The sequence below is a fragment of the Myxocyprinus asiaticus genome, chromosome 49 (assembly GCF_019703515.2).
Source record: "Myxocyprinus asiaticus isolate MX2 ecotype Aquarium Trade chromosome 49, UBuf_Myxa_2, whole genome shotgun sequence".
In the NCBI taxonomy this organism is placed as follows: domain Eukaryota; kingdom Metazoa; phylum Chordata; class Actinopteri; order Cypriniformes; family Catostomidae; genus Myxocyprinus; species Myxocyprinus asiaticus.
In genome coordinates, this window is record NC_059392.1 from 24,620,944 (window position 1) to 24,764,774 (window position 143,831).

Here is a 143,831-nt window from a genome sequence, read left to right on the forward strand (position 1 = left end):
AGGGAATACCATTGCCATGAAGGGGTGTACCTGGTCTGCAACAATGTGTAGGTAGGAGGCACAGGTCAAATTGATGTCCACATGAATGGCCGGACCCAGGGTTTCCCAACAGAACATTTCCCAGAGCATCACACTCCCTCTACCGGCTTGTCATCTTCCCACAGTGCATCCTGGTGCCATCACTTCCCCAGGTAAACGGTGCACATGTACACGACCGTCCACATGATGTAAAAGAAAATGGGACTCATCGGACCAGGCGACCTTCTTCCACTGCTCCAAGGTCCAGTTCCGATGCTCGCGTGTCCATTGTAGGTGTTTTCGATGGTGGAAGGAGTCATCATGGGCACTCTGACCAGTCTGCGGCTATACAGCCCCATATGCAGCAGGGTGCGATGCACTGTGTTGACACATTCCTCTCGTAACCATCATAAAAATGTTCTGTGATTTGTGCCACAGTAGACCTTCTGTCAGTTCAGACCAGAAGGGATAGAGAGAGAGAGAGCTGGTGGTGTCAAAAATGTGTGGTCAGTCTTATCTACAAGCTTCATGACCAGATGGTCTTTAGAGGTAAGTTAAAGAGTTGTTAGAACACAGAGCTAATACTGTACGTTTAATCCTCTTTAACATTTTAAAATTAAATTCCTTTGTGTGTGTGTGTTGTTTTTTTGTAGCTTACAAGGACTTTTTTTTAGGTTACAAACTAATAATTACGAGGCTATTATGTTATAAATGTGGTTTATGTAGTCACCCTTAGTGTCCCTGTAATTCAAGCGTTTAAAAAACATACCAAAAGGTTTCTGTGAGGGTTAGGTTTAGGGGTAGGTGTTGGAAATGGGGATAGAATATATACAGTTGTGCTCAAAAGTTTGCATACCCTTGGAGAATTGGTAATACATGTACCATTTTTAAAGAAAACATGAGTGAGCAGGAAAAACACATTTCTTTTATTTCTAATGGGATTCATATTCAACTGTAGGTTATAACATAATGGCACAATCATAAAACAAAACATGGCAACAAAGAAAAAAATGAAATGACCCCTGTTCAAAAGTCTGCATACCCTTAGTTCTTAATACTGTGTATTGCCCCCTTTAGCATCAATGACAGCGTGCAGTCTTTTGTAATAGTTGTCTATGAGGCCCCAAATTCTTGCAGGTGGTATAGCTGCCCATTCATCTTGGCAAAATGCCTCCAGGTCATGCAAAGTCTTTGGTCATCTTGCATGAACCGCATGTTTGAGATCTCCCCAGAGTGGCTCGATGATATTAAGGTCAGGAGACTGTGATGGCCATTCCAGAACCTTCACCTTTTTCTGCTGTAACCACTGGAGGGTCAACTTGGCCTTGTGCTTAGGGTCATTGTCATGCTGGAAAGTCCAAGAGCGTCCCATGCGCAGCTTTTGTGCAGAAGAATGCAAATAGTCTGCCAGTATTTTCTGATAACATGCTGCATTCAATTTTCACAAGATTCCCCGTGCCTATAGAGCTCACACACCCCCAAAACATCAGTGAGCCACCACCATGCCTTCACAGTGGGGATGGTATTCTTTTCACTATAGGCCTTGTTGACCCCTTTCCAAACATAGCGCTTATGGTTGTGACCATAAAGCTCTATTTTGGTCTCGTCACTCCAAATTACAGTGTGCCAGAAGCTGTGAGGCGTGTCAAGGTGTTGTCGGGCATATTGTAACCAGACTTTTTTGTGGCATTGGCGCAGTAAAGTCTTCTTTCTGGCAACTCGACCATGCAGCTCATTTTTGTTCAAGTATTGTCGTATTGTGCTCCTTGAAACAACCACACCGTCTTTTTCCAGAGCAGCCTGTATTTCTCCTGAGGTTACCTGTGGGTTTTTCTTTGTATCCTGAACAATTCTTCTGGCAGTTGTGACTGAAATCTTTCTTGGTCTACCTGACCTTGGCTTGGTATCAAGAGATCCCCGAATGTTCCTCTTCTTAATAAATGATTGAACAGTACTGGCTGGCATTTTTAAGGCTTTGGAGATCTTTTTTATATCCTTTTCCATCTTTATAAAGTTCCATTACCTTGTTACGCAGGTCTTTTGACAGTTCTTTTCTGCTCCCCATGGCTCAGTATCTAGCCTGCTCAGTGCATCCACGTGAGAGCTAACAAACTCATTGACTATTTATACACAGGCACTAATTGCAATTTAAAAAGCCACAGGTGTGGGAAATTAACCTTTAATTTAAACCTGTGTGTGTCATCTTGTGTGTCTGTAACAAGGCCAAACATTCAAGCCAAACAACTATGTGATAATAAATGGCTTCATATGATCACTATCATTAAATAAAAGACAGTTTTTTTGCATGATCAGTCATATTTTCAAAATCAATGCCAAAATTTCACAATTTCTGCCAATGTATGCAAACTTTTGTGCACAACTGTTTTTCAGTGTAAAAATCATTATGTCTATGGAGAGTCCTCGTAATGATAGGAGTACCAAACATGAGTCTGTGTGTGTGTGTGTACGGGATCTTTTGATGCATTATTATTATCAAGTTAAAGCAAAAACAGTGTAAAATTCCCTACATAATTGTTCCTTTCATGACAGGAGTGAGAAAGGAAGCACTGTGAAAAATTGGTAACTCTTAACTTAATCTCTCTGTCGGTGTCTGTGTGTGAAAGAGAGAGAAAAAGACAAGAGTACTTGAATCATAATGAGGTCTTTTTAATACTGCATTTTTGAGTTACATTGTTAAAACGCTGCTAAATAATTGTATTCATACAGAGTGAAACACCATATAAGTTCATAACCAACATCCTTTGTTGGTCAAATAATCAAGACACCATTTATTTTCTTGATGGTTTTTTTAAGTAGAAAAAGCACAAGTCTTGTACATCTCACTCAAACCTGTTTACAGGCATTAGACAGAGACTATTTAGCAGAGACGTGCCACTTCTGTTCAAACGAATGAGAGAAATTGGAAGACCCAAACAAGACGCTCTAGCACCCAACTGTCAATGGATGTAGAAAGGACGTCCCGCCTTACAGATAAAAGAGCCAATCACCTTTTAGATACAGACATCGCCTGTCAATCAACTCGCTAACGCACATGAGCATTAGCTATACATTGCTTGTTTTACCGTAAAATTAGGTAAAGAAGCACAATTTATGATTCCATTATTATCAAATTTTATTTTAAATATGTTCTTTACATCGTAATCTTGAAAACCGTTTTTGAGATTTTGGTGTTTCCCCATTCAAGTAGATAGGACTACTTTCATGACTGGAAACAGCCTGCCGAGAGTGTTCCAAAGATGGCCGACAGTGGGCTGACTTGCTAGAAAGACTTTGCATTAGACTAACTTGATACACACACATATTTTTTTACATTTTTTTTTTTTTTTTTGTGAAAATCATAAATCTTATGATATATGTTTTTAAAAACATACATCACTAAAACAGACCTTTCCAGACCACTTAAACATTCAATCTATTCTTGAGAAAACTTTGTTTAACATAGGTACGTCGTGACAGCGGAAAACAAAACTTGTTTTGTAACGTTTATAGTTAAATCATCCATAAAACACAGCTAAAGACACAACTTTTTCATGAGCACTCGACCATTCACTAAAATTAATAATAGTAATAATAATAAAAAAAAAAAGCTCGGCTAGTGCTTTTCTAACACAATTGAAACTTTGTAATGCAGCACTTTTAGTGTTACCATCTCCTTAAGATGAATCGCTTATGTTGAATCTTTCCCCATTTTATAAGTCGCTTTGGATTACATTGGATTATTTGGAAAAGGTTTGGGTTAGGGGTTAAAGTTACAAAAACGCAGTTTTGGGTCAACGTGGAACAAACGGCACATTGGGAACAACAAGGAAATGAGGGAAGCGTCTCTTATTGGTGTGTGTATACTATAAACCATCTCGTAATATTTCGTACAAATGAATTGGTATGAATTCGCCACCTCATGCTATTGTGACGAATTCTTGTGAGATTGGGTTGGTATTCTATGAAAGACAAAAAAACATATGGGTTAGAAACAACATGAGGGTGAGTAAATGATGACAGAATTGTACTTTTGGGTGAACTATTCTTTCAAGCATTCTGTTGCACTTCTCATTACATTTTAGTTGAATCAAGCACACTTTATAAAAAGACCCACTGGCTGAGAGAACACGTGTGTTCTTGAAGACTTGGGCGTGTCTTCATTCTTGCATTTTCAGCCACAGTTCAAAACAGAGGAAAAGCTCTCAGTATGTGTAAATGTGGAGTACTGGTGTATTGAGGATCATTGCAAATCTCCCAAACATTTTGTGTGTGTTATGGACGACAAAGACAGAGGTGAGCAGACGCATTTAATGATTTTACAGTAAATGTCTTCTGCCGTTTTGTTTTTCTTCTATATGTACAGTATATACCTATCATGTGTTCCAAAATAGCTTGCATGGAACTTTTAAATGCATGATATAGTTTTTACAAAATCAGATTTGGATGTGTTATTAAGAACTAAATGCATAACATGTATATTTTAGGTCAAATACTTATTATAATTTTTTATTATTTTGTTCCTAATGCTTCCTTTTAAGTTTACTTGACTTATTACACTTCCCGTTTGCACAAGAATTTGGAAATAGTAAGACTTGGTTCTTTTGCACAATGTGAAATCCAGTTGTTGTGTTCAATCTAACGGTTTTGACAAAGAAAGCATTCATTCATTTTTCAGTCTGGACATTAAACTTGCCAAACTTCTTAACAATGCACAGCAAAAGTATTTATATCTATATATATATATATATATATTTAAACTTGATAATCGCTTTCATTAACAAACATTATATAATGCTTAATGTGTCATGTTTTAAACAGTAGTTCATGTACAGTCAAGTATGGAAAGCATGAACAACATTTTGTCTAAGAAATACACGGTAGTCACACTGAGGATCACATTGTCAGTTATATTGCAGTCACTGTGTCTTTAACCACGTGGATACAATTCAGTCTCACATAGTCTGTTGCCAGCACAAAAAAGAACTCTGACCTACACGCCTGAGTAGCATAAACTGTAATTGCATAGCACTGGAATATTTTTTCATTGCATTAGGTATTCTTTTCCATATGCTTCCTTATATCCCCTAAACACCAATTTAACAGCTGATGCTTTAAAACTTGAACTTGACATTTGACATCTAGTGACAAAAATTATTTGTTGTATTCTCATTGTAGTCTAAAAATGTAGAGTTTCTGGAATTGAATAAGTATGACTTACTTTCTTCTGCTGAACACAAATGAAGATTTTTAGAAGAATATCTCAGCACTGTAGGTCCATACAATGCAAGTGAATGGTGACCAAAACTTTGAATCTCCAAAAAGCACATAAAGGCTGCATAAAAGTAATCTATACAACTCAACAGTGGTTAAATCCATGTCTTCAGAAGCGATATAATAAATGTAAGTCCTTTTTTACTATCAATCTCCACTTTCACATTCTTCTTCTTTTGTTTTTGGCGATTTGCAGTCTTTGTGCATATCGCCACCTACAGGGCAGGGAGGAGAATTTATAGAAAAACAGACTTAAATATTTATCTGTTTCTCACCCACACCTATCATATCACTTCTGAAGATATGGATTTTACCATTGGAGTCATATGAATTTCTTTTATGCTGCCTTTATGTGCATTTTGGACACCGTTCACCATTGTATGGACATACAGAGCTGAGATATTCATTTAAAAATCTTTGTTTTCAGCAGAAGAAAGTCATACACATCTGAGATGGCATGAGGGTGATGAGAGAATTTTCATTTTTGGGTGAACTATCCCTTTAACATGGTTAATGCCACAAATTTGCATACATTTAATTAGTGACCTCGAAATTGCCCACAATCTTACGATATTGTTTTCATTTTTCTTCACTTTCATTTACATTTTCCAAAATTCTAAGACTTTCTGTATATTTCCAGGTTTATTTTCAGGCATCTACGCATTCGTAAACTTATGGTTCAAGTCAAGTTAACTCACTAACCTGTTTGCTGAAAAAGATGTGCAGTGCAAAATGTAATCTGCTTGAATTTTTTTTTCTTTTTTTTTTACTGCTTTCAGATTTACTGCTTTCCAAGAGCAAACATGTATTCCGAGGACAAATTAACAGTCTGAAACTGTTAACTTTAAATGTTATCTTGAAAAATGAATGTATCCTGTTTGCTAAAATAGATCTGGCTCTCACAAAGGAGCAGCACATGTCTGTCATTAGGAACACAATTATGCACATACCAGCTTCTTAAAGGCACAACGACCAATTTAATCTATTTTAGACTGAAGTAGCTGTTAACAGATATTTTACCATTTGATTTATTGTAGACTGCTCTTAATTGTGTTACTACAAGAAGTCGCTACTCAAAGGCACCAGACTTATTTCTGTTAACACTAGTTATTTTTGTGCTGCTATTATAAGTTAGATACCAGATTATGAGAGAGTCTAATTCTCAGGGGTTTGAGTGTTATGTACTTTCCCTCATTGTATGTTGCAGCCAATAAATTGGTCTTTGGCATATTCACTGTTTAGGGTATTGTGCTTTAATACCAACTCCCAGTAATTAAATGTCAAAGCCCCTATTGCCTTAATGTCTACAGTTCTGCACGTTGACTTATTAATATAAAATTACTTGAGTAATTAATGATATTGCCATAATTTAATATTAGTATAACTAGATTTTTAAACTCAAGGGCTGCTAGAATTTGCTTCAAAAGTGTGTTCCATTAAACTGTACGTGATAGTTGCTATAAATATATTGACTTTAACATACTTTTTCAGCAATACTCTCTTCAAACTATTGCTCCGCCATGACAGTAGTTGACTTGAAAGAGAAAACTCACCACAGAAGCAGACAGTTCACATTAATGTCAGTTATAGCGCCCATTGTGGCAATGCATTCTTGTGTTCTGTTATGAATTATGGTCTGCCACATTTCAAAAGGCAATAATGCACAAAATCGAGCAAGCGTAGCTAGAAGCGTCTGCTTTCACGTACTTGCATAAGGCCAAAGTATACTGCACTTCAGCTTTCTGTGTGCAGTTAGTGTGACACAAATTTAGTCTCAATTTGCCCTTTTCACTCATCGATAATCAGATTATTTAATCTTTTTTTTTTTTCAGATATAAATAGGGCTGCTCGTTGCACAATAGTTTTTGTCATTTCAAACATATTTCTCAACACAACTTTGGTAAAGAGTGCACGGCACATAAAAGGGGGACGCACAACGTACGCATCTGGCATGTTCTAAAATTTTAAACAGTTATTTTCTATGAAGGTACACGCATACCGCCAATGCTCAGCGTCAAAATTCTGCAGCTCACATAGTTTTCCATTAAATTAGACCCAAATCATTATTCAAGGCTACATACAGAGAAACTGCATAATAAACGTCGCCATTTCTAACCGTTCAGTTTGCGCAGTTACACCAGTTTCATACACTAACCTGCAAACTCATCATTGAGCCCGTTTACATGCACACCAAAATGCTGATTACTCCCAAATATCAGCTTATTTAAAAAAATCTCACAAAGCAAGAAAACCGTGTTTACATGAGATTTGAAATAATTGCGTTATACTCTGCTTTTGACGTCAAACTGCGAAGAGACATGCGCTCAACATGTGTGTACATTGGATAAGCCGGTGAGAAAACCAGTAAAGGTGTTTACATGCCACATGAAATCAGCGTAATGGTCGACCGGTTTATTCTTACGCTGTTTATGACCTTACCCCGATAAAGGAACGCTGTTTATTGCGTTTACATGACCACATGCGTTGTCGGCTTATTAAGCATAATCGTTATAAGAACGTACATGTAAACAGGCTCAATGTCATTCTTGAAGTAGTACAAAAACCTTTGTAATTTTGGACTGCCATCTGCTGCTCCACATCAACCCATCCTGTGTATGTGATACTTGTGCCTTTCCTACCCGTGACGGGCTTCAGTAAATCTTATATCACCCTCTTGTGGTCTCCCAACAATTTTACACCAGACTGTTAAACAGAGGCCAACCAAGTGAGTTGGAAAGCATGCAAATTAGGCATCTAATTTAAATGTCAGCTAATTTTAATATGTCGATGCCTGAAAAATATATAGATAAAATACCGTGCCGATTAATAATTAATATATCAATGTTTTATGACATCACTACCTAGTATACAAAGTAAGTATACTCTAGCCTTAAAGAGTATCACAAAGCAGAAATAGTGCACATGTTGAATGCATCCATAGGAGTTTGTGGTCAAAAGAGTATACTCTAAAAGGCTAGAGCGCTCGACCATGCCCGAGACAGATATGTGTGCAAGAAAAACGAAGTACACCCTAGCCTTCAGAGTATGTTTCACTCTTAATTGCACTCTGACACATTTCCAAATGCAACGAGGTGTGAAATTTAGTTTGTGTAACTAGAAACATTTGCTTCACAATTGCGTGAAGCAGTGGCAGATTTAGGCATTGGCGACATGGGCAGTTGCCCAGGGTGGCATCTTGCGGGGGGGGGGGGAGGGGGGTGGGGGGGGGTCGGCATGAGGCACCCACACAGACACCCCCTCCCCCCCCGGTCAAAAACTTTGGGGGCGTGTTGAAGCGGGTTTCGCCCAGGGCGCCATACAAGCTAGAACCGCTACTGGCGTAATAAATGTTTTGGGTCTAAGTATAAGCAATAATAATAGTGATGCCTTGTACTTGCCACAATGGACAATATCATGAATTTGTCAGAGTAAATTTTGATAGATGTGCATTGCTGAGTTAAGATTTGACAGACGATCTACTCCTCCCATCATTCACTGATATATTTTGAGGGCATTGTTTCTCTGGCAAACAGGCCTTATTTTGCCCATTCTTCATGCAAAATCTTAAGCACAATCTCTGTTGAAGGAAACCCACTCAAGCGAATATTTATATCCACTTGTTAGCAGCATTGTTCACAAGGCAAACTTAGCTGTTTGTAAGTGTGTGTGTGTATATATATATATATATAAAAACTCCAAAAGCTGTTGCATTCAAACAAGCATTACTGAGGGAAAGTACCCTAATGACTGTGCAGTGAGTACTAAATTACTAAGAAATATGTGTTTATATTCTGTTGTCTAGTAACACAGCATTAACATATGACTTAGTGCGAGAGTTTCTATTAGGTTGTGTCTTCAATTTATACTACATCTACTCCAAGTTACATCTAATTTTCCCAAGTTGTACATGTTTTTGAATGAACATCCTTGTTGATCCTGGAGCAACATTCCTATCAACCAATCATATTTTAGGCATAGGATTATAGATTTTCCTCTGATTTTAGGGTTAGGACTAGTGACTGGTTCATAGGAATGTTGTTCCAGGACCAACAAAGGATGTTGATCCAGGAACGTTGTACTTGGATAAATCATGTTGTCTCCTCCTTGGACATGAAATGTCACAATTTCTCTGTTGCTCCAGACTCCTTTGACCCGAGCCTTCCTGAGGAGGGTCCGTCTGCTCCGCCCCCCGGCTGGCTGGACAATGTGACAGGCTACGAGGACCATAGAGTGGGAGGTGAAAGACCTTGATAAGTACTGTACCATTCAGCCCTGACTATTAACACTGCTCTCATCAGACTGCCAAAGGAATTGTTCTTCCAGAAAATGCTGTTTAATTCTGACAATTATGTCAACAATGAAAACTGACGTCAGTTGCGTGTTAATGGGTGCTTTGAAAAATAGAGCTTGTTTACTGTGGCTCAGATGTTTATGCGAGAACTTGCATTGTTTAGTGCTAAAAACAGTTTTTTCACAAACAACACGTGTGAAGAACAGTGTTGGGTAATTTACAAAAAAGTAATCAATTACAAATTACTAACTACTTCACTAAAATTATCAGATTACTTTAGTGATTACTTAATGGTAAAAGTAATCAAATTACTAATTACTTTACTTTTAAGTTTTAAAACACTTTTTCCACTCAGCAAATTCAAAATAATGTCTATATTCTCCTTGTTCATTGTTGCACACCCTTTAGCATTCACAGAAACATAAATAAATATAAACAGACACATATATAAACATATGAGTTCAGATTTTAATTGTATTACACAAACATAGTATTTGTAACCAAAGGAATGTAATTAAGTAATTACTTTTATTGAAAGTCAGTAATTGTAATGTGATTACAAGAATTTAAATACATTAAACTACTTTTTGTGCCTAAAAGTAATTCGATTACAGTAAGTTATTTTGTAATCCAGTTACACCCAACACTGGTGAACCTGCTTTTCCCATAGCGCCCATAAACATGCAAAGGGCGTCAAGATTGGCGTCTTTAATAAACGTAATGAATATTGTGAACCGTCTTTAATACAATGGCAGCAGATAGTGCAACTTTAAACATAAAAAATGAATTGGTGAGTTGTTAAGTGCGTGAACATGCGTTTAAACCTGTCTTATACTTTCAGAAAACTTGGAATATGACGCATGAGCCACATGGACTACTTTTATGATACTTGTGTTCCTTTTTTAAGCTTTAAAGGGGCACTCGATATTTACAAACTAATTATTTCCTCATTACAAAAGTTTTACTTCTATTAAATTGTAATTTTGAAACATATATAAAATCATGAGCATATGTCATATCAGTAACATTATAAAAGCTGTTTTTTTCTACATGAGGGTCCCCTCATGGGGGTGGCCATTTTAGGATCACATGACCAGCCAAATACTACTTGCTCAATCTCTGTAACCACCCTGTTACTTCACACTTTAACTCATGAATTAAATTAATCATGGCTGACTGTAAATTGTGAATTTCTACAGTGGCATCGGTAACTGAAAACATTTGTGTTTGAATGATGCGCATCCACACCACTAGGTGTCAGTGTAAGTCCAAGACAAATTATTAAAAAAATTATTGAGTGCACCTGTAAAAGATGGCACTATCAACAGCCATTGTTTTGAGGAGACAGACCAGGATATTCCTTAAATATTTTCCTTTTTGTTCCGCTTAAGCAAAAAAGTAATACAGGTTTGTAACAATGAGCATGAGTAAATTACAGTATGACAGAATTTTCATTTTCGGTGAACTGTTCCTTTAAGTATAAAGCTAAAAGCTCAAAATTAACTTATGTGATAATGCACATTTAAAAATAACCAGTATTTATGGCACACCAAATAGCCTAATCTTATGGATGCGTAATTAATATAGTTTTAATCTGAGTTGAAATGGTGTTTACTTTATTATTTTCTCTGATTTTTTGTTTGTATGTTTATTTATAGACTGTACAGATCAAATCTGTCCTCCTCCAGCAGACCTTGTCCCTCAGCCTGAAAATAACAAAAATGCTTTAGTTCCAAACGTTATGTGGGTACAACATACCAGCATTTCTTTTTCTTTTTGTACACAAGATTCACACTATATTAATGCAACTTTATCAAGTCATATGCTAAGGAAAATGTAAATAGAGTATTATATTAATTTGAATTTGCTCTACGTTTCCCATAAAGTTTTTTTTTTTTTTTTAAAGGGTGCCGGCTGTCTCAGAGGATGTAGCAAGAGATGCTCTACTGCAGTTTGTGGGTAAAAAGTGGACATACAGCAGCAAACCTGCGAAAAATCTGATCTTCAAAGAGTTGAATCCTTTTACAGTTTACCGTGTAAAACTCTTCTCAATAACATCCAACCATGCTCATGATCATTAAAGTGTTGTCATTTAAATGCTGTGCATTTCCTATATAAGAATTTATCATTTATCCTGTGTCTTTTCAGTACCGCCTGGAAACATTTACAGAGTCCAGATCAAGTGTCTGGGAATCAGAGCCGCACACAGGTACATACCCTGCTGTACATATCTGGTCTATCAGCCTGACTAGCTGAAGTGCCCTCTAAAACCAGCCTGAGTTGGCTAGGAGACCAGCTAAAACCAGCATCAGTTCAAAAGTCTGAATAAGGATTTTTCAGTCCTGTATCAAATAAATATTTTCTGCACAGGTCAGTTTGTAGATGGTCCTCAGAATGGAGTAAGTCCTCCACCGTGGCACGTCCAAGTGTCCTATCCACCCAAATTTACTGATTTTGTTCAGAAAGTCAGGGTGCCACACTCTTCATTCATAAAGGTATTACAGTCCACCAGTGTTTATATACTGTACTCCATTTACAGTATTCTGTCAACAAAATAATGTGTAATCTTTAGATTATGTGCCTCTTGCTCTTAATTTATCACTTTAAGTGGGACTTTTTTTTTTTTAGATTGCAGTGTTTTGATGTGTTTTTGAGATTTGATTTGTTGCATGGCTTGCATTAGTGCATTGTCATTGCAGCCGTGTCACCGATGTCATGGTAACGGCCGCGTGAGGTGTACAAATTGCCATGGAGGAGGACTGGTAAGTGTGTAACTAAGAATTTTTTACAACAATATTTACATGAGTGTTTTTTATTCAGTTAATGGATTGGCTGTATTATTCTCTACTAATAGTTACAAAGGGGGTTTCTACCAAAATCTTCATTTAAACAAACCAATACAAACAATGTAGAGGAGACCTGGGTAAGATGAGCCACTTTTTACCTTATTATGTTTTTGAGTTTTCCTTGTAATATTAGTAACAATTGAAATGTTGGTGTTGTACCTCATTGGCAGATCAACATCTTTTGTAATAACAGATTTGCTGTCTGGAAAAGTTATGTCTTGTGGTACAACTTACCCTGGGCATGGGGTAAGATGAGCCAGGTTTAGTCATTGCCTTTATCGGTTTAATTGGTTAAAACATAGCCTATATTTTAAGACCTTTAAACAGGCAACCTACTGTAGTTTAAGATTACAGAAAACTAAATCAACTATCACATTTTTGTTCATCAGTAGACCTTTAATTTACAATGTGTAAAAAACTTATTTATAAGTTCAAAATGTATGCATTTCAATTTAATAACAAAATTCCATCAAATTGAATTGAGTAATCTTTAATAAAATAAAAATAAATATTTTAAATTTTATAAATTTAATTTAGTTAAACATTACACAATAAAATTTTATGGACTTTTATTATTACATTGAAAAATAGTAATTCTTAAAAACTGCCTTTTCTTTTTTTTTTGTTTTTTTTTGCGTATGGTGCTTTTATACCACCATGAATGGTTATTTTGACTTTATATATCTAAATTGTTACTTTATTAATTGCAATTGTGACTTTATATGTTGCAATCGTGGTTTTGTATCTTTAGATTGTAACTGCAACTTATTTTCTCGTAATTGCGAGGTTATATCTCACAATTGCGAAAAATAAAGTGAAAATCACAAGATATAAAGTCGTAATTGCGAGATATAGTCACAATAGCGAGATAATAAAAAAAGCTGCAATAATAATAATGTCGCAAGTAATAACGTTCATTGTGAGTTTGTCTTAGAACTGCGAGTTCATATTTCTGAATTGTGAGATACAATATACTCGCAATTAACAGAAATAAATATACAATTGTGAGATAGAATTAAGTTTTTTATTTTAGTTTTTTTCATGTCAAGGAGGGATCCAGCCTCCATAGTGAAGATATCTGCTGAAGCAGAAACAAAAGAAGCTTAAAAGGTTTTCATTGTGTGTTCATTTTCCTGTTTCATTCTCCAAGTGTCACGAATGGAACAGTGGCTCATCTTACCCCACACTGACCATTTTGATGGAAAAAAAGCTTCACAAAACAGATAACTTTAGCTAACTTCAATGTATTTGTCTAGCTGTCACATCATAGCTAATTATAATTAGAAAACAAACTAAATTCTAATATATATCTGAACATTCTCCTTAAGATTTCTCGAATTTACTCGGAAAGTGAAAATTTTATTTTTGGCCATAAATTTGCTACTAAATTTGCCAAGTGCTTTCCTTCACCACAGACAGAGTGAAATGATTTCTTCTTCTCGAAAATGCTATCACATGCTTTGTTTTGCATATGGGGACCTGGAAAGCAGGGGTGGCTCATCTTACCCCATGGCTCATTTTACCCAGATCTCAATTAAAAGTTTTTGCCTAATACGGACTCAAGACATTTTTAATGCTTTTATAATTATAAAACCTTCTTGTTTTTAGACTCGCTGTATGTTTTGTCACGGTTCTGGTCACAGTCGCAACCGACGGTGCACAAACTGCCATGGACGAGGAAGAAAAAGGTAATTTGGGTTGAAACTGACCAGCATTCAGGTTCTAGTGAGTTTTAAACTGTATGTTTAGACACTCGATGCTACTTTTATGTGAACCATTTTGATATAAAATATATATTTTTGCAGGTGTGTCTCATGTCACGGAAAGGGTTTCAAAGTCTGTCTTACATGTAATGGCCACAGAAACCTTGTGCATTTCATACAGCTCACAGTTACATGGTAATTGGCTGACATGATCTTCTTTGAAATCTTGTGTATAGCTAATTTCGCTGGGAAGGGTCATAAAAGCTTGAAGTACTTTACATATGAAATGCTTGGCAATGGGGTATAAAGCTTTAGCAGGAGTCAGATGCATCAGATGGTTCGCATTTCTTGTTTTAAATGTTTATAACTCACAATAGTGTGTGTCTACAACAATACCATTCCAACGTGTTTCTCAGGAAGAACCAAGTGTTTGAATTTATACCTGACCGGGTGCCTGAATTCCCAGGGAAGAAGTTTGAGAAGGTGTCTGGGGAAGCGTTCTTTGTAGATGAAAACCTCCTGGTATTCATTCATCCATTAATTCCCATGCAGATAGCCATATTTAATTAAAGACTTCATATAAAACAATATAAAATGCTACATTTACATCATATATGGCTTAATACACGATGACCAAAATACACTCCTTAAAAAACACATGCATGAGTGCAGGTCTATCCAGTAGAGGGCTTCCCTGACCAGGACATCTGTGAGGCCTCAAAAGGAGCAATCCAGAATCACCTCCTTAAATATTCTGGTGTTAGCCGCATCTTGCAACAGGTGAGCAGAATCGGTTTCAAGAGTGTGTACTAGGCCTACTTAATGGTATAAACACAGTAGAGCACAATTATGGGTAAATATGACCATATTACTGTGAATAACAGCACAAGTAAGGAGGTATGGCTGTGACAAAAATTTGACCACTAGGTGGAAGCACTGCCTTCAATCTCAAGTAAAAGTTTAAAAACTCTTAATAGCAGAAAATGCTATATTTTATGGTTTAAGTGAACGTAGTTATGACCTAGATGACATAAAATGCTAAATTGTGTCATATTTTCTTACTCTCATTGTCTTACAGCGACAAACAATTGAGCTGGTGCCCCTCACTCATGTTTTCTATGCTTACAATGGGCAAGACTACAATTACTTTGTTTTTGGGAGAGAAAACAAGGTTCACATGACCAAATACCCTGCTTCCTGTTGTATTTTGTAATATCTGTGTTTGTCTTATCTCTGGGCAAATGTCCTAAAATAATTTTATTAAGATGTATGTTACTACTAGAGTAAAATATGCAATCATATTTTGTAATATATTGATTAATTGTAAATGACTAAACGTTTTTGTTGTGTATTTCCTTTTGTATCTGTATTCAAATGACCAGTTTGCAAAGAATGATGGATACAGAGAAATATAAAGTCACTTGGGACAAAAACTATTTGTATATGCCACCACCCTGACAGCACACGTACATCATCCAGACATCTATTTGATGTGTGCATTTACATTTGGAAGACATTATTTTTTGGTTGCTTTTTCATCTGCAATACGTCTATAAGACGTTTCTTCTCAGATGTCAATCAGACATTCAGTAGATGTCTTTGAGATGTTTTTGGTTTAGAATGTATGTAAATCTGATCTTTGAAAGATGTTCAAGTGAAGTTTACTAAAATGCAATGCTTTCCAAATGAAAAGATCTAAAACAAACATCTCAGAGATGTTTGTGCGCTATCTGTGATCTGATCATTACGTTTCATATTGTGGGTCTACTACATCTGAATTTGCAAAATATGATTTATAAATTGGATTGTTTCACTATTATTTTGCTAACAATCTACAGTATAGTAAATTAAAATATTATAAAATGTACATACTGTAGGCCTGATTTCTGTCACCGTACTTTGATAAGTGTGGTTTGCAGCAGAAACCTTTAGGACAGGTATGGTACTTCTAGATAATATCAAACAACAATTCTCTAACAAAACTAGTTAAAGCCATAGTTCACCCAAAATGAAAATTCTCTCATTTACTCACCTTCATGCCATTTCAGATGTGCATGACTTTCTTCTGCTGAATACAAACACATTTTTTTTAGAAGAATATCTCAATTCTGTAGGTCCTTTCAAAGCAAAAGTATGGTGGCCAGAACTTTGAAACTCAAAAAAGCAAGTAAAGGCAGCATAAAAAGTAACTCCAGTGGTTAAATCCATGTCTTCAGAAGTGATAAAAGTGTGGGTGATATTTAGTATTTAAGTCCTTTTACTATAAATTCTCCTCCCTGCCCAGTAGGTGACGATATGAAGAATATTCCAAAAACAATAGAAGAATGTGAAAGTGAAAGTGTAGATTGATAGTAATAAAATAAAAAATAAAAAACACAAATTAAATATTGTTCTGTTTCTCACCCACAACTATCATATCACTTCTGAAGAAATTGATTAAACCACTGGAGTTGTATGGTTTACTTTTATGCTGCCTTTATGTGCTTTTTTGAGCTTCAAAGTTCTGGTCACCATCCACTTGCATTGTATGGACCTACAGAGCTGAGAAATTCTTCTAAAAATCTTTGTTTGCGTTCAGCAGAAGACAGCAAGTCATACACATCTGGGATGGCATGAGGGCGAGTACATGATGAGAGAACTTTCATTTTTGGTGAACTATCCCTTTAAAGAAATAGTTTGCTAAAATGAAAAATGGTATGTTACTCACACAAAGCTTTTAGTTGGTTTCAGAAGATTTGGGATATATGTTTGTAAATGTGACATGAGTGTCCAAATAGTTAATGGAGCTACTGTAGACCAATGTTTAAAACAGGATACAATAATCTTTTCTGGTTATACTATGACCTAACTTGACTGAACGCGTTCCTGCGCCAACCAAGATCGCGACGCAACGCAACGAATAGAACAGAACGCAGCTGTCTCGAGACGCGTTTTAACAGGGGAGTTCTTTAAACTTTACAAGACGTCTAAAAAAAGCAGCGAGACACGGTGCAACTGTCAAATGCATGCTTAGAAAAACAATTAAAACTGCGCAGACGTAAAACGTAAAACGCGTTCGGTGTGAACGGCCGCACCCATCAAGCTGGATGATGTGCTGGCCTGCTGTTGGCAGATAAACAACAACACTTACTAAGAGTGGACGGATGTAAAGAGGGATTTGGAGAGAGTCAGCGCTAAAGCAGAGCATCCTGGAGGAGGAGGAGGAGGAGGAGGAGGAGTGGCTCTCCAGCGCTCCAAAGCACACTGCGCGTTTTATTATAGTGAATGACGCGTCTCATTGCGCATCCTTTCGCGATCAACTGACAGCGCATCCAAAAGTGGAATAACTCATCTCAAGAACGAAGGAAAGAGAGGAAGTAAATCTGGGTGAGTTTTTAGATGTTGCTTTATTGTTAAACTGTCAACTTCATTTAAATGTAAAGGCACCATGAAATAGTGAGGGTATTTTCATTGTACTTTGATATATAGCCTACCATAGTACTTTAACACATTATTACATATGCCATAAACATATGCATTAACATATGCATCTACCATGGTATTTACATGGTACTTCAAGGTGCTTAAAATAATAACATGTTATAAAACATGGTTATACCATGCACTTTGTGGTACTCAATGTGTGGTTTGAATCATTTCATATACCTCATGCTCTTATGGTTTACAAAATATGGTAAATAAATGTTTTTTTTTTTTTTCTTCTCTTCTGTAGCCTATACAGAGAGTTTCCCAGGTCCAGTGTAAGTGTGTTTTACAGGTGTGTCACAGTAAAAGCTGTTTTAGAGAGTGTACTGATATAACATATTTAACATCCTTGGAATCTCCGAGACCCCAAACAAAAGTAAATGATGCAACATTTTTCATGGAGGACTTTTGAAACATGTTACAATCTTTTGAAATTTTTTATTAAAATCTGTTGTCAAAAATTAAGAAAGGTCATGAAGTGTTTGAATGTTAAGAATGTTTTTCCAAGTTATTAAAAAAGGACATGGGGTCTCCAGGACCACAAACATGATTTAAAGGGGTAGTTCACCCCAAAATTAAAATTCGTTCATTTACACACCCTCATGCCATCCCAGATGTGTTTTTTCTGCTGAACACAACTGAAGATTTTAGGCTGAATTTCTCAGCTCTGTAGGTCCAACAGGGTCCAGAACTTTGAAGCTCCAAAAAGCACATAAAGGCAGCATAAAAGTATCCATAAGGCTCCAGTGGTTAAATCTAAATCTTCTGAAACGATAAGATAGGTGTGGGTGAGAAACAGATCGATATTTAATATATATATATATATTTTTTATTAGTATAAATTCTCCTCCCTGCCTAGTAGATAGCGATATGCACAAAGAATGTGAATCGCCAAAAACAAAAGAATATAAAAGTGAAAGTGGAGATTTATAGTAAACAAGGACTCAAATATTGATCATAGACCTATCATATCGCTTCTAAAATTATGGATTACACCACTGGATCACTTTTATGCTTTCTTTATATGCTTTTTTGAGCTTTAAAGTTCTGGACCCTGTTGACTCGCATTGTATAAACTAACAGAGCTGGGACATTCTTCTAAAAATCTTTGTGTTCTGCAGAAGAACAAACGTCATACATACCTGTGATGGCATGGGGGTGAGTAAATGAGAGAATTTTCATTTTTGGGTGAACTATTCCTTTAAGGGTTAATAAACTGAATTCTTTAGGACTTTAAGTAGATAAAGTATCTTCTTTTTTTTAACAGTTTATAAACTGTAACACTAAAAGACAGGATGTACATTGAAAGTATTTAATTTTTTTGGACGTCACTGATGCTCATTGTCCTCTGATTCTTTCCTTTTTCCTGTTTGCTGGTGTTCATACTGTATTGTGTTACTCAGATTTGTTTGTTTCTGTCTTTGCACATGCTGTAAATTTCCTCCCATACACAGAAACATTCTAAAATTATTTTGGATCATTGTGGCTCATTTCAGAAGAGATGTTTAGTGACATGGGACACTCAGTATTTATGTATGTGTTTAAGATAAAAAAAAAAAAGGAGTTTATGAATAATGTACAGCTGGTCATAATCATTAAATAAACCAAAAGGGGATAATCGGAAGCCTAACACGCAAACCAAAGGGATATATTTTGCGATAATGGCTGGCTGACTGTACTTTACCCAGCTTATTACATGGCTACTTAAATACTGTATATAAACAAATGGACACTAAATATTGATTTGAGTTCAAATTACGTGAGAAGAAAGAGTTTGTGTAATGAAACGAGAAAGGAAACTAGCACAGCAATGTAGGAAATCGGTTGCCTGGGATAACGGTCAATTATACAGTTTAGTGGTCAACAAGCTAATCAGAATCCAGTATTCCAGAGCTATTTGTAATAAGACTTATAACTTTAAGACCATCTCTCAGAATTTGACACCATTAGGTTTGCTTTGATTTGACGATTGATGGATTGCACTGTGGAGAAGATGAAGGATCTGATCTGATAACGGTTGTGTGTTCTTGTTAGAGGGAGTTTGTGTTTCACACCCACTTTTACCACTTGGAAGGGAGAGGGGAAAAGGACAGATTGAGTATGTTCTGGTGTTGGGAGGGGTCCCCACATAGAACTCACATGAGAAAAGACAGGCGGTGACTGCAAGACCCTTATCTGTACTGGCCAGCACTGCAGCCCCGGAGCTATTGTTGTTTTATCTGGAGTGCGCTTTGTTCTGATAGTAACAATAGCTCGACTCAACGGGAGATATGATGCAGTATGGCTGTCCATTAATGCAGTGCACTTGAAGATCCATTGCCAAGGAAGTTTAATACTTTGTCATAGGCCCACGCCTTCAGGTTTGCTTTGATCCGCATTAAACAAATCCATGGAAAATTCTTCCAGTCACTCGGTAAGGAGAAACCTTAAATATAAATTTTACTGGCCATCAGACTTATTGTGTTTGTTACGATAAGGATACTTGACAGCAGAGAATGTGTTTCTGGAGTGTACAGTATATTAAAGGGACATGGACTTACTGGGTTAAATGCAAGTTACAAGCTCTATTGACAGCAAATAATTTCGACTGAACAACAAAAAAAGTGTGCCGAAATGCGTGTGAATACGTTCAAATATGCACTTACAATGGAAGTCTATGTGGCAACCGTTACTGTATGCTTGCCCTATAGACTTCCATAGACAGGCACATATATCTAAACACATGTATTTATTTATTAGGGCTGTCAATTCAACACGTTACTTCAGTTCGATTAATTACATAAAATATAAACACAATTAATCATGTCCCTGGACCTTAATAAGGAATATACCTACCATCGGAGCAATTCAAGCTTGAAGTACCACCTGTTTTCTCCAGGGGGCAGTAAGCAAAACTCCAGCTGTATAGGCAACACGCAGTTTATACAGAGAACAACCAAGTAAACCACTCACCGACAGCAGACAGCAAAGGATGAGGACGCATTCTTGAGTTCAAACACAGCTTGGAGCGCAAATCCAAATTTAGGGATCTCAAGATGTGTTTTTCTAAATATAAAACTACTTTTAATTTGACACAGCGACCTAAAAATGGTATGTTTATGACATTACGCAACCAAAGTGAGATGCTCCAAAAGCATCCGTCTGACACAGGTGTACATTGACGCATCCTTAGAAAAGCCCTTATAATAAATCTCGGACTGACTGATGAATCCAGTTGCAAAATGGATTGCTGTGAACTGTAGGCAAGTGATAGGCTTACAGTATGTTCAATAATATGGAGATAAGCAATATACAGTATTGGATTCTAAAGCTACTTTTTGTATAGTCTTATCAATTACTCGTCTGCCACAATAATGTAATGCATTTTAATTATCTGAATTATTATTTTTTATAATTAATTTGTAATTTTTTAAATATAACTGTGTGCCATTAATTGCGATTAGTTTGATTAATCAGCCTACCATGTCATTAATTTGATTAGAATTTTAAAGAGCACCTATTATGGTTTTTAAACGTGCCTAATTTTGTTTTAAAGGTCTCATACAATAGATTTACATGCATCCAAGGTCAAAAAAACACTTTAATTTGCTCATAATTTAAACTGCAGCATTACCTTTTTTCCCCAGTGTCAAAAACGACTCGTTCAATGATCCGTTCTAAAGGATTCATTCTAAACTCCTCCTTTCAGAGAGCCTACTCTGCTCTGATTGGTCAGATGTCCCAGTCTGTTGTGATTGGTCTACAGCTTAGTGTAGTGTTTGAGGGTGGGCCAAAGCTGTTCGCAAGCAGACAAAGACCAGAGGCAGGTATTTTGTAACCAAATTGGGTGTTAGTACAAGAAGTAAGTCTGGAATTACTAACGACTCGTTTCAGGTGTTCAGAATCGGTTCTTTCTTTTGGGAGTCAATAACATTTGTCGTGCACTTTGATATTTGAAACTTTGCAGAGTTTTTTTACATTCACAAACAGCTATATAACACACTACATGAAAGGAAATATTATAAAAACCATAATAGGTGCTCTTTAAATGATTGACAGCCCCATTATTTATTTAGTCGCTTAATAATCTAAGGTACGAGTGACAAGCTCTATTGACAGCATGCCACAGAACATAATTGCGACTCTGCCCTCGTTTTGTAAAAAACAGAAACAAGTACAAAATTACCCTTACAGTGGAACTCTATAGGGCAACTTTGACCGTACACTTGCCGCATAGACTTCCATTGAAAGCACATAACGGTCAACACATTTTTATTTATATTTTTTTAAATCTGTGGTAAGTTACAAGCACTACTGACGCATGCCACTTAAAATAATTTTGACTCGAGTTTGTAGTTTGTAAAAACTAGACAAAATAAAAAACGTATACAAAAATGCACTTACAATGGAACTCTATGGGGCAACTCTATGGGGCACGCTTGCACCATAGACGTTCATTGAAAGGGCATAACTGTCAACACATTTATTTTTATATGGTAATTGATAGCATCTGTTGAGCTTCACAATTTTACTTAATCCAGAATAGTCCATTTAAGTTTGTAAAAAAAAAAAAAAATAAAGATTATTTTAATGGAAGTAATGCCTTGAATTGGTTTTGTGATTAAAGATTTTGGGTTGTTAAAAGTACTGATCTTGTGCCCAGAAGTATTTTGTGGGATTTTGATAGAAAAAGTCTTACTCTGTGGTTTCACTTAGTCTAATGTCATTTATTTAGAACTTGACAAAGAATCAACAGAAATGAAAGGGTTGGACAATTTTCATTTGGTATGATATCCATCTTAACAGCTGAAGTTTGTATATCAAAGGATATCAAATGGCATTTTATGGGGTTAAGAAGAACTTTAATGTTGTTCACCTTTTTTCCCTTGTGAGCAGATGAATCATTGCACTTTTTGGCTCTGGTAAATCTGATATGTCAGTGCTCTTTGTACTTGCTATGCATATCTACAGATTCTTGGGAATGTCCCAATGGACAGATACATACATTCAGATCTGTTTCTGATTATCGGAGCATCTGTATCTGGTTAATGCCCTCTTATCTATACTCTTCTGATGTTATTCTGCTGGTTCTTCTACATAATTAAATTCATTTGAGAGACCATTCATCAAGAGATTGTTTGTGATGTATTTTTTATCCCCTTTTCTCCAAATTTGGAATGCCCAATTCCCACTACTTAGTAGGTCCTTGTGGTGGCACGGTTACTCACCTCAATCCGGGTGGCGGAGGACAAGTCTCAGTTGCCTCTGCTTCTGAGACAGTCAATCCGCGCATCTTATCACGTGACTCGTTGTGCATGACACTGCGGAGACTCGCAGCATGTGGAGGCTCATGCTACTGTCCATGATCCACGCACAACTTACCATGCGCCTCATTGAGAACGAGAACCACTAATCGTGACCATGAGGAGGTTACCCCATGTGACTCTACCCTCCTTAGCAACGGGCCAATTTGGTTGCTTAGGAGACCCGGCTGGAGTCACTCAGCACCCCATGGATTCTAACTCACGTCTCCAGGGGCGGTAGTCAGCGTCAATACTCGCTGAGCTACCCAGGCCCCTGTTTGTGACATATTAACATGTTGCAAATAGTCTAGAACATTTTAATGCAGTTTATTGTTTCTAAAGGCGGTCGCACACTGGACAAGAAGTGCCACGCCACAGCTAGGACAAGGCACAGGTATCAAACACGGGGCACGTCGATGCGGTTCAGGTTGCAAACAGTACACACAAAAGTTAAAAGGTTTATCCCTTGTTCAAGAATGAAGGCTAAAGTAAATAATCTATATCCTTTGATAATGATTTGGGTTGAATTTAATGGAAAATATGCGAGTTGTGCTCCGTGTCGCGGCAGAAATTTTAGCTGCCTCCGGAGTTGTAGCTGGGCGGTGCCGACAGATGCCTAGTGGCAGAGCCATTGTGCGTACCTTCATTTAAAACAGTAGTTTTGAATTTTAGAACATGTCATGTCATCCGCCAGATGCGTCTGGTGTGCGACCCCCTTAAGAAATCAGAGCTTTTGGAGTGTTAATTGGAGTTTAATGCAATTTTCAGAACCATTTGAACTATTCAAACACTTGACTAACTTTGTTTCTCGTGATATTAAGAACCTTTTGGTGTAAAGGCTTGAAATTAGGCTTGTAGACAGATATAAATTGTAATAAAGAAGAGAAAAAGGACAGCACAGACCACCCAACGAGAAACTCACCAATGTCTGTATTACTGATTCATGGTTTAAGTCTATTATAGAACCACTGTGTATTTGGAAAAAATTGACTTGGTCACATAAAAGAATCTCTTTTCCCACAGAAAAATCTAATTTGCTTTCTTCCATATGGAAAAAAGGAATAGGATGCCAACCCTGATTAACACATTTCTCATTTTATTTGCAGTTTGCATGGATAATATGATTGCGAGGTGGTGGTTTGTTATTTTTGCGAAATTCAAAAGTTTTTCCATTCTCATATTATTTATCGTGTAGTTCCACTATAAATACAGTATGCCCAATTTACTGTTATTTGAATATAATACCAAATAAAGCTGAATTAGAATTGATTTTCAAATGTTAAAATTCTTTCTCTTATTCCAGCATAAAATGCAGAGTCAACTACAAATAAGTAAGCTATTTGAAGGTTAATTTCACCTAAAAGTGTAACACTGTGGCTCGGTGGTGCTATCAAAAACATTCCTCTGTTTGAGCAGCCCAACGCAGCAACATTGGCTAATGTTTGGGGCGTGACTATCTGTTTGTACAACCAGTGGAAGATGGAGGGAGTTCAAATGTTTTCTTGTGCTAAAGATATGGTACAATGGTCAAAAACATCTGTTTAGTGCATGTTATCATAGAACCAATTCAAAAATAGTGCAGACAGATGCAAAAATGTGTTTGGTGTGAATGGCCCCTAAGGCTGCTGGCATGGATGAAACTCAGCATTGTAAAATAATGTGGCGAGACTTTGTTTGCAAGCTTTGGTCTGTATTGTTAAATAGAAGTTGGAGGTGTCTAAATTAGCTTCTTTAAATCCTCGAGATTGTTTCTTTGTTAGGATTTGGGTGTGTGGTGATGAGTAACCTGTTCACGCAGCTGTCACTGTTTTGACTCGCAGTGGGGGATGACAGACAGAAACTCCTTCTCGAACTTATGGGGGGCTCACAACTATAAACTGCATGGTGATGTTATCCTTATTGAGTGCAAAGACAAGTCTTTCTGGCATCTCAAGTTACTATTTATTAAGTTTGATTATTCGTTTTTTTAAAGCTTGCTGGTGTTATTTTGAAATTTCATATAATTGGCAAATATTTGGCATATACTGTATATTAAGTTGGCTATAACTTTAAAATCACTTCTTGGGTAGATATGGCTAATATAACAATTAGCAAATCTAACTAAATTTCTGCATTTCTTAAGACAATGTGAGTGATGCTTGCTGGACCAAAAATAATCACTATGAAACCAAGTTGTTGTGGATGGTTGCCAGGGTGTTGATATGTGGTTGCTAAGGTGTTCTAAGTGGTTGTTAGTGCCATAGATATACATAGATACTACTTTTGGCTGTTCGGATATGTCAACTGAGCCGCCATCTTGGAACGCTCAACAAGGTTAACTATTTGAATGTATGTCAATGGAGGAGATGCCTCAGATCACTGCATAAACTGGTTTAGTGTGGAAACAATTCATAATAATTGACTGCCTGTGTGCAATTTTTAATGTTTTCCATGCTAAATTTTTTTTCCATGTTTTGAAGTGAACCTTATTTGGAGTTTGCAATGAAAACATTGCTGTTTTAGAAGAGAAGTCTCAGGAAATTCACAGGAATAGGCTACTCACTTTAGTTTGGAATTTTTACATCTACAGTATTGTTCAAAGTTTATAGCAAATCAAATCTTGTGGAAACTGGCTTGAAAAGACTACAGACAAACACATCACAGTCCAAAGGAACAGCTGCCATCTATGCATGTACACTCACAGAGCACTTTATTAGGAACACCTGTACACCTACTTATTCATGCTATTATCTAATCAGCCAATCGTGTGGCAGCAGTGCAGTGGATAAAAGCATGCAGATACGGGTCAGGAGTTCAGTAAATGTTCACATCAACCATCAAAATGGGGAAAAATGTGATCTCAGTGACCATGGCATGATTGTTTGTGTCAGATGGGCTGGTTTGAGTATTTCTGTAACTCTGATCTCCTGGGATTTTCACACACAACAGTCTCTAGAGTTTACTCAGAATGGGGCCAAAAACAAAAAGCATACAGTGAGCGGCAGTCCTGCAGATGGAAATGCCTTGTTGAAGAGAGAGGTCAGCGGAGAAGGGCTAGACTGGTTCGAGCTGACAGAAAGGCTACGGTAACTCAGATAACCACAGAATGCACAACACGTCGAACCTTGAGGCAGATGGGCTACATCAGCAGAAGACCACATCAGGCATTTTATTAGGACCATAGTGTTCCTGATAAAGTGTTAAGTGAGTGTATATCTATGGTTAGAGCTTAATGTGGTTATTAGTGTGTTGCAATGTGGGGTTCTGAGCTGTTGCTAGGGCATCGTTATAGTAGGTATGATAAGAGCCCAACCACAAGTCTCTATGATATTATAGTCCCTAGATTTGGGATTTAATAATAAGGTTTAGAGGTTAGTTCCAATTCCTAACCCTAAGTGCAGTATGAACAATGGCCATAACAGAAATCCTCATTTTAAAGATACTTTAGTCTCTGCAAAGTGGGTCTAAACAAAAGTATAACGTGTCTGAAAGGGACTTATCTACACTCTGTTGAACTTGTGCTAACCTGGGCAGGTGGATCTTGGGAAGACAGCCAGAGATGCAGATAGACTGTCTTTGTACTTGACTATTTGTAAAATAATCTCTCTCAATAGCTCACTCACCATGTGCGTGTGTTGGCAAGACAGCAAACAACATCCTCTGTAAATGACTCAATAACCCATTGTGGTGCCTCTCTATTATCTTAATTAATTGGCCCTACTCTCTCTCAGCTCAACAATAACTCACACTGTACTTCCTTCCCTCAATGCATCTGTTCTGACCTGGTATCTGGCGCCAAACCCAGGAAGGCCAGAATTAAGCTGGATATGGCTCCATGTAGGGCAGCCAGAATGGAAGCTCCGTCTAAACACCCAACCAGCTGTTTCGACAAATAACAGTAACATGCAATATTGTGTCCTGAAACTACGTCATCATTTAGACGAAATTAATTCTTTATTTAGCCAAGCTAAATTGTTACCACTCACCATGCTGAAAAATGTCACTGAGAACTTCTTAGCTGTATTCCTGGCCTGATCAAGCTGGTCTATTTCCTGGTTTTCGAGTGCTTTTGGGCACTTGTGAGACCAGCCAGACCAGCTTAAACCAGCAACCTGTTTATTTTTTCAGCAGGAAGCCCAAAACATAAATGGTTGTCATTGTCCTAATCAGCAAGGGTCACTTGAGCTGTGTGGAGACAATGTGGCTGTCTTGAATTATGTATATATTTGTCTTTCATTGTTTTTGATTGACTCTAGCATTGTAAAGTGGAGCTGTTTATTAGTCCAGAATTAGAATAGCGTATGTGGTGCTCTGCGCAATGAAAGTGTCTTTACAATCCTCACAATTGTTTACTTGTGGCGTTTTACCGTCTGTGCGAAACAGGAAAGAGCTCTTGTGAAAGATCAAACAATCTCAAATCAAGATGGAAGAGTATCTAGATAAATTGACTTGTATGACAAACATTGAAGGTATGCCATGGGATTTAGAGAATAATCAACATATGCACAGTTAACGAACAAAAAAATTAAACGTTTTTCCAAAGTAAAGAAAGCTGATCTTTACCACTAGTTCAAACATTTTCTGCAATGTTATGAACCTAATATCCTCTTACAATTTTTACCACACCACAGAGACTGAAGTGAATTGGACACATATCTGATAAAACACCTTCCTGACATGCTTGTCAAAACCTCCCTAGTACCCTGCTGATGCTTAGCCAAGACCGTTCCACTCATATAACGGAGGTCCCACCTGGAGCAGAGATACAACTTGCACCCCCCTATCTGCCTTGGTTGGATGACCCTTGAGGTCTTGGCATGTCAGAGAGCTCCACAGGGAACCTTACCTCCCGGAATGGGGTTCTCATCCTTTCAAACGAACTGCACTGAAATTCCTTAGGGGAAAAGAGACAAAGATAAATCATATGGAGATTGTAGAGGACTGTGCATCAGCAGAGTTTGTGAACATAGATAAAAAACCCATCGTTATGGAGCTTGCTATCATCCTTGATTTAGCTTTTTTGCATCATCCTACAGTCTTTGTTTCTCTTGTAATTGTGTGTTGAGGTAGAATCCAAAAGGCACAGAGGTCTTCTCAGTCAAGCTTAAGGATTAAAGCTGTCCTAGTAATTTAGTATCCCACTTATCTGTTTTGGATTAAATATCCTTGTTTAAATCATTTCCGTCTTGCAGCAAATGTTCACTCAGCTAACTCCCATCAAGTGGCTAATGCTGGAAGAATCAAGGTTGCCAGGTCTGCCTGGCAAAACCAACCCAATGACCAGTCAAACTAGCCAGAAAACACCCCAATATTCAATCAATATCAGCCCAAAAACGACCCAATGACCACTCAAAACTAGCCTAAAACCAGCCCAATGACGTCTGAAAAGTAGCCCAAAATCAGCCCAATGAGCAATCAAAACAAGCCCAAAACAACCCAATAACTAATCGAAACTTGCTCAAAACCAACCCAATATCAAATCTCAAAATATGTAACAGATTTCCCTGCTTAAAAAAAAATAAAAATAAAACAAAACCTGGTTTAAGCTGGTCTACCTATTCTCTCAGCCTTGGCAAACTGGTCTTCAGCCGGTCTAGCTAGTTTGCCAGACTGACCAGCTGACAAATGTGCAGACAGACCGGCCTATCCATGCTGGGAAACAAGATAAGACCAGCAAACAAGCTATGTTTACACCATTTTTTTCCTACCAAAGTTCAGAGACCTTCTTATGCATTTTCATTTTAGCCCTACTGTATAATGTAATTAGATGTATTAAACATTTTCAAAGTTTAAATAAATGTCAAATTTACAACCATTAAAATAATAATAATAATAGTCTGACAAAGTGGAAGTCATCACTGAAAGAAGATTTTTGTAATTTACAAAGTGACAGAATGCCATCTATTTCATCTGAGGCAGTACAGGTTTTAGGGGGATACATGGATAATATAAATGCATGCACTACCTTGCTGTTTTAATTTTTTTTTTTTTACTTTTACTACATATGTAGACCTTATACCTGTAGTTTCATTATGTCTGCTGTTATATTTTGTAATCAGAATCACAGTTAGCCCAATACTGCAGGAAAACAACGGACCTGGCAACCCTGGAGAGATATATTAATTTTATAGTGAGCAGGTTGACCCCTGCTGATTGATCTACCATTTCTAGACAGAATCCTTAAAGGAAGGATCTACAAATTGCTCTTAAAGGCTTACCAGAGGGAATTCAAAGTAATCTTTAATTGGTCTTTAGCTTAATTAATGTCCTCTCAGGTCTTATGTCATGTGAGCTAAAACAGTTCTCAAACTAATGAACAGCTTTCACAGACTGCAGCAAGAACAGTCCCTTTAATTTTGGTCTATCGCTGCTGTAAATAAATGTTCCCTCAAATGCCCTGGGAACATGCTAATGTACAAAAGAGTCTCTCTGTAAATACTTTGCTTAATTCTACTGGAGTACAGTACCTTTCCTTATAATCAGGCCCAGATGAAACCTGAATTTTTTTTTTCTTCACATTTAAAGGAACTGATTTTTGGCGACGCTAGTGGCGCATAAATTACACACTTCAGCTTTTACCAGTCCCTAGAGCTTTGGGTGGCACTATCATGTTGGCCGACCGATGGCAAATGGAGGAGTGTTTAGAAACCTGTTTGAAAACAGAATTTAGTGACTAATATTTTTCCACTGATTTAAAAAAAAAATTGTCACTTGTGAACCCTTATGTTTTGATAATCGCCCTTCATATTGGGACTGGTCAGCAAACAAACCCATCAAAGAATAAATACTCAAAAGGAAAAAGGCTTCCCCCAGTGAAAGACAGTGCATTCCAAATACAGCATACAAGAGCATACATAAAGGGAAGAGGCAAAAGACAAAATAATCATCCAATTTTAAACAAACTGGCTCCACTGACACCTTGAATTAGGCTCCAATCTGCAGTCCGAATGTTGGAATACTTAAGGTTGCTTCACAGCAAGCCATGACAGTCTATTTTATGGGTGCTGTGACATCCACTGCTTCGAATGAGATCACTCGGACCACCGGGGAGGATAAAATGGACAATAACTCTGTATAATCTGCTGAGATGGAGTTTTTTTACATTGTCAGTGTGGTCAGACATTTCAGTAGCCTTACGCATGAATCAAGATAATTGTTATTAATGAGAAAATTATGAGATAATCAAAGAGGACTTTAGTGATTAATGACATGACAGTATGAAGTCATGTATGAGAGAAAGCCAAGCCATTTTACAAACTGTTTTTAATGTTAGAGTTGAAGCTGAGCCACCATCCCTGTTGAAATAGGATTAAATAACCAGCTGTTTCTTTTAAAGTTTGCCGAAGGGTATAATTTATAATCATTACACCTTTATTGGAGGGGCTGTCTGCACTGATATTGGCTTCAAATGAGATAGTGAGAAATAAGGATTTTAGCACTATATAAACTATCCAGCTGGAGTTTACATGGTTTATATACACAAATATATTTCAAAAGACTAAATATGACCCTTAAGTGAAATACTTTGTCTCTCCAATATGTGTATTTTTGATCATTATATTTGTAATTTACACCTACAGAGGAGCAGTAAAGCCTTTGTTGTGGATTTTTGGCAAGGATGGGTGTGCATTGTTTTTGTCTTTATATTGACACAAGCTGGTTTTAAGTCTAGCAGGTGCTGTCTGGCATTCTTTAATCTTAGACTAAACAAAAACAAAGCAACATGTGTCTAGACAGTGATGTTTACAAGCAGGCTTTAACAAATACTTTGTATTAAAACTCCCATTATAGAGAAAAGATAAGCTTTAATAAAGAGCAACAGTGACCTTTTTCAGCAGCCTTGGTTCTAGAATTATTTTTCACCATTATATTTTCTATTGTAATTGAAAGAATTCTTCAATAAAGAGTTCTAAGATACGATGACATTGACAAAGTGGTGGCATTACGAGATTTAAGCTGTAATATTATGAGAATAAATTAGTAAGGAATGAACATCAAAGTGAGATGATGGAGAACAGCAAAGTGGAGCTCTGGTTGCCATTTTTGACGTATTCTCGTGAAAATCCCTATGAGATTCTCAAGACATTAAGGACTCTTTTTTCGTAACAGCCCTAGGCACAGCGCTACGCGCAATGACTGTGCGCTCCGTCTTATCCAATTTCCGTGAGATTTCCAATTTCAATTTGTGTCAACGTAACACAAGTGGCCCAGGGTGGAAGTGCTTGTGTGATCTGTGTGTGTATGCGCGCAAACTGTCCCAGATAGCACACGTAAATCTCCAAGATATATAAGGAGCGTGACATTGTCATAGAAATATGCCTGGCAATCAACAAGGATGTAGTTAATGCACAAAAGAATGTAAGACACAAATTATTTGTTTCTTTTCTTCTACTGCAGTGCATACAGCCTGTTTACCCTAAGAAATTCTTATGAATAGGCTATTTTCCTTTATATCAGTGTTGATTGTCAGATAATTAAATATATGCTCTAATAGGATGCAGATGGCGCATTAACAGAAGAACCTAAGAATGAAATTGCACTTGACCAAATACATTAATGCTGTTCATGTGCTGTTTCACCAACCCACTTAACACCGCTGAAGACTTTATCAAAACTTCACAGATATGGCCACTGACTTTGCGTGAATTACATACTGCATAGTACTGCGCTTAAGACTAGCAGTCTTACAATAGGGCCCTATGACTTTTTTTTTTTCTTTTTTCGTAATTTACATTTTTTTTCTTAGATTATTTTATTTAAACATGGCACTAAAATGTCATATTAAGTCTTGATTTGAACCAAACAAATTTGAAAATCAGAAAATTACAAGACTATGTACTTAAAAAGAATGACAATTGAATCAGTAACAATGACACATTTTTAAACTGAGTCATTTTTCATTATTTAAAACTATTAAGTCTTTGTCAAAAATTGGTATATTGGAAGTGTTTTATAAAAATTCAAACATATACAAAATGTATAAGTTGGTTAAGAGTGTAGAGAGACTGATTATGAAATTTGCAGTTCTGAATGGGAGTCGTTGGTCGCTGTTGAGTCAGACTGCCACGATTTCCATGTCCACGCTAACAGTGCCTTCACAGACTGTTAGATCTAGCTTCAAGATTGTGGGTAATGTAGTACTTCACCAGAAATTTGACAATTAAACTCAAAGCTCATTGTAGGTCTGTCTTCATATGTTACTGCTAAAAATAAATTTTAGCTATAAAATATGATTTTTCCTTTCAAGAACCTGAGCGTTGCCCTCTTTTTGAAGAATCAAACTAGCATCTAGCTTGGTCAAAATGTAGCTGGGCCAAATACAAGCCACAGTTTTCAAACCTGAGGCAAAGTTCCAGTAAATTCTCAAAAGGAATTCTCCTATGTGGACCTTAACCAAGCAGCTAATGGGAAAATCGTCACCATCCTTTGCCTGGGATGTTCATGCTGTGTTTTAAAGAGGGGGTTTGTCCGCTTGAGGCAACATATCACCACAAGGTCAAGGAACTGTGAAGGGTATTCTTCAGTTGTCCTCACAATTACTAGCTGCAATGGTTTGCAGAATCCTTGGAAATGAGGAGGAATTTTGCACATTGAACTTCCACTTACCACAAGTTTCTTGTTCCATTGCTTTCTCCAATGGCGGATTGGTTAAGGGTTGCAGTATGGAATTCATATTCTCTAGGCAACATTACAAAAGTACTGTTGTTTTCCTGGTTTTGAGGGATGTGCAACATGTATTGTTTGACTCCCTCTCTGTTTTGTAATAATATCAGCTGTCTGGAATGAATACCACAACATTCCAGGAATCCTGAACTGGGATGATTCCACACCTCCCATCCCATGCTCTCCACAAACCAGAGATATTCGTCAAACTGTATTTTCAAACATTTCAGATTCACATGTTAGATATCCTCTGTTTTTAAAATACAGAGACCAGTGGCTGTTTATTTTAATGTAGTGAGACATAATGAGCCCTGACAGTCAATCACTAACAGTGTATGTTGAAGTTAAACCTCCAGTAGGTTAAGTTGACAGATTACTAATCGTTTAGACTTTCCCAACTTTTCCCAGGCCTCAAGAACAAGGATGGCCTGCGGTCAGTCAAAGCTTTGGGCCAGTTGACAGAAATGTGTCTTGCCTTATTGGGCCAGTCCTGTGTTAATACTATGCCTTACATTTGTTGAAACATTTGGTTTTGTGTGATGTAATGAACAATGAGCGTTTTTACGCTCACAAATATATGCTGATAAGTATAAAATACTCTCATTCTAAAAATCATATGAAGCAAAAAACTAAATTTACATGACATTTAAATTAACTGTTTTCTTCGTTGTTCACGTCAAAATGTTCAAGTCTAGAAACGTACATTTATACAAGTATGCAAATACAAGCACTTGGACAATGCATTGCCAATGGGGTGTCCAGTTGAACATGGTTAATGTGCATTCTTGCATTTCTGTGGAAGCAACAAACCTCAGTACTCAAGGGAGCAAAAAGTGTTAGGTCAAAAGTATGTGCCTTTAAACTGGATGTGTTATTATTCAGGTAAGTTGCTATAAATATTGACTTTAACTTACTTGCTCAGTAATACTCTATTCAAACTGGCTCGGCCATGACTGCAGTTGGCTTGAAATAGAAAATGGATCATAGAAGCTGAATCCCACCGCTGCCACCATGTGTGATAGGGACCAGAGCGGTCACAAGAAGAATCACACCAAAGAGAAGGAATTGTGTCCCAAAAAGATGTTTAATACAGGTGCAAAATGTGCAAATAATTAAGTGTTTAAAAGCGAACATAAAAACAAGGTTACAAAAATTAAGCCTGTTTCTGGTAATAAGAACAGTACCTACTCCCCTCCCTAAACAATGGAGGCTCAAGCAGCGCTAGCAACCTTGTCCATATGCTCAAACACTCATCGTCCATCTTGTCTTCCATTCTTCTTCTTTGGATTTATGGCGGTTGGCAAACCAGCTTTTGGTGCATTTCCGCTGCCTACAGGGATGGAGTGGGAAGCGTTGATGTAGAAAGGGGGCAAAAAACACCTAAAGACTAAATTCTTCTATACAGATCTGTTTCTTTTAAATAATTTAAGGGAACTTTTTACACTTTTGAAGACTCGTTCAAAAGGTTCTGTAATGTCAGACAGTTTATACCAAGAGATTTTGATTCTTATTTGAGCTGGAATCTTTCACTGTCATATGCCATGCAATTTAGTAGCACATGCTCAACAGTCTCAGGAAGGCTATATTTATTACAGGTACCATATTCATGTTTACCTATTATGTAAAGGGAGTGATTGAGAGCTGAGTGTCCAAAATGTAATCAAGAAATTACCGTATCATTCCTCCTATTGCCATAGTTAATCCTTTCATAACCAACTTGTTTTTGGATATTATATATATGTAGCTCCTTTATTTCCTTGTCCCACCTCTCATGCCACATCCCTTTAACAGCCGTTTTAATTAGTCCTTTGATTTCAGATTTGTGTAATGGTGTATTGATGTCAATTATTGAATGTGTAAGAGCTTGCCTAGCCATATTATCCACTTCCGCATTACCCTCCACTCCAACATAAGCAGGTACCCATAAGAAGACAATTATTATTCTTAGCTGACGTATTCTGAACAAACTCTGAAGGATTTCCATTAGAATGTCTTGTCTAGATGAGGATTTGCAACTCATTAAACTTGTAAGTGCTGAATATGAGTCAGACCAAATCACAACACTTATCGGATAGATTTCTTCCACCCACTGTAAAGACAACTGAAAAGCAATTATCTCTGTTGTATAGACTGATAAATATTTTATATTTAAAATGAGGAATGAACACTGCTGCAGCTGTACGTCCAGAATCAGGATCTTTTGAACCATCAGTGTATACTTGCTAAAAAAGGAAGAACTTTTCATCCAGGTACTGTTGTACAACTATATGGTTGGCAAAACACCTTTGTTTATCATTGATGATATTTAATATCTGGAGATTAACTGATGGCATTGGGGAAAACTAAGGGGGAGACTGACACAGGCACAGTTGGGCTAATATCAGTATTATGTTTTCTTATGTGTTGAGCCTCCTTGTTTGCAGTCCATCCAAAACTGTGTAACTGTTTATATTCATATTACCAGCAATTCTCCAATACCTTTTTAACAGGATAAGTAAAATTACCTTTTATAGAAATCCAATAAACCATTTTGAGTTGTAGTCTTCGAATGTCTAAATGCATTTTTCCCATTTCTACTTGCAATGCTGCATAGGTGATGATCAAAAAAACACCACAGCATATTTTCAAAGCTTGAGACTGAATTACACTATTCTTTTTAGTCAGTGATGTTGATGCTGAACTGTATACTAAACTACCATAGTCAATTGTTGATCTAATCAACGCACAATAAATTCTCCTTAGTGAATGACATTTGGCTCCCCAGTCCACTCCTGCCAAACACCGCAAGACATTTATTCCTTTCTTGCATTTATGTACTATTTTATGAATATATACACCAAATGTTAGTTTAGAATTCATCCACACACCTGAATACCTGACCACTGATATCTGCTCTAATATTTGATTGTATGGTTTTAAATTAACTGTGGGAGTTTTCTTCTTTCTTGAAAAGCACATCATTTGAGTTTTTGCAATAGAAAACCGAAATCCCCAACAATTGGCCCACTTTTCAACTTCACCTACTGCATCCTGCATTCCTCTATCCACACATTGTATGTTTCATCCTCTCTTCCATAGAGCTCCATCATCTGCATATAGTGTTTTACCTATCCCTGGTCCAATATTTACAAAGATATAATTTATCATAGTATTAAAAAGAATAGGACTACAGACACAACCTTGAGGGGTGCCATTATCAGTGGAAAATACATTTGAGTAGGAAGATCCTACCCTAACTTGTATAGTTCGATCCAGCAAAAAAATCCATTATCCTGTTATATAACCTCCCTTTAATGCTCATTTTATCTAGTTTAATTAAAAGCCCTTCCTTCCACACCATGTCGTAAACTTTTTCAATATCAAAGAAAACTACCACTAACACTTCTATATTCACTTGCGCTTTCCTAATTTCAGCCTCTAGACAGATAACTGCATCCAATGTGCTACGCCCCCTTCTAAAGCCACTCTGATACGGGTATATAGAACCCCTTGCTTCCAGGACATAAGTCAGCTGAGACATAACCATTCGTTCCATTAGTTTGCAAAGATTAGAAGTTATGGCTATAGGTCTATAATTTGTTGGTATTGAATGATCTTTCCCAGGTTTCCCAACAGGAACAACGACTCCATGCTTCCAAGTAGAAGGGAGTTTTATTTCCCACACTTTATTATAAAGCCCTAAAACAACTTTTAATGAATCCTCTGAAAGATGTTTAATCATTTCATAACACACCTCATCCTTGAAGAGTGCCTTACCCTTCAAGAGCCTGTTTCAGTCCATACAAGGAAAAATCAATGTCAAATGTGCATCCAGAGGGACCTCTTTAGGACAAGATTTCCGGATTTTCTCTCAAACACTGTTCTCTATACATTCTCATATCATCTGATACATTTCTGTTACTATGAACTTTTACAAAGGCCTCAGCCAACACTTGTGCCTTTTCACTAGTGCTAATGATTTGTTTGTCACCACTAATAAGTACAGGTATACTACTGAAATTGTGGATGCCTCCCATCTTCCTAATCATTTTCCACATTTCACTAATATCGATTATCTCACAAATTTTATCACAGAATTCTCTCCAGTGATTTCTTTTGGCGGTTCGAATTGCTTTCCTTACAACTGCCTGAGCTCTCTTATACATAATAAAATCATCAAATTATTAAGACTTTCTTAACTTTCTTAACACTCTTGTTTTTAACTTTAATTGCCTCACTACATTCATCTGTCCACCATGGCACACCTTTCTTTTCTCGCACCCCTGTACTTTTGCCATTCACTTCTTCTGCTGTGCTACAAAGAATTCCACATCATTATACACCTCTACATCTTCTATTGTTTTGTTTAACTCTAACAATCTTATATCGCACACCTCCATAAATTTGTTCCAATCTGCTGATTTAAGCTTCCATCTAGGGATTTTTTTCTCTTGTCTTCCCTCTAGTGGCAGCTAGGTTAAATATAAAATTTCCCCGCCTTTTCTAATTGGAACATACCACTTATTTTAACTTAAAATTAACTCTCACCTCTCCATTCTTAAATACATTATAATTGAACAAATACATAGGAACAAAAGATAAATGAGAGTTAAAATGAGAGTAAAAAAGTGAATCAAATACAATACATAGGATTGTTAAACAATATTTGCACATTAAAACACATTAAATAACTAAAGTGAACAAAACACTAATAAATATTTCAAAATGGTGAGTTAAAACAATAAATAAGTCCTTTGAACACAGTAAACTTCCGTGATGGAAGACTGCTCCACAGGCTCACCATCACACACTCCACCCCTTAAAACTTACACTATAATCCAATGTCAATACAGTCAGCCACGACAGCACCAAGTCCCCAGAGAGTCTCTGGACACTCTCAACAATGCCCAAGAACCCAAACCATCCAACTAGAGTTGCAGTCACCCCTCCCGTGGTTGAGTTCTCCCTGGCATCCTAGTCACTCAATCAGCCGACAATCAGGAAACTCCTCCTCTGGAACCTGCCGCTTTACAGACTTGCAGCAATTGGGTTGGAATACTCAATTGCTGCAAGTGTCCATAAAACAGTCCTGGTGAAGTAAAGAATACGGGGGCAGAGTCCTCGACTCAGGTCTCGCCTTCTCCCTCCTTACATTGGGGTTGTGTTGATCTTTAACGAAGCACCTCCTCTCTTTGGAACGCTCCACTCCTTTCCACCGCTGGTCTGGCTCCTGCCAGTTGGTGCACCCTCACAGCACGAGTTCAATCATCCGGTGTTCCTTCCGGGCTTGGATCCCACCACTGCCACCATATGTGATAGAGACCAAACCAGTCACAAGGAGATATCACACCAGGAAGCAGGAATGGTGTTCCAAATATGATTTTATTTTGGAGGAGGTGCAAAATGTGCAAATTAATAAGTGTTTAAAAGCAAACATAAAACCAAGGTTACATAAAAAACAGACCTGTGTTAGGAACTAAAAGCCAGTACCCACTCCCCTCCCTAAACATTAGAGGCCAGAGTTGTGTTACACTCAAGCAATGCTAGCATAACCTTGTCCATTGTTTAGGGAGGGGAGTAGGTACTGTTCTTAGTACCAGAAACAGGCCAAACTTTTAGACTGTTTTTATTTTTATTGTTATGTAACCTTGGTTTTATGTTCGCTTTTAAACACTATTGAAGATTAAACTGTGCTGAAATTGTTCCATGTTGTGCACAATTAACAGTCCGCATGGAGCCGATGGCTTTTTGGATGCTGAATGGATGGGGTTGGGAAAAAAGCAGAAACACACTGTGACGAGGAGGAGGGCGTGGCCAGGCCGTAATGGAGCACTTGAATCAGCTGATCAGCAGGGGAGCGAGATAAAGGGCAGCCAGAGACGCTGGTTCAGGAGAGAGAGATGAACATGGCCACACTGCATGTGTGTTCTTGTTTGTTTTATGCTTTTATGTTGAGTTTTTATTAAACTTTATGTTTATTGTTCAGCCGGTTCCCGCCTCCTCCTTGCCCATCCTTTATCTGTTACACTGGTGCCAAAACCCAGGAGAATTGGAGGAAATACACCAGCATGGAGTCCTCGCAGTTGGCAGAAGTCATCAAGTCCCTTGCCAGTATGCACCATGCACAACATCAGGCCCTGCTTGAGCTACATCAGGACCAGGATCACCGATTCCAGGAGGTGCTCCAAGCTCAAGCAGAGGACCGGCACGCTATCCGGAGCCTACTACACCAGGAGAAAGCCCCGGTCATGAGCCCGGACCCAGCAGCCCCCATGCCCCGGTTGCCCTCATGAAGATGGGGGCAGAAGATGATCCCGAGGCCTTCCTGGATCTCTTCAAGAGGACGGCCAAGATCTGGGGCTGGCCGCGGGCTCAGTGGGCAGCCAGACTCATCCCACTGTTGTCCGGGGAAGCTCAACTGGTGTATGATGATCTAAGGAAGAACATCCTGCAGTGGGTCGGTTGCAGCCCTGAGCAATACCGACAACTCTTCTGGTCGATGAAGATGGATGGGCGCGGCCGCCCATTTGCCTTCACTCAACAGCTCTGGGACACCTGCCGAAAGTGGCTGCTGGCTAAGGACTGTGATGCCGAGGGAGTCATCTATCTCATTGAGCTGGAGCAGTTATCTGTCGTCTACCAAAAGGAATGGCGGAGTGGGTCCATTGCCACCGCCCAGCATCGCTGGAGGAGGCCATCCAACTGGCGGAGGACCATATGTCGGCATATCAGATGGCAGAAGAGCCCTCTCACTCTCTCTCTCACCCCTCTCTCTCCTCTCACTCTGTCCCTTCACTGCAGCCCATCCCAGTACCCTGGAGGCATAGAAACCTGCCACCAAAGCCAGCTCCTCATTCATGAGGGTTTGTCCCGCCACCGGTGGCCTCAGTGGCTTGTCGCTCTCCCCCTCAGGTGGATGTACCTACCGACACAGGTGCGGACATAACGCCCGGGCCGGCCTGCTGGAATTGCGGGGATCCAGGGCACTTCTGGGACCAATGCCCAGTGATGTAGCTGGGAACTGTGGTCCGGGTCCCAGACACTCCATGGGCTATCCCTGATCAAGCCAGAGCATACAGAATACCAGTGAGTGTCAAGGGGAGTACACATTAGCCTTAGTGGATACGGGGTGTAACCAGACCACTATACACCAATGTTTGGTTCAAGATGAGGCTTTGGGCACAAGCAAAAGGGTGAGGGTGAGGTGTGTGCATGGGGATATTCACAATTATCCTGTAGTGACACTTGTTATTAAATTTCAGGGGCAAAAGCATAGAGTTGAGGCAGTGCTTAGTTCCCGCCTCACCCATCCACTAATTTTGGGAACTAACTGGCCAGAATTTAAAAATGTATTAAAGAGAATGTGTGTGGATGGGTCCTGTGAGAAAGTTGTTAGATGTGAAATGTGCGATGCCTTGGCAGGGGAGGCAGAGCGGGGATGGTCCTCATCAGCTCCATGTCAGGATGACGTAAGGGAGGGGGAGGCTTCGGCCCCTCCCGTCCTTAGAGGATTTTCCAAAAGGGATTTCCCTCTAGAGCAGTCGAGAGATGAAACCCTTAGGCATGCCCTTGACCAAGTGAAAGTTATTGATGGTCAATGACTTCAACCAAATATCGCCCTTTCATATCCATATTTTGCTATTATAAAAGAGCGGTTGTATCGAGTGATGCAGGACACTCAGGCAAAAGAGGATACAACCCAGCTGTTAATACCACGGAGTCGTCGGGAAATGCTATTCCAGATGGCTCATTATAATCCGATGGCGAGTCACTTAGGGAAGGGGGAGAGGGAAAGAGTGAGCTGGAGTGACAGAGAGAGAGAGGAGAGAGAGAAAAAAACTTTGCCCGGTCCTCAACCACTCCTCCGCTCTCTGGCAGATGGCTGCAGTTCCTCCGGCTCTCAGTGGCCAGCAGCGACCCCTCCGTCCCCAGGCAGATGGCCGCGGCTGCCCCTGGCGGATGGTATCGGTGACCCATCCTGGGTTTCGGCACCAATGTAACAGGTAAAGGACGGGCAAGGAGGTGGCGGGAACCGGCTGAACATTAAACATAACATTTAATGATAAAACACAACATAAAACATAAATGAACAGACACACATGCAGTGCAGCCACATGTGTCTCTTTCTCCTGAACCGGCGTCTCCGGCTGCCCTTTATCTCGCTCTCCCGCTGATCGGCACCGACCGGACATGCCCTCCTCCTCGTCACACACACACACATTTTATATGTTGGTGCAGCTATCATTATGAGGACTCTCCATAGATATAATGATTTTTATACTGTACGAACTATAGATTCTATCCCTAACCCTACCCCTAAACCTAACCCTCGCAAAAAACGTTCTGCATTTTTACATTTTCAATAAAACATAGTTTAGTATGTTTAAGCGATTTGAATTATGGGGACACTAGAAATGTCCTCATAAATCACATTTATAGCATACTACCCTTGTAATTACCAGTTTGTAACTTAAAAAAAAAAGTCCTCGTAAACCACTTAAACCTGCCCCCCCCCCCCCCAATATATATATATATATATATATATATATATATATATATATACAGTATACACAGTATATAAATAGAAGGTAGAAGTGGCCAATAGCCCTGGATACTCTCAGATTGAAAACAGCTGAAGTGGACAGTAAATCTGCCTCTCTTCATTTTGCACCCCATCTAGCCAGATGTAGTAGGTGTCTGGAGATGTTCAGCTGGTATTTGTAGAAGAGGTGCTTTTCCTGGTCAATTCATGCCAGACTTCAGCACAGAACAGCAAGGAGCAGAATGTTATTGTGATGTCAGAGATCACTGGGGTGTTGGAGTGGGAGTTGTGTGGCTGTAAAGTTGATAAAACTCTGATGCACAGGGAAAACCACTGATGCGTCACAGGAGCTATGTGACATGTCCATGCTTGGTTATTTGGTTATGAAGCAAACCAGTTTCCAAAACTAGCCGGAGGCTCCTGATATTGAGAGGTGAGGGAGGTATTTTCCAGCTAAATGGTTACATGTTTGATTATTGCAAATAACAATAGGCCTATACTACCAAATTTGTTTAATTTTGACCAATAAGTTACTATAAAATCTCATCAAAAATATTGCATCCATTTGCTTTTAGATGTACGTTGTTACACAGTTGTCTTTTAAATAACCCAAAAAAGAACTTTCTGGATGGTGTTTTGCTCAACGCCCAATTAAAATGTTTAATGCATGTGACTACAAAAGAACAAATTACTTTTAATAAAAGTAGATTGAAAATTTTTGGCTAGTGGTGCTTTGCAATCATATATAGAATATGCAAGAAGGGTGGAGGTCTGGTGACTGATTACACTCCTTTTACTCCCTCCTGCGTCTACAGTCAAGAAAACATGACACGTCCATGTTGTTCACTACTTAGTATTGTCATCTGATTTTAAACACATAACCATCCCACCCTCTAGCACTCATTTGTTAAATATTATGTTGCAAAGAAACCATAATCCTTCCTAAAAACTGAAGTATTCCTAATGACCTCAACAGATTGTTCTTGTGGAAAAAAATGGCAGTCTTTATTCAAAGAACTGCTGGCATGGATTGTGTTTGTGTCCCGAAGAGCTCAATAGTGGAGAAACATGGCATTACCCATGGGAATGGCGGACACCTGGATCCACGCCCTTAAATTGCCCATGTCTACTCTGTCAATCATTGAATCTCTTCCCTAAAGACGATGAAACCACCAACAGACCTTTTTATTGTCATTTCTAAAAAAAAGTTCTGGAAATTTCTCTGAATTGTGGATTTTTGCATCATAAAAAGGCTAGCTCAATTGTGAAAGGTCCGCCTGAGGAAAAATTAAGCGATTTTGACCTGAATGGCAGTAGTTTGGAAAGAATAGAGCTGATTTAGAATGCGTTTAGTTAAATGTCCCTGGATGCATGTCTTACCATGTTAAGCTGGCGTCTTTGTGTGCATTTAAATGGTTGACTAGGTTGCTTGTTTTTCAGCTGGTTGAGTCCAGTGTTGTTTGCTCACGGGGAGGCAGATCTTTTCATGCTTCAGTGCAGATCTTAATGTGCAGACCAGCCTCTTTTCATTCACCGTAAGACTCCCAATGAATAAGTAATTTTCTGCATCTCTCTTTGTATCAAAGTAGCTAATCAAACTAAGCTCTGGTTGTTCATTTTTGAATTTCCTTAGGTTTTATATAGTTCAATGTATATGAGTAGAACAATATAATGGGGAAGTGGATATTACATTCTACAATGTTTAAATGCATTCATATTGACACACAATTTTTTTTTTTTTACTTTTTAGATATTTCGAAGTTTGTTTCCCTACTTTAAGGGAGCTATTCATTATATTTTAGAGATGCATGTTTATTTGGATGCAAAGCAAAGTAAAACTAAAATTGTAGCTGAACACGTAAGGGCCATTTCTGCGTCTGTCTGCATAGTTTTTCGATTGTTTTTGTATGTAAACTTCCATTAGACAGACGTGTTTGACCGTTGCTCCTTGCTTGCTGTTTTTTTATTTTTTTTTTTCCAGAAATTTGTAACTGTTAAAAATGCATCTCAAGACACCTGCATTCTGATCCAATTACTGTTCTGTCCGAATGGCCCCTAAATTGACAATTTTGAGACCGGGTAGAAGCCATTAAAATTTAATTGATATTTGAACACAAATATGTGTAAAATAGAATAGAAAAGAATTTGAAAATCTTGGTAGTATATATGGTAAAAATGCAGACATCAATCCATGTCTGTTTAAAGATAAAGTGTGTAATTTCTGCTTGAGGTCGACCGATTGTAGGTTTTGTCAATAACGATATGGTGGGAAAACAGGCCGATAGCCGATTAATCGGCTGATAGTTTTCAAAATCCAAAATTCCCTATTATACCGCAGGAGGAGTTCCAACTGTAGACTCCAGTGCCAGACACTGTGGAATTAAAAAAACAAACAAAACAAACAAAAAAAAAACATCGGGAACTATTGCCGTTGTTTTTTTTCTGAAAGCCGGTAGTTAATAAATGCTACATTAATCAGTGCCGATTAATCAGTAAACCTGATATATATCGGCTAACCTCTAATATCTGTGCCTCTAGTGGCACCAAACATAATAACAAAAGTTAAGACTTCAGTTGTTCAGTTACAGGTAGTCCCACCCCAAACAAATGGTTTAGCCAATGTTGCTCTGTCCGGCCCAGTCTGGAAACTCAAACAAACTCAACATAATTCCATTACGTGCCACTAGTGAACTATATTTTACTTTAATTTAAATGATACTGCTACAGGGAGAGGTGACAAAGTCTAAAGGGATTTTGCCGAATGGGGTCAAAGATCATTGGAGCAGATCAGGGAAAGACTCCCTGCTGCTCCCTCTATTCTGTCCGGTCAGAAACTCAAGAGGAAATGTGAGTGTTCATCCATTACTCTGACAAAGTTCCATCCTATGTGTAGCACTGCAGGCATCGTTGTGTTCCTTTCTACCCCTTAAGGTGTTTCCAGTATTTCACCCTTTCTTTAAGAGGCTTTTTGTTCATGAAATCTCAGTGTGTTTAACTTGTGAGGTCTTTACAGAAAAGAAAAGCACCAGACTTTCGGAACCTGTGATTGTATCTTCTCGACTGTATTCTTTGTTTGACTAAGGAAGCATTAGTTGGACAATATTTTAAGTCACTCTTCAAGCTTTGTCAGTCAAGGTTAAAATTGGGTCATTTTTCAGACCTGAACCAACAGGCTCAAGTTTGGAGTGTTTGTGTTTTTCTTCGGTATCCTAAATATTACAAAGAAACTACGTGTTCAAGGAAACTGACTTTGTATCCGGAATAAGCTGCCATTTGTCTCTTGGTCCACGTTGTGTGGCTTTGTCACCTGGAAGTGAGCTAATGTCAACTACTTCCTCTTCCCGAAGCTTGATGATTTTTCTCACAATTAGTGTTTGTTTGTTGCCTTTCCTCATGTTGAAAAAGTTGATCACTTACTGTTGTCTGGAACATGTTAATTAAAGTAAAATCTCTACAGGAAAAGTTTAGACTGATACCTTCATGTCTTTGTTATGCTTCTTTCAGAAGTTTACTACACAGCAACATCCAGAGTGGCTCAATTTTACTTAGAAAACTTTTTGAATAATTCATATTTGGTACTTCACAACAATTTTGGTCACTTGGCAAAGGTGCTACACTATGAAAAATAAAATACTTTTTTTTTTTTCCAAGCTTACCTCGCAAACTGAACACACTGAATTTGGTGACAGAAGGTCAAAAGTTCTGCTGCTGAAGCTAGAAGTGTTGTTGACAAGTTTACAGACAAATGTCCACAGGGTGGAGCCAAAATGAGTTGTATTTTTAGTTGTAAATGATGCAATACAGTCAACAGGAATGCATATTTCATTAACTCTACTCCCTAACCCAAATCCCAACCCTAAACCTAACCATCAGTGGAGTAAAAATATAATTTTAGAGCGAAACTGCAACCTCAAATTGTGCTCACCATTGTTCATGTGAACGCAATTACTTCCTGGTTTCCATTAGATGAGAAACAGTGTCTTGGAGGTTGCTCGTGTAACACGCTATCAGGAGTGCCACAGGGAAAGGTGAACACAGTTAAATTGATGAAGAAATGTCTGATGGGGGATGGTGATTGTCAGTAATTCAGCAGAATGGGGTCGATTTCAGGGTACATTCAGAAGCAGCTTGACAATTTCCCTTGTGAATATGTTGTGCCATGCCATATCACATATTTGAAAGACATTCAGAGTTTAGTTTGAGGCACTTTGTAGCAAGTAAACAAGATATTCAGGATAACTGTATATTTTGCCCTGTTTTCTACAGTGTCTGTGAAATAATCACTCCTTGGGTCATTGTCATTCTAACCAACTGATTACTTTTGGACCGACAGAAATTATGATTGCAAATTCTACACTGTCATCCATTTCGGATTCACCCACCCATAAAAGGCTTGATAAAAATGGCCTGTGTTTGGTCACTAAATATGTCAAATGGTTTCTTCCTTTCTTATTGGGTGATTCTTGGCTAGAATAAGCTGCAAACAGACCAGAGTTTATAACGATAGTCTGGCTACATGAGACTACAGCTTTACTGACTCTAAGTATCCAGGACATAACAACACATCAGGCCACAAGCCTCCATAGAGTCGGTAATAATGATAGAAACCACATCCCACTCATTCAATAATCAAGGTCACAGAAGAAGGGAAATTCTTTTTAGTACAGCATAATTTAGATATCTTCTGATTGTCCAACAGGATTCGTTTGTTGCTGACAGCATCTTAAAGAACATCAAAATGAATCTATTAGTATCTGCCCAGATCATTACTGCCTTATACAGCTTATACATAGTTGTTATTGAGCCAGGAATGATATGTTTTCTTTCTAATGAAGATTAATAGTTTGGAGTCAATGAAGCAAGATAATAAGAGCCCCTAATCACTTCTTGAGCACCTGTGCTTTAGCCAGTGCAGTAAATCTTGCCTCAGGCATGAGCTTATACACTGGTGAGCTATCACAACTGTGGAGCGTAAATCAGTCTTGCGGGCATAACTTGTTGCTGAGACACACCATAAACTCGACCTCTCCTGAATCCCATTTCTTTGCATCTTTGAACCCTATGTTCTTAAATCAAACAGGGTAATGAAAACTGGATATTGGATGACTGATAAGCAGTAGCTGATTTTTATGTTGAAATGTTCTATTAAAGTGATGGTAAGATAGTCTTTGTACCACATGAGGCAGAATAAAACATTTTGAGAGAACTATCCATTTAATGCATATCATGATAGGTAATTTCACATAAATCTGAGTACCAAAGGTATTCCTTATTTGGGAGAATTTGGTTTCCGTCACTTGAGAAACTTGAATAGAGTTCTTATGTTGGAGTAACAGTGTAATGGGCTTAGATTTTGAGTTGATGAATAGCGCAATAGAAAAGCCTATCTTCATTTTGCATATGTTTGAGCCCAAGCCCATTTTTCTCATGTTGAGACCGTCCCCAGGGGTCCCCTCACGAGTCTAAGTGGCGCTCTGTGGTCTAACATACAATACCTTCATCATGGGAAAAGAGCTGCCCCTCAGCGCCAACACAAAGTGCTGCACATTCAATGAGCTCGCCAACTGTTGGACTTTCTATACAGGGCATCATATGAAAGTTGTAAAGGACAAACAAAAACTATCCCATTAGATTAAACTCTTTCTTGGCACTGCATGTCCATTGACAGCCGTTAGGTGGTTGTATTTCAGCATTTACTGGAGGAAGCCGCTCAAGTGATTCTTGGTTGCACATGCGATTTGTTTATGTAGTGTGACCTCTTGAAGGAAAGAAAATAAAGATCAGGGCAGCTGATTAGCCATGGGACTTTTTCTCTAAACAATGCTCTGATTTCCCGCCCTGCGTGAGCCCCATTCTCGTGTGGTCACAAGCACGGCGCACCGCTCACACGCTCAGAAGGTATTGGATTTCCAATTGGGGCTAAATAATAAAGTTCATCCTTAGAGAATTTGTCGCTCTTGAAGTAGCATCTGTTGGCTCTCCAGGTTTAAGCACTTGACCAACAATTTTGACTTGAGGATACTGTTAACGGCATCGGATGGTGCTAGCATGCCCGAGGGTGGATGTGGTCTATTTTCTATTTATAAAATATGACATCTACAGGGTTAATGTCATTGAAAAATAAGGTCATCTGGAGCCTTCTCCAGCACAGTGCAACAAAAGTTTTATTTGATGTGGAAACATTTGTCATTTGTTCAAGGCAAATTCTGACATAAAATGGAGGTCTGTCTGATTTTTGTGCCAACACCTTGCAGGTCAACTTGGAAACATACTTTTTTCTGGTGTGTGCTAGTGGTCAACCTAAAGTATACAGGTTTTTCAATGGCTGATGCTAATACCAATTTCCAGTGAGCATGACAACCAAATACTGACATAGTGCTGATATATGATTTATACACACAGTGCAGTATGACAATTCAGTGACAGCAAATGAGTTGTACAAAACATTGCCGAAACAACGTGAATACTTATTTTACAGAAAATGTATTAAAAATGTTCAGTTTAAAACAACTGAAAACAAATTGTTCATGAACAAGGCTATCAACTTGTAGGTTTGGGAACTGACACAAGGGGACACACTGATTACACTGTGAAATTTGGCAACAGGAGGTCAAAAGTTGTGCTGCTGAAATTGATTTGTGCTTACCGAAATTTGAACCACTGCCCCCAGTGGCCGAAGCTGGAAGTGTTGTTGGAGTGAAATGACCACATGGTGGCGCCAAAAGCGAATTGTATTTTTTGTTGTAAATCACGTAATACAGTTAACAGGAATGCACATTTTATTAACTATTCTCTTTAACCCAAACCTGCACCCTAAAATTAAATATCAGTGGAGTATAATTTTTTGTTTATTGTGCTCGCCATTGTTTATGTGAATGAAATTATTTCCTGGTTACCATTAAAACAGAACTTTCATTTTGGAGATCAGTAGCACCACTGGGAAAGCTGCACACACTTGAATTAATGTCTGATGGGGATGGCACTGGATTCAGGAGAAGGGGGATGGCATTTTTCAGTAATTTGGCAGAATTCAGGGTAGACGAACATTCGTAAGCAACATGTCGATTTCCTGTGTGATCATGTTAATCGCCTATGCAGACACTATTATTGTCTGATGTTGAAATTCCCAAAATATGCCAAATATTTATATTATCTATGATGTATCTATCTATGAATATGAAAATTCTGCATATTACCACTGCTTGTAATAATAAATTAGAATGTTCCTTTCTGTTTGTTATTTCTCTAGCACTACAAAGGTAATGTAACAGAAGACACTGTGTATTGACAGACCACAGGATGCTGGAGATGAGGATTGTGGGATTGTGGAGGACTGGGCGATACTGTCCACTGCTGGTCGTTCTACTCCAGTCACTGTTGCCTGTAATATGGTCCAGTAATGCTGGAAACCAGAATATACCACGACTACAGCTCTCTCATACAGGTCAGAACTCACACAAGCTATATTTTACATGCAGTAGTCCATTTATATTCCAAGTCTTCTGTAGCCATACTATAGGTTTTGGTGAGAAACAACACAAAATTTAAGTCGACATTTTGAAATTGAAGTAATTAAAAAAAAATTAAGCCAAATGCTTTCTGAATTTATTTGTACATGAGAGAAGCTTGTTCATGTGTTCACGTGGGAACTTGCACTCTTTTAGCTTTCACATGAGCCATTGTGAACAAGCTTCTCTCAAGCACTCAAAGAAGAGCTATGGCGAAAGTCAAGATTTTCACTGAAAATAACTTATATTTTGAATTGTTTCTCAACAAAACTCATTAACTATTCCTTAAAAAAACAACAACGTCAGAACCCCTTTGCATTTGACAGACACATACAGGTGCATCTCAATAAATTAGAATGCCATGGAAAAGTTCATTTATTTCAGTAATTCAACTCAAATTGTGAAACTCGTGTATTAAATAAATTCAGTGCACACAGACTGAAGTAGTTTAAGTCTTTGGTTCTTTTAATTGTGATGATTTTGGCTCACATTTAACAAAAACCCACCAATTCACTATCTCAACAAATTAGAATACATCATAAGACCAATAAAAAAAACATTTTTAGTGAATTGTTGGCCTTCTGGAAAGTATGTTCATTTACTGTATATGTACTCAATACTTGGTAGGGGCTCCTTTTGCTTTAATTAATGCCTCAATTCGGCATGGCATGGAGGTGATCAGTTTGTGGCACTGCTGAGGTGGTATGGAAGCCCAGGTTTCTTTGACAGTGGCCTTCAGCTCATCTGCATTTTCTGGTCTCTTGTTTCTCATTTTTCTCTTGACAATACCCCATAGATTCTCTATGGGGTTCAGGTCTGGTGAGTTTGCTGGCCAGTCAAGCACACCAACACCATGGTCATTTAACCAACTTTTGGTGCTTTTGGCAGTGTGGGCAGGTGCCAAATCCTGCTGGAAAATGAAATCAGCATCTTTAAAAAGCTGGTCAGCAGAAGGAAGCATGAAGTGCTCCAAAATTTCTTGGTAAACGGGTGCAGTGACTTTTGGTTTTCATGGACCAACACCAGCAGATGACATTGCACCCCAAATCATCACAGACTGTGGAAACTTAACACTGGACTTCAAGCAACTTGGGCTATGAGCTTCTCCACCCTTCCTCCAGACTCTAGGACCTTGGTTTCCAAATGAAATACAAAACCTGCTCTCATCTGAAAAGAGGACTTTGGACCACTGGGCAACAGTCCAGTTCTTCTTCTCCTTAGCCCAGGTGAGACGCCTCTGACGTTATCTGTGGCTTAACAAGAGGAATACGACAACTGTAGCCAAATTCCTTGACATATCTGTGTGTGGTGGCTCTTGATGCCTTGACCCCAGCCTCAGTCCATTCCTTGTGAAGTTCACCCAAATTCTTGAATCGATTTTGCTTGACAATCATAAGGCTGCGGTTCTCTCGGTTGGTTGTGCATCTTTTTCTTCCACACTTTTTCCTTCCACTCAACTTTCTGTTAACATGCTTGGATACAGCACTCTGTGAACAGCCAGCTTCTTTGGCAATGAATGTTTGTGGCTTACCCTCCTTGTGAAGGGTGTCAATGATTGTCTTCTGGACAACTGTCAGATCAGCAGTCTTCCCCATGATTGTGTAGCCTAGTGAACCAAACTGAGAGACCATTTTGAAGGCTCAGGAAACCTTTGCAGGTGTTTTGAGTTGATTAGCTGATTGGCATGTCACCATATTCTAATTTGTTGAGATAGTGAATTGGTGGGTTTTTGTTAAATGTGAGCCAAAATCATCACAATTAAAAGAACCAAAGACTTAAACTACTTCAGTCTGTGTGCATTAAATTTATTTAATACACGAGTTTCACAATTTGAGTTGAATTACTGAAATAAATGAACTTTTCCACGACATTCTAATTTATTGAGATGCACCTGTATATGTATTTTAACACACTTTTAACTTAGTGATGTCCAAGCGTGTTCTGTATACATTCTCCACCTGAGTAGAATGTACATTAAGAGACATGTGGTCTTACATGTTTTAGCATCATGTAACATTTTGTGGTCTTTTCCTTAATTACAGATTTGTTTCAGTTAAATTATCATTGAATTTTTTAGGCTAGATTTTTCTGCCGTTTAATAATAAAGTGATGTCTGCAACAGTAATAGTAATGTTCTCCAAGCCTCTTTCCTGAAGTAGTCTGTAAATCTTTGGATTAAACTGCTCACTGAAGTCTTCCATGTAGAGATGCTTTTAGCTATAGTGCAGGCTGCCTTTCCTTATTTCCGTTTAGCTGTGAGGACATCAGCAGGGCCAGTCTGCTTTATAAGACACAAAACAACAGGGGGACAGTGCCATTAACCTGTTTCCTGGAATTGTTCCAAATTAATAGTCTCTTTTATTTTATAGCAAGTTTTTCATGTTGTTTATTCTTTCATCAAATTATGTGTATTATAACATCCTGTAGTTTTATAGTATATGTGTAATCTGGTATATATTATTAAAATATTAGAATGATTATTATAATATTTAAAGATAATACTGTATATAATAGTGTGCATAAATAAGCATTAAGATATGTTGTTATGCAAAGCATGAAGCAGAACATTTGCAAGAAGACAGCAAAAGCTAATTGACACCACCATAATATATACAGTATATATAAACAACAAATATTTTTCATTTTTAATAATAGTAATATATAAAGCCGTTACATAAGAAATATAACATTTATTGTAAAAACAATTTTTTACAGAATTTTTTTATTTTTTATAATAATAATTACAACAAGTAATTCTTCACTAAATAGTTATATATATATATATATAGAATCAGAAGAATCAGAATCAGCTTTATTGCCAAGTATGCTTACACATACAAGGAATTTGTCTTGGTGACAGGAGCTTCCAGTGTACAACAATACAAAAACAGCAGCAAGACATAGATAATAATAAAAAATAAAAAATAAAACTAATTATACACATACGTACAGACACACACATACATACATACACACATACACATGGGTAGTGCAAATCTAATACAATCTGTTATGTACAGTGCAAATTTTTTTTAATTTTTTTTTTTTCAGAGGAATGAAATGGCAGAAGAGGTTGGATGTGTTGGATAAATATAAGAAAGACTAAACTGTGTATTGCACATTAATTATTGCTCAATGGGGCAATTTAACTGTTCATAAAATGGATATCCTGAGGGAAAAAAACTGTTCCTGTGCCTGACGGTTCTGGTGCTCAGAGCTCTGAAGCGTCGGCCAGAAGACAACAGTTCAAAAAGGTAGTGGGCAGGGTGAGTGGGGTCCAAAGTGATTTTTCCAGCATTTTTCCTCACTCTGGAAGTGTACAGTTCTTGAAGGGGGGGCAGGGGGCAACCAATAATCCTCTCAGCAGTCCGAACTGTCCTTTGTAGTCTTCTGATGTCTGATTTTGTAGCTGAACCAAATAAGACAGTTATTGAAATGCAGAGGACAGACTCAGTGACTGCTGAGTAGAACTGTATCAGCAGCGCCTGTGGCAGGTTGAATTTCCTCAACTGGTGAAGGAAGTACAACCTCTGCTGGGCCTTTTTCACAATGGAGTCAATGTGGGTCTCCCACTTCAGGTTCTGTGAGATGGTAGTGCCCAGGAACCTGAATGACTCCACTGCTGCCACAGTGCTGTTTAGAAGGGTGAGGGGGGTCAGTGTTGGGGTGTTTCTCCTAAAGTCCACAATGATCTCCACCGTTTTGAGCATGTTCAACTCAAAGTTGTTTTGACTGCACCAGACAGCCAGCTGTTCAACCTCCCTTCTGTATGCAGACTCATCGTCATCTCGGATGAGGCCGATGACAGTGGTGTCATCTGCAAACTTCAGGAGCTTGACAGAGGGGTCCTTGGCGATGCAGTCATTGGTGTAGAGGGAGAAGAGTAGTGGGGAGAGCACACATCCCTGGGGGGCACCAGTGCTGATTGTACAGGTGCTGCAAGTGAGTTTCCCCTGTCTCACAAGCTGCTGCCTGTCCGTCAGAAAGCTGGTAATCCACTGACAGATAGACATGGGAACAGAGAGTTGGTGTAATTTATTCTGGAGTATAGCTGGGATGATGGTGTTGAAAGCTGAATCGAAGTCCACAAAAAGGATGCTTGCATATGTCCCTGGTCTGTCCAGATGCTGCAGGATATGATGCAATCCTATGTTGACTGCATCATTCTCGATAAGCAAATTGAAAGGGATCTAGAAAGGGTCCAGTGATGTACTTCAGGTGGGCCAACATCAGTCTCTCAAATGATTTCATGACCACAGACATCAGGGCGACAGGTCTGTAGTCATTATGTCCTGTGATTTTTGGTTTCTTTGGGACAGGAATAATGATTGAGCATTTGAAGCAGCATGGGACTTCACACTGCTCCAGTGATCTATTGAAGATCTGTGTGAAGATGGGGGCCAGCTGGTCAGCACAGGATCGAAAACATGCTGGTGAGACGCCATCTGGGCCTGAAGCCTTCTTCGTCTTTTGTTTCCAAAAGACGCGGCTCACATCATCTTCACAGATCTTAAGTGCAGGTTGAGGAGGGGGGTTGCAGGAGGTGTTGGTGTTTGTGTGAAGTGAAGGTCAGAGTGGGTGTGGGGTGTGAGATTGGGCCTTTCAGATCTGCAGTAGAACACATTCAGGTCATCATCCAGTTGTTGGTTCCCTACAGGGTTGGGAGTAGGAGTCCTGTAATTTGTGAGTTGTTTCATGCCACTCCACACTGATGCAGGGTCGTTAGCTGAAAACTTGTTTTTCAGCTTCTCAGAGTATCTCCTTTTAGCCACTCTGATTTCCTTGATCAGTGTGTTCCTGGCCTGATTGTACAAGACTTTATCCCTACCCCTGTAAGCATCCTCTTTGGCCTGACGAAGCTGCCTGAGCTCTGCTGTAAACCACGGTTTGTCATTGTTGAACTTTAAATAAGTCCTAGTAGGAATGCACATATCCTCACAGAAACTGATATATGATGTAACAGTATCTGTGAGCTTGTCCAGGTCTGTGGCTGCAGCCTCAAAAACACTCCAATCCATGCAGTCGAAGCAGGCTTGTAGTTCCAGCTCTGCTTCATTGGTCCATCTCTTTACAGTCCTTACTACTGGCTTGGTTGATTTTAATTTCTGTACATTTTTCTGTTCCATGTCTGTGATTTGATCAGCCAGTTGTTGCAGCGCTGTGTTCAAACACGCATTTGGTGCGATATACACACTCACCAGACTAAACGAGGAAAACTCCTGCGGTGAGTAGGAAGGCATACAGTTAATAAAGAGCGCTTCCAAATTAGGACAGCACATCCTCTTTAACGTTGTTACATCTGTACACCAACTTTCATTGATGTAAAAGCATGTTCCACCGCCTCTCGTTTTCCCCGTTAACTCCGCGATGTGATCCGCTCTGAACAGCTGGAAGCCCGGCAGATGTAACGCGCTGTCCGGAATGGCTTCACTCAGCCAGGTTTCTGTGAAGCACAAGGCAGCAGAGGTTGAAAAGTCCTTGTTTGTGCGGGTGAGGAGATGTAGTTCGTCCATTTTGTTAGGAAGAGAGCAGAGATTCGCTAAGTGAATACTCGGCAGTGCTGTTTGAAATCCATGCAGATGGAGTTTGCTCATCTCCCTCGCCTGCGTCTCTTGAACAGCAGAGCTGCACCTCCAACTAAAATGTCTAGCAAAATGTCTGAATATTTGAAAACCGGATAAAGATTGTGTGGTATATGCTGTCGAATGTTCAGCAGTTCGTCTCTGTTAAAACTGACTGGAAAAAGATTACGAAACACAGGACAAACAAACAAAAACAACAAAAGAACTGAGGAGCTCCACACCGAGGCAGCCATCTGCGGCGCCATCATGATGATAGATGATACTGTATATATATATATATATATATATATATATATATATATATATATATATATATATATATATATATATATATATTAAAATAGATAGTAATGTATAAAGTAAATATATTAAAACTAGATTAAATCTACTTGTTTAATATTAATAATAGTTAAGTAATATTAAATGGATACTAAAATAAACAACCCAAAAATACAATTTCAAAATAGAACTAAAAAAGTGGTCACGTGCTATTTTACAACAGCTTCGAATGTCCCATCCAATTAAAATGTTTATATATCCATTCAACAATTGTATATACAGTACATACTGTATTTGTGTGTGCGTGCGTTATTTTCTGTGATAATGAATAAAAACTACAGTATAAAAATATGATTGATATTATCCAATAATTTTCAGCATATTTCCACTAAGATAGCTCAAATATTATATTTTTAAATAATTTCCAAAACAATGTTATCACAGATGAGGATATAACCTTTATTATCCACAACACTAGAGATATGCTTCTGTCTACCATCCAGAAGTAGTTCATTTGACTTCTCTCCGCCTGTCTGTCTGGACACCCACGCCTCATAGTCGCTCGTCCCCTGACCCCTCTCCCATTATCAGTACTGCACAGCCGACCCTGTTACTAACCCCTCAGAACCTTCCGGAACATGTACGACTCAGCCAGCTTCCTAACAGGAAGATTCTGTATATGGTGGCGTTGGAGAGTACGTTGTTCCTTCAGTGTAAATGTGCTTCCCATTATCTCCTGGGCTGTTAATAGAAGGCACCAAACATATACATCTTTTCTGGGGCGCCATCTGTTTATGAGTGTAGGGCGGCAGACAGCCAAAGGTTGGCAGCGAGACTCAAAACCCAGACGTTGTTCATTAAAGAAGAGGAATAACTTGTTTTGCTTGCAGGTATCTCTGAGTCTAATTTTAAAACCACAGTGAAGAAGACAGGAAATGAGAAAAATGTAAACAAAGGGACTTTTGACATTTCTAGATATGATGGTTTCAAAAAGAAGTGAGTCAAAGCATTCTGGCTTTTGAGGGACATGATGGTTCAGGTTTGCATCTTGGCAATCAAAATGTTTGATTGTTTGGCTAGAAGAAGGTTTAGTTGATCCACATACAATGCGCATTTTTGTTGAAAAGCAGGTGTCATGTACTTTCAACTTTTCAACAAAAAATTCATTACTAATACTCATTTAAATTGGGTCATCTTCCTGGCATGTTTCTTTTGATATGCCAATGAATTCTGTCATGGGTTTTTCATTATATATATATATATATATAGTATCTTCAACCCCATAACATGCAACCCCAATACATTTTGAATGTGGGTTGGCACAAAACATGTTTTGTAAGAGAAACATCATGTGTTATTAATATAAATAACTGTATTCAATCTCATAACATGCAACCCTCAAAACAATTTTATTTAATGTAACTGGCTTTGCACAAAATATGTTTTTAAAAGAAATGTCATGGCTTATTATTATAATAAATATATATCTTCAACGCTGTAACAATCAACCCTAAAATATTTTGAATGTAACTGGGTTAGCACAAAACCTGTTTAAAAAAATAAATGTCACGGCTTTTTATTATGAATATAAATCTTCAACCCTGTGACAATCAACCCTAAAATATTTTGAATGTGACTGGGTTGGCACAAAACATGTTTTAAAAGAGAAATGTCATGACTTATTAATATAAATATATATCTTCAACTCCATAACATGCAATCCAAAAACATTTTGAATGTACAGTAACAGGGTTGACACAAAACATGTTTTGAAAGAGAAAATTAATATAAAAATCTTCAACCCTGTGACAATCAACCCCAAACATTTTGAATGTGACGGGGTTGTCTAAAAGCATGTTTTGAAAGAGAAATATCATGGGCTTGTTAGTATATATAATGTATGTATCTTCAACCCAACAGCATACAATACCGAAACATTTAGAATGTAACAGGTTTGGCACAAAACGTGTATATCTTGGTCCTTAATCTGATTGGATTAGCAGTGTTCCAGGAGTGCTGATATTTAATATAACAGCACTGAGATGCTTCACTATTCATACCACTCTGCATGTCTGTGTTCTCAGCTTTCATTCTGCGCCACTATAGATAGTCCAAACTTACTGCGGCAGGGTTCAAATAAGGTAGCGCTGTAAGGTTATGCTTGGAGTTACAATAAATAAACAATAAATAACTGCTTGCACTTTGCAAAGCTGTGATCACATATTGAGGATTGAAGGTTTGGGGAAGAGATATTTGATCCATATATAATGCCTGCTGCTGACACTACAGTGCTGTGTCTCCTCATTCTTTTATTGAAAAGCAGTTGTCATTTAATTTAACATTTTCTACTAACTTAAAATGACTTGATTCATTGTTTGAGTTGAGTTAACTTCCTCGCTTATCGGTTGTTTAACCTCTGGTGCTGAAATTCTGTTGGCAGCCAGACATACAGTCGATATTCCTGTGACCTCTGACCTCCCCTTTGGTGTTTACCAGTACTCCCTCTAATTTTGGGGATTTTCATTCCTTCTGGCAGATGGATTGAAACCAAAAGCAACATTCCAGGCATTAGAGAATGACTAGATTTTACAGTTTCTCAATGACATAAAGGATTTTTTGCTTCACACCCACTGGTCTCATTTTGACAGCTGCACTTAATAGCATGTGTGATGGGAAGATAATAGTCTTTGAGACAAGTCTCTTAGACATTATCAAAACACTGGACACACAATACGGATTCATCCACATGAGCTTGGGAAACTTATTTTTGAGAGTCATCTTTCAAATGCTCATTTTCCGTGATGAGACTGAAACCTGTCTTGTGACACAACTTCATAATAAAGTAATCAAAACCTTATCTTTAGAAGCCTATTAGAAGTTTGTGATCTCTGCACATTAGTGGCATCAAACAAAACGCCCAAACAGAACCATTAAATAAAGTGGGCTTATTTTTACAATAGCCCTCAGAAATCAAGGCTTAGCAGAGTGGTAAAACATTTTTATTATGGTCTCTGTCATCGCAAAAAGCCATTTTGGCATTTGGAATGTGACCTGTGGGATGTAGTTCCTGATTGCTGACGCAGTGCTTCGTCACGTGCTGACCCCTGACTGTGTAACCCCTTTGTATCCATGAGAACAAGGTGGAGAAGATAAGCACAGCAGATGACTTGAGGTCCTTAGCTTTGATTAGGGTTAATGAAGCCATCAGGGCATTAACACTGAACAGAGCCCAGAAGAATGCTGCTAATTAGAGGAAGGAAAAGATGAAGACACACTATTTTTCTAACTGTGCATCTTTTGAACACACAGAATGTGGTTGCACCTGTAATTCTATGCACTAATTGGTGGGTCCAAAAATTGGCAACACTCACATTTGAGCCATTGCTGTCACGAAGAAATGCTAGAAGAAGATATAATCGCCGGTTAACAACAGCAGACGTTGTAAAAATACAACAGTAGATGTGCACATCAAGAGCGCGTGTGAGAGGAGGTCTGGAGATACTTGCATTTATATAACTCGAGTCTGAAGGGCTATAAAGACATCTTTATGGGTCTAAACTCCTGAAGAGAAAAAGTCTGGTGTCTCATAGCAGTCAACTACCTGTGTATGTGCAGAGAACGCAGACACTGAGCGTTCGCGTCAAAATCGAAGTATACTTTGGGCTTTACTGATAAAAATGTTGGTTGACAAAGGGTTTTTTGATTTTGTCGACAATGATTTGAAGTTCGGTTACACTTCCCTGCTCTTGATACATGTGCAGAGCACGTGTACAGCGCGTGTGCATACTGTAGCGTGAAGTGTAATCTAGCTTCAATTCATGATTGTGCCTAGGAGACTGCAGATGTCAAGATTTATAGTGAAAAAGGGGATACATTTTGGTCTCTTAGGTTAGTCACTTTCATTCTTCCCTCTGTCTTTTTAACCTTCAATAATGTATTTGTTATAACTTCATATCAACCCTAGAGCAATACTGATTTCAAAAAGTTTTGTCTCCTTAAAGCTTCCTGACCTTATTCTTCAGAAACAGGACAAAACATCTTCCCAAAGCCTAAACATTATGATCAGTTTCGTAATCGTCCTTTCCACAGCAACCTTGTGACAATTTTGCACAGCAGTTTCAAAGCAGTCTTGCGACAATTGGTGAAAAATACCAAAGCCATTTCACCATCATCCTCTGCAGATAAGACTGTTAAGACAATGGTAGAAGCAGCAGGGTCTTCTGTTTGGGTCCGATCATTGGCACGATCTGGGTTGCCTCACTTGACTGAGGTATCTCTCACATTGTGCACTTAAGCAGTGCATATGTCCATGTGAGTGTGTCCATGTGAGTTTGCGAGCACAGTTTTAGCACCTCCAGTCTGGCACTGAAGCAATTAAACATGTACCTTATGGACCCTCAGGGAGATGACGTGTTCCAGAACGTTCCAGAACGTAATGAAGAAAAAACTCTGGGGCCAAGAGTCCCGCAGTTGAGGCCTCTCATCAGTGCTGTATGTCTGTAGAACTGTGATACCCTCCAAGTGAAAGGCATTCAGCTTAAACTCATCCCACATAGACAGTTATCACAAAATTACAAACTATAGGTCACAACCACAAAGACCTCTGATGTGATCCAATATGGGATTCACAAGAACATTTATCTTAGTTTTGTTTTCCTTTATGGTCCTTGAATGCATCATTAGCTGGGTTTCCATCCAAATTCTGGGATATCGCATAAAAATTGCTGGTTGGAAACACCAAGATACATATAAATTCTCAAACTTGCGCTTAAAAACGTACTGTATATGCTCAACCTGACGTAGATACATTTTTAATTTGATAAGAAGACATGCGGATAAACTACAGTGAAAACACATTTACTTAATATTTTTCTATAGAATTTATATAGGAATATAGATGTGCATCAAAAATGTCTTTGTGATCTTGCCTCAACAAGCCATGTGTATTCGTAATTTGTTCAAAGAATACCATCAATATCTTCGCATAGCACCTGAAATTTTGCTATGGTTTTTCTGAAATGCCAGAGATAAATTTTATTATCAAAATGATTGGCTAGTATTACCTGCCAGAACAATCTGACGCGCTTTCGCTCGTAGACATAAGGCATTTGCCGCTGAGCGCTAGAAAACATGAATTTCAGCAAAGCGTTCGCCAATTTCCAGAGAAGTGATGAGAAGTGATTTTGTTCTCTTGAACACATGGGATGGAAACGACGCTTTCGTTGTAAATTATTTTTGCAATATTCAGATTTTTTTTTAGCATAAATTTAATTAGTAACTTGGATGGAAACAAGAGTAATGTTAATTGCTCTATGGGACAAAACATTTCCCTTTACTAGAAAACTATTTAAGAAATAGTTAGCCTAAAAATTATCTGTCCGGAGAATTTATAACGAATCTTTACGCAGCTTTATTCCATACAGGAGAAGAGGAACATTTTTCTTTCGAAAACGACTTAATAATTAATCAGTTCCTCACACAAAGCTATCAAATTTCTTTACAAGACTAGGAATATAGCACACCAATCTTAAGGATTACTTTTATGGTTGTTTTATTGTGTTTTTAACTTTTTTGGAGCATGACAGCTGTGGTCACTATGAACTGTTGTTGTATGGAAAGCCATGGAATGGCGTTTTCTTCCACCGAAAACGGAGAGTTTAGAAAACACTCTTCATTACTGCATAGTATGGAAAATGATGACTACAGGATTTATAAATGAATTAGAAATGATTTTTTTTTCCGTGTGTTGCGTTTTTTCCTTGTTTGTTGAGTTTTTCTCGTGTGTTTCTTTTTACGTGTGCGTTGTGTTTATTACCCTGTGCGTTTAATTTTTTTCTCAAGTTTATGTTGCATTTTTTCCTTGTGTGTCAGACAGACAGATAGAAAAATATATCATGATCATACACACACACACACACAGTAACAGTTGTACATTTGTACAGGAACAGATTTGTTTATGGGTAATTCCTTTTGTATGTTGTGTTTTTTTTCTCATGTGCATTGCTGTCTTTTGTGTGCATTGTGTTTTTTCTTATGTGTGTTCTTTTTTTCGTGTGCGTTGCATTTTTTTCCTTGTGCGTGTTGCAGTTTTTTTGTCATATACTCAAGTATACAGTATGTTGCATTTTTTCCTTGTGTGTCAGACAGACAGACAATACATAGTGATCATACTTATACACACACATTAACAGTACAGATGTCCAGGAATAGATTTGTGTATGGGTATATCAATGGGACATTTGTGTCGTAAATCACAGTGTTTACATGTGGAGGGAGTTTATTACTAAGTGAGTTAGTGAAATTAGGCAGAGGGTTTGCCTTTATAGGCGGTTAATGGCTTGGAACATTGACTTGGCCTGTTTGACACACACTCACGGACACACGCACACAAATTCGTTTTTAGTTGCATACATATTTCACAGATCAAAGCTCCATTCTGGTTTGCTAATGTTTCAAAAGTGCATCAGTCAGACTTAATAGAGAAGAAGATTTTAAAGGGATTTTAGAATGACCCAGTAAAAAAGAAAGAATATGGTGGACATTTAATATAATACTAAACATCTGGGCAAAATTACACCTTCTAAAAGCCTTAATACATTGAGCAAGTTTACATGCATATTCTACACCTACTATGCTTAATACACCGACAAAGCATAAGGTCATGTAAAAGCCTTAAACAGTTTTCCTTTATCGGAATAAGGCCATAAACGGCTTAAGAATAAACCGATCAGCATATGTAGATTATTGCCAAAACCACAATTTTGTGTTGCATGTAAACACATTTACAGCTTTCTTACTGGCTTATACACGGTGCGCAAGTGTTGACATGACAAGCAAAAAATAACCGGAGTATTTCAAATCTATTGTAAATGTTGTTTTCTCACATTGTCTGATTTTTGGTAGTTTTCAGCGTATTGGTGTGCATGTTAATGCGCTCATTGTCACTTTGGTTGCAGCTGTTATTCATGGATATTGTGAGAAGAGAAAAGGGGCCTGACTTTGGTTATTAGTTTACACAGACAGTATTTTAGCCGATCCTGTAAGCTGACGTATGAACAAGACAATTTGATTGTCACACCTGTCACTAAATATGCCTGTCACACCCAAACACTAACTTTGTATATGCAGCAATTGTCACTTCCTTGTTGCTTCATTCACTCGGTTTATCAGCCTCTCTAATGTGATGTTTAATGGAGGGAAAAAGTTCTTTACCTTAATTCACTTCAGTATATAGTTCTACTTTCAGATTAATGTATTCTACTGTGATAATTTGAGAATCTTTAATTTAATGGTGTGTTTACACCTTTCTAGACCTTAGAGATATTAAGGACACCCAGATAAAGCTCTTTTGCTCTTTTTGAAGTTGTATGGTCCCCTGATTCAAAACATGATCCCATGGTGAGCAGTTTGATTCTGTTATGAACAAGGGTTTAATATAAGGGTTTAATGTAAGCAGTTCAGTCCTATAAATACGTCCATTATGTAGCATTTAATGAAAACTGAAAGTTGATAAATGAACGGAAAGCCTTTGGTTTTGCTATTCACCCTTTTCCTTTCGTTCTGCTAATGTGGGTGACCACGGCTTGTGGGTAATTAGAGTGACTGACTCCCAATGACCCATGGAAAAAAGTCTGTTTAAATAGAGTCAGTCTATGTCTTCCATCACCACAAAAAAGCCTTTCTAGACAGTATGAAAAAGACAAATAGCAGAGGACAGGGAAATTGATGAATGTGGTGAATGAATGAGGTAGTGTATTGATGTTAACATCCCATCCTACCTTCAGAGCCAGTCTCTTCTGGTGTCAGTTTTGTGAATCTCAGTGAGTAGGAAATGACATTTGAATGTGCAAATCCAACTGTATATTTTTATCTAACAGATGAGGTTTCTAATGTTTACAAAGGAAATATTGCTCTTCAGTAAGGTTTCGAGTGAAGGTTTTTGTTAAAGTCACTATGAAATTTGGGGCCTTCAACAAAATTGCAATTTTGTAGCTTTTAGTCCATGTCTATTAGCTCTGAGGCTATCTATATGCTAGTGTATTCCTAACAGTCAGCATAACTAACTTTTAGCAGATGTACACACATTTATACAAATGTATAGTCTTTCTTCTAGGAAAATGGACAAAAAGTATTGAGGATTCTTTTAGCTTTTGTAGATTTTAAGAGAATATTGGGCCATTTTTGGGACCATTTAAAAAGTTTTATTATATTTGTGAGAGCACTTCCATCATAATTACTGTCTCTTTATTGACTGTTTCTATCAGGGGAGATATTTTATATAGTTTTTGGAAAACTTTTTAATAGTTGTCATTAAGTGCTAGCCTGTAGCCTTTTGTCTTGCCAATTCTGTTTTTGTACAAATCTTTTTGGATAATAAGCTCCTGTTCAGACCAGCTTCTTTAAAGTTAAATGTTTTATTTTACTTTTGGTGTTTTTGTCTTTAATTGATGGACAGTTGAAACAGGAATGTAATTGGGATTCGAACCTCAGCCATGTTCGAATCTGGGTCGGGGGCGTACCTGGTTGGGTGGTTATTGTGTCCTCATTGGACCGCGAGTGGGATTTTAAAACTTTCTTGGGGGCCACAAGAAAAATCTAGGGCAATGCCCCCTAACCCCCACCCCTTTCTTCGAATATAAAATTAAAGGGTTTACCTTTGAGTACACTGATATTATGTTTCAATTTCTTCCCAAATGGATAACAATGCCTGTGAATACTAATGTTTTACATCCCATTTACTCAATTTCAGTGTATAAAGTGCTGTCAGTCGAGTACCTTTTTAAATCGCGATTAATCGCAGAATTTTTCATAGTTAATCATGATTAACCACAGATTTCAAATGTGCTGAAATTTTACTCTATATATATATACTTCTTTTCTTGTTAACAATGCATTCATGTCCTTTTTAGGAAAGAAAGCAAAACAATATGTAACAATATAATGCTTTATTAACGTTTTCCAAATAAAGCTTTACACAATATACTAAAATAGCACCAATTCAAGTAAAATTAAACGTTTTCCAAAGTCTAAGTGGGTGTTTGACTAATTAAAAGAGTTAGTCCCCACATAGATTGAGTATTCATTGCAATGGGCTTTAAATCTCTTAAACTTTCATCCTCCACAGTATTAATCTGGCGGCAGACTGTGGCTATCCTGTAGCCGCGTTCATGATTCGCATCAGGGTGTCAGCGTCAAGCACCGCTTTGAACTTCATATGAAAACGTTGCAGACAAAAATGTCTGAAACTTTATGTGCTTCTTTGGTGATTAAATTGCAGATTACAGAGGCTACAAAGTACTTGCTTTCTGTCACAAGTCCCATCTGGGCTTGTTTTGTACATACAAATATGGTTAAGAGGTCCCTTCCCATCGCTGTTGTGTGTGTTGTGGTGGTCAGTGTAATGACACATCGCAAAGGTTCTTCGCTAATCCCACCAGTGTTTTTGCTGCATTATGTAAATGTTTTAATAGCGATTAAAAAAATAATATGTTAAACTATTTTCATTAATCGTATGCGTTAACGCGTTAACGTGTTAACTCAAGAAACTTAGAATACTTTTATCTTACAAACCTAAATTATATTTCCAGCGATGTTTGTTGGACAACAAATCTTCCTTACCCGACTAAATCAATGTTTGGATGACATTTAACATTATAGTTCCTGCTTTTATAGTAAAATTTCAAACAATATGTTTTGCATGGTGTGTTTGGCATGTGAAATTCTGATTTCTGGAGTTTGAGGTAAGTCTTTTCCAAACTGTTGTGGAGATCCAGTACATGTTTTTTAGGTCATGGATGGTTCAGTCTTGGCCCACTCTGAATGTGTGTGTAAACCACAAGGTTTTTAAGTTATCACCATTAGTCCCTTGGTCATGCATTATGTAGAATATATAGAACTCTTCAGTCTTGCATCATTACAGATGTGCCAACAGCAATCAGAACTAGATTTATACAATTTCAGAAGAATATGTGTTTCTAGGCTGTTTTGGGAGGCTGCCACTACGTTGCTATGCGGTTGCTAGGATATTCTTGGTGGTTGATGAGTAGTAGTCTGATTACTAGCCCAAGTAAATAGAGCCAACTTCCAAGTTTCTATGGCTTGGGTCCATCCATCAATGTAAGTCTATAATAATTTGTCACCAGTTCTTCCGGCAGGCGAAAATTGTAAGTCTTATTGCTTGGGGGAAAAAAGTAATTGCTCACCTCTCTTAAACAAGCTGCTTGATTTGTATCATGTTTGAATAAACTGTGCAAGACTAGGTATGCCTCAGTGTTTGATCCTTAAGGTTAGGGGGTTTGATAACCCCCTAACCCTAAATATGAGCAATACTAGTAGTGATATTTGCCTTGGCACCAACACTAACAATCGTTAAAATAAATAAGAAGCTAAATTCCGGCACTTTAGAAATATAGTGCCTCAGAGAGGAAATTGTGTAAAATTTATAAGTCTTATATAAGTCACTCTCACTTCCAAGGACTCCCTGAAAAGTTTTGGCACAGAAAAACCACATGGTAGGCCAAGCAACAGCCTGTTTATTGCTGCAATGATCGATGCTGGTTTGTGTAGACATGCATCCCTTGCTTTAGCAGATGTTGATTTTTATACTGCAGAGTGGTTTGCTTACACACAGATGCAATGAAGGGCATGGAGATGTTTTCTTGATTAAGATTTCTTCCTTTTATATCTAGTATTGTTGCCTTTCCAGTTTTAGAGCTTCTGAAGCTTGGCATTTCAATGTTTTCCTTGTCACTCAAGTCCTACACCCAATTAAAGTCCACCAGCGTTAACAGCACTTGATGAAATGCGAGATAACGAGTGGAATTGACTGACTCCCCATTGCTTGATGGGTGACAGAACCTGTCAGTGACCTTAAAAGCCTGAAGAGTCTCTACTTTGGCTAACCATCCATCCACTATAATAAGACCACTGCTTTCAACATTTAAGGGTCAATAATATAGTGCTCTTTTTTTTCTTCTGGACATAGTAATGTATTTTAGGGCTTTTTATTTTAGAGTTTTTACACAAAATAATTACATTTAATATTTGCTGAGAAAGGCCCCAATATATATATATATATATATATATATTTTTTTTTTATAAATATAATAATATATATAATTAATATAATAATTCAGATCATTTATTTCAATATTAGTGACCATTGCTGGCCGACAGTTCACAGCAATCAATTGTGTAACCTTTTTGTCAGTCTGTCCGAAGTAGACACGGCTGTTCTCAGTGTCTGTGCAATTTTTGTTGGCCTATGTGAATTGTAAATTGTTTATAGAGAAATTCCTCATTACAGTGAAATGTTCACTGTTTGGTGCTAAAATCAAGTTAAATGTTTTCCCGAACAGAAGAGGTTTTTAAGGTTAATGCTCTAGCATGTTTAAATCAACAAAACCAATCTCCTTACCCTAAACCTTGAACCTAAACCTAAGCGATAGTGTAATAAAAAGCAAATGTGAGATGAAAATGCAATTTCTGAAGCAACCACATCATTTTGTGGTGATTCAGTGATACTTTGAGCTCACGTGTCGACTCGTATGCTCTTCAGAACTCGTATTCATACCTTTGCATTGCAAACGTTCTATAAGTTGAGCTACCGTGCAATTTGAGTGCAATTTTACAAGCTTGTAAAAGCAGCTGGTTATGTAATGCAAACGTTAAAATGTATCGCCTTACAAGTAATGCACTATAGTAAAAGTGTTTAGATGTAATAAGATATAATTTTGTGAGAAACAGAGAGAAAACGGAGTGTTTATTAACTGAAAATCTTCAATTTTACATGTAGTTTGAGTGAAAGTGAACAAAATTCATTGTTGTTGTAGCGCCTCTGGTGTTCATTTCACCATGAAACTGCCGCGATGTGTACAATGTGCCACGTAAAAATTACTAAAGTGATTCTATGAGACCAGGTTGTGAAAGACATTACTTTTTACTTTATGGTTACACCACTTGACATGTTTAGCTATTAAATCAAAGCTTTTGTTGAAAATAGAAAACACTGATTAAAACCATTCATAAATACCAATCACTCGTACGGTTCAAAAGCCATTAAAATCAAGCTGTATCAGAAACACCTCCTAATGTCTCTGTGTTGAAAGGATTTTGTTCTTTCTTAATTTCTATTGTCATATGACCATTAAGCAAGAGATTGTTACAGGTGTTTGGCAAAGTCCCAGCATACATCTCCAACATTTGATGTGCCTGAGGATCACAAACAAATGTTCCCAATTGAGTCAAGTCAGACACCAGAGCTCTTGTGTTTATGATCTCTTAACACAGTGAACTCACCAGTGCCCCATTACAAGAGTACAAGGAGGGAAACGAATAATAATAATATTTAGAATAATATTGGATTTAAGAAGATACTTTGTCAAAAGATGTTTGGATGTAAAAGCTCAAAGCCGGAAAGAATTCTGGGTGGCCTAATCCATTTCCAAGCCTAATCCACAAATTTCAGTTTGTATAGAGAAATGGTAATCAAGATATCACCTTTGACCCCTTACATATTGGCATCTTGACTTTTGAAACACTTAGTTGAGACTGAATGAAAGATGCCCTGGCACATCAATGGCTGAATAGCTGATGTACTGAAAGTCAATTGAAGTGTGACATTAGATGAAGACAGACCAGCATCTGGCACTTTTCGTGAATTGGGTACAAATTGGTTTCCGTTTTTTTTTTTTTTTAAGCACAAAATTCATGTTCTTTAGAGTGAGAAATCATTAAACACAAAATTAACAATGCAAGTATTAGCTTTCAAGCACTTCAAGTTTGAATTGGAACATTCCTTAAAATCATGACATCCAAGATAACATAATTTTTTACCCTTTTTACAGTTTGGCAGAGAGTCAAGTAAATAATCTCATTGCATTTTCTGTTTTTAAAGAAATTGTACTGTTGACTGCATTTGGCAAGCTCAACCATTCAACCATGTCATCAAAAGTCATTGAAAGCAAAATTATCAAACAAATAATTTTCTTTAATAATGAGAAATATGAGTTTATCAATAATTACAAACCAGTATTTGTTCACAAACTAGCTCCCCCTACAGAGTTATGGCATAATGTCACTTTTCTCTTAGCTATTCAAGCAAAAAATGTATTTATACATTTTATTGATTTAATTTTTATATTCATTTTATAAAATAAATGAACAAAATTACACACATCATGGTTTTAGACAGTATTTAGTAGGGCTTTTAATCGATTACATTTTGTAATTGAATTAATTACACGACATACCGATTAATAAATCAAATTAATCGCAATAAAACACATATATAAATATTTGCTGAGAAAGACCCCTAAGTGAAGATAATTGTGACAGGTTCGTGATTTCTGAGTCAGGAGGCAGCGAACTATCAACATGTATTTTATTTACTCCTTCAGCGTCACACAAAACTTTAACAAAAAATGGCTCTTAGTGGCCAAACACACAAAAACGAGTCTTGAGGTTTCTCTCTATAATATGACAGGCACATGCAGCCAACACTCTCTGCTGTCTCTCTCTGCCACTCTGATGCATTCATGTAATTTTTCAGGTCTCCCTCCGCCATCACTATAACAAGAAACAGGTGTTAGAGATAATGAAAATCTGGCTGATGAGCCTCAGCGCTCTCTCTCCTGCAAACAGACCCGCAACCACGCCCCCATCCCCACATACACCCACCACCCGACTCAGGCCAGGGAACCATCCATCCTGCCAACTACCCACCCCCCCTACAGTGACAGCACTGCCCCCAGCCCGCTGTCGGATGCATCTGTCTGCAAAATAAAGGGGAGAGAGAAATTAGGAGCATGTTAAAGCAGCCCCCCACAAAGTGCAGATTTTACTTTTAGGAAAGCCTGTTGGCACGACTCCGTCCACTGGACCAAATCGGGGGCCCCCTTTCTAGTAAGATCAGTCAACGGGCTGGTGACATCAGAGTAACTAGACACAAAACTTCGGTAGTAGCCAGCCAGCCCCAAGAACTGTCTCACCTCCTTTTAAATCTTGGGCCTTGGGCATGCTGCGATCACTGCAGTTTTGTTAACTTGGGGTCACACCTGCCCATGACCCAAGTGGAACCCCAGATACCAAGCTTCCACCCACCCAATTGCGCACTTCTTCGGGTTGGCTGTGAGCCCGGCCCGTCACAGCAACCTCAGGACAGCTCTCAGATGTTGCATATGCCACCACTAGTCATTACTATAAATGATGATATCGTCTAAATAAGCACCAGCATATGCTGTATGTGGTCTGAGAAATTTATCAATGAGACGCTTGAACATGGTGCGGGCTCCGAACAAACCGAATGGAAGAGTCACAAATTGGTGTAAGCCGAATGGTGTGGAAAAAGCAGTTTTTTTCTTGGGAATTGGAGTTAAAGGGATCTGCCAATAACCCTTTGTGAAGTCTACGGGTTTGAGAGTCACCTCTGGCCTGAGCTTCGCCCTCTCTGGGACTATCGTCGCCAAGGCCACAGGGACCGCTTCCCTCCATGATTTTAGGAGGTTGAGGTGGTAAATTTGATGTGCCCTGCCCCTATCCGTTTGCCTAACTTCATAATCGAGATCTCCGACTCGCCATTGACCTCAAAGGGCCCTTGCCACTTGCCGAGTAATTTAGAGCTTGAGGTGGGCAGTAATTCAACCACTTTATCTCCCAGTGCGAATTTCCGTAGTCGAGTGCCCCTGTCATACAATCGGCATTCCTGAGCTTGGAGCAAATTCTCCTGTGTTAGTTGACCCAAAGTGTGGAGATTTGCTCTAAGATCAAGAACGTATTGAATTTCATTTTTGCTGTTTGAAGATCCCTCCTCCCAAGCTTCCCATATGACGTCGAGCATGCCGCGTGGCTGACGCTCGAATGGGGAAAACCCTGCGGAGGCTTGTGAGACCTCTCGAACTGCAAATAACAGGGGACTGAGCCACTTATCCCAATTTCTAGCATCCTCATGTATGAATCATATTTTTCAGGGTTTTATTAAATCGTTCCACCAACCCAAACACTGGTGTGCATCGATTTAACCCCTAACAATTCTTACAGTTCGTGTAGTGTTCGTGACATAAATGTAGAGCCTTGATCAATGAGGATTTCTTTTGGAATCCCCACTCGGGAAATTATTCTGAAGAGTGCCTCCGCAACACTACGTGCTGAGATGTTGCGCAGGGTTGCTGCTTCCGGATATTGCGTTGCATAGTCCACCAGAACTAATACAAAGCGATGTCTGTGTGTGGTCCGACGAGGTCCATGCCAATTCTTTCAAAGGGGACCTTGATTATCAGTAGAGGGCGCAATGGTGCTTTTTGGGGTGGCCGGTGGATTCACCAACTGACATTGGTGGCCAAAGAAATGGGCCATTATTCAGCTGAGTATTTTTTCCTGTCCTAAATGGCCAGCCATTGGATTATAGTGAGCCGCCTGGAAGAGAGTTTCCCAACGGCTCCTCGGCGGTCTTCACAAATAGATCGAGGTAGGCCTCGGGATCATCGTTCGGCCCCATATTAATGAGGGTAACAGGTGACGTGGGCTCTGGGGTTGCAGCAGCAGCCCCCTCTCTGTCGATCAGGCTCCGGAATGCCTGCCGGTCCTCCGCTTGGGCCTGGAGCAGGAGTTGAAAATGCTGTGTTGGTTCTGCTGGATGCTGGCGAGGGACTTGATTATTTCACCCAGTGGTGAAGACTCCATGATGACATTATCCTACAATGGTCTCGTGGGTTTCGGCACCACTGTGACAGGTTCGTGATTTCTGGGCAGTGGAGGAGTCAGGAGGCAGCGAACTATCAATGTGAGTATTTTATTTACTCTTCAGCATCACACAAAACTTTAACAAAAAAGGGCTCTTAGTGGCCCTTAAAGGATACTTGAGGTTTCTTTCTATAATATGATGGGCACATGCAGCCAACACTCTCTGCTGTCTCTCTCTGCCACTCTGATGCATTTGTGCACTTTTTTAGGTCTCCCTCCGCCATCACTATAACAAGAAACAGGTGTTAGAGACAATGAAAACCCAGGTGATGGGTTTTCACCTCTCTCTCTCTCTCTCTCTCTCTCTCTCTCCCGCAGACTGACACATGACCATGCCCCCATCCCCACAATAATTCAACATGAATAAAACAAATAATTATATATTTACACTACCGTGCAAAAGTTTAGGGTCACATACTCATTCTTTATTTTATTTTTATTTTTTTTCACATTTTAGAATAATAGTAAAGTCATTAAAACTATGGAATAATAGAAATGGAAATATGGGAATTATGTTATGACTAAAAAAATCCAAAATAAATCAAAACTGTGTTATATTTGAGCATCTTCAAAGTAGTCACCCTTTGTCTAGAATTTGCAGACATGTACTCTTGACATTTTCTCAACCAACTTCTTGAGGTATCACCCTGGGATGCTTTTTAAACAGTATTGAAGGAGTTCCCATCTATGTAGTGGCTGCTTTTCTTAATAATTCGGTCCAAGTCATCCATTTCAAAAACTTTTTTTTTTTTTTTTTTTTAAATAAAATTGTAGTTTTATAATGAATTAAATTAATATGGTGGCACAATTATATTTTTGTCTATAAAACTAATTTCAAACATTTAAGCATACGCCTTCAGATCAAAAGATTTTTAAGATCATGAGAAACATTTCAGGCAAGTGACCCCAAACTTTTGAATGGTAGTGTATATTCATATTGAAATACATTTATGCATTTGGCAGATGCTTTTTTTATCCAAAGCGTCTATCTAAATATCCAAATATATTGCGTTATTGTGGCAGACGAGCAAAGCATTGGCTAGACAATAAAAAATGGCTTTAGAAGTCAATATATTTTTTGTTTTACTCCCATATCATAAAACATAAACCTACGGTCGACAGCAATCCATTTTGCAATTGAGTTTGTCAATATGTCAATATGTTCTTTCCTGGAAGGATGCATTGTTGCGTTTCGTCTGCGCTGTTTTTAATTATATTGTCAGTCTTTGCAAATATGCATCAGATGGACGCTTTTGGATGATTTCACTGGTTTTCAGCATCATAAATGGCACATTTTTAGGACGCTGAGTCAAGTACTCTGTTATGTTTCATCTTGTTGTTAAGAACGCATCCTGGCTCTCATTTTGTGGCTGCGCTGCTTGTTTCTTGAGGTGCGCTGACTGCCCCCAGCTGATGCTGTTGTACTTCAAGCTTGATTTGCTCCAATGGGAAAATATGTACTTTTATTACAGAATTTACCTATGGGTCAGGAGGCAATATTGGTTGTGTTAATTTTTTTAATGCATTATTTTGATATACAGTGGAAAGAAAAAGATTGTCAACCCTTTGGAATCACCTGCATTTTATGAATAAATTTGTCTAAAATTGTCAAATATTCCCTGTTGTTTGTATTGACTTTTATGTTGAAATTCTGGTTTAGTTCCCTGTTCCTGTTTCCTGTTAGTTTTGTAGTCCTTTGTAGTTTCTTTTCATGATTGGTTTTCCCCTGATTGTTTCCCCAGGTGTTCCTCGTTCCCTTGTTTTCCCTTGTGTATTTAAGCCCTTGTTTCCCCCTTTTTTTTTTCTTTTTTTTTTTTTTGTCAGTCTTCATCTGTATTATGCTGTGCTTTGTTCCTTGTGTTTTGTTTCATTATGTTCTGAGTTACCTGGTTTACCTTTGTTTTATTAAAAAGGCTGCATTTAGATCCTCATTCCTCTCCTGTCTCATCACAAAAATATCTGGTTTGATCTTAATAATGTACAAACGCAATCTGTTTTAACTAATAACACACAAATTATTGTATTGTTCTTGTACATACAGAATACATCATTCAAACATTCACAGTATAGGTTTTGAAAGTATGTGAACCCCTAGGCAAATGACATCAACAAAAGCTAATTAGAGTCAGGAGTTGGCGAGCAAGGCATCCAGTTAATGAAACGAGATTTGAAGTGTGGGTTAGAGCTTCTTTGACTTATAAGATGTACTCAAACATTTTGAGTTTGCTATTCACAAGGAGCAAGCATCTGCATCAACCATACCTTACAAAAAAGAGATCTCCGAAGACCTACGATCAAGAATTGTTGCTTTGCACAAAGTTGGAAAGGGTTACAAAGTTATCTTGAAGAGCTTTGATATTCTTCTGTCCACAGTTAGACAAATTGTCTATAAATGGAGATGATTTAGTATTTGTGGCTGTTCTCCCTAGAAGTGGCCATCCAGCAAAGATGACTCAAATGGCACACCATAGAATGCCCAGTGAGGTAAAAAGAACACTAGAGTGACAGCTTAAGACTTGAAGGAATCATTGGAACTGGTTAACATCTCTGTTCATGAGTCTATTATACTGAAAACATTAAACAGGCATGGTGTCCATGGCAGCACCACCACTACTATCCAACAAAAACATTGCTGTGTGCCTGAAGTTTGCCAAAGACCACCTTGACACTCCACAACCTTACTGGGTAATTTTTTATTTTTTTTTGGACTTATGAAACTAAGGTTGAATTGTTTGCGAAGAACACGCAGCACTATGTATGGCATAAAAGCAGCACCACATACCAACATGAAAACATCATCCCAACGGTGAAGTACAGTGGAGTAAACATCATGATTTGGGGCTGCTTTGCTGCTTTGGGGCCTGGACCGCTTGCCATCATCAAGGGAAAAATGAATTCCCAAATTTATCAAGATATCATGCAGGATAATGTCAGGGTTGTTGTGTGTCAGCTGAAGCTCAGTAGAATTTAGGTGAGGCAGCAGAACAATGACCCTAAACATGGAAGTAAATCCACTACAGAATGGCTTCAAAAAAAAGAAGAGAAACATTTTGAAGTAGCCCAGTCAGAGCCCAGACCTTAACCCAATAGAGATGCTGTGGAATGGCCTCAAGAGAGCCGTTCACACCAGACATCCTAAGAATATGAATGAGCTGAAGCAGTTCTGTAAGGAAGAATGATCCAAAATTCCTTCTGAACGTTGTGCAGGTCTAATCCGCAACTACCGGAAACGCTTGGTTGATGTTATTGCTGCCAAAGGAGAATCAACCAGTTATTAAATCCAAGGGTTCACAAACTTTTTCCACAGCACTGTGGTTGTTTAATGGATTAAAAAGATTATAATTGTTTGTGTGTCGTTAGCTTAAGCACATTGTTTTTGTCTATACTTGTGACTTTCATGAAGATGAGATCACATTTTATGAACAATTAATGCAGAAAACCAGCTATTTCCAAAGGGTTCACATACTTTTTCTTGTAATTAACTAAATTAACTCGTTAAATCAACAGCACTAGTATTTAGACATCCCAAATTTTGGTGAAAGTTTTGCACAGGCTGCAATATATATATAAAATATAATTACTGTAGAAAAATAGATATTTTCTCAAGGTGAAGCACTTCCTTTCACTTACATTTTGTTGAAAAATGAAAAAGGCCTCTATTTTTTAACCCTTGTCATGGAAAGTGCCATATTTCCATTATCTGAGATCCAGATATCCAAATAATCAAATAAACATCAGAAACTGTTTATTGCAAGTTAAACACACTCATGGACAAAACAAACAGTATTTTGTACGATAAAAAAAAACAAAAAAAATAGTGTTTATTTGTGTGGTTGATGTAATATGTCTGGAAACAAATTGCTAAACATCTTGCAAATAAACAACTCAGCAACACTCCAAATCAAGAAATAATGAAAAGCATTATTTTACATTATTGTACGTAACGGGTTCATTAAAAAATAATTTCCAACATTTATTAAATGGAATGTGCCAGATTCAAGAGCTCTTTGTTTGGAGTTGGCAATCTTTGATTGATCACAGCTGTATCATGTTGACCAGATGTACCATGTCAGTCTTGATCAGTGCTGAACGCCGTACCCCCCTCAGTTTTACAGACCTCAAATTTCATCAATCACGGGACTAAAATGTCCATTAGCATGTTATTCATTCAGTTGTTGAAGCGGAGCTTTTAAGGAATAGTTTAAACTAAATTGAAAGTTCTGTCATGATTTATTCACACTCACACTGTCATCACATTATGGGCAAAAGTCATTGGCTCCAGTACAGTGCTTGGATCTTATATGGTTAGGACACATTAAAGCAAACCATTTCCTCTGAGAGTTTGGCTAAACTTCACATAATCTGTGAAAAACCAATCTTACATTAATACAACTTCAGAATGGGGAACATTTGTTTAATGCTTTTGATTTGCTTGATCTGCACACTGTGGCATGACATCTACAATAGCCAGGAACAGTCTGTCCATCTTGTTGATAACAGAGCCAGTGGACAGGGTGGAGTACCAGATGTGTCTATGCGAGAGATGTGAGGACCGGAATCTTCTGTGGCCGTTCTTGTTTTTAAGACTTTCGTAATGAGAAATTAAAGTGTCTTTAGGAAGTGAGTGGGAAAGGGGATTTTTTCTCATTTATCAGAAGTCTGGATGAAAAAAAATAGGTGTGGGAAATATTTCTGATCTAACGCATGACACGCGAGCAACACATGCTGGACTCTCAATGGCCATGATCTCATTGAAAGATTGATTCCTTTGCCGATGTAAAAATGGTGCTGATAAAGATGTCTAGACAGAAAGTGTAATGCTTTTCAAAAAATGTTTCACACTTGGGTTTGTTCACAAGAATTTTGGCTCACACGAACTCTCCAAACAAAACTTGGCTGTCATTCTGCAGTACGGCAATATGCATTAAGAATGCAAAGTGTCCCAGGTTTACTTTATATTCCATATATAAATAATTATATGTGTTCCAGATTAAATACAAGGTAAGCTCAATTGACAGCATTTAACACACACACACACACACACACACAAAATTAATCTCAACCCTTGTTTATTAAAAAAAAAAGAAAAATGTGTTTCAGTAAGGCACTTACAATGGATGTGAATGGGGCCAGTCCATAAACATTAACAAAACATACTCAATGCAAGTACATAAACTCAAACGCTTCTAGTTGCACAAGCTCGATTTTGTGTTTACTTGTGTTTCAAAATGTGTCAGACCACACAGTTCATAAAACAACTCAGTTATGCATTGCATTCTCAGCATTGCCATGAGGGGTGCTGTAGTGGACATCACTGTGAACTATACACTTCTACGATGAGTTTTCTCTTCCAAGTCAAATAGTGTCATGACAGAGCAACAGTTCAAAGAGAATACTGCTGAGCAAGTAAGTTAAAGTCAATATATTCATACCAGCTTACCAGAATAATAACACAACCAGTTTAACCCTTTAAGCTCTGAATGTGTTTCAGTGGCATACCCAAAATTAAAGACTTTTAACTTCACCAAAAAAAGAAGAAAAAAAAAAGAAAAGGTCAAGTGTTTGATATCATTGTAAAGAAAACTTTTCCATTTTTTTAATGATATAGTTTATGATAAATTCTGAGACTTTCAGACCCTGAAAGAAGCTGTTGAAAAATCACAAAACAATCTTGAGCCAATAGGTAAATTTTTTTTTTTTTTTTTTTTTTTTTTAATTTTTTGAATTTGACATTATATATCTCAGGTTGTACATAAGCTAGCTCACAAAAAAAAAAAAAAAAAAAAAAAAACTGCATTTGTTTTGTTCCCAATCATGTCACCTGTATGTGAGTATCATTATTTGAGTATCAGTCATTTTGTGTTGACGCGACAAAGCAATCAAAAGTTATAGCATTACAAATATAATTGATCCTAGTGTCCAAAAATGTCTCCAAACAAATAAAATGTACTAATTTTACATAAGAAATAATTACACATGCAAATACAGCAATGACTAAAGGTATGCTTTCTGTCTCCAAAGCATGCAGCATGAGTAACAAGATCTCATTGAGTTCCATTCTGTGTCATTTTAGTCATCTCTGAGTTTGTGTCATGTACTTGATGCCATCTAGAGGTGGCCATATGTAATTACAGTGAACGATCCTCTCTGCCCACATTTGGATGAATTCCACCGTGATCTCAATCCTAATATGATTGATTTAACGCTTCATGACACTGGACAACGTACTACTAAGCTAACGTGTTTTTAGCCAGAGAGCACAGTATGTGCTGTGCGCACATTGTGCTTTGTGTGGATTATCTAATGATCTTTGCAGGGGCGGATCCTATGGATTTTACATAGAAACTGGCCCAAAAGTTGTTGAGCGTGAGGGGGGGGTTGCTGCCCCCTTCCGCCTATCGTGGCGCCGTTTTGTGTCGCTTTCTACATAACGCGGCATTTCGCGGCCTGCCCACCAGGAAAAGTCCCGGTTCTCTCAATGGCCAGTCCACGCCTGGATCTATGCATCCGATTATATTGTGTTAAAGATAATCTCTCTAAGCAATGGTATATGATATTTTATATTTATATGATTTTTTTGTGAAGTTATAAGCGAAAACGCGGCAAATAAGCAATACCTGTTTACATGTAACATTTATGTCAAAGACATATACTTAGCTATTACTCAATATAAAAAAGTAATAAAGGATAAACAAAAGACTGGTTGTATTCTACTCTTTGAGAGCTTTCCAACGACATATGACACATGGCTATTTGATCAGTTTGATTTTTTTTACCCATTACAATATTATGTGCAGTGCCTTTTTTTTCATAAATTATCAAAACAGAACAATTCTGATTTGTCTGCAAATTTCAAAACACTTGTTCAGTTTTGGTATTAATGCCTAAATGCATTGTATAGTAGAGCTTCTTAACTTTCAAACAATACCTGTTTTGTGTTGGTCAAGACTGTAATGTAAAAACGCACGTTAAGCATGTTCAGCTGCTTGCAATCACTAGCTGAGCTCATGTACTTGCGTAGAGTATGTTTCCGCCTTTAAAATACACACCTTTCAAAAGTAGCTACAATATGTAAACATTTTATGTGTTAACACGATTTTATTGTGAAAAACACATTTACTGACCTGATCTGTATAAAGTGATATCCAATATTGCAACTTTGTTGCCATGAAGATGTACGAATCTGTAAATCCTGTAATCTGGTAAATGCTGTAAATCCCTGATTTCCACACCTACACAAATCCGTTTAAGTTTGAAAACTCAGTTTTCAGTTTCTTCGTTTTCCAAACTATGCCGTAATGGAGAGCGTTATCGAAAATTTCAGTTTTCAGTGGAGGAAAACGTCATTCTAGTGTGGATGAATGGTGTAAATGAAAACGAGACGAAAACATATTAGTGTGGGCATTGGCTTTAAGCACACTTAAATCATGTTTACACAATTTTATATATATATATATATATATATATATATATATATATATATATATATATATATATATACACATTTGACTTTTATCCAAGTGCATTTGGGGTATAACATTTTTTACCAGTCCATACATATAATCCATCACCTTGGCATTGCAAGCTCCATGCTCTATCAATTGAGCTACTGAAAAACAATTTTTAATCTTTTTAACTTTTAAGGAGAACTCAAGGTTGAAAAAACCCATAGTCTCTGCTGCAGGTGTCTGTTTTTAAAATAAATAAAAAAATAAAAAAAAACTATAAAATTATGGGGTTGACTGTTGCTGAATCCTCTATATCAAAGGAAACGTTATAACTGAGAGCTGGAAGCTCCAAGGAAAAGGATTCCAGCAGGTTCCATGACTTGTATGTTGGCCTTTGTGCTGAATGAGTTTCATGATGGATAGCATCAACATACCCCAATTATGAGATTTATTTGTACTTGTCAGTGAGAAATCACCTTGTGGCATCTGAAAATTCCTTTAATGGTGAGTCATGCAGTGTGCAGCTTTAATGGACTATGAACGCTAAGAAAGGCAAACCGAAGCAGGAAGATATGTGAAATATGATCCAAGAAGACTTTTTTTTTGGCATTAATCATAGATCCTAATTGCATTCTAAATTGAACTTTGATTACATACTGCAGATTTAGTAATTAACTCAAGGAGATTTTTCATTTTTAATTGCAGTGGTTCTCAACTGGTTTTGCTTCAGGACCCAGATTTTACTTTAGAAATCAAGTGGTGACCCAACACAGTGCCCAAAATGGTTTAGCATATGTACCAAAGCAAGCAAATGTCTTTAAAATCAAATATTTAAATTTATTATATTGACCATTAACTGCATAGACCCAACAATATGCACAAATGTACATGACACTGATGCTGATTAGGAAAAGTGACAGTTTTGTAAATGTATAAACAACAGCAGAAGTGTGATATACCAATATAACACATAAAACAAACATTGGGCTAAATGTTGCATTAGTATTAGCCATATTACCAAGTGACAGATGAATTTGAGCCAATATACTAAGTTTGCATTGTTTTACCCCTGTTGTACATGACTTTATCAGAAAAGATTTGCAACCCATTTTTGCGTTGTGACTCACTATTTGAGAACCACTTGTTGAATGCATTTTTATTGCATATAGGAGCTTTATTTTTCAAAATTTCCAAATCTCTACAGCCTCATTAAAAAGAACTGGAATTCCGTCTTACGGGCTTGGAATGCAAATTTATGTCATGAAGTTGAGAGCAAGAGGACTCTTTATCACGGCCTGTTAATGACAGTTAACACACGCATGCAGAAACACACTTCAGTAATCTCCATCTGTCAATGCAATCTCAGGGTAACTCAAGAGGCAACAAGGGATCTTCTCTTAACATGAATAAAGGCAGGAAAGAAAAGAGACAGAAACACTGGCTACATCAGGCAGAGCGCAACATGCAACGACAGAGAGCTAATTCTAAAAGCAATTTTCATAGCAGCGTAATGCACAAATGGGCGTGGGTGGGAATGTTTGCGCTATCTGTGAGTGTATGTGCTTAAACTTTGGGTGCATTATATGTTACTGAAGTGGCGCAAAGCCCAATTTGCTAACTTACCGAGAAATTGGTCATTGTGCTAAGACGTTTCAAAAGCACATCTGTTCTCAGCGCAAAGTCTAAACTCAGATCCTGCATTTGCAGTTTGGAGATTCCACCAGCAGGTAGTAATAAAGTTCTTGTCCAAACTCTGAAAATATAGTGGAACATCAAATGATGTCCATTACGATCACTGTTGTAGTTGTTTTATGAAACAACATTTTGAGATTTGTGTAAAACTTTCTAGAGGTCATTATTATAATAATAATTATTATGTTTATATTTACAATGGTATTTATTATGTAATTTGTATTTAGATTTTTTTCACCTGTTGTCGTAGGATGATTTTTAAGTTACTGCAAAAGAGGCCGGTGGAAGAAGTTGGAGAGGGAAAATGAATTTAGAAATATTTTTAGTTAAAAAACATTTTTTTTTCAATAAATGAATTACATTTTTAAAGCAAAATTGATGAGTAGAAGTAAAGTGCGTGCAAAATTCCACAGCCTAACCTGGAAGGCTGATACAATCACTATTAATACTAGCCATGATTTTTGTGTCACTTGATCAATATGATTAATTATACTTTAAAAAATAATTCCCATAGTTCCATTTCTGTTATTCCATGCTTTTGATGACTTTACTATTATTCTAAAATGTGAAAGAAAAAAATATATATAATAAAGGAGTAAGTGACCCCAATCTTTTGAACGGCAGTGTACATTATCAAATACTTATAATTGTGCTGTATTTGTTTATATCGCTGGTGCTTGACAGGGAATGGAATATATAATAGGACGCAGACGGTTTAATGTCCGAAGAAGAATTTCAGAATTAAATTGCACTTGACCCAGCCCATTAGTGCTTTGCGTGTGCAATTTCGCCATACTGACTTGTGCCTAGACTTAGCACATACTTGCACTAAAATACCAAAACTTCATGGCCATGCCCACTGACTTTGCACGTATGACTTATCGCATAGTGCTAGCGCTCATAAAATAGGGCCCCAGATCTTATGTCAGTTTGCTTGCAAAGTAAATGTATGTGTTATAACAATGTTTAGATTTTTTTTTTTTTTTTTTTACTTGAAAACAAGACAAAAATACTGAGCAAGAAAATGATTTTTTGCAGTATACTCAGTGATACTAAAAGTATACATAAGTTTATAACACATTATTACTTGGTCATTTCTATCCCAAGTCTGTGTCTTAAGTATGCACAAATGCACAAGAAATGACGAAAAACATCATGGCAACATTCGCAGGTGCATCATTTAATCTTCACCTCGAGGTGACCTGGCCAAAGAGCAAAAATGCATTCTCTAGACCTTGAGCTGTTTCCTGCGCAACATGTCAACTCCCTTTTGTCGATATCGAGGCAGGACATAAGGCTAAGAAAACACATGTCAAAGTTTATTACCCCAATCCTCCCCTCACCGCAATCTAGCATGCCTGACACCACCAAATGTTAGAAGTTCCATGAGTTAAATTGCCTGTTGATGTGTAATCATGGACTCTTTGCTTTGCCTGCAAATATGCCACATATGTAAGCCGCTGTGGGATGCCTGTCAGAGACCTGTCCCCCTGGAATAGAGTAGCAGAAGTGCAGCTGTCAAGGAACAGTGTTTAGGGTTAATTGGCCCTAATTGGGAGAGTTTTGTGCCTGCTGAAACACCAGCAAGAGAGAAGGTGGGGGGAGATGTGGACGTGTCTAAATGTGTTTGTATTAGTGTTGCATTTGTGCAACTTTCATGTATAATTGTACCTCCATGTGCAGGCTGCAGTGGGGTAGTGTTAATCTTTGTAACCTGATTAACGATAAACCATTTCGTATGTTGCATGATTTACGTATTTATTTTACATGTCTATCAAAGATCAGACCCGCCGCACAATTACCTCGTTATGAATGACTTTGAGTGACAGAAGCCAAACTGACTGATGCTGTGCGATCCTGAGTCTCACAAGCTTTAAATTGTAACACAATCTTATCAAAATAATTATATGTTATACAACAACCTCTCCTGCCTCTTATAGGGTTAAAGAATGGGTTGTACTGTAAATCTGAGGTTTATAACATGCAGTGTACAAATGCTTATTTCTCGTCTTCATGGAAGTTTGAATTAAGTATATTAAAAATAAATTTTAACTTTTTCTGAAGAAAGTTTGAGTAGTTCTTGCCTGTGCAAACATTGCAGCCACAGCGCTAGGGCAATACCCTAGCAACAAGGTAGCAACTTTCTAGAAACCATCTAAACACCCTAGCAACACTCTAGCAACCTTAAATCAACAAGCCCTGCCAACCACCCACAACACTCTAGCAACCACCTAGCAACCAATTAGCAACATTCTAGCAACCACCCAGAACACCCTAACGACCATGTAGCAAACTCTAGCAACCACCTAGCAACACTTCAGAAACCACCCAGAACACCCTAGCAACCAGCAAGCAACACTGTATCAACCTCGATGCAAGTCTTGCGTCCACCCAGATCACCCTAAAAAACACCAGTAAACCCCCAGCAACACCCTAGCAACTGCCTAGAAACACCCTAGCAACACCCCAACACCCTAAAAACCACGTAGCAAACTTTAGCAACCACGTAGCAATACTTTAGAAACCACCCAGAATACCCTAGCAACCACCAAGCAACACTGTATCAACCATGGTACAACACTCTTTCAACCACCTAGTAACACTCTAGCAACCACCTTGCAAATCCTTAGTAACCTCATAGCAACTGTCTTGCGTCCCCACCGAACACCCTAACAACCCCCTAGCAAACACCTTGCAACACCCTAAAAACCACCTACTAACACCCTAGCAACCACAGAAAACCTCTAACAACTACCTATTAACACCCAAGCAGCAACCAAGCAACACCCTAGCAACACTCTTGCGTTCACCCCGAACACCCTATCAATCCCCTAACAAACAACTAGCAACACCCTAACACCTGCCTAGCGACACCCTAGCAACACTCTTGAGTCCATCCAGAACTCCCTATTTATCCACTAGCAAACAACTAGCAACTGTCCCAGCAACACCTTAACAACCTCATAGTAACACCCTAGAAACGGTCTAGCAAAAATGCAACCACCCCCAAAGAACACTCTAGGGACCACCAAGCAACACTCTAGCAACTATGTAGCAACACTCTAGCATCCACCCAGAACACCCTAGTAACACTATCTATCTATCTATCTATCTATCTATCTATCTATCTGTCTGTCTGTCTGTCTGTCTGTCTGTCTGTCTAAGCTTCAAACTATTACCTTCAAACAATGGTTTCCTGCTTTTCATGAAACTGAAATGTCTGTTAAACTGTTGTCTTCTGTCAGACCTGCGGTCGAGGAACAGCTCTGCGGTGTTCTGGGATGGTGGAGTGGGTGGAGCGTTCCAGGCCTTACTGCTGGATGAAGACCGTGGCTGGCTGCTGGTCGGAGGACGAGACCACATCTACATGCTGAACTCTGAAAGCCTCACCCAACCGGCACGCAAGGTCATATCGCACAACCACCACCCCACAGCTCTATCATTTCAACTATCAGTGAAATATGTGAATACATTTGCAGGCAGAGAGGAGGAAATTTACTAAAGGGAAAACAGACTACACATAATGTTCACTGGCCAAAAAAATGTGTGTTCAAATGCATCAATACATGTCTAATATCACCATCATGGCCTCTCTGAAGTTAAATGAAACTCTGCTGAATGCATCTGTGGTCTGCTGTTGATTAACTCCTAAGTTTGTTCTGACCGAAGTTTTCTACTACACATCATCGTTACTGATAATTAAACAAGAGTTTAATTCACTCCCTTAGAGTTACATTTGGCTCAATATAAAATTAGTTTCCACGTCTTTGTAATAGTAAAATACCCCAAACAAATGAGGTTAATCATGAGGTTACTGCACAGTTATGCAAACGTGAGTTATTCTCATTCTCCCAATTACATTATTATGTACAGTGTGCTGATTGCCAACTAATGATTAGGTCAATACCTGCAAACAATTTCCATATGGAAATTATCACAATTTGTAAGGCATGTAGCTAGTTGAGTAATTATGGAAATACAGCAAGGAGTGTCCCTGTAAATCAACTTGTGACTCATAGCACACATTTTCTTCGAGGAACAAATGTGATCATATACCAGTCAAAAATTTGGACACACATACTTATTCTTTATTTTTTATTATTTTCCACATTTTCCATTAATCAAAAGATAAAAAATGAAGTTACAACATATGCAATAAAATACAATGTTAAAATAAAAAAATGAATGAACTTCAAAGCTTATGTTAAGAAGTTAAAGTTCTAAATGTACTAGTGTAAATGTAATGTATAATTGTTGATTAATAATCCTTATTTGGCAGCACTTTGTAATAAATACATGGTATAAAGTATTTATAAAGTATTAGTTCAGTGGTGCTTCATTATTTATAAATCAATGTTCCTGCATTTTTTAATACATCAGTAGAGTATATATAAATAGTGTGATATTTATTATATATTTATTAATTAATTTATATATAGTTCTCACTTTAGATTAGGTCATGCAAAATACTTAGCTTGCAATTATTGAGTGCTAATTACTACCTTTATTAAGCATTAACTGCTATTTTTTTCCAAAACAGTAATAAAAAACATTAATTAGGCATAAATGTATATCTAATTCATTACATACACCAATCAGCCACAACATTAAAATCACCTGCCTAATATTGTGTAGGTCCCCTTCTTGCCGCCAAAACAGCGCCAATCTGCATCCTAGAATAGCATTCTGAGATGATATTCTTCTCACTCACAATTATACAGAGTGGTTATCTGAGTTACTGTAGACTTTGTCAGCATGAACCAGTCTGGCCATTCTCTGTTGACCTCTCTCATCAACAAGACATTTCAGTCCACAGAACTGCCGCTCACTGGATGTTTTTTGTTTTTGGCACCATTCAGAGTAAATTCTAGAGACTGTTGTGTGTGAAAATCCCAGGAGATCACTATAGAAGCTACTATACAGAAGCCTATTAATGTTTTAACAATGTTGGAACAATAATTTATAAATGATCAATTAACTACATGCTAATGCTTTACAAATAATTTATACTGTGTGATTAGGCTATTATAAAGTTTTATCCAATATTTTAATGCCTGTAATATTTGGCAACACTTTATAATAACTACATGGTAAAAAGTATTTTTAAAGTATTAGTTTATAGGTAATTCTTTATTTATAAACTGATGTTCCTACATTGTTAATACATTAATAAATTATATACAAATAATATGTTATTAATTTATATTTATGATTATATTTGTATTTACAATTTGTTATTTTTTAATAAGTTCACATATAAGCTGATTGATAATGAGTTTTCATCCTTAGTAAACAACTTGTAAGAGTAATGGATCATTAATAAATAAATAAAGTATATATATTAGTTCTCACTTTATATAAGGTCATGCAAAATACTTAACATGCAATTAGTCGGTGCTTATTGCTACCTTTATTAACCATTAATTGCTTTAATAGTTAGTGTTTCTAAACATTTAATAAGCACATTAATTAAGAATAAATGTATATCCAATTAATTATATATATAAGTATATACATATTTTCTTTATTAACTATGAATTTATGCCTTCTGAATGTTCTCATAACCACTTCTTTACGACTGGTTTGCATTAACTAAAATATATTAGTTAGGTGTTGTTTGCTACAGTAAATATGAACTAATAAAATACTAGTTCAATATAGCCTATTCATTTTTTTACAAGGTTGGAACAATAATTTATAAAGGGTCAATAAACTAAAAACTAATGCTTTACAAATACTTTATACCATGTAGTTAGGCTATTAGAAAGTGTTACCCAATATTTTAATGCCTTTAATATGCTACTATACACTTTATTTTAAGCCAGACTTAAAGGCAACATCAATTTGATACAATTTATAATAGGGGGTCTCTGCTTAATCTCACTATCTAATAAGGGGTGGACTGAAAAATGTTGAAGACTCCTGATTTAGATCGAAACGTTTTCAGGTTGTTCAGACTTCTGACAAGTAGTCTATAAATATTCAAAGAACAATCAATTCAGCTATTTAATTCTGTTAATAGAGCAATTACAAGCTATGACGTTGTTAAATGTTGGTTTTACTGAATAATAACCCTTAATAAACTCACTGCAGGAGAGCGTTTAAGCATGTTGCTTTCCCTGCTTTAAAAAATGTAGTTGTGCAATGTTTTTTTCTTCTATTGACTGGAAAAACTGTCTTTATTATTTTTAGATTCATTGGCCAGCTGGACAGGAACACATTGAACGCTGCAAATACGCAGGAAAGAATCTTTCGGTAAGTAGCTTGAACTTTAAAAGAGCTCAAAGGTAAATATAGCAGAAAAAAAGCTTTCAAGAGCCCATGTGGTTGTATACATGTGCATTTTTACCAGAGTTCTCATAGTCTTAGATAAGAATAAAGCCTTACAATATGATATGCAGAGCTCTCTGGGGGGATAATTCAAGTTGTAAAGTCTTAAGGGAGGAGAAATTGCCATCTCTTTGCCTGAATTTTAGCAACAGCTCCCCTGCTATAATAGCAAAACAAAATAGCAGAACATCATTAGGTGCATTACTGGGTGATTTAAAATGCTGTACATCTTCTGATACTTACCATTACTCTTTCAAATCATCCTTTTAAACACATACTGCATGTATCTTTCAGATGGACTGCGCCAATTACGTGAGACTTCTTCAGCCTTTCAATAAAACTCACGTGTATGTGTGTGGAACTGGTGCGTTTCACCCGCAATGCACCTACATTGACCTGGGACACAATCTTGAGGTGAGTTGTCATGATAATGTACATGTATGCACTGAAACCTTGTAGTATTTTCAACTACTGTGTCTTTTTTGTTGCAAGGCCCACAAGAAGTGTAAAGTACAGTAAACAGGACTTTTAAAGGACACCTTAAGCTTGTTAATGGGACTATATGATCACCCACCAGGCTAAATAAGATCCTACAGCACCTGCTGAGAGATAAAGACCCTAAAGCTGAACTAACAATGAGAGTAATGGTGCAAAGAGGATGACAATCTTGTGTATGTCACCTAGAACCCCACATTCCAGCTCTTGAGCCATGCTGTAGAATCCGGGAGAGGAAAATGTCCTTTCAGTCCACAAGAAACTTTCACTGCCCGACTGACAGGTGAGTTTCCTGATCTGTCTATCTATCTATCTATCTATATCTATCTATCTATCTATCTATCTATCTATCTATCTATCTATCTATCTATCTATCTATTTATCTGTCTGTCTGTCTATCTATCTATCTATCTATCTATCTATCTATCTATCTATCTATCTGTCTGTCTGTCTGTCTGTCTGTCTGTCTATCAGTCTGTCTGTCTGTCTATCTATCTATCTATCTATCTATCTATCTATCTATCTATCTATCTGTCTGTCTGTCTGTCTATCTGTCTGTCTATCTATCTATCTATCTATCTATCTATCTATCTATCTATCTATCTATCTATCTGTCTGTATATCTGTCTGTCTGTCTGTCTGTCTGTCTGTCTATCTATCTATCTATCTGTCTATCTGTCTGTCTGTCTATCTATCTGTCTGTCTGTCTGTCTGTCTGTCTATCTATCTATCTATCTATCTATCTATCTGTCTATCTGTCTGTCTGTCTATCTATCTATCTATCTATCTATCTATCTGTCTGTCCATCTATCTATCTATCTGTCTGTCTATCTGTCTGTCTGTCTATCTATCTGCCTATCTGTCTATCTATCTATCTGTCTGTCTGTCTATCTGTCTGTTTGTCTGTCTATCTATCTATCTATCTATCTATCTATCTATCTATCTATCTATCTGTCTGTCTGTCTGTCTGTCTGTCTGTCAAGTTAGATTTATTTCCAACTGTAATTGTGCATATATATATGATGATTTTTATACCATGTACAGTGGCAAGAAAAAGTATGTGAACCCTTTGGAATGTATTGGTGATACATAAGATCTCATCTTCATCAAAGTCACAAGTATAGACAAACAACAATGTGCTTACAACAAACAATTGTAATCTTCACCGCTGGGATGATATTTTCATGTTGGTATGCGGCATCCTATTTACGCCATATGTAGTGCTACGTGTTCTTCCCAAACAATTCAACCTTAGTTTCATCAGTCCACAAAACATTATCCCGGTAGCATTATGGAGTGTCAAGGTGGTATTTGGCAAACTTCAGGCACGCAGCAATGTTTCTGTTGGAAAGCAGTAGCTTCCTTTGTGCTGCTGCCATGGACACCATGCCTGTTTAATGTTTTCCATATAGTAGACTCATGAACAGAGATGTTAACCAGTTCCAATGATTCCTTCAAGTTGTTAGCTGTCACTCTAGGTTTTTATTTTTATTTTTTACCTCATTGAGCATTCTGGTGTGTGCCCTTTGAGTCATCTTGGCTGGACAGTCATTTCTATGGAGAGTAGCCACAGTACTAAATTGTCTCTATTTATAGACAATTTGTCTAACATATTATTATCTGTGCTCTTCAATATAACTTTTTAACCCTTTCCAGCTTTATTCAAAGCAACCATTCTTGATCATAGGTCTTCCGAAATCTCTTTTTTTCGAGGCATGGTCCACGTCAGCAGATGCTTTTGTGAATAGCAAACTCAAAATATTTGAGTGCTTTTTATAAGTCAGAGTAGCTCTAACCCACACCTCCAATCTTGTTTAATTAATTGGAGGCCAGCTTTGCCAACTCTTGACTCTAATTAGCTTTTGTTGACATCATTAGCCTAGAGGTTCACATACTTTTTCCAACCTACACTGTGAATGTTTGAATAATGTATTAAATATGTACAAGAACAATACAATACTATGTGTGTTATTAGTTAAAACAGATTGTGTTTTTCATTATTGTAACTTCGATGAAGATCAAACCAGCTTTTAAGACAAATTTATACATAAATGCAGGTAATTCCAAAGGGTTCACATACTTTTTCTTGCCCCTGTACTTCATATACTTGTACTGAGCAATCATAATTTACACATATTTGCAGTATATTTTTAAACACACACACACACACACACACACACACACACACATAGGGTGAGGCTATCAATACTGGGCTTTTTTTCTCTCAGAATAAACATATCCTGGTATTTTTCTCTCCCTGTCCTGAGGTTAAAATGAACCCAGACTCCCGAACACATAATTTCGCCCATACTGTCCTCAAAAACAGCCTTTTGCAGCAAGAAATACTTGCACGAAAACTTCCCATTGTCACTGATGAATGGGTGAGGCTAACCCCAGTTAGTTTTACATGGAGCAATTTGGAAGTTCCTACAGTCAGCAGGTTCCTCACCCTTATTTGTCTGCATTTGTCTCCAGTGTACACTTACTGCACAGTTTACACACTCAAAAATGAAAATTCTGCCATTATTTACTCACCCATATATCTTTCTAATTCATGATGAATTTTTGAAGAGTATCCAATCTTTTCCATATAATGATAGTGAATGAGGACTGGGGCTGTGAAGCTCTAAAATGAAAAAAAAAAAAAAAAAAGGCACCATGAAAGTATCACAAAGTAGTCTATACAACTTGTGTGCTACAAGTGTTTTAAAGTTGTACAACAGCTTTGTGTGAGGAAACAACTGAAATTTAAACCGTTATTCACTGAAAATCAGTCTGCTTTAACTCTACTTGCCATGCTCATGAGATATAATGATAGAAAAAGCATTGTCTGTTTTGTGAACAAATCTCTTGTTTGAGTAAAGGGATGATACGGTTCACATAACTGTTCTGAATGATTGTTAAATGAATCGGACTGATCCGAGAAGATTATCAGTAAATAACAACTTACATTTTGGTCTGTTTCTCACACATAGCTATTGTAAGACTTCAGAAGACTTGGAATATTGTGCACAAATCATATGGACTACTTTTATGGTGTTTTTATTTATTATTATTTTTTTATTTGTCATTTTGGTGCTAGACTGCTTCATTTACTTTCATTATATAGAAAAGAGTGGTCAGGATATTCTTTAAAAATTCCCCTTTTCTGTCCCATAGAAGAAATTAAGATTTAGAACGACATCAGAGTGAGTAAATAATGACAGAATTTTAATTTTTGAGTAAAATATTACTTCAACTTAATGTATAAAAAAAAATGCCCAGGTGCTGCTACAGTGTGGTTAGGAAATTAAATCCAGCTGTGAAATTATTTTACTCCATACACCCCAGAGAACCATACTGCATTAACCATATGCTACCTAATTAAAGGCTATTACTGTGACCAGAGACCCTTTTATAATATAATGATGCCTTTGTGTATCTGGAATAATTGAAACTTCATATTCACACATGCTGCTGTAAAAACTAAAGTATTTTAAAGGTAGATTAATTAAAAATCATGAGATTATACAAAATCATTAGTCATTCTAAGTTATTCAGGAAGTGCTTTCCTTATATGACTCCTTCTGCTTGCCTTAGATGGCGACCTGTATGCCGGGACGTCAGTAGACTTCATGGGAACTAATATCGCTATTTTTCGCACATCTGTGCACAGCAGCAATCAACATTATATCCGCACTGAAGCTTACCAGGACCACTGGCTCAATGGTGAGAAACCTTCTTTGTTTCATTGTTTTCATTGTGTGTGAAAGACAGCATGGTCTTGTTCGAAGGCAGCAGTTCCCAAACTGTGGTGCGTCCCCTAGGGGTGCACAAGACATGAGGTTAGATATTAACCTCATATACAGTATATGCAATTTCAAGACATCATGTTTATTTATTTTTTTATTTTTTATTTTATCCGCTTTTCTCCCCAATTTGGCATGCCCAATTCCCACAGCTTACTAGGTCCTCGTAGTGGCGCAGTTACTCACCTCAATCCAGGTGGCTGAGGATAAGTCTCAGTTGCCTCCGCTTCTAAGATAGTCAGTCCGCGCATCTTATCACGTGACTCATTGTGCATGACAATGCGGAGACTCGCAGCATGTGGAGGCTCATGCTACTCTCCACGATCCACGCACAACTTACCACACGCCACATTGAGAGCGAAAACCACTAATCGCGACCACGAGGAGGTTACCCCGTGTGACTCTACCCTCCCTAACAACCGGGCCAATTTGGTTGCTTAGGAGACCTGGCTGGAGTCACTCAGCACACCTTGGATTCGAACTCACGATTCCAGGGGTGGTGGTCAGCGTCAATACTCGCTGAGCTACCCAGATCCCCCAAGACATCATATTTATTGATGGAATACATGGAATTTGTACATTTTAAAAACCAAAAATGTGACCCCAAAAAAAAAAAAAAACATTTAAAAAATGAAATGACGAATGATAACACAGAAAATCATATTGCAATTGTGAAGTCCCCAGTGAAACAGCGTTTGAAAATCATTAAAATCATGCCTTCATGTTTTTGTCTTTAAGGCCCCAATGAGCAAGCCAAAGGCAACTGTGGCTAGAAACAAAAGCTCCATAAGATGTTAGTCAGAAACATTGATGAAACCATGCTCGGCTGGGGGAGCCAGCTCTCCTCCGGCTGGAATCGAATTGAGAATTTGTGAATCGGAATTGATTTAGGAAATCTGTACAACAACCAGCCCTACTTGCAATGAACACATCTGTCATCAAACAGTCGCAACAAATTTTTTTTTAATTGCCCAAGCTTACAGAATGAGCGGTCTGAACAGTTTGAGAACCCCTGTTTTAGAGGGACCAGTGCTACATAATTGCATTTTGTGTCTTCTAACCTTACTCTAATGCCACTTTCCTTTATCAGAGCCGGAGTTTGTAGGATCATATTCCATCCCTGACACGCACAGCTTGGATGATGACAAGGTCTACTTCTTCTTTAAAGAGACCGCTGTGGAGTCCAACCAGCTCGACAAGCGAATCTATAGTCGAGTGGCCCGTGTCTGCAAGGTGAGCACCTAGTCCTGCACCGTAATGAACCAATAAAACTTGAAAATGGATCTTGAAGACCTTTGATTCATGTCCAAAATCAAGAATGTTTGTGTAAGCCTCAGCATCATCAGTTGCACAGTATTTGTAGCATCATGTATCTTATAATGGATGAATGACATGTTTGTTTGAGAGGAGTGAAAGCTAAGCTAGCAAACTTCCTTTCATCTGATCTTCCAAAACAAAGTTTTGTATATAATATATATATATTTTTTTGTATATATATATATATAATAAAAATATTTTTATAATATAACAATATAATAAAATTATATATTATATTATATTATATTATATTATACCCTATATTCTATAATATATGGGTTTTTTACACTCGAAACACAATGGGAGAGTAGGCCACAAAATCCTAACAAAGAAGTACTGTGAGGATACCATGGTAAAGTGATGGCTTCAGATGGTTATACCATGGTACTTTAATATTTACCATAGTACAGAATGATGATATTTATGTACAAAAGTACTTCAGAGACGTTGTGCCTAACAGCACCCTTCACATTAGGTAAAATCACCATAACGTACATTGCTTATGCATATTGTAGTATAATAAAGTAACAACTGGTGAATAATATATCATTCTTTTTTAAAACAAAATTGTATAAATATTGCTAAATTCCAAAATGACACTAAAACAATTGCTTTTTTCTATCTTGATCATTTTGTTTTTATGAAAAAGTTTATGTAGTTTTTCATTAAACAAATAAGGCCAATTGTGAGATACTGTGATGTCATGGAATTGCTTTCATGTTCTTGGTGTGTTTATCAGAATGACATTGGAGGGAAGAGAAGTTTGATTAATCGCTGGACCACCTTTCTGAAGGCCAGACTGGTGTGTTCAGTACCAGGCCCTGGAGGCATGGACACACACTTTGATGAACTGCGTAAGTTTACAGACTCTAATCACACACTTCTTAGAGGGAGACCGATCAGTTAAAGCACATTTAAAGATCAGTCAATATGTAGAGTATCAGTCATTGCAAGTATGTTTTTTTTAATCACACTCAACCGTTTTTCCCTTTTTGTTCATTTTAGAGGACATTTTTCTCTTGGAGACCAAAGATCCACAAAATCCAGTCATATACGGCGTCTTTTCCACTTCTAGGTAGGAACATAACGTGGAAAGTCTCACAAAACACTAACTCTTTAATCATTAAGTCACCAGTCCATAATCCTCCTTAAAGGAACTGTTCACCCAAAAATGAAAATTCTGTCATTATTTACTTACCCTCATGTCATTTCTGTCTTCAACAGGCTTGGAGTTTTCATTTTTGGGTGAACTATTCCTTTCACATTAGGAAACCACATTCCAGCCCAAGTTATTTGTTTACCTCATAATTCCCACTTTATCATTGGCTCCATCAAAATTTACCAATCTGTCACACTCATTTCCATTTAACTAACTCTTACAGGTTCTCAGACCACTTTTGTTTGTTCCAACAACCTAAATCTGATTATCTCAATTTATCCTGGAACTGAAATCAGTATTAAAAACGCCCCTAAAATCAACAGTCTGGTCATAGGAGTGTCTCCTGTCCACCCAATCTATGTAGAACAATCCGTCTTGATTCTCCCACCGAGGGAATGGATAGCCTAAGGCCATACAGGAGTGTCAAAGGTCACCAAGCTTGAGGAACTCTGTTATTCTAACCCAGCAGTAGACTAATACACTTTCTTTTCGTTTCTCTTCTCAAAAGCTCCGTCTTCAGAGGCTCGGCTGTGTGCGTTTACTCCATGGCCTCCATCCGAGCCGCCTTCAATGGGCCCTTCGCGCATAAGGAGGGGCCCGATTATCGCTGGATGGAGTACAAGGGGAGGATTCCTTATCCACGTCCGGGGACGGTGAGTTCTCAACAGGAAGGAATTATGATGGGTGGCTGGGTAGAAATAAAGATTTGTCTTGTTAGAGGGATGCCCACTCTCTTTATGCTCTATGTTTTAGGTCTGAGGTTTTATAAGCAACTCATTGAACAGAAACAAATAACAGAAAGAAAATATGACATTTATCCATTATTACTAAACATTACACACTAGTATCAAAACGAATTCTTATTTGGTTTGTTGACGTGACAATTTTTTTTTTTTGTCCAAACCTATTGAGTTATTCCAAAATACTGTAAAATACAATTCACACAAAACAATTACTTAAATACACCTCTACTAATAAAAATCAAAACTCACAAAATGAAATACATGTTCCTCATACTACCTCTCAGAGGAAACCAAAGTAGCGTTTGTCATTATGCTGCTCACTGGGTGGGCCCGCGACTGGAGAACTCTCGCTTGGGAGAACAAGCTACCCTTTTGCACCTCACTCCAGACCTTTTCCGCAGAGATGTGTAAGGTTTTTGATCGGTCCGTCAGGAGAGTGAGGCGGCTCGTCTACTCTCGGAGCTACTCTAAGGTAACATGGCAGTTGCTGATTAGCCATTGAGTTCTACACCCTGGCTATTTCGTGTGGGTGGAACGAGCAGGCCATGTGGGATGGCTTCTTCAGTGGGTTATCGGAGGAGCTACTCGATGAAATTTATGCTCTGGATTTACCTAAGGCATTCGATGCTCTGGTCGATCTCGCCATCAGAGTGGATCAGCGACGGCGATCCAGAAAAGCTGCTCAGGAATGAAGCGCTGATTGCTTTTCTCATGCTCCTCCTACTCCTGTCAGGATGACTCCGGAGGAGGAGTCCATGCAAGTTAACCGCACCCACTTGTCCAGGAAGGAGAGAGAGAGGAGAATGCTCCAGGGACTGAGCCTGTACTGCGGCGAAGCAGGTCACTTGCTAGCAGCATGTACATTAAAAGGACGGCATTCATCGGCAAAGCGAGGACTGCAGATGAGTGCAACTAACCACACTAGGTCCTCCACCAAGGATGCATGCCTCCCAGTCACCATCACCTGGGGTAGGTCGGTATACCACGTATTCACCCACATTGACTCAGGAGCTGAAGGGAACATTATGGATCTGGAAGCAGCCGCTGCATGGGTTATCCAGCTGAGATCCGTGGAACCCTCCATTCCCACCTTCTCTCTGACGGGGGAGACCCTCTTCACCATTTCTCAAGCCACGGTCCCAGTAAGTATGGGAGTTTCAAGCAATCATGAAGATTGTGTTTTTTACTCTCCGGTCCCCCAGAAACCCTCTGGTCCTGGGCCAGCCATGGTTGAGGAAGCATAACCCACACGTTAACTGGGCTAATAATTCTGTAATTTCTTGGAGAGATTATTGCTCTTCTCGTTGTCTTGGTTTGGCTCTGTATCCTGTGTGTTCCTCGTCTTCTCTGTTTCAGGTCGAGCCGGTCAGTCTGTCAGGGGTTACGGCAGTATATCATGACCTGGGGGCAGTGCTCAGTCAGTCTCGGGCCACATCTCTTCCTCCGCACTGCCGATATGACTGCACCATTAATCTCCTCCCAGGCACTTCTCTACCACCTGGGCAGCTCTACTCTCTGTCTGCTCTGGAGTGGGAGGCAATGGAAAAGTACATCCATGAGTCATTCAGGGCCGGCTCCATCCTAATCCCTGGCTGGCGTTGGGTTCTTCTTCATGGGGAAGATGGATGGGTCCTTGCGTCCCTGCATGTCATCATGGTAAAGAACTGTTATCCTTTGCTGTTGATGTCCTCGAACTTCTAGTTGTTGCAGTGGGCAACCGTCTTCAAAAGTTGGACCTCCGCAACGCCTACCATTTGGTGAGGATGAGGGAGGGGGATGAGTGGAAGACAGCGTTTAATACTCCCACCGGGCACTTTGAATATTTGGTTATGCCATACGGACATACTTATGCCCCCACCATCTTCCAAACACTCACCAATGACGTGCTCAACGATATGGACAACCATTTCGTGTTTGTGTACCTGGATGACATCTCTCCAGGAACACATTAGGCACGTCAGATGAGTGTTGCAGCCACTTTTAGAAAACAGGCTTTTTGTTAAGGTGGAGAAGTGCGACTTCTACATGTAGTCAATTCCGTTACTGGGGTACATCATGTCTTCTGAGGGTGTGGGAGCGGTCCTCTCCCAGCGCTCACTCCGGAATGGAAGGATGCATCCTTGTGCACTTTATTCGCACCACATTACACCAGCAGAGCGGAACTATGACATCAGTAACTGAGAGCTGCTTGCAGTCAAGCTGGCCCTGGAGGAGTGGCGGCACTTGTTGGAGGGGGCGGCCATGCCTTTTGTGGTTTGGACTGATCATAAAAACCTGGAATATATCAGGACTGTTAAACGCCTGAATTCCAGGCAGGCTTGCTGGGTGCTCTTTGGTAGATTAAATTTTATCATCTCCTACCGACCGAGGTCCAAAAACGTCAAACATGATGTGCTCTTCTGCATCCATTAGGTTCTGATGCCTCCAGCTCCCCCAACACCATTGTTGCCCCCAGCTAATTATCACTATGGTGCCTTGGGAGGTGGAGGTGAGGGTGCGGAGGATGCTTCTGGAGTTCCAGCGTGTCTACTCTTTGCTCCTAGGTCAGTTCGACCCGCAGTCCTGCAGTGGGGGCACTCTTCCAGGGTTGCTTGTCATCTGGGGGCACACCCTAGGTGTTATTTGGCATCACTTCTGGTGGCCATTGATGGGCCGGAAGTTAAACAGTTTGTTTTGGCCTGTTCAGTCTGTGCTAGAGTAAGACTTCTAGCCATCCCCCGGCTGGGCTGTTACAACCTCTGCCTGTGCCCTCTAGATCCTGGTGCACATCACCCTTGACTTTGTCACAGGACTTCCCCGGTCACAGCAATACAGTCATTATGACTGTGGTCGACCAGTTCTCGAGGGCTGCCCACTTTATTCTGCTCCTGATGCTCCCCTCAGCTCGCGAGACTGTAACCACTGTTGTGGAAAATATCTTCCGGATTCACGGCATTCCGGTGGATGTGGTCTCTGACAGGGGTCCCCAGTTTGTGTCTTGGTTCCGGACGGGGCTTCTGTTATTTTGTTGTCTGGGTCCACCCCCAGACCAATGGCCAGACAGAATGGGCCAACCAAAGTTTTGAGGGAATGCTCCATTGTGTGTTTGCACAGTATACCTCTTCGTGGAGCGAGTGGCTCTCATGGGTCGAGTATGCTTTCAACTCCCAACCGGCATCATATATGTGTCTCTCCCCTTTCCAGTGCTGCCTCAGGTACCAACCTCTGTTGTTTCTCAACCAAGAACCCGAGGTGGCGTGCCCTCGGTGCATGCCTTCGTCCAGCATTGTCAGTGGACGTGAGGGCTGGCAAGGCAGGCTATGCTGAAGGCAGGGAGAAGAATTAAAACTTCAGTGGACCAGCGCCAGACTGCTCCTCCCCACTATGCTGTTGGCCAGAAGGTTTGGCTAGCTTCCCAAGATATTCCTCTGAGGATTACTTCCCACAAATTGCCTCCCAGGTATATTGGGCTGTTCCCCATAGTGAGAGTACTCAGTCCGGTGTGTGTCCATCTGAGGTTTCCTCATGCCATGAGAAGCCTTTAACCTGTCTTACACGTCCTCCTCTTCAGACCACCACCATCCCCGATCCTCCTCTGTGCCTTATTGAAGGCGCGCCAGCCTTCACAGTCAGGAGGTTGCTGACGGGGCCGGAGTATCAGTACCTGGTGGACTGGGAGGTATATGGCCCGGAGGAGAGATGTTGGGTCCCAGCTCGTGACATTCTAGATTGCTTCCTCATTGGTGCATTCCATCAGCATCAAGGGTCAGTCCTCCCCATAGCGTCTGGTGATGCCACTTGAAGTAGGGGTACTGTTGGGATCCTGGGCTAAGCGGCTGGGTAATTCTGTCCATGTTTGCTTGCATGGGTTTGTGTTGGTTGACATCACCACGTGCTTTTGTGGTGCTCTCAGTTTCACATGATTTTGTTTTGGTGCGCTCGGTGACAGCTCACATGTGTTGCGGATGATTGATGATTATTGCGGCCGAGTGGCTATCATTGATCGCAACGGTGTCTTGTTAGGTTTCCCTTATTTAGTTCCTGTCTTTTAATTCAGTCTTCGTTGGTTTGTTATGTGTGTTAAACTTCTCAGCCTGCCACCATTTAGTTGGACTAAATTCTGTTCTTTGCGTGTTGGTTTCTGTCTGCCTTTTTATTTTGCTGGTGGTTCTAGAACTCCACCTGCTTCTAGAATTTATCCATATCTCTGTCTGCCAGTATTCGTTCCTTCTGTGTGCATTCACAACCACCAGTGCAGTTCTGAAGAATTCTCCAATAACTCTCTCTCTCTCTATCAACCAGCCCAGTGTGTGTGCATCTGATTGCCTCCTCCAGATCCTGTGGATCCTGTGGCCTCTGCCCACACCTGTGTTCACCTGAGCCGGAGACTAACTGACGTTTCTCTTGTTAAGGAACATCCATCACCGTGGGCCCTCCACTTAGTTCCTGATATCTTCTGCGCTTAGTATGTCCGTCAGCTCAATTTTTCCCTGGACTGTGGATGCAGGACTTTGCTTTTTTGAATTCTCTGTTCATCATTAAACTTTGTCCTGACACTATGATCTACCAGTTGAGCTTAGGGTTGCCCCCTTGGACCTGTGAAATTCCTGGACACCTGATCAAAGACCAAAAAACTTATTGCTGGCCATCACACAAGAAATTAAACATATTATTTATGAATTTTTACTCCTTTTATATATGAAAATGACTGCATTTATTGCATATAATTCAATCAAACAATAACATCATTACACGAAAAAAAAAAAGTTTGCCTATTTTAAGATTTCATTTCATAACAATTCCATCAAAATGAATTGTGTAATTTTTTAACAAAATTAAATAAAACTTAGAATATTACATTTTTTATTTTATTTGGTTAAAGATTACACACACACACACACACACACACACACTACACACACAACACACACACACACACACACACACATATATAAATATACATATATATATATATATATATATATATATTATAAAAAAACATTTTAGTGTATTTCTTTTTGTTGTTGTTGGTGGTGGTGGTGGTGTGTGTGTGTGTGTGTGTGTGTGTGTGTGTACAGGTTTAACATTTTATTTACTTATTCTGGCCCTAAGAGTTCATGGTTCACACTGAACAATTAAATGTTTTAAAATATATAAATATGTACAGTATGTGTAAATTATAAAGTTATTATTAAAGATTGAAAAAAATCCATTAAATTGAATTTAATCATCTTTTTAAAAAATAAGTATTTATTTATTTTTTTATATATTTTAAGTTGTACTAATTTAATTTTGTTAAATGTATCACAAAATTAATTTGTTATTTGTTTTGAAATTGAATGCGTAAATCTTAAAAGTAGGCTTTTTTGGCTGGGCATTATGAACCTAAGAGATCTTACAGTAAAAAGAAGGACGTTCCTTTTTTTGACATGTTTTCTATAAAATTAAAGCATTATAGTAAGCAGATTAATATTTCAATGATTATTAACAAAAAAGTTAAAATCTCAATCATCTGAACAAACCAGTTCACTAAAATGAATTGGACTTTCTTATGATTTATATAAGAATGCATTTGATTCTCCTCCTTGCATAGTGTGCATAAAAAAAAGGGTTCATATGTGTGAATATTGAAATTCCATGACATTTTGCATCGTGGAACGGAATGTAATTTTTCCAGGACAGATGGCCAAAAACCGAGACGATCCTGGAAAATTCTGGATGGGTGGCAACCCTAATAGAGCTACAGGAACACTCTAATCACTCTAATTGAGAAGAGCCTAACATTTAGGTCGTTATTTTCTAGAAATCTTCCCCTCCACTCTCAAATCTCATTCGCTCTTACATGTCTCATGACCAATCGTGATGCAACAAATTTGAATATCTTGAATTCATGTCCAAATGAGAGTTGTGAGCTACGGTGAAGCAGAAATCGAACTGTCCCTTTAACCACTACACCACACTTCCTGGTTCTTAACTGCAGATGTGGTGGGACAAAACTGAAATCATGCTAACAGTCACTTCTCAAGCTAGCAGCACTGCCTCAAAGTAGCTGTAAAAATGTCGGCAGGCATTCTGGGAGTCACGCGACAAGGCGGTTTGTGAAGTGGCTGGAGTGAGGGCTTTTAGTGTTGAGTTCTCTTGTGAAGGAAGTCAATTATAATGCCTGTGGTGGTCTGCTCCATCAGCTCCAGGTCACAACCACAGCAAAAACCTTTAAAATTATGGGGTTTAGTGTGAATACTTCAGATGGGCCAATTACAGTTACACTGAAACCAAATTAACCCAATTTACCCCGTTTCACATGTACTAGTGAAACTGATCTTTGTTTTAATTTCATTCTGAAACTTTTGGGGGTGCTCACAGAAAACATGGTCTTGTTTACACCTGTGCAATTTTTTAATTGTTAGGTTATGCTGGATGGACGTTTTGGACCGTTGGGCTTTGACTCTATTTTTTGTCAGCATCCTGTGCCCTGAGCACCACATTTTGAAGATGTTGTGTCAAGTTAGAAAGTAGTTTTAACTTGGGGTGCAACGGTTAGTTTTGAAACAATCAATGGACCAATCCGATAAATCAAAGTATAGGTCTCTGCGGAATAATAATGGGCGTTTCCCAATCTGTGGCCGTTTTCAAACTGGGATGGGTGTTTTTTAACTATCCAATGAAAGTAGGGAATATCAATGTAGTAATCAGAGGGTGTTTTCAATCCAGGATGGGCGTTTCTCAGCTATCCAATGAAAGCAGAGAATCTCAATGTAGTAGGTATAACATGTAAAGTGATTGAAAACACCCATCCTCATTTGAAAATGCTCACTGATTGGGAAACACCCATTTTTGTTCTGCAGAAAATCTGGGGGCAAGAAACATATCGAGTGTTTATCCAAATCCAAGAAACGTAACCTCTGTTAGATTTTCTTGAACTTCGTCTAGCTGTTTTTAACACAAAAACATATGCTGTGTGAATGCCCGGTTACAGCTAAAATGAATTTGGAAAAACAAGATTTATGATACAATGGCCGAAATCTGTATCTGCAAGAATGTTTTAATTTTTTGTTTTTGTTTTTTACCTTACTCTGGGGACTAAGTCAAAGCAGTAACAAATTAATCTGGCTCTCAGAATATATGTGTCCAGAGACCCAATTTACTGTCCTATCATGTCCCTTTAGTGTCCTAGCGAGACCTACGACCCTCTGCACAAGTCCACCCGTGATTTCCCTGACGAGGTTGTGAGTTTCATGCGGTCCCATCAGCTGCTGTGGGAGCCAGTGATGCCCATCCACAGACACCCGGTCTTCACCCGCATCAACGTCCCCTACAGGCTGAAGAAGCTGGTGGTTGACAGAGTTGATGCAGAAGACGGCCAGTATGATGTCTTGCACCTGGGCACAGGTAGGTTGGAAAGCAGAACCCAAGAGATGTATCAGAGACCGTACAGAATGAGACGGATCACTGGTATATTTATGAATGAGATAAATTGTAGCGCTGAATCTGGCGGTTACTGGAATGGAAGTCCCACCTTGCAGTTGAAAGAGCCAATCACCTTTTTGATAGAGACATCGCCTGTCAGTTTATTTTGAGAACATGCATGTTCTTTAGATGGACCAGCCTGAAAGAAAGCGTTTATTATGTGATCTGAGCTAAAGAAGCACAGTTTATGACAGATTTTATTGCTGAGTTTAAATATGCTAATTATTCATAATCTTGACCAACTGTTTTGGAGGGAGAGAAAATAGCTACCTGGAAGCGTTACAAACATGGCTGCCGAGTGACCTAATTTGCCTTAAACCTCCTGAGACCCAAGTGTGACTGCTGTGTGCATTTTCCATGTCCCTTTTTGATTTGTAACTAGTAGCAACTAATAAACATGCAAATAAATAAATAAATAAATACAAATAAAATCTAGAGCAAATAGTTTAAATATTAATTGCAACATATGTGGACAGCGTGACCAAGTTGTGAACTTTTAAATAATACCAAGCTATAGAAATCAAATTGTTTATTTTGCTTCCAGGAGTGTTGCTTATTCATGTTTTTGAGACATTACATAACATCAGAAATTAGCATAATTAATTCGGATTCAAAGTAATTACCAGCATCATCCAATCACTGCCAACCATGTTAAAATAAAATGATACATTATAAATTCTGAATCTATGTACTGATTATCGTTGTCCCATGTCTGCCATACACGATGAGTGGTCCAAACATCATCTGCACCCTGTAACTGAACTTTTGATGGGGAGTTTGGATTGAATGCACTTAGCTGCATAGAGAGCTACAGGATCCTCCCTTGCACCCTATTTAGAGAATGACTTAACCTCCAGTGTGCTGTCTGTCCGTACTGGTCTCAGAACAGTTCGAAATGTTCTTTATTGTCATCCTAACTTCATTTAAAGCCTCTGAAAGCTACATTTTTCAGCTTTTGGATGAACTTATTGATTCTCAATGTGATAATGCACAGTAAATATAGGATTTCTTAGAAAAAAAATTTAGTGTATGTTGTGTTTATCAGCGTGGTGTTTCGCGATAAATAGCTCAAATCTTATAAATGGCATATCGGATGAAACTAGAGACTCTTTTGACTCAAAAAGGTTTCAATGTAAAAACATTATAAGGTTTTTTTTTTATCAGATGTAGTTTTGTTGGTGTTTCTCCCAAAGACAAACTCCGCTGTGGTTGGAGCCATGTTGTTTTGTTACATAACTCAAAAGTTTACTGACAGCTCAGAGTCTTCTGAACTGAGATCAGTCAGTTTAAATGAATTTAAATTATACGTTGCGTATAGTGAAGCCAAAATACATGTCCACAAATGTGTATGCTGGGTCAAATGGACTTTGGCTATATATATAGTATATATAGCAATTAGAAATCAGATTGCTTTGCTTCAAAAAGGGGCTTAGGAATGTGAAATATTACAGTATATACCACTTTCCATTAATAAGGTACAAAATATGGCCTAATATGCTTAAAAATTCATTTTCTTTTCTTTATCGACAAAGAAAAGCAGGTGCTTAACCAAAATGTTGACTGTCAACCTCAGGAGGACAAACTAAATATTATACAGTATGAGCTGTTTTGTTTTCTGTTTGTTTTATATAATATAGAGGTTTGCCATAGTGCAACCAGTTCCATCTTCCATCACTACTACTTCCACATTCTTCTAATATTTTGTAACATTGAGCTTTGTTTCAATAGTGCTTGGTGAACAAAAGAATACATTGTTAATCTGGAATGTGTAAACTCTATCAAAACCAACCCGTGTTCCCACGCCAGTCACTGGTCCTGTTGCCTGGGATCAACCTGACATTCCGAGGAGCTAATGTTTCTTTTCCTGTACAACATTTGTCTTTCTCTGTGTGTGCTTGAACTCTGCCACATCTAAGTGAATCATTTTGGGCAAACAGATACTCTGTTCAGGACAAATACACTTAACCTTTGTACAGAGAGCATACTTGAATTTGTATAATGTAACAGCTGTAAGCCCTCAAGGTGCTGGATAAGCTAGGTGGTGGAAGCCAAATGGAGTTGCCCACTCACCATGGCAACTAAGTAACTGTGCATTATGAAAAACATTTAAATGTGATAAACTGATCTGAATGGTTAAGGGTACTTACTTAAGGGTAAATATGAAAATGTAAAAGCTATATAATGTTAAGAATCATGTTATGGTGAAAACACTGCTACAAATTAGTTTCTGCAGTGTCTTTTTAATAGGATGGTAGTTCAGTGAAGTTTCAGACAGGCAGACAAGCAGGTCACACTGTGAATTCAGTGACAGTAGGTCAAAAGTTCTTCAGCTAAAATCGGTCTGTGCTTATCGAAATTGTAATCACTGCCCCCAGTGGCCGAAGCTGGAAGTGTTGTTGAACGTATGGGCTGGTGTGAGCTCCAGTTTCTGGGTGAAATGTCCACAGAGTGGTGCCAAAAATGAGTTGTATTTCTAGTTGTAAATGATGTAATACAGTCAACAGGAATATATATTTTATTAACTCTACTCCCAAACCCCAACCCTGAACCTAACTGTCAGTGGAGTCAAAATTTAATTTTAGAGGGAAAATGCAACCTCTGAATCACGCTCACCATTGTTTATGTAAAAGCAATTACTACCTGGTTTCCATGGGACCAGAACTAGTGTCTCAGAGGTTTTTTTATGCAACATGCTATTAGTAGCACCACAGGAAAAGGTAAACACACTTTGATTAAAAAAATGGCTCAATGGGGATGGTGCTTGTCAGGAAATCATGGATACATCCCTGATAGCACACGTACATCACCCAGACCTCTATTTGATGTGTGTGTTTACATCTGGAAGAAATATTTTTTAGGTTGTTTGCTCATCTGCAGTACGTCTATAAGACGTTTCCTCTTGGATGTCAATAAGACATTCAGCAGATGTCTTTGAGACGTTTATGATTTCGAAAGTTTATAAATTTGATCTTTTTAAGATGTTTAGCAGGTGTTTATATTAGTCTTTATATAACAAAATATCAAACCAAGTGGTAAATACAGTACTATTAAATCTGCTCTATCTCCAGATGATGGCAAGGTATTAAAGGTGGTCTCTGTGCCTAAAGAGAACTGGGAAACAGAAGAAATCGTTCTGGAGGAGCTGAATGTCTTCAAGGTAATTTCTTATAATCTCAGTGTCTTCTCTATCTACTGCTAGTTTTTAATACCCTCTGCTGGACTCCCACATGACCTTTGACCATAGGCTCTTATTGGTTGTTGTTTCCATGTCAAGCACTTCCCAAACAGAAATAACTCCTAAAGAGGAAAAACAGATTGCTTTCAGATTTCCCAGGGTTCTCCACTCAAGTGAAAAAACCCAGGGACAGGAGAGGCAATGTTACACCAGGAATATTTTGTTTGTCCAAAGACAAGAAGAGCTCATTTATCAAAAGCTTTAGACAGTGAGGAACGTGTCTGTTTTGCTTGGAGATTGAAGGAATGCTAACTAAACGCAAGTCATCAAGGTTAATATGAGATGCCTAGAGAAATTCCTGTGAGTTTGCTGTAGAGAATTTCACCATTATTCACCATTACCAAGTCTATCAACCCCTAAGACTGTGTTTCATAACACCAAGTATAAGCTCCTTGCCCCTTTAAGCTACCAGGAGACATATGATAGTAGCCATCGCCCATCAGCATCCCCCAGCCATTTGAAGAAAGAGAGTCATTTTAAGAGTCAAGGCCCATTTGCTGCCTGTGTTATGAAGGAGAAATGAACCAATGGAGCAGAAAGCTTTAAACATTTCACAAGGGCCTGTTATGATGAGCTGCTCTTATTCAGAACCAACAATGTGTGTCCTCCCCCCACTTTGTTCAGGAGATGATTCATTTTATGTGTTGACACATTTTACCCTCTCTTTTTTCATTCTGTAGACTCAAACCCCAGTATTAAGCATGGAGCTGTCCACCAAAAGGGTAAGTGCACCTGTTTAGTGGGTGACCACTGGGAGAAAACATTAAACAGTGTTGAAAGACTTTTCATTTGAGAAATTAAATTAAAAAGCATGCGTAGAAACATTGTAACTGTTTGTCTAAATGTATACACCGATGACCCAAAACATTATGACCACTCACAGGTGAAGCGAATAACGTTGATCATCTCCTAACAAGGCCACATGTCAAGGTCTGGGTAGATTAGATGGTAAGTGAACAATCAGTTCTCGTAGTCAACGTGATGTATACAGGAGAAATGGGCAGGACTAAAGACTGTGACTTTGACAAGGGCCAAATTATTATGGCCAGACGATTGGATCAGAGTATCTCTGAAATGGTAAGGCTTGTGGGGTGCTCCCACTCAGGCATGGTGAGTACCTACCGAGAGTGGTTTGAGGAGGTATAAACCACAAATCGGCTACAGAACTTTGGTGCACCCTAAGCTCATCGATGCGCAAGGGCAATGAAGGCTATCCCATCTGGACTGAACTGACAGAAGGTCTACTATGACACAAGTCAAAGAAAATGTTAATGATGGTTATGGCAGGAATGTGTCACAACACACAGTGCATCGCATCCTGCTGCGTAGCCGCAGACTGGTCAGAGTGCCCATGAGGACCCCTGTCCACCGTCGAAGTGCCATCAATGGGCATGTGAGCGTCGGAACTTGACCTTGGAGCAGTGGAAGAAGGTTGCGTGGTCTGATGTTTCCCATTTTCTTTTACATCAACTGGACGGACGTGTACGCGTGTGCTGTTTACCTGTGGAAATGATGGCACCAGGATGCACTGTGGGAAGACGACAAGCCGGTGGAGGGAGTGTGATGCTCTGGAAAATGTTCTGCTGGGAAACCCTGGGTCCAGCCATTCATGTGGACATCATTTTGACATGTGCCACCTACCTAAACACTGTTGTAGACCAGGTACACCCCTTCATGGAAATGGTATTCCCTGATGTCAGCCTCTTTCAAGCGCCCTGCCACACTGCACACATTGTTTGGAAATGGTTTGAGGAACATAATGAAGAGTTCAAGGTGTTGCCCTGGCCTCCAAATTCCCGAGATCTCAATCCGATTGAGCATTTGTGGGATGTGCTGGACCAACAAGTCTGACCCACGACAGCTCCTTGTAGGACTTGAAGGATCTGCTGCTAAAGTCTTGGTGCCAGATACCACAGGACACCTTCAGGTGTCTTGTAGAGTCCATGCCTCGGCGGGTCGGTGCTGTTTTGGCGGCACACGGAGGACCAACAGCACATTAGGCAGGTGGTCATAATGTCTTAGCTCATCAGTGTATGTCACTACACAGAACTATTCAAAAATTGTAATTTATTAAAGGAATGTTCTGCGTTAAATAAAAGTTAAGCTACTATATTTGTTGACATGTTGATTACCACAGAAAATTATTTCTACTTATCCTCAGTTTGTAAAAACATAGAAAACTTGTATTTACACAAATTTACTTAGAATGGAGGTATATGGGGCAAGGCTTTGCACTGGGAAAATGTCCTGGTCATATTTAACCTCAAAGAAATACCAAAGAAATATGAAATTATGTTTTACATAAAGAAAATTATGATTTTTTGCATTGTGACATTATTTTCAGGAAACTTGAGCAAATTTTAACCTCTGATTCTTATTACCATAATGCATTCAGACATTTTACTTTTAAATTGAAAATAAAAAAGAAATGAAAAGCAGTACCAAGGGAGTACTACTATAATGTATAAACTAGAGCTGTTAGAATTAATGCATGTGATTAATTTAAAATGTTTAACGCGTTACTTTTTCTTAATCGCGATTAATGCATTTTAATTAATTAATGCACAGCATAAACACTGGTGTGAAAGGTGGAACATTTGTAATGTGTCCAGCTGGAGTCATTACACTGATGCACACGCCACAGCGGCAGAGCCCTTCTACAAGGAGAGCCTATAAGCTTAGCATATGTGGCGGTCCCATAGACATTCTATGGGCGGAACTGTCTTAACATGCTAAAGTTGACCAATATGCTCTCTCCAATGATAGAGCCATGGAGGCTGTTATCTAATAAAATAAAAGAATCTGACAGTGCTTCCCTGTTAGTGATAAAATGATGGAGAAAGGATCTCTTAGCACTATTTAATGTACAAAACAAGCCCAGATGGGACTTGTGACAGAAATCAAGTATTTTTCAGCCTATGTAAGGTGCATGGTGAGTTCAAAGCGGTGCTCAATGCTGGTATTGCCACCCTGATGCGAATCATGAATGCAGCTTCATGATTGCTGGAACAAAGTGGATAGCCACAGTCTGGCAGATTAATATTGTGGATGATGAGAGTTTAAGAGATTTAATGCCCATTGCAATGAATATGCAACCTATGTGGGGACTAGTTCTTTCAATAAGAAGGGTTAGACTTCGGGAAACGTTTGATGTGACTTGAATTGGTTATATCTTAGTGCATTTCTATGTTTATATCGTGGAAGGCTTTGTTTGGAATATGTTAATAAAGCATTATATTGCTACATATTGTTTTGTTTTCTTCCTAAGATGGAAATAAATACATTTTGACAAATAAAAGAAGTATATATAATGTCAAATTTCAGCACTTTCAAAATCTGTGATTAATCACAATTTACTACAAAAATGTATACGATTAATTGCTACATAAAAATTTTAATCGACTGAGAGCACTAGTATAAACACTTTACACTTTTCACGTTGCAGTAATGGGAATCTCATGAAAACTAGAGGTAGACCAATATACTGGTTTTAGGTGCCAATAGTTGCTTTTTGGAACTATTGGTTATCATCAAAAATTTATACTGATAGTTTTTTATTTCAAATTTTTTTATTCCTAATCAATAAACCTCATCTGGTGAAATTATATTCATATGCACAGTGTATTTCAGGCTACTTCATAGTTAAAAAGTCTAATGTTATGCACCAAATCTGAATTTTTTTTTGGTTATTATTGGAATTTTGGTTACACAATAAACTCCTTTTTGGATTTTGTTCATTTTGGACTCTTGTGGCCTCAGTGAATTTCCCAATGATAATAAGGGATGACTAAGAAATCTTTGATACTTCTATAAATCGATTTTAAAAACTATTGGCCGATTAATCGGTTATCGGCCTTTTCCACCACCTTAGTTATTGTTATCGGCAAACTCCACCATCGGTCAACCTCTAATGACGACTGTCTTTTTTCACATTGCGGTATGAGAATTGGGATGTAAAATGTGTGTAACTGTCATGAAACAATGCCACAATGTAAAAAAATCTTAACTGTACTGACGGATCCTCCAGCTCGAGTAATTTAATGCACTGTAATTAAAAACAATCTTACCTTACACTTCACAGCAGATCCACTGGAGGACAGGTTATATATTATCAAACATACAATGTTATTTTTATATGTTTATAATGATTGATTATGATAGATTAGATGCGACCGCGAACACAAACGTGATTGCCAGCTATGCACGCCGCCATATTTACATTGCAATGCAGCATGGGATTCTGAGTTCATCAAGCATAGAAAGTTCTACAAACCTAGCCCTTCCACTTTTTTGGCAATGTTTGTATGATAAACTAAAGATATTGTGATGTTGAAAAGACTATTTGAGCAGCTGGTTCATTATGACAACTGCTTCAGTCCCTCTTTGCTGGTAAACAGCTGCAGGAATGCAGATCACACCGTACGTGCAAAAGGGTTAGCGGCACTAAAAATAGGCTTCATTTACCATATACAAAATTTACTTTTTTATTTGTTCCTTTTAATTGTGAGGTAAAATAGGGTGAGGACGTTTTCTTGATAGGTTTCGTGAAAATCACCCATGATATTGAGTGAAATAAGTGTGACAAAATTGCTCACTAACCTTGTCTGATCAAAGTTATACTGTATGTAATCTTTCAGCTCTTGTCATGAACATGTAAAGTCGATAAACGTAGGATCTTCACATGATGTGCGCATGGATACATTAAAGGGGCGTGATGTATCTATCTGGAAAGTACTGTTTAAATAGCATAAACTCCACCCCTAGGAATCACATTTGTTACACATAACTTGATGTTCTTCCGCCTATAAAAGTGGTCCCACTACTAAAATGGTACAGAAGCTTTTAAGCTCTCCAGAGTGCCTTGCCTCATAAACTTCCTTTGAAAGTGCTTTAATGTAGATGTGATTTTTGTTTGTTTTTACAAACTTAAAATGTAGGTTAGATAGTTTCAGAGGTTGGATTTGACATTATCATTAATTTGCTATAGGGTAGATGTTTTCATATTGCATTTGTTTTTCCAGCAAGTGTTGTTCGTAAGCAGCGATGAAGGTGTCGTCCAGTTACCTGTACAGAGGTGTGAGCTGTACGGTAAAGCGTGTGTAGACTGCTGTCTAGCTCGAGACCCATACTGCGCCTGGGACGGCTCCTCCTGTACTAACTACTTCCCCAGCAACAAAAGGTACAGCCTCCCCTTGTATTAAATTACACATACAGATATCACCATTTATAATATTCCAAACACATTCAGCAAAACAATGCAAAAAAAATGTTGTACATAATTTCTCACACTGTCAAATAACGTGTATGAGGGTGTGTTCTGCAGAAGGGTAACATCCTCTTGTGGTCCACAGGCGTGCCCGGAGACAGGATGTGAGGTATGGAGACCCCTGGAGCCAGTGTCAGGACATGAGAGATGGTAATGAATCATTTGCTGTTTACCTTACTACTCTTCTCCTTCAGGTTTTATATGATAAAGCCCAGACCTGAAATACACTGCACACTGCTTCCACTAGTGTACAAAATGGATTGCAATGCATACTCTGGCATACAACAGATTTAAGTTACATGAATTCTTTTGAATCTTTTATCAAAATGTAATAACTTGTTCCCCTTCTGAAACAACCTTTCTTTTTGGCTGACATCACCAAACCCTCTTAAACTACCTATTATATTGAAACCACTTTTCCTGGCTGACATTTTGTCTTGTTGAATATCCTATTTTACTTGGAAATACACCACATTGTAATGGACATTAAATGGAATCCAAACTGTTTCATGTTGAATTCAAACACTGTGCATAGAGTTTGTTAGTTTAGTAGAGTTCGACTTAGAAAAGTGACTATGTTTTGAAGTTTTTGACTTTGATTAAATACAGGTGCATCTCAATAAATTAGAATGTCGTGGAAAAGTTCATTTATTTCAGTAATTCAACTCAAATTGTGAAACTAGTGTATTAAATAAATTCAGTGCACTCAGACTGAAGTAGTTTAAGTCTTTGGTTCTTTTAATTGTGATGATTTTGGCTCACATTTAACAAAAACCCACCAATTCACTATCTCAAAAAATTAGAATACATTATAAGATCAATAAAAAAAACATTTTTAGTGAATTGTTGGTCTTCTGGAAAGTATGTTCATTTACTGTATATGTACTCAATACTTGGTAGGGGCTCCTTTTGCTTTAATTACTGCCTCAATTCGGCGTGGCATGGAGGTGATCAGTTTGTGGCACTGCCGAGGTGGTATGGAAGCCCAGGTTTCTTTGACAGTGGCCTTCAGCTCATCTGCATTTTTTGGTCTCTTGTTTCTCATTTTCCTCTTGACATAGATTCTCTATGGGGTTCAGGTCTGGTGAGTTTGCTGGCCAGTCAAGCACACCAACACCATGGTCATTTAACCAACTTTTGGTGCTTTTGGCAGTGTGGGCAGGTGCCAAATCCTGCTGGAAAATGAAATCAGCATCTTTAAAAAGCTGGTCAGCAGAAGGAAGCATGAAGTGCTCCAAAATTTCTTGGTAAACAGGTGCAGTGACTTTGGTTTTCAAAAAACACAATGGACCAACACCAGCAGATGACCTTGCACCCCAAATCATCACAGACTGTGGAAACTTAACACTGGACTTCAAGCAACTTGGGCTATGAGCTTCTCCACCCTTCCTCCAGACTCTAGGACCTTGGTTTCTAAATGAAATACAAAACTTGCTCTCATCTGAAAAGAGGACTTTGGAACACTGGGCAACAGTCCAGTTCTTCTTCTCCTTAGCCCAGGTAAGACGCCTCTGACGTTGTCTGTGGTTCAGGAGTGGCTTAACAAGAGGAATACGACAACTGTAGCCAAATTCCTTGACATGTCTGTGTGTGGTGGCTCTTGATGCCTTGACCCCAGCCTCAGTCCATTCCTTGTGAAGTTCACCCAAATTCTTGAATCGATTTTGCTTGACAATTGTAAGGCTGCGGTTCTCTCGGTTGGTTGTGCATCTTTTTCTTCCACACGTTTCCCTTCCACTCAACTTTCTGTTAACATGCTTGGATACAGCACTCTGTGAACAGCCAGCTTCTTTGGCAATGAATGTTTGTGGCTTACCCTCCTTCTGAAGGGTGTCAATGATTGTCTTCTGAACAACTGTCAGATCAGCAGTCTTCCCCATGATTGTGTAGCCTAGTGAACCAAACTGAGAGACCATTTTGAAGGCCCAGGAAACCTTTGCAGGTGTTTTGGGTTGATTAGCTGATTGGCATGTCACCATATTCTAATTTTTTGAGATAGTAAATTGGTGGGTTTTTGTTAAATGTGAGCCAAAATCATCACAATTAAAAGAACCAAAGACTTAAACTACTTCAGTCTGTGTGCACTGAATTTATTTAATACACGAGTTTCACAATTTGAGTTGAATTACTGAAATAAATGAACTTTTCCACAACATTCTAATTTATTGAGATGCACCTGTATATGCCAGAGTCTTGCTTGAAGTTTGGGATGCTGTTTTGAAAGTCACTCTCTGTGTCTCTCACACAGGTTTAGAGCATGCTGAGCTGACGACGGTATACGGTGTGGAGGGGAACACAACCTTCCTGGAATGTGTTCCACGCTCACCACGGGCAACGATCAAGTGGATAATTCAGGCAAATAAAAGCCAGAGCAGCAAACAGGTTTGTCCAAATCCTGTTAATTTAGAAAATTAGGCCTCATCCTCATGTTAAAGATACAGTCATAAGCAGAATAACGTACAGTAAGACAGCCGTTATCGCAAAATCACCCTGAATGGTTTTTTTGGTTTTTTTTGGTTTTTTTGGGGGGGGGGGGGGTGTGCTATAATGACTGTACATCATACCTCTCATTACACTGCTACTAACACATAAATAATTAGATGGATGTGAAATGTTGATTTGCATTGAAATTCTGTTATTATGTGAGAAGAAAGAGACCACAGAGTCTCCAGAAACAGCTGAATTCCACCTCCAGTTTCCGTTTGAGGTCTGTTGGTGTTTATTTTGCTTAAATGGCTGTCTGACTGCTCATTATACCACTTGTTGTAAGACTACAGAGCGATAAAAGAAGAAGGAAAAATAACTTGCAATACCCGGATGACCTGTCTGATATCACTTAATCCCCAGATGTGTGTTGTTATTCAGAAATATCAGGCTGCTAGATGGAGAATTTGACCAATCAGAATCAAGTATTCCAGAAAGCTTATATTATAAGCAAGGGATAATGTACAGTCATTATCACAAAATTAACGAGGTTGAAGGTTGCCGATAATGACCAGCTGACTCGACATAATCCCTCTTAATATATGGCTACTGACCAAATAAATAAATGGACTTGTAATGTTGATTTGCATTGAAATGATTTCATTATGCCAGATGCAAGAGACCACATAGTGACAAGAGAGCCATTAAACACAGCTATGTATGAAATCAGTTGCCTGGGACAGCGGTAAATTAGGTATACATTATGAAATGGATAGTTTTGACTCTAAATTCTTATTGGATGAAATGTGTTTTAAGCCATTGTAAAATGACTATTAAAGCACAATTTTATGCTAAGTTGCCCAACAACCACAAACAAATAACAATTATGATAACAAGCTATTTGACTTGGTGGAAGAACTGTTTAATATGGTAATTATATCAACAACAAATTAAACATATTTTGTCATATTTCTCTTGCTGCAGATTTCTAAAAGCAATAGGTCACCCAAGTCCACTGCATGTGGTACCTTGGAGGACCCCTTACCTGTGGTAAAATCACTGTTATGAAAAGCTATGTGGCTTATTGCTTTGGCTTAGTGCTCATTATCTGAAAACTCTGACCGCAGAAATCCACGATTGACCAATCAGAACCAAGTATTCCAGAGAGGCGCGTAAAAAAAAAAAAAGACTTCACTTCTATTCTTATGCTAAACCCTTTCTGTCTTTCAGTTGGTACCAGGTGAAGAAAACCTCATCCACATGCAACGTGGGCTCCTCCTTCAGCACTTAACATCCGCTAACGCTGCCCTGTACCTCTGTGTATCCTACGAACACTCATTCTCCCGCACATTAGCCCGCTACAAACTAAACGTCATCCCACAGAACCACATACCAAGTGTGCAGAACATTCGTACCTCAGACTCTGGAGCTGCCGGAAATTATGCAGCCTCATCACGAAGCTACAAAGAACTCCATCTAATGGGAATTAGCAGGCTAACGGTAGACAACTACTGTGAGCAACTTTGGTACCGGGAAAAACGACGACAGCAAAAACTTCGTACACTAAAGTGGAAGCAAGTGCCCGAAAACCAGAAAGCAAGAGTTCGCTGACAAAATTCACCTTACAAGCCTTTTGATTGAGGTGATACAGCAGACTTTTGGATGTTTATTGCTAAATGGCTAAGGTTACCTTTCAACTACAGTAGTTGCAGCTAGCAACAGCTACTGTTAGCAAAACAACAAAGGGCTACAGACAATAAGAATTTGTTTTTTCTTTAAACCTCCATTCAGTATTCTTATGTCGTTTAACCAAGTCTTATTTGTGGCGTCAGAGATCTTGTTAGCATTAGCCTGTTTTAGCCATTATGAACTCTATCTTTAATGTAGTATAACCAGTTGCTCAGCCTGTAGCTGTGCAGCTGGTATGAATTTGTGCAGTGTGGCATTGGACCATTAGCTAAGAAAATTTTGCCTACATTTTCTGAAATATTATCAATCTGTTGCTGTTGTTTATTAGTGCTGCCTTCAAGTCCTCTTTAGTTCCTACTTAAGAGTTTGGAAGTCGTAATTGTAATGTGAATTGCGTTTAAGTTATTTCGGTCATAATAAAATAGACATGCTGGGCTAATTCATAATTCTTTGTATTGCTTTCAGGACTCTGAAATGTTTGCTTTGATTTTTCACCTAATCAACACATTTATGTTGAACTTTTGACAACAGCTGGTGTCTCCATGCTCAGAGGTAGTTTGCCTTGCCACTCACTTATGCAACCCAGGATGTACCCTTCATATGTTTCCTTCCTCTCCAAGAACAATCTCTTCTCCTCTTTCCTGAGAACATCCTTGAATAAATATATTGTTGCTTTTATGACTCATTTGCATGAAATACTCTAAAGAAATGCAAATGAAACCCATCTGAATACAGTTAGCAGCTTTAACTATGTAGTGTGTACAGTATGGCTTATATATTCATGTATCTGTGCATCTGGAAAACATAAGTAGAAAATAGCTCTCACAGATCATACAGCGGGCTTTGTAAGTTATCTTCATTGGCCATGAAAATGTCTTCCAGATTTCTCCTGCCTTTATTCATGGTTAAATCTGAAATTAGTACATGGTTGGTTGAGATTGCCAGTTAGATTTACAAAAGTAAAACATTTGATGCAGCATGTTGTAGTGTATTGATTGTTTAACAGATTTTATTTTATTATTATTTTTTTTTATAAGAGTCTCAATAAATCAGAATCCAAAACCTGTCAAAAACATTTTCGGGTTGTATTTAACACTAAAATCAAAAGAACAAAAAATAAATAAATTAAAAAAAAATTAAAAAAAATAAAAAGAACTAAGTAGAAAATTATATTTGGCATACAGAAAACCAAGCCTATTTTCAGACTTATTTTATTTTAATTTCCCCCAAACTTTCTCATTGTAATGCCAAAAATTATTATATTGTTTCAATTATAATATATTTATACATCAAGGATGTATTTCTTTTGTACTGCATTTAGTTCATGGTTATTTTAATGTAAAAATCCTGCATTACAATCAATTGTTTCTGGAATACAAACAAACAAAAATACTATACAACATTAATGAGAAACAAAATCTCACAGCCCTAAAAAGCTTCTTTCACTTTATATGCAAAGTAGGATTTCTATTTTTTCTTCTTCTGATTTTGAGGTGAAATATGACCCAAACATGTTTTTGTGTGATTATATGTATTCAAAATATATTTTAAAAATACAACTAGTGAAAGTACCATTTTTTACTGCTTTTACTAAGCACACAAGCAAATCTTTAATCTGTGAAAGTACATTTTAATTCCTTTTAGATTTAATAACTGTATATTTTTTATCATGTCAACGAAAAGCTTCTTCAAGCTAAGCAGAGAACACACTTTCCTTTTCATTTGTAGTCAAAGTGCACAAAATTTACCGATATTACTTATTTATCTGAGATTGAACAATATGCATTTAAAGAGACAGCTGTGCATCACAGTTGGTCATTCTCATCTGGTGTTCACTATCTGGTCTGAATGCTGAATTATGAACAGTACTTGGATTGTGTATCAGCATGCAGCAAACTTTGAAGCCTGCATTTATCATATACGTCTTTTACAACTCAGCAATAATTTATAAATGTATGATAACATTCAAGTTTTTATTTATGTTTGCCGTATTGTTCTGCTAACATTGACAAATTTGTGATTACAACTTAAATGTACAAAAGCTTAACTTTGCTTCTTAATTTTTAGTGCCTGAGATTTGTCTGTTTATTGTATGTACAGCATAATCTTTCATACTTTTGTGTGTGAAATAGTATTAAAGTCAATAAAGTATTGATCATATTTACTATGAGGTTTTTTTATGCGTTGTGTCTATATCATTTCCTTTACAGCTGCAAGAATTCCACTTTCTCAACTGTGGTTGTATATGGAAATTGTAGTAGTCATATCACTGTATGTCAAGCTAGTAAGTATGTAAAAATAGTCTAAACATTTCTAATTAAATAACACATTAATTTAATTTTGTATTCAGTCGGTTGTTAGGTAATATGAGACCTAATAATGCTCCATATCATGTGTAATCAACAACTATTGGGGGTGAGGATGGGGGTAGACAGACAGATAGATAGATAGACAGACAGACAGACAGACAGGTAGACAGGTAGATAGATAGATAGATAGATAGATAGAAGCAGATTAAAGGCCTTATGTGGGTTTGTTTACATTATAATTTTTTTGAAACTTGGTGTGTTTGATTTCATGAACATTCTCATTTGAACATTCTGTCAATTTAAGTCTATGTAAGTCTTATCAGTTCAAAAACAAAATGATTCAGAACAGCCTGAAGGTCTGTGCAATTTGGTGGATGTAGCCAAAGGCTGTTTAGCCCAAGATGGACCACTTGTATTAAAATGTATGGGAGAAATTGGAATGCCCAATATGACAGATGTAGAAAAGGCCTGCCTTACAGGTAGTGTGCCTTGAGGGGCAGTGGTAGCTCAGCAGTTAAGGCTCTGGATTACTGATCAGAAGGTCAGGGGTTCAAGCCCCAGCACTGTCAAGATGCCACTGTTGGGCCCTTGAGTAGGGCCCTTGAGTAAGGCCCTTGACCCTATCTGCTCCAGGGGTGTTGTATCTTGGCTGACCCTGCACTCTGACCCCAGCCTAGCTGGGATATGTGAAAAAAAAGAATTTCACTGTATATGTGCTAATGTGTGATAAATAAATAATAATTAAAAAAAAATTTAAAAGAGCCTATCAGCTTTTAAAAACAGACATCACCTCATTCATCTCGAGAACATGCATGTGCGTTAGCTGGACCGGTGGGAAAAATAGCTTTTTTAGTGTGATGTGAGCTGAAGTAGCACAATATATGATACCATTGTTGTCAGATTTAACTGCTGATTTGAAATTCTTCTTTGATCATAATATTGACCATCAGTTTTGGAGTTTCGGTCTTTCCCATTTCAAGTAGGTATGAGCTGGACTTTTATGTCGCTTATATTCATAGAAAATAGCTGCCCGGGAGTGTTCCAAAATGGCCGCCGAGTGGACTAACTTTGATGTGGCTAAAAAGTTGTAGGATGATAAATAATAAAGAATAATAAATATAAGCTTAAATAGTAGGACAGTATTTTGGTTTTGTCAATTCAACATTACAAAGAATGTGTAGGTATGTCCAAATATTTAACTGGTAGTCTTAAAAGAATGAATGTTTCCAGGTAAGAGGGAAAATGCTGTACTAGGTTGAAGGTTAATCCTCTTGTCTTGGCTAGACATAGGTCTAGCCAGTGGAACATGTTTGTAGTTTTGGCTTAACACTTTTTTTTCTGTGTTGCTCTCTGCCACAGAGAGACAAAGATGTGTAAATAAAGCCTGATTATCAATTATATGTTACTTTAATATAACTTGAACTACTGTTGTGCAATTTAAGCTATAGCAGTAGTTGTATTTTAGGTGCGCACCCTTATTCCTATATCGCTTATAAAAATATTAACTGGTACATAACAACTATAATACTTACAGCAGAATTAATAATAAACTAAATACAAGATGATCAGAACAGCGACTGAGCACTAAAGTCTTGCACGGGCAAAGATTATAGACCATTTTTGCATGTAGAAATTTTGAGTCACATCATGGACAGGAAGTCAAACTCATTTATTTACACCTAAGATAGGATTCTGTCTGAACTTTTAGACAGAATCCTATCGTGAATGAATGAGTTTGACTTCCTATCTATTTAGGCCTACAGGCCTAATAGAGGATGGAAGTTTAACCATGGTTTTAGCACAATGTGTGGACTTTTTAGACAGTCCCTTACCCAGCATAGGCAAAATTCACAATGAATATCAAGGGTAAATTAACGATCTTATTGATCGGACCAGCTTGAAAACAGGACAAATCGCATCCTGTATTGATTTGATACAGGACCAAAATTTCAAGTTTAAATATGAGATGATATTAAATATGAGGTGTTTGACTGTAACCAGAGATGTCTCCTAGCAACCCAACTGATAAACAACACTGAAATGCTAGCATTTATGCTACAGGTGTACGATTATGAAAAGAGAGTATAATATACCACGTTTTATATACCTGTTTCTGCAAGCATTTGTTAAACAAGTTTTAATATCATGTAATTTAGGAACTATGATTTATTTATCGATATTACTTAAAAAAAGTGAATGTTTATCACTTACTTTGTATATCTCCCTGAGCTCAAGCAGAGCCTGATGTTGGGCTTGGTGGATGCCGGCGAGGGTCTTGATTACTTTGGCCAGCGGTGAGGACTCCATGATGGCATTTCTTCCTCCTAATTCCTGGGTTTCGGCACCACTGTGACAAATCTCTTGCTCGGTTGGGAAGGAGAAAGCGGGAGCCGGATAAACAATCCACATCTTTTATTTACACACTTTTCAGTGACACACACGAACTAATGCTTTTCAGCAGAACATAAATGAACACACACATAAACACTGCTGCGTGCATCTCTCTCTCTCCCCTCCAGCAGTCTGGACTGCCTTATATGTCTCTCCAGCTCTCACTGCAACATAAAACAGCTGTTAGAGATAATTTCCCACAGGTGTCAATCCTTACCACTCTTCCTCTCTTGGCCTCGCTCTCCACAGACGTCACTCGGCCACGCCCCCATCTCCACAGCCACCTACCTAATCAGCGTTGCAGAGCCAGGTACACCCTTTCATGGCAATAGTATTCCCTGATGGCAGTGGCCTCTTTCAGCAGGATAATGTACCCTGCCATACTGTACACATTGTTTGGGAATGGTTTGAGGAACATGATAAAGAGTTCAAGGTGTTGCCCTGGCCTCCAAATTCCCCAGATCTCAATCCGATTGAGCACCTGTGAGATGTGCTGGACCAACAATTCCGATCCACATTGGCTCCACCTCACAATTTACAAGACTTGAAGGATCTGCCTGCTAATGTTTTGGTGCCAGATACCACAGGACACCTTCAACGGTTTTGTTTGTTTCCATATCTCGGCAGGTCGGCGCTTTTTTGGTGGCACACGGAGGACCAATAACATATTAGGCAGGTGGTCATAATGTTTTGGATCATCGGTATATATACTGTATATTCAAGCAGAATTTATTGTGTTTTGATATCTTGTGCATCATTTACAGCTACTTTTGTATTTGAAGTAGGGCTGTCAATAGAATAAAATGTTTAATGAATATTAATTATATTTTTTAAATGATAAAATTTGTAATTATATCGCAATTAATCACATATCAATATTTGCTGAGCCAGGCTTTTGTTGAACCAAAATTAATCATGATATATTAATTAAATGAGTATAATTAATCACATTATATAATAATATTATTATTAATAATAATAATAATAAATGTTTCATTTATATAGCACCTTTCTAATGCTGTGTTCCATTCAACTCGTAAAGTTGGATTTTCCAACTTCCTACATGGAAAAGTGCAATGGAACGCCACTTGAAGACAGAATTCCAGCTGGGAAACTCGTGCGGAAATTTTCAACTCCGATTTCGCCGACATGCAGGTGTGTGAAGTCACACAAACATGTCGGCACTCAGGCTGTATAATAGGGGCACTCGACTATGGGAATTTACACCAGGAGATAAAGTCCTTATATTGCTCCCGACATCGAGCACTAAATTACTTGCCAAGTGGCAATGGCCCTTTGAAGTCACACGACGAGTTGGGGAAATGGATTATGAGGTGAAATTAACTGATAGAGGCAGAGCACATCAGATTTACCACCTCAGCCTCCTAAGTTTGATGCATTCCCGATGCCTCGGAATGATGAACTGCTTGATCAGTTAGGCGCAGCTCTCTTTTATTCGAAACTGGATTTGACTAAGGGATATTGGCAGATCACCTTAACTCCCATGCCTGTGAAAAGATGGCATTTTCCACACCGTTCATATTACACCAATTCGTGACCCTTCCATTAGGTTTGTTCGGGGCCCCGGCAGTGACTCATGGACAGAATCCTCTGACCGCACTCTGCTTACACTGCTGCCTATCTAGATTACATCATTATTTTCAGTAATAATTGGCAGCGGCACCTGTGGCATCTGAGGGCTGTCCTGAGGTCATTGAGACAGGCAAGACTAACGGAGAACCCAAAGAAGTGCGCAATTGGGCGGGTAGAAGTATGGATCATGGGCAGGTGCGGATCCAAATTGATAAGACCACAGCAATTGCAACCTGCCCGAGACCTAAGACCAAAAAGAAGGTGAGACAGTTCCTGGGGCTGGCTGGCTATTATCATAGGTTTGTGCCTAACTATTCGACTGTCACCAGCCCGCTGACTGATCTGACTAAATGGGGGCACCAGATCCGGTCCAGTGGATGGAGCCATGTCAGCAGGTGTTCATGCGTGTGAAAGCTGCACTTTGCGTCAGGCCGTTATTGCACTCTCCTGGCTTCACTCTCCCTTTTAGCTTACAGACGGACAGGGGGGTGGGAGCGGTACTGTCCCAGATGGTGGAGGGGGAGGAGCGCCCCATGCTGTACATTAGTCAAAAGCTCTAGCTGAGTACAGCACAATTGAGAAGGAGTGTTTGGCCATCAAGTGGGCTGTCCTCACCCTCTGGTAATATCTGTTGGGGTGTGCTTTAACCCTCTGTTCGCATGAAGGATACCAACACGCAGATCACCCGTTGGTATCTAGCTCTCCAGCCTTTTAAGTTCAAGGTGGTCCACATGCGGGGGGCGCAGATGACTGTTGCATATTTGCTCTCCAGAAATGGGGGGGGGGGGTAGTAGGTGACAGGCCATCATGCATCATTGTACCATCAGTTCCCCAGGTAAACTGTGCACAAGTACACGACCGTCCACGTGAGGTAAAAGAAAATGGGACTCATCGGACCAAGCGACCTACTTTCACTGCTCCAAGGTCTAGTTCTGACACTCAAGTGCCCATTGTAGGTGCTTTCGACAGTGGACAGGGGCCATCATGGGCACTCTGACCGGTCTGTAGCTACGCAGCCACATATGTAGCAGGGTGCGATGCACTGTGTGTTGTGACACATTCCTCTGTAACCATCATTAAAATATTCTGTGACTTGTGCCTCAGTAGACCTTCTGTCGGTTTGGACCAGACGGATACGCCTTTGTTGCCCTTGACCTTCGATGAGCCTTGGGCGCCCAACACCCTGTTGATGGTTTGTGGTTTGTCCCTCCTTGGACCACTGTCAGTAGGTACTCACCACTGCTGACCAGGACAACCCCACAAGGCTTGCCGTTTCAGAGATGCTCTCACCCAGTTGTCTGGCCATATCAGTTTGGCCCTTGTCAAAGTTGCTCAGGTCTTTACTCCTGCCTATTTCTCCTGTATTCAACACATTGACTACAAGAACTGATTGTTCGCTTACCATCTAATCTACCCAGACCTTGACATGTGACCTTGTTAGGAGATGATCAATGTTATTCGCTTCACCTGTGAGTGGTCATAATGTTTTAGCTCATCTGTGTATGTTTAATATTTTGCATCTGTGTGTGTTTAATTGTTTGCAGTAAATACAGATATCTGACAGCTACAGGTTAGTAGTGTCCTCAGAGGCATTACAGCCATGCTTAACATAATTATATACCTGAATAGAATATTATATTTTCAAATATACTTTATCTTAATACGTTGGTAATATTACACGCTTCTCTAGAAGATAAAGACCCCACTAGGGAAGAATTAGCCAATCCAAACTCGATTCTTGTAACCTTGTAAATTGTTTGACATTTATTTTTGCAATATGTGGCAAGGAGGAGGGCGGGGCCGGGCTGTGATGACGCACGCCTGGCCCCTAATCAGGCTAATCAAGCCGACGAGAGGGACAAAGACCACTGGAGGTAGCAGTTCGAGAGAGAGAGAGCTACAGGCAGCTGCCCTGTATGTGTTTATATTTGTGTGTTTTTGTTTAATTAAATATTACTTTGATTCTTCATCCGGTTCTCGCCTCCTCCTTTCCATTTTACCCCGTTACACAATAAAATATGTAAATACAAATGGACTGCCTGTATATGTTGATTGTACTGTAAGCTTTTAAATGGTTTAAATGGCCTATATTGTCCATTTTTAATATGATGCATGCATTTCTGGGAGGTAAGATAGCACTGTAACTCCACAGAATAACAATCTAGAAGTGTCTAGACATTTCAGTGGCTGCCCCCACCTCCATATGTTCCTTTCTGCAAATTTACACCTTTTTGTGCATTATACACAATTGTGGTTATAACAGACCCTTTGCAGAAACAGGGGATTTCATGACATGTTAAGTCAACAGGAAACTTGGTGAAAACAGTGAGTAATTCCCTAAAACTAAATTAATACATCTGTAAACTTAGTTGGCAGTTGCCAGGTCTGAAAGCACACTTGAATACAAGACATATTTAAAAATGTTGAGCATGACTTCATGTAAGATTACATTTTTACATCAGATTTCATTTCAATTTAAATGCACAAAAATAGACTTCTCATATACTCCATATAAGCCACAAAGCAGAAGAGTCTTGCAGTGAGATAATGTGTTTTTCTGTCCATTAACTAATTATTTGTGGCCTTCATATAATCCTCATATAAAATCTCTATTGCATAAAGGGATAGTTCACCCAAAAACCGAAAATGATGAAAATTAGCCTCAGTCACCATTCACTTTCATTGTATGGAAAAAAGTTGCAATGAATGTGTATGGTGACTGTCAATCAAACCTTCTGTGTTCTTTAGAAGAAAGAAAGTTACACAGGACAACATGAGTGCTAGTAAATGATGACAGAATTTTCACAAAAGTCAAAGAATAAAACTCTTCTCTGGGTTGAAGTTTAAACCCTCTGATGCAACACTTTTTTCTCGTTTTTTTTTTTTTCTCCCAGTTTGGAATGCCCAATACCCAATGTGCTTTTAAGTCCTCATGGTCACGTAGTGATTCGCCTCAACCCGGGAGGCGGAGGACGAGTCCCAGCTGCCTCCGCATCTGAGACCGTCAACCCATGCATCTTATCATGTGGCTTGTTGAGCGCGTTGCCACGGAGACATAGCTCATGTGGAGGCTTCACGCCATCCACCGCGGCATCCACACTCAACTCACCACGCGCCCCACCGAGAACAAACCACATTATAGTGACCACGAAGAGGTTACCCCATGTGACTCTACCCTCCCTAGCAACCGGGCCAATTTGGTTGCTTAGGAGACCTGGCTGGAGTCACTCAGCACACCCTGGGATTCGAACTAGTGAACTCCAGGGGTGGTAGCCAGCATCTTTTACCACTGAGCTCACTTTTTTCTCTTGTAAACAGGGACACTTCAAGCTTGTAACTTCATCTTAAGCAAACCATACCACACTGCACAACTATCACCTACTTGTAAGCATGTGCACTTGGAGAGCCATAAAGTTTCAGTTCTTTGTTCTATTAAACACTATGAGGTCAGCTGTACACTTGACAAGTTGTGCACTTATGCCTCCTACACACTACACGACTTTCAAAGATGTCGGATTGTGGTTCATATTACACAACTGTCTGTCTTGTCATGGAAGTTGTAGGGTTTTCAAATTACACGAGGAATCGGCAACAGGTGTGAACACATTACAAAACATTTCACTATTGACAAAATCCCCAACGACTCTGCCTGGACTCCAAATTACGTTTCACAACAGAGTACACACGAGAAGTGATATGAGATACGAAAACAAATGCTTGCTGTTATGTGTTATGCATTTCAGAATATGATGTGTATGTTTTTAATCACCTTTACATAATGTGTAAAGGCATCATTTATTTTATTGGTTACAATATGAAAAAGTACTTCCTACTAAAAAATCTACCTATTTGCTTACCTGACTGTCCAAGAGAATTGGCAATATCTCTCCAACTCTTCTCTTTCTCCACCCAGTTGTGGTACAGTTCAGAGCAAACATCAAATAGGCACTGGTGCTCCTGCCAATGTTCCACACATTTTTCCTCCATTTCTTAGGTCCAATGAGACTTTCTTGATAACGCAGCCATGCTAGTTGATGTTCTGTTGCAGGCACATCAGGACTCCTCCCACTGAAACTTCCCGTGCCCCGTTTCTTGCTTTCTCATTGGCTGTAGGTCAGCGCTGCAGTTGTATTCAGTCAAAACACATTTTACATTGTGCAATTTGGAGTCGCAGACAGGTCCAATTATTTAACATGCTAAATATCTCGCTGACATCGGCGACGCATCAGCGCTTCTCTCAGATCGCGTCTTTGATAATTCATACATTGCGTTCGTCGCTCACAGGTGCGAGCTCTGATTTGCCTATGATTTCGGGCTTTTGTCGGCGATCTCCACAAAACTGTCGGCGAGTGAAAATCGGTCCTAAAATCGTGTAGTGTAAACTCGCCATTAGGTTTGAGATGTAGGCAGCTGAAGAACAGCATAGGTGCTGTTGGCTTGGCAAGGACAAATGTTTTTATGCAGCTTGGAAAAATCCACCTCAGTGTACTGAAAGAGCAATGGGGAAACTAGTATAAGCATTTAAGATGCAGTTAGCATTTTATATGTACCAAAATTATTAACAAGATGGATGGATGGATGGATGGATGGATGGATAGGTGGCTGGATGGATGGGAGGATGGATAAGTAGATGGATGGATGGATGGTTGGACAGGTGGATGGATGGTTGGATATGTGGATGGATGGATGGATGGACAGGTGGATGGATGGATGGATGGATGGATGGGTGGGTGGATGTGTGAATGGATGGATGGGTGGGTGGGTGGATGGATATGTGGATGGATGGGTGGATGGATGGATAGGTGGATGGATGGATATGTGGATGGATGGATATGTGGATGGATGGATGGATGGATGGACAGGTGGATGGATGGATGGATGGATGGATGGGAGGATGGATAAGTAGATGGATTGGACAGGTGGATGGATGGATATGTGGGTGGATGGTTGGATATGCGGATGGATGGGTGGATGGACAGATGTGTGTATGTGGATGGATGGGTGGGTGGGTAGGTGGATGGATGGATGGATGGATGGACAGATGGATGGATGGATGGATGGGTGGCTGGCTGGATGGATGGGAGGATAGATAAGTAGATGGATTGGACAGGTGGATGGATAGATGTGTGGGTGGGTGGGTGGATATGTGGATGGATATGTGGATGGATGGATGGATGGACAGATGGATGGGTGGATGTGTGAATGGATGGATGGGTGGGTGGGTGGATGGATATGTGGATGGATGGGTGGATGGATAGGTGAATGGATGGATATGTGGATGGATGGACGGATGGACAGGTGGATGGATGGATGGATGGATGGATGGATGTTAATCATGGATTCACAAATTTTACCCGTAATTGGTTTAAGTCTTGAAGCTCTTCTAAAACTTGTGTCTGCTGTAGATCAATATCACAAAGTTGTTGCAAGTGTTCTGCAGATCTTTTATTTACAACAACTAAAACTTTTAATAGTCCTAAGAATGGAACAATTCAACATTATTTCCTGACTCCATTAATGTCATGGTTAAGTGAGTGGTCAGTATGGCTAATGAATCTTTATACAATTCCAAACAAAACAATTTCCCTTACAGAAAACAGCATCATCTTCATATTTTAGTTTAATTATTATTTTATATTTTATATTAAAGTTTAAGCTCAAGACAAGATCTCACCAATGACCACAATAAGCAGAACACCATTAAGCAGAGCAGATATGAGAGTCTACCATGGTGTCTTATTATGCTGAATATACTTCACTACTGTATTATTCCGGCACTTTATGACCTCAGTTAGTTGACTTGGTTCTGTAAAGATAGAATGAATGTACAGTTACTCTAGTGTCAGTCTACTTCATTTACTGACATCGATTGTATATTTTCAAAGAACAGATGTAGATTTAAATAAATGAATAAAGACTTTAATCTGAGTCTTCAAAAACTGAAACAGTCATAAATAATCAATACTGAACACAATATGACTTGGTCACTGAACAGACACTTACCAGTGATGTGTAGTTTTGTGCTTTTGTTGAAATTTGGAGGTGCATCTGTGTTCATACAGTAATAAACTCCTTACTCATCAATGATGATGTTTTTATAAAAAGATTGAATATGTGTGTCTGAAATGTTCCTTGTAGTGATAAGGAATTTTTGAGATTGAGAAAGAATGTAATATCATAAACCTCAGTTTCATTGAGATCACAGATTATGGTTACAGTTTGTCCAAAATCTATCAGCTTGAGCAGAACTGTAAAATAAAAAAAAATAAATCAAAAGTACCTTCCTGAAACCATCATGGTGCCATTGTGAAACAACTGTAAAGCAATATAGGCTATACATTAAATACTAAAAATATTTTAGAAAGCACATAAAAAGCTACTCACAGAGCTGAAGTTAAATAATCTTCATATTGTAGCTGTAAAAAAAAAAAAAAAAAAAAGAAAGAAAAAAGAAAAAGAAAGAAAGAAAAAGCACTTGTAAGCACTTGTTGGTAATTAAGTCCCTCTAAACAGCACTGAACTCTACTGCTGAGCAAAGAAATGAAAAGGTTTAACCACATAATGCAGAGGAAGTCAAGTTGGCTCTGGCCACATCTACACTCTTTTTTAAAACCATCTCATCACTGCTTCAGAGGTAGTCTTGTGTAGCCATACCTCTGACCAAACGTCAAAAGGTCTTGTTCACATCACATCTTATTCTGGAGAACCACCTGTTTAGACAGGAAGAGACCACCCGACCAACATGTGCAGCGACCAACCACAAATTTTTGCTAAATACATTTGAGCAAATGTAGTGGGATTAATGCAGTTCTGCTAATCTGTAGAAGTACACTATCCATTTAGCTTCCATGTTACTGTGTCAATGATAAGGTGAACCTTAACTTGTAAACACATGTTTAGGTTACGTTTATGCAGATAAGACATTGAACTAGAAAACTCATCTGGAGTATCTTTAGGAGCAGGGGAGAGGAATATATAATATGAAGACACAGGAAGTAACACAACATCACTATTGGTACAATTCCTGAAATGTACAAATTTAATTGGATGGATGTAAAGATGTGCTAAGATCTATATGGAGAAATATATTGGATTTTTACCAGGCTATCTGGAATACTCGATTGGTCAATTGCGCCATCTAGCGGTTGGATTTTTCTGAATAACAACCTCACATCTGGTGATTAAAATGATATTAGACCAGTCATCCAGGTATTGCAAGTCATATTTCCAACTTCTCATATCGCTCTGTGATCTTTACAAATAAGTAAAAAAAAAAAAAACAAACAAACAAACATTTAAGCTCAAATCAATGTGAGTCTTTAATTAAAAGAGTTGTGCCAGATTTGAAGGGGGAGGAGAATTTATGTGACAGGTGCTTCCACAAATAAGTCTTTCTCACAGGATGCAACTGTGCTTCCTCGCTTAAGCACAGGGGCGGATCTACTGGTGTGGCAAACGGTGGCAAATGCCACCCTAAGAAAAGGCATTGCCACCCCATCTGCCACCCCAGTATAAGTATACAAATTTATAAAATATTAAGGTAAGATTTTGACATTGTGTATGGGTTTATTCATGTCAAACTGCCTCAACTCTCACCGGGCGCACAAATGACTACACAGACTGATCGTGTGATTAATTACAGTGGCAGCCAATCATGTGAAAGTATATCAGTGGTCAGTTGCGTGATAGGTTAAAAAAGTGGCCAATGGCATGATGGGTTACAGCAGCAGCCAATCGCGTACTTGCCGTTCACTATCAAAGTTTATAATTGTTAGTTTATATTTTTCACGAGAGTTTGGCGTGAGCCTCTGCTGACGGCGTGGCATCAGAGCGCATGGGAAGTGCTTCACGTGCTCTTCCGGACAGGAGCTGCTCTGGTTGATGTCCGCGGTATGCAAGTAGGTATAGTTGCAGGCCAGAGACGTCCAAATGGGGCGGAAACTCCAAAAGAAGGCGGAGTTACTCCATAAGGGGAAAAGTTACTCCAAAAGGGGGTTGCACCACAATGCTTACATTTGGCATGGAAAATAATTGTCTTGTCCCTCAGTTTAGTAGGAGTATAGTAGGAGTAATGTAATAATAGCTTAAATGTTTCCAAAAATTAGACAAAAATTAGGCTGTGCCTTTCACATCACGTCCATTCAAAGGGAAAGAAAGTTGCTTTGTTTTCAGTAATAATGAGGCTGTTTACATACACACGAATACGCTGATTACTCTCTAAAATCAGCTTATTTAAAAAAATCTGACAAGGCAAGAAATCTGCGTTTACATGACATTTTAAATAATTGTGCTATTCTCTGCTTTTGACGTCAAACTGTGAAGAGGCATGCGCTCAACACGTGCACAAATTGGATGAGTCAACAAGAACATTGTGATGTTTACATGGCACGCAAAATCAGCGTAATGGGCAAAAATCTATCCGTGTCGATCGGGTTATTCAAAAGCTGTTAATGGCCTGTACTGATAAAGGAATGCGGTTTATTGTGTTTACATGACTGCACATGTTGTCGGCTTATTAAGCATAATCGGTGTAAGAAAGTGCATGTAAATGTGCTCAGTGTCTCCGACATTCACAAAGGACTGTTGTTTCTCTCCACCTGCCGCGAATGCGACTTCTAGTCACACAACACTGCCTGAATGTGTTGGCACCTTGGAGGGAACATGCATTTACCTCAAGGGGGTTCCGCTTGGCCAGGTGACCAGATGGAAAGTGGTGACAAGGGATGCATCTGGCACAGGGTGGGGAGCTCTGTGCAACGGTCGCCCAGCCTTTGGAGCCTGGAAAGGCGAGAAACTTAGCTGGCATGTGAATTGCCTCGAGATATTGGCCGTGTTTCTGACTCTGAAGAGTTTTCAACCAGACATCCAAAGCCACCATGTGCTGATTCAGATGGCCAACACGTCAGTGATATCATACATAAATTGTCAGGGTGGGATTCGATCACACTGTATGTTTAAACTATCACGTCACCTGCTCCTTGGTGTCAGAGGAACCTGAAGTCTATTCATATGATGCACGTTGCCAGACACCTGAACTGCGGAGAGGATTTGCTCTCTCGTCGGGGTCAAAGTGAGAGAATGGGGACTTCACCCCTTAACGGTGCTGAAGATCTGGGAAATGTTTGAGAAGGCGGAGATAGATCTGTTTGCCTCCCAAGAGAACACGCATTTCCCTCTGTGGTTTGCGCTGTCTCAGGCTCCACTGGGAATGGATGCGTTAGCACATGCGTGGCCCCTTGACAAATGCATGTATGCATTTCCCCCATTCATCTGCTTCACCAAGTGCTGTGCAAGGTCAGAATGGAACAAGTGAGGGCTCTGTTGGTGGCACCATACTGGCCCAAAAGTTATTGGTTTCCAGAGTTGGTGGAGCTGCTGGACACCTTCCTCAGAAAATCCCTCTCAGGAGGTTGTGAGTTCTGCTGTTCCAAGCTCAGGGCTCAATTTGGCATCCTCAGCCAGAGCTATGAAGCCTTCATGTTTGGCCGTTGAACAGTATTCATGTGAGCTAGATGGGTTTTCTAACGCTGTGATTGACACCATATCTCAGTCAAGAGCCCCCTCTACGAGACAGCTATATAACCTAAAGTGGCGTGTTTTTACTGATTGGTGCTCGTCTCGTGATGTAGACCCAGTAAGCTGCCCAGTGAAAGCGGTGCTGGATTTCATACAGGAGCCATTGGACTCTGCGAGCCTATGCACTCTTTCTCTGAAGACTACTTTGCTCAATGCCCTGGCTTCTGTGAAATGTGTAGGATATTTACAGGCTTTGTCTATAGACAAGTCCTGTTTGGAGTTCAGCTCGGGACTGTCTAAAGCCATCCTGAAGCCTAGGAAGGGTTATGTGGCAAAAGTTTAATCGACCCCATTCAGGGTTCAAATTATAACATTACAGGCCTTTCCTTCCCCTGAAGAAGACAAGTCTGCAAAGCTGCTCTGTCTGGTGCGAGCATTGCACATCTATATTGAGCATACAGGTCCGTTCAGAATGACTGACCAGCTCTTTGTCTGCTTTGGAGGGCGTTCCAAATGTATGGCCGTTTTTAAGCAACGACTCTCCCATTGGGTGGTAGATGCTATAACCCTTGCTTACCAATCACAGGGCTTGCAGTGCCCCTTTGGGTTAAGAGCACACTCCACCAGAGGCATGGCTTCCTCTTGGGCATGGATATGCAGCGTGTCCATGTCGGACATATACTCGGCTGCTGGTTGGCCTCTCCAAACACCTTTGCTAGATTTTATAATCTAGACATCTTGTCAGTTTCCTCCGAGATAATTTCTGTGTACAGTGTCTGACAATCTGTGTATGTTATACGAGAGACCAACTTGAAAGGAAAAGTCTAGGTTACTGTTGTAACCCCAGTTCCCTGAATGGAGCTGTCAGCCTCAATTCTGACAGTCACTGAAAAGATTGAGACTGCCTTGCATCTTTAGTCAAAATCCTGAAATGTGGGTGATCCTGCTCCTCCTTATATACCCACGCGTGAGGGCGGGGTTTTGTGCGGGATCACCTGCCAATGATTTGCCATGATTTTATATAGATCAGAACGATTGGGCTCAAGGGGATGCCCTGAACGTCAGCTTATGATGTAACATCTCATTCCCTCCTTTAAGGGAACCGGGGCTACAACAGTAACCTAGAAGTTTTCTCTCTAAAACCCTCCTCCTCCCCTACACTACTTGTCTAGATATGCTTCAAGGAGACAGTTTGTATGTATGTAACTTGTCATATCCATTATAATAATAGAGACTTGTGCTCATGCTATTTGAAGTTACAGGAATATAACTGCAAGAAATAAATATATAGTACAGATTATTTTCACATTATCTGAGCTAGGTACTAACCTATGACTGTAATTATAAAAGATTTGAAATAGAGGTAAGAACTATGATACTATTTATGAAATGATATTAAGTTAAATGTTATTATTTATTAAATATACCACAAGCCTTAAGAAATGTCCCATATAATTAAATATAAATGAAACAAAAATCAACCTGGTCTCACAGAATCACGTTACTATACCTACATTTTTGTAAAATGATTTTGAATGCCTCATTGAACATACTACAGCAGCTTCCTCGTGTAATTAACACTAGACAAGCTAAAACAACAATGAATTTTATTCCCTTTCACAATGCTATCTTATGACATCTACATGTATATACTTTTACTAAAGCACATGAATTGCAAAGCAATACATTTTAACGTTTTTATTACATAACTAACTACATTTATAAGGGTGTTCTAATGTGATCCAATTGCGTGGAAGCTCAAATGATAAAGTGTTGCACTTTAGATTCAAAAGATCACGATACAAGTTGACACATGAGCTGAAAGTGTCATAAGCGCAACAAAATGACATGGTTTCTTCAGCGATTGCAATTTTCATCACACATTTGCTTTTTGTGACACTATCGGTTCTTTAAGGTTTAATCCTTCAACCTCTGAGAGTGTTTTTAAAGATTTCCTATTTCAGTGGAATAGCCAAATTAAAGGCTTATAAAAAAAAAAAAAAAACAAAAAAAAAAAAATGTAAGTGTAAGTGGGTAAGTGTTTGGTAACATAGTAAAGAAAATATTTAAATTTATTTTTTTAGGATATGTATAGGGTATGTATGTAAAAGTACAGGTGCATCTCAATAAATTAGAATGTCGTGGAAAAGTTCATTTATTTCAGTAATTCAACTCAAATTGTGAAACTCGTGTATTAAATAAATTCAGTGCACACAGACTGAAGTAGTTTAAGTCTTTGGTTCTTTTAATTGTGATGATTTTGGCTCACATTTAACAAAAACCCACCAATTCACTATCTCAAAAAATTAGAATACATCATAAGACCAATAAAAAAAAAAACATTTTTAGTGAATTGTTGGCATTCTGGAAAGTATGTTCATTTACTGTATACGTACTCAATACTTGGTAGGGGCTCCTTTTGCTTTAATTACTGCCTCAATTCGGCGTGGCATGGAGGTGATCAGTTTGTGGCACTGCTGAGGTGGTATGGAAGCCCAGGTTTCTTTGACAGTGGCCTTCAGCTCATCTGCATTTTTTGGTCTCTTGTTTCTCATTTTCCTCTTGACAATACCCCATAGATTCTCTATGGGGTTCAGGTCTGGTGAGTTTGCTGGCCAGTCAAGCACACCAACACCATGGTCATTTAACCAACTTTTGGTGCTTTTGGCAGTGTGGGCAGGTGCCAAATCCTGCTGGAAAATGAAATCAGCATCTTTAAAAAGCTGGTCAGCAGAAGGAAGCATGAAGTGCTCCAAAATTTCTTGGTAAACGGGTGCAGTGACTTTGGTTTTCAAAAAACACAATGGACCAACACCAGCAGATGACATTGCACCCCAAATCATCACAGACTGTGGAAACTTAACACTGGACTTCAAGCAACTTGGGCTATGAGCTTCTCCACCCTTCCTCCAGACTCTAGGACCTTGGTTTCCAAATAAAATGCAAAACTTGCTCTCATCTGAAAAGAGGACTTTGGACCACTGGGCAACAGTCCAGTTCTTCTTCTCCTTAGCCCAGGTAAGACGCCTCTGACGTTGTCTGTGGTTCAGGAGTGGCTTAACAAGAGGAATACGACAACTGTAGCCAAATTCCTTGACATGTCTGTGTTTGGTGGCTCTTGATGCCTTGACCCCAGCCTCAGTCCATTACTTGTGAAGTTCACCCAAATTCTTGAATCGATTTTGCTTGACAATCATAAGGCTGCGGTTCTCTCGGTTGGTTGTGCATCTTTTTCTTCCACACTTTTTCCTTCCACTCAACTTTCTGTTAACATGCTTGGATACAGCACTCTGTGAACAGCCAGCTTCTTTGGCAATGAATGTTTGTGGCTTACCCTCCTTGTGAAGGGTGTCAATGATTGTCTTCTGGACAACTGTCAGATCAGCAGTCTTCCCCATGATTGTGTAGCTTAGTGAACCAAACTGAGAGACCATTTTGAAGGCTCAGGAAATCTTTGCAGGTGTTTTGAGTTGATTAGCTGATTGGCATGTCACCGTATTCTAATTTGTTGAGATAGTGAATTTGTGGGTTTTTGTTAAATGTGAGCCAAAATCATCACAATTAAAAGAACCAAAGACTTAAACTACTTCAGTCCGTGTGCATTGAATTTATTTAATACACGAGTTTCACAATTTGAGTTGAATTACTGAAATAAATGAACTTTTCCACGACATTCTAATTTATTGAGATGCACCTGTATATAAAAAATAATGCACAATAATGTCAGAGCTACAGTGCTTCTTTTAGAATCTTAGATCTTAAAATCCCTGATTCATAACACATTTTCTTTGAAATGCATTTCTGCTACATTTACATTATTCTTGTCTGCCACGTGGAATGCCACTGCCTCATTATCACCAGTGTATAAAGATTCATTCTGTGATGTCTGTGCCAGTGGGACGTTGGTAATGTTTTACTTGGTATAGCATGTTTGCAGTGAGTTCGCCCCTGCTGGTAGATGCTGTAACAACACCATTCTGTGGGCAAAATCATCTTTCTCCATTGACTGCCATTCAAAACTTATTCTGAAAAAAAAAAAAAAAAAAAAAAAAAAAAAAAAGACAAGAAACATATATAAACACTCATCGACCACTTTATTAGGTACACCTGTACACCTACTTATTCATGCAATTATCTAATCAGCCAATCGTGTGGCAGCAGTAGCCTTTCTGTCAGCTCGAACCAGTCTGGCCATTCTCCGTTGACCTCTCTCATCAACAAGGATGCCACTCACTGAATGTTTTTAGTTTTTGGCAACATTCAGAGCAAATTTTAGAGGCTATTGTGCGATCAAAAGAATCCCAGGAGCAGTTACAGAAATACTGTATATTTACAGTATATATGTATTGCAAATATTTCAACATAATATAGCAGATGTTTTAACAGTAACAGTAGCAGCAAGGTCAAAGTCTGGTTCCAGAAGTAAAAATCCCATTCATTTTTTCCATTGGTGAATGAATTTTTAATGATAATGATAACCTTTAAAGACAGACCTACTGTACGCTCTGATGGTATACGCTGGTATAGATTCCTGATGAAGAACTACACTACCCATGATCCTGAAGGGAAACGATCCACCAATCAGAGAATCGCAGCCATCAAAGAATGCCAAAAGAGCTCTGCAGCGGCTAGCTATGTTTTAGCCTTCTGTGGACAAAGAAAACGGAGATATCTTAAAACTATTATGTATTTGTTATCATGTGACGCAGTCATTTGTCATCATGTCTGTGGAAGGTCAGAAATAATACATTTACTCTTAAGCACACTCAGGGTGGCTAAATAGGAGATATTTGTGTGGAAAAGATGGCAATCCTACTGGATATTAAAGTAGTCCACACGTTGAGACCAGATGGTTTAGAAAAGTTTTTATAGCAATATTGCCTAATTATTCAATTCTGCACAAGGATATCACTCCTATTTATTACACTGACAGGCTATATGGATTCTGTAAAGACAGTTTGCATGATATTGTATTTTTTATGGTATTTTCTATTTGTAGCAAAGCACTCTGCTGCCCTCTGCAGGTTATAATTGATTATTATTGGAAAAAAAATTTAAAAATAAAAACAGTGGAAAATCTGTTTTATGTGCATAGACAACATTTGTGCAAGCTATTTATTGTAATATTGTAATATGTGTGTAATCACATATCATGTCAAATTATGAATATATTTCAGTAAAGGTTTGTAGATATTTTATTCTAATTGGAAGATTTTTGTAAAACAAATCACACTAGTTTTGAACAATGTTCAGTATATCCTTAATTCAGGAATATGTACCCAGAAACAATGTAATTTTCCTTAAATTAAATAGGTGAAAGGACCAAGGACCCCTTGGTGGATAGAGAGATGGATCAGGGATACATACTGTATCAAATCGAGTCTATCTATCTATCCGTCTGTCTGTCTGTCTGTCTATCTATCTATCTATCTATCTATCTATCTATCTATCTGTCTGTCTGTCTATCTGTCTATCTATCTATCTATCTATCTATCTATCTATCTATCTGTCTATCTGTCTACCTATCTATCTCTCTATCATTGTCTATAATGTAAAGTATTCTAGAGGTGCAAAAAACTGTATGCAACACATAAGGGCACCACACAAAGGGGGCGCTAAGTAAACCCAGGGGGCAGTCGAACAGCAGTTGTGCCCCTGAAACGTTTATAAGGCTTCTGCAACCTTTGAACATAATGGCTTTACATTTAAGGCATTAAACTTTTTAACTTTAATCTTTTTAATTTTTGCTTCCACGAACATTCCTTTTCTAGTTATAAACCATGGTTGATGATAGTTTTAAATCAGTGGATTTTATTTTACCAATCAGGTGCATCAGTTATTTTTTAATTGCACTCACATGCACTTTATTGCATGCTTTTATCAATTCTATATCAGCTAGTGCTTTATCACTGCTTGCATTTTCAATTTGTGCACGAGGACTCGATTTCCAACAATTAATTTAGTTATTTTCAGCCCTCATAAGGAACAGTGAGTGTGATGGCTCTAGATTGCCTTGTTGTGATTCTAACACCAATCAGTGCACAGTGTCAGATCACAGAGAACAGGAAAGAATATAGATTTGTATCAGTGAGCTCATGTATAAGGATGCAGATCCAAAGGCTTGTATGCATGCAAGCATGAACTTGATTCATACAGTAGCCAATGGTGCAACACAAAGTGTCTTATTCACTAATAAATGCATACAACATATTTCCTATAAGTCCTCAGACAAAATTTGTATTTGCCTTTGTTCTAATGTTTATGCATACAGATTATTTTAAATAAAGGAGCACATTCCAGTTAGTAACTAGTAATAGTCATTTTTACTATATAGCTTTATAGTAATATAAGGCTTGGCAAGCCTTTGAGTAAAGCAACAATAATAGGCCTACACTGCACGTGATTGGCTTCATTTTTAAATAGAGAAATCCCAGATTCATATCAGAAAACTCCATCATCAACATCATCATCATTAGCCGTATTAAGAAATTTTCCATTGCAATTCAAGTAATGCCTTGATGTTTTTTACAAATCCACAGTCAGCAGGGGGCAGTCAGAGCAGCCTTTCACAGGTGACGCTCTCAAAGACAACACAAGGTGCAAAGAACATCAATTAAAAATAGCACATATGGAACGTGTACTGTGAGAGACTGACTAACTCAATTGCAAAATGGATTGCTATCCCGGTTACGCCAATAAGGCTTATGTTCAATCATATGGAAATATACTGACTTATATAAATACAGTTCAAATGAACAAATTCTATTTTTGCTTCAGGAGTTTTCTGTAAGCGTTTTAGTTGTTTCATATTTTTTTCATATTTTTTTCATAAATTTAAAAATACATTCAGTGCTATTGCTGACTCATAATTTCATAAGGTCTCTTTGCTTGAGGATTCTGGCTAAATCATGATGCAAAAGGTACGAGGTTTAGCCTCTGCTTTTTAATGCTTATATGGGTTGTTTCATTTCTCTTTCAGCTTTCCCTTGAGGTACTTTCTCTATTGCTTGGGGTTGGCCTTTTCCGTCTCCCGCACTTAGGCATAAAAATGGTTTAGTTTTCTTATTTAGGTTTTGTCCAATTATCTATATTATTAAGTTACTTAGATGTTTAAGCTAGCTGTTTGGCTCAGGGCAATCCAACTTGCATGGATGTCTTCTCAGTGTAAAGGAGATGCTTGTCTATCTCAGCCATACCCTGGGTTTAATCCAAATGAGTAGCTGCTGCCCAGCACCCTCTGAAACCTTCTCAGGGAAAGCATGCTCCCGCACTTGAAACACTCAATAATCGACTGGATGCGAATGTCTGTTAAACGTGCTCGCATGGCCATCGAATATAATTTAATTCCTAGGAATAAGGTTTCCTGTACTGGTGTTAGAAAAATTTTTGCCCAGTTTACTCAGATGGTACAGATGTGAAAGCACTAAATATCTGTGTTTGCAGAGCTGCGCCTGTGATTGTGCTTAGATTAGCCAATCTTTGAGGTAATTCAGCCTTTCATCCTAAGCGGAACAAGAGCCGCGTATATACAAACTTTGTGAAAGTGCAAGGCACCAAAGCCAGACTGAACGGTACTGATATGATACCCCTTTGAAACCTGAGAAAGGGCCTGTGTAGAGGGGTGATGCTGACATAAATGTATGCATCCTTTAGATCCAGGGAAGTAAACCAGTCTGCCATATGGATCTGAGCTAGTGTCTATTTCTGCGTAAGCATTTCGAAACGAAGCCTTGCAAGGCTCAGATTCAGGAGATGCAAATCCAATATCAGTCGTAAACTGCCGTCATTCTTGGGAATGAGGAAGCACCGGCTGTAAAAGCCTCTTTGAGCGTTGCTCGGGGAAACAATCTCTACTGCATCCTTGGAAAGCAGGGATTGTATTTCCACACGAAGAAGCAGAGCTACGCGTTCCATTACCACTGACATCAGAAAGCAGTTGAAACTAGGAGGACGTCTCATGGACGTCTCAGTACCCATATTGAAACATTTGGCAATGCACACCACCTGTCCAAATAATGCGCGAGTGTCTGTAAAGGTTCGGTCATGAACTGCAAAATGCTGCTGCTTAAAACAAGGATTTTAAACAGCAAGCGATTTCAGTGAGAGAGATGATCGCTGCATCTCATAAGAGGGGAGCATACTCTTTTGACCAGTAATGCATACCGCACATGACTCACGGGTGGTTGTATATGCTTGATCATGAGCAAAGACGCGCTGCTTCTGTAATACAGGGAGCGATTTTTTTGACAGAGATGATAGCTGCTTCTCGTTAGAGGGGAGCATACTCGTTTGACATATGTTATATTGGATACGGAGTGAGAAGGAAAGAGCTCTTTTTGTGACTGTGTAAGCTCCCTTTGCGCTGAAGCTGCAAAACGTGGGTAATTTTTATTAACATATTTGTACTAAAAAAAATTGTATAGGAAACATTGCAAATAACACAAACTTCTTTCCGGCAAATGGGGATGGAGTGAGTCTGCCAAGCCATCTTCTGGGCCAGCTTGGAGTGCAGCTGAAGCTCCGCTTTTCTCTTCCTCAGTTCTATACAATCAGGGGTTCTTTTGATTGCATGGTCTTCCACTGTGGTGCGGACCGGGCAGGTACACCTTACATCTAAGCCATTGCCGCTGAAGTCTCATGGCTAGTTTGGACCTGGCTTGGGGTGCAGGCGATGCAGGTGGGGCCACCTTGGCAGGTCTTGGGCCTGATGAAAAATGTGAGCATGGTGATCTGGGCACAGCATCCCCCGTCTGATCAAGAAATGCTACATTGCCATTATCTGTTTTCTTGCATTAAGGAATTTTTCTGAGAAAGACAAGATTGTGTCACCAAATAAGCTCGAGTGGTGACTGGAGCATCAAGGAGCTTCACCTTGTTGGACTCTCGCATGTCAGACAGGTATAACCACAAGTGTCTTCCCAGCACAATCAAGTTGCCCATAGAGCATCTTAGAGCTTGGGCTGTAGTCTTGGTCATGTGTAATGCCAAATCAGTTGCAGTGCGCAACTCCTTATAGTGCTTTTCAGGATTTTGCTCATCTAAATCCCTGAGAAGCTTAGCTTGAAATCCTTGCAGTATTGCCATTACGTGAAGGGCAGCACTGCTTGTCTGGATGCCGTGTAGGACTGTAGGACAGACGTGAGCCTACATGGTTTGTACGGGAGCTTAGGAGGCACCTTCCAGCTGAGCGCAGAGGCTGGGTACAGGTGATCAGCAACAAATTTGTTGATTTGGGGTAACTTAGTATATCCTCTTTGCTCCCCTTGGTCCAGCGTCGTCAATGCGGCAGCTCCCTGGATGTGAGCACGTGCTGAAAAGGGCGCGCACCACGCCTTAGAAAGCTCCTCATGCACCTCCAGGAAGAATGGTACCATGCACACCTGTGCAGCGTTTGAGCGGCCTGTGTGCAGATACCATTCATCCAGCCAATAATTACCAGGCTCGTATGGTTAAGGCCACTCAAGACCCAGCTCTTCGACTGCCCGAGTGAGCACACGGATCAGGTCGGCATCCGATTTACAAGCATGCTCGGCCGCCGTGAGGCGGTCGGCGAAATCATCAACCTAGCCACATTTCGCCATAAGATGCAGTGAGAGAAATAACATCCAATTACTGAGGAACGGCGAAAGAAAACGTCCCTTGCGCCTCCTGAGAGGGGCAGATGTGTTCTTTGATAAATTCTATAGGTGAAAATGTTTCCTGAGGGAGCAGGAGGGATGCAAGCTTTGCGCTGGCGTTAAATCCTCTTCAAAATCCATGTGCTCCTCGTCTAAGCCGCAGCTGTCCCGTTCATGTGTTTGCTTTAGAGCCACAGAAGGGGAAACATGAGAGGATGTCGATGTAGTGGCTTTCTTTGAAAAGAAAACTAAGCGAGAGCGCAGTGTTTTCAGGCTTGTGCACTCGCAGTGAGCACAAGCGTCAAGCGTGAACACCTCCTCGGCATGAGTGGGGCCCCTGCAAGAAAGACAGCGTTCATGCTTGTCAAATGGAGGAATGGTCTTCTCGCAAGGTTGAAGGCACTTATGATCCATCTTAAAAATGAAAGATGTCGTATATTCGAGCATTTTTTTTATTTCTTTTTTGCTTAACACAAAACTTCTTAAAGGATATGTACTCGACGGGCACATCTGGGTAACGGCGTAATGTTGAGAGACCGACTTGAAAGGGAACTCGAATGGTGTGCTGCAGTCAGACCAGCATCTTCTGAAGATGCATTGTTGATCATTTTTGTTTGCTGGTTTTGTTACACCATGTGCACATTCTCTCTTATACAGCCAACAGAAGTTGAATTAGGAAGTTATATTATTATTTGAATATTTTATAAAGAAATATAATGAAAATGTGTCAGTTTCAGTTTTATACAAATACAAATATTCAATATTTAGTATTATGAAATAACTTTCTATTGTAAAGCTTTTTTTGTTTTTTGTAAGTGCATTGGTACTTCCAATGTTGACCATTTGGGGTGCTGTTTTAACTGTTGAAATATTGAGACAAAGACAGAGAAACACTGCAGGCATATATGTTCTGAATAAATACTAAATAAAGAACAGGTGTTGATGATTAATTTCCACCACAGTATTTAACACAGAAATGCATGTAATGTCATCCCATTCACTGATTTCTCCTATTCTAGCATAATATGCAGAGATGACTTTGCTGCAAAGTCAAAATTGACTTATGATTGAGAGTGCAGATTACAAACTTGTGAGCAGAGATTATGGGTTCTCAAAAATGTTTCTCCTAAGTAGCCCTAGGTTCTGTAAATGACTATATAAAATAGGCAAAGTGAATATGAGAAGGGGTCAACTGCAAGGTAGATTGGCATACATGTCCGAGGAAGCCATTCTAAAATACACAAATAAATAGGCTTTTTTGTATTAATCTCTCATTATTGCCCGTGTGCCAATTATTAACCCTTCACATGCAAATGGTGGCACATGTGCCTAACGTTGCCGACCCCACATTTAGATCTAAACAAAAGAGCAAAAGACCACAAACGAAGAGCATCATTGCAGAGCAGACAAACTGCAATGCCACTTTCCGTTTGAGGTTAAGAAAATGGTGAGAACCGAGATACATAAATGTATAAAGGCAGAGAAAAACTCTGCAATCATTTTCATGTTAAACCTCCAGTCTATACAAGGGTGAAACTCTGTTTGTCATTGGTTCCTGACTGACCAAACCAATGGAACACTTTCTGGTTTTGGTTTAAGTTAAACCATACTGTGCACCCTTTTGTATACTGCACGTGCATGTCATGCCCCGCTGTTGTACATCAATGCTGCTTTTGTTTCAACAGTATATTATAGTTTTGTCTCTGGAAAACAGACTGGCCATCAAATTTTATCACCAGATTAAGGCTATTTTAAAGGAATCACTCAAGTCTTTCTTTGATTTTTCCAGTGAAATTTGAATCAAGAACAAATGTAATTTTACATGCAAATCATATTTGAATCAGATCAAGAATTACCCAAGAATTGATATCTGATAATGATGCTTAATGTGTTCATACACATATAATTCCTAATTCATTAATTGTATTGTTAAATTATATTTAAATTGCACTGAATATTTTGTGGGCATTGAAATAAAAATACATTTATCAGTTTTTCAATGGTGACACCAAATCAGTAGATACTGTATGAATTCACAAAAATAAACACAAAGAAAATCTCTAAATATAGATTAATTACACTGTAAAGCAACTTATAGTATGAAGTATATTAACTACATGATAAACCACATGATATTTTTATTATAGACTCAGAGCTCAAGCTGTGTGGTGCTGATGTTGCTGCTTTAAATAATTTTAAAATACTTTTCATTAAAATGCTGAACTTAAATGTTGTTATTATTAATAACACTTAATGTGTTACAGTATTTGCTTCCATTTTCATGGACTTTGAAATTAAACTACTGCATAGCTAATCGTTTCATGAACACAAGTTAAATTCATAAAAGTCACAGCAATGAGAGGAAGTTAAATGCACATTCAGTTCCTTTCTCACAGTTTGTTTTCCTGAGTAAAAATGTTTTAATGATCATAGCATGTTTAAAGTAAAATGTGCACTATCCAACCCACTTATTCTCTATGATCGTAATGATAGTCCTCACAATTGCTCTACAAAATTGAACTATTAAACAGATCTCATTGCATTAAGGAATGTTTTTTTTCTATATGTAAAGTTGTTCTATATTTGGTCTTCATTATGGTAAAATGTGTTTTCTTGTGCTTAATTCTAAATGCTAAAATATTCAGCCAGACCGCAATGCAGCACTTTATATTTAAACTTGTTAAACCACTTTACTGAAGACAACCAAACCACAGACAAGTGCCGGCAGCACATACTGTACCTGTGAACTGTTTGCAAAAGTTGGACAAGGGGCCAAAATATTTGACTTGTTTATTGACTAAAAACTTAATATACATTATCAATCTATAGTCACTGGATGTTGTTTTTAAAGATAGATACTGGTGTAAATATACACAATAAGCCAAGAAAGAAAGATACTTATGTCAACAGAAACAGAACCAGTTTCAACCAGTCATTTCTAAGTAAATGATTATTGCATAACATCTTCCAATGGAGAAGTTAAAGAGAAACAGGCTTCCCAATATACAAAGTGCTTCTTAAAATACAGTACATAAATATATTATCTGAAGAATACTGAATGTTAGGCATCTAAGGAATTTTATAGCACATCGATAAAAAACACACAAGAATCCTAAACCGATAAAGAACTTTGTCATCATACATTTGTCATAGCTGCCAAGTGAATAATTCAACTAATAATTTACTTAAATTAGTGACCCACTAAGACTGAAACATTTCTTGTTATAACAAATAATAAAGTGCTAGGATTGCCGGTATGACATTGCGTAGTATAAAAATTATTTTCATAAAAAAGTGAGGTCATATAATGCCTCTCAATCAACAATCTTTGGCACCATAAAATATGTATCAGGTCATTCGTACTCTTGTGTACATTATTTGGGCAGCTGTAGAGCAGCATAGGTGCTGTTGACTTGGCTGGACCGATACTTTTTACGCAGCTTAGAAAAGTTCACCTCAGCATACTGAAACAGCAATTGGGAAAACTGTATTAGCATATTCAGCACAGATGTTTCATAATACTCTCCAATAAATATCGACATTTCAGTAATAAATTACTAATTATTACATAACTGAGTTTCACATAATTAAGCTTTACATATTTTACCTGTAATTGGTTTGGATCTTGAGGCTGTTCTATAACTTGTGTTTGCTGTAGATCAACATTATGATGTTGCTCTCCAGATCTTTTGTTTCCAACAACAAATACCTTTAGTAGTCCTAAGAATGACACAGTGAAATCAGATTCAACATTTCCAAAACAATCATATTAGGGGAAAGACTAAATGTCTCACTCATGCCAACTGTAAAAATGTCTTCACACTTTTAAAACAACTTTATCGACCTACCAATGCCATGCCAATAGAACAATATATTAATATTTCTACTGTTAAAGAGCTTCAATTAACAACAATAATAAAGCACTCACCTATGACCACAATGATCAGAACACCAGTTAACAGAGCAAATATGAGGGTAAGAGTCTGCCATGTCTGATTCTGATGAATGCATTTCACTTCTGTCTGATTCTGCTCAGTACACGACACTAATGTGCTCTCTGTAGTTGGTTCTGCAAAGAAAAAGTGTGCAATTTGTTACAGTATTATGATTGCCAGTCTACTCCATTAAAGCATATTAATAAAATTCTTGTGTCTGAAAACTGAATACAAACTCACATTGATGACTGCAGGAGCACTTACCAATGAATCTGAGTCTGGTGCCTTTGCTGAATTCTGGAGGTACTGTATCTGTCTTCATACAGTAATAAACTCCTAAGTCATCAGTGGTGACATTATTTATAAACAGATGACGGTGAGACTGCACTGAATATTTGTGTCTGAATGTTTTATTGAAGCGTGAAAAGGTATTTGACAAAGTGCGTAATATCATCACTGGAGGATCTGGATACTTCTGTAATAACCAATAAATCTCTCCATCAAAATCACAGTTTATTGTCACATTTTGTCCCACATCTGTTAGATGATCTGTTTCAGCTTGACAGCATATAAATAGATCTGTGGAATAAAAAAAAACCCCACATAATCAAGATTTGCCAATCAGCTGTGAACCAGTGACATCAAATACATTTAATGTTTATAAAGCCTATGAAACAATGTAATAAACTCACATAGTTGAAGCTGAATAATCTTCATGCTGTTCCCTTGATTAAAACACTTGACTAATGAACTCTGCTTCTGTTTTTGCGAGCAGAGGAAAAATTTTACCCACATCAACTAGAGGAAGTCTAAAACAAGTTTGCTTTGACCACACTGTTCACGCTATTTCCAACTCCCAGGTTGGGCGGATTACTTTACGAAAGTATTCTGGGCTGAATACTAAATACTCTTTTTTTAAATGTTTTCAGTAAAGTATTCTGAATCCATCACATAAAAAGTGACAAGAATACTTTTAGAACACATATTTATAAAGGCAAGACACAATTGGAAGAATTACATGTGATATGTCATTATTATCTTATCTGAACTGCTACATCTCCACTTTTGGGCAGTTCCCTGGGGGTCACATATTGTTGTTATATAGTTTTTTGAATCACTTCGTATGATGTTTTTTAAAAAGTGAGATATATTAAAAGGCTTGTATGTTACACTATGTGTCACACTGAACTAGCCTCAAGTATAAACCACACATTTTACAGAACTTATTTACACAAGGTTTTTCTGTCGTCGTTTGGAACATCTCTGATCTACTTCAAGTCCTTTTTCCTCTT

At 38.5% G+C, this 143,831-nt stretch overlaps 3 protein-coding genes across 19 annotated transcripts in view; 2 read left to right on the plus strand and 1 right to left on the minus strand.

The window, feature by feature from the left end:
- Positions 1 to 4,152: 4,152 nt before the first annotated feature.
- LOC127438199 (protein SSUH2 homolog) lies at positions 4,153 to 15,469 on the plus strand. Of its 3 annotated transcripts, XM_051693590.1 has the most exons (12): positions 4,153 to 4,311; positions 9,431 to 9,526; positions 11,239 to 11,323; positions 11,487 to 11,616; positions 11,729 to 11,789; positions 11,951 to 12,075; positions 12,280 to 12,342; positions 14,035 to 14,114; positions 14,232 to 14,324; positions 14,546 to 14,651; positions 14,802 to 14,909; positions 15,208 to 15,469. In XM_051693590.1, exons 1-12 carry the CDS (start codon positions 4,293 to 4,295, stop codon positions 15,340 to 15,342), a joined length of 1,101 nt encoding a protein of 366 aa, XP_051549550.1. In that variant the 5' UTR covers positions 4,153 to 4,292; the 3' UTR covers positions 15,343 to 15,469. The 3 variants fall into 3 exon arrangements, with proteins under 3 accessions (XP_051549550.1, XP_051549551.1, XP_051549552.1); XM_051693591.1 differs by lacking the exon at positions 14,232 to 14,324; XM_051693592.1 differs by lacking the exon at positions 4,153 to 4,311 and having other exon boundaries at positions 9,431 to 9,543.
- Positions 15,470 to 16,764: 1,295 nt separating this feature from the next.
- On the plus strand, positions 16,765 to 115,342 carry LOC127438193 (semaphorin-3D-like). 3 transcript variants are annotated; one of them, XM_051693575.1, is made up of 18 exons: positions 16,765 to 17,495; positions 48,289 to 48,483; positions 82,532 to 82,692; positions 85,479 to 85,541; positions 85,911 to 86,030; positions 86,301 to 86,394; positions 89,691 to 89,819; positions 90,990 to 91,132; positions 91,956 to 92,070; positions 92,222 to 92,291; positions 92,884 to 93,028; positions 100,264 to 100,486; positions 103,633 to 103,721; positions 104,480 to 104,521; positions 108,821 to 108,978; positions 109,151 to 109,215; positions 111,314 to 111,447; positions 112,720 to 115,342. In XM_051693575.1, exons 2-18 carry the CDS (start codon positions 48,339 to 48,341, stop codon positions 113,098 to 113,100), a joined length of 2,277 nt encoding a protein of 758 aa, XP_051549535.1. In that variant the 5' UTR covers positions 16,765 to 17,495; positions 48,289 to 48,338; the 3' UTR covers positions 113,101 to 115,342. The 3 variants fall into 3 exon arrangements, with proteins under 3 accessions (XP_051549535.1, XP_051549537.1, XP_051549536.1); XM_051693577.1 differs by having other exon boundaries at positions 48,331 to 48,483; XM_051693576.1 differs by lacking the exon at positions 16,765 to 17,495 and adding an exon at positions 19,848 to 20,007.
- A 26,038-nt stretch (positions 115,343 to 141,380) lies between these two features.
- The window catches only part of LOC127438202 (uncharacterized), an 85,541-nt gene continuing 83,090 nt past the window's right edge, over positions 141,381 to 143,831 (minus strand). For 6 of the 13 annotated variants that reach the window (XM_051693611.1, XM_051693604.1, XM_051693596.1 and 3 more), the window contains exons 2-5: positions 142,804 to 143,118; positions 142,533 to 142,673; positions 142,212 to 142,324; positions 141,381 to 142,068 (exon numbers count right to left, since the gene is read on the minus strand). In XM_051693611.1, the coding sequence (XP_051549571.1) occupies positions 141,979 to 142,068; positions 142,212 to 142,324; positions 142,533 to 142,673; positions 142,804 to 142,993 (534 nt within the window). In that variant the 5' untranslated portion in view covers positions 142,994 to 143,118 and the 3' untranslated portion in view covers positions 141,381 to 141,978. Of the gene's footprint in view, positions 142,069 to 142,211; positions 142,325 to 142,532; positions 142,674 to 142,803; positions 143,119 to 143,231; positions 143,368 to 143,831 lie in introns of those variants that run through there. The other 7 variants (XM_051693605.1, XM_051693597.1, XM_051693602.1 and 4 more) reach the window with 4 other exon arrangements.

Excerpts from the sequence above, each read along its gene's own strand:
- LOC127438199 (XM_051693590.1), top strand. Across the intron at positions 11,324-11,486 it reads GCTTTAGTTCCAAACGTTAT|GGTGCCGGCTGTCTCAGAGG; the intron begins GTGGGTACAACA and ends TTTTTTTTAAAG. Across the intron at positions 14,652-14,801 it reads TTGTAGATGAAAACCTCCTG|GTCTATCCAGTAGAGGGCTT; the intron begins GTATTCATTCAT and ends GCATGAGTGCAG.
- LOC127438193 (XM_051693575.1), top strand. The coding sequence starts at position 48,339 with ATGCTGGAGATGAGGATTGTGGGATTGTGGAGGACTGGGCGATACTGT. Across the intron at positions 85,542-85,910 it reads ACGCAGGAAAGAATCTTTCG|ATGGACTGCGCCAATTACGT; the intron begins GTAAGTAGCTTG and ends TGTATCTTTCAG. Across the intron at positions 91,133-91,955 it reads GAGTGGCCCGTGTCTGCAAG|AATGACATTGGAGGGAAGAG; the intron begins GTGAGCACCTAG and ends TGTGTTTATCAG.